We start from the raw sequence: 121896 nt of genomic DNA, 5'->3' as shown, positions 1-121896 counted from the left end.
ATGAAGAGAGAGCCTACAGAATGGGAGAAAAATCTTTGCCACCTGCACCTCAGATAAGGCATTAATTCTCAGGATATACAAAGAACTCAAAAAAGCTCTTACATGAAAACAAACAAACAAAACCACCACCAAATAATAAATGGGTAAAGGAACTAAACGTCTCAAAAGAAGAACTATGATTGGTCAACAAATAGACAAAATATTTTCAACATCTCTAGTAATTAGAGAAATGTAAATTAAAACTACACTGAGCCAGGAGGTGTAGTGCATGCCTGTAATCCCAGAAGCTCAGGAGGCTGAGGCAGGAAGATCATGATTTCAAGTTTAGCTTAGCAACTTAGGGAGACCCCATCTCTAAATAAAATATTAAAAAGGGCTGGAGATGTGGCTTAGTAGTTAAGCACCCCTGGGTTCAATCCCGAGTACAAAACAAAACAAAAAACTACACTGAGATTTCACTTCACTATAACCAGAACAACAATTATCAATATAAGTAACAATAAATATTAGCAAGGATATAGGGATAAGGGTATACTCATACTTTGTTGGTGGGACTGCAAATTAGTGTAACCACTCTGGAAAGCAGTATGGAGATTCCTTCAAAAACTAGGAATGGAACAACCATTTGATCCAGTTATCTCACTCCTCCATATATATCCAAAGGAGTTAAAATAAGCACACTATAGTGTTGTAGCCACATCAATGTTTATAGCAGCTCCATGCACAATGGCTAAGCTATGGAACCAACCCATCAACAGATGAATGGATAATGAAATTGTGGTATACACAATGGAATATTACTCAGCTATAAAGAAGAATGACTTTATGACATTCACCAGTAAATGGATGGATCTGGAGACTATCACGCTAAGTGAAATAAGCCAATCCCCAAAAAACAAAGGTCAAATATTTTCTCTGATATGTGCATGTTAACCCACAATAAAGGGGAAAGAGGGGAAGAAGGAAGTTCAGTGGATTAGTCAAAGGAGAGTGAAGAGATGGGAGGGGAGATAGGAATAAGAAAGTGGAATGAATCTGACCTAACTTTCCTATGTACATATATGAATATACCACAATGAATCTCACCATCATGTACATTCACAATACAGGGAATAAGGTATATTTCATGCTTATAGAAATATATCAAAATGGATTCTACTGTCAAGAATAACTAAAACAACCAAAAAAAAAAAAAAAACACGGGAAAAAAAATCCAGCCCCTGTTAGATTTTGGTAGCTTGTCATTTAATCCTTGTAACATCCCAGAGAAAAAGATGTATTAGCCTTATTGTTTAAATGAAGAACTGAGGCAGAGAAACCTCACAAGTGCACATGGCCCTCCAATACTGCTTAGGTCCAACAGATTCCACACCCACCTTCTTGGTCATGCCTTCCCTCCAGGTGGAACCCAAATGCATTTTCTGCTCCAATTCCCACACGTAGACCTTACACTGGTTGTCCAGATGGGCTTTACACAGACAGCTCCCTGCTACTAGCACCCCTCTTCTTTTTAAAGGTCCCCCACTTGATTTCTCCAAAACTCAGAAAAAAGCTACTTTGTATGTCTTCCAAAGAGCGATTGGCCTGAACATCAGGAGGTCTGTGGGCTTCCTTTCTCCCTGAGGAAATACCTGCAGCACCTTCTACCAAACTCCCTGCACCTGACACGTTGTTATTCAATTAAAGGGTGGTTCTCCTGGGGAATCCCCCAACAAGGGAAGCCACAAGGACATGCCACACCCATAGAAATAAAGTTGAGGTAGATCAGGACTGAGTGGGGATGTGAAGGTCACATCCTAGAGGGTTGCTCTTGAATCCAGCCCAGATCCACTTTGCACATCTCTAGCTGCCCCTGAACCCAGAATAATGCTACATGGTGGACCCAGACATGAAGGGTTTAAATGTCCTGAAAGGAAGGCTCTGGGTTGGATCAATCCCTAGTACCACAAAAAAACAAACATAAATAAAATAAAAGTCCGGGAAGTGTTTTCATTTTATAACGGCTTATTGTTTGTCTTCTGAATATTTTTCACAGAAGACTTGAATGGAAGAAAACAGGAAAGTGAAAAATAATGGTGATTCTACCACCTGGAGATACTGAGGGGCAAACACATCATTCGATGTTTTCTGCAAAGTCTTATATTGTGTGGCATGTGCCATGGTCTTCTTTTATCACTTGTTTTGAAGCGATAGTGTTCTTTCTGGATAGGTCTTGCAAGATGCTTCCCAAACTGTGTTGTGCTATGTTGCTGGAGAAGCCAGAGGACGGAGGCCCCCGACTTGGAGCTGCTGCTTATGTGATAAAAGAGACACTTGAAATCTGTGCAGAAAAGAGTGGTTTACTTGATAAATTATGCTGGGACAATGTTCTATCTCTGTAAAAAAAAAAAAAAAAGTCATGATGTAATTAGATTCCTGTACTATGTCATATCCTTGCCTCAAATCCTGATAGAATGGTGAGTTAAATATTAACATGTCTAGATGCGCATTTGTGTATTATGGAATCCATACTAAATAATTTACGGAGAACTCATACATTAGAAAGGAAAAAGAGGGTTGCAGATACATCCTCATTAATAACAGAAGTGCAAATTAGCACAAAAGAAACCATTTTAACCTATAAAATTGATATGTTCTTAAATTTCAATTGCTTTCTTACACAACCCCTTGGCAAAAGCCAAACTTTCTAAGCTCGTCCTTCTCATTTCAATACCTTCTGTCTCTGTGCATGATGGGACCCAGCTGCAAGACCACACACCCAGCTCCTCTCAACTTTCGATTAATGAATTTTCATGTTCATAAATTTCACATTTCAGGGAATTGTCCAGCCGCTTCCCACAGTGACTGAACCATTTTACGGTCTCATCAGGGTTCCAGTTTCTCTTACCTCTTCATCAACACTTATTATCTTTTTTTTTGATAGCTATTCCCCAGCATAAGGGAATACCTTAGTATGGTTTGTATTTGCATTTCTCCAATAGCTAACTAACAATGTTGTACATTTATTCTTATGCATATTGTTTATCTGTGTATCTTCTCTGGAGTAAAACCTATTCACTTCCTTTGTTTTTAAATTGAGTTATTTTTCTTTTTCTTGTTGAGTTGTGACAGTTCTTTATTTATTGCAGACATAAATCCTTTATCAGATATGTATTTTTAAAATATTATCTTTCATTCTGTGGATTGTCTTTCAATCTCTTGATGGTATCCTTTGAAGTGGAGGAGTTTTTAATTTTAACAAAGCCATGATTTCTATTTTTATAGAAATGATTCTCTTTTTCTCTAAGAGTTTTTGTAGTTTTATCTTTTACAGTAGGTCTGTAATCCATTTGAGTTAAATTATTTCTGTATGGTGCATTTTATCCTTCTTCCCTTCCTCCCTCCCTCCCTCCCTCCCTTCCTTCCTTCCTTCCTTCCTTCCTTCCTTCCTTCCTTCCTTCCTTTTTAGTAGTACTGAGGATAAAACCCAGGGCCTCAGGCATGCTAGGCAAGTGCTCTATTGTTAAGCCACATCCCCAGTCCTGTGTGATGCACTTTAAATTTAAATGTCATATCTATTTATTCCAACACCATCTGTTGAGTATATTTGTTGTCTTTTATCCAAATTAAATTGTTTTGAGACTCATGTCAGAAATCAATTGAGCCTGGTACAGTGGCATATGCCTGTAATCCCAGCAGCTCAGGAGGCTGAGGGAGGAGGACTGCAAGTTCAAAGTGAGCCTCAGCAATTTATCAAGGACCTAAGCAACTTAAGAGACCCTGTCTTAATATAAAAAATAAAAACAGCTGGGGAAGTGGCTCAGTGGTTGAGCATGCCTGAATTCAATTTCCAATATAAAAAAAATCAATTGAATATGAATGTCAGGGTTTATTTGTGGACTCCTGATTTTGTTACACTGAACTATATGCCTTATCTTTATGCCAATACCATAAATGTCCTTGAACCTATAGCTTTGGGTTAAATTCTAAAATCATTAAGTGTGAATCCTCCAACTTTGTTTTTTATAATTGTTTTACTATTTTGGTCCTTTGCATTTCTATATAAATTTTATGATTAACTTGTCAATTCCACAAAAAAAAAAGTTAGCTGAGATTTAAAACAAACAAACATTTTTTTTTAGTTGTCAATGGACCTTTATTTTATTTATTTATATGTGGTGCTGGGAATCAAACACCAGTACCTCACACATGCTAGGCAAGCACTCTACCACTGAGCCACAACCTCAGCCTCAGCTGGAGATTTTTGATGAGGTAGCATTGAACTTTGGTCAATTTGGTGAATATTGTCATCTTAGAAATATTAAGTCTTCAAATCCATAAGCATGGGTTGTTTTTCCTTTTATTTACATTATTAATTTCTTTTAGTAATGTTTTGCCAGTTTTCTTTCTTTCCTTCTTTTTAATTTAGTTTTGTACCAGGGACTGAACCCAGGGGCATTCAATCACTGAGCCATATCCCTAGTCCTTTTTATTTTTTATTTTGAGACAGAGTCTTGCTAAATTGCTGAAGCTAGCTTTGAATTTGCAATCCTCCTGCCCCAGCCTCTGGAGCTACTGGGATTACAGGCAGGCACCACTGTGTCCGGTTATTTTGTAGTTTTCAAATTATAATCTTTGCACTTTTTTGTTAGTTTTATTCCTAGATATTTGATTCTTTTTGATGTTCTTATAAGTGAAATTGTTTTCTTAATTTCATTTATAGACTGTTCATTTGATAATGTATAAAAATAAATAAATTTGTTTTTGTATATTGATTTTGTATTCTGCTACCTTTCTAAATTCACTTACTGTGTTTAGTAGTTTTTTAGGGATTACTCAGGATTTTTTATAGGTAAGATCTTGTTACCTGTGAATAGTTTTACTTCTTTTCTTTCAATATGAACGCTGTTTATTTCTTTTTCTTGCCTAGTTGTCCTGACAAGAGCATTCAGTACAATGTTGGATTAAAACAATAAAAACAGACATTCTATCTTAATTCTTATTTAAGGAGGAAAGAATTCAGTCTTTCACCAGTGAGTACATTTTTTTTTTTTCATAGACGGTGTTATTCAGATTTAGGAAATTTTCTTCCATTCCTAGTTTGATGAGGATTTTTAATTTTTTTTTTTTACTTGTAGATGGACACAATACCTTTATCTTATTAATTTTATTTGTATGTGGTGCTGAGGATCGAACCCAGTGCCTCACACGTGCTAGGCAAGTGCTCTACCACTGAGCCACAACTCCAGCCCCTGATGAGGATTTTTGTCATGAAATGATACTGGATTTTTGTCCAAAGCATTTTCTGCATCTATGGACACGATCATGTGTTTTTTTGTGATTTATCAGTATTGTGTATTATTACATTAACTGATTTTTGGATGTTAAAACAACTATACTCCTGGGATAATTCCACATGGCCACATGTTATTCAACATAGTTTGCTAGTATTTTATTGAAGATTTTCACATCTATTTTCATAAGTGATAGTGTTGTATTCCTCTGGTTTGGGTATCAGGGTAACATTAACCTCATAGAATGGGTTAAGAAGTGTACCCTTCTCTTCTATTTTTTGAGGAGTTTCTAAAAATTGGCTTTAGGACAACGTATTTTGGAGAATTTATCAGTGAAGTTTTTTTTTTCTCTGTGGGAAGTAATTACTAAATTTAAAGTCTTATTATAGGTCTACTTAGATTTTTAAAAATTCTCCTTGAGTCAGTTTTTGTCTTTCTAGGAATCTGCCAGTTTCACTTAAATTTATCTAACTTCTTGGCACACAGCTTTCATAGAACTCTCTTGTAAGTCTTTCATTTCTGTAAGATTAGTAGTGATGTCTCTTCTTTCATGACTGATTTTATAAATGAGTGTTTTTTTCTTGTCAGTCTGGCTAAAGGTTTGTCAATTTTATTGATCTCAAAAAACAAACGTTTGTCTTCATTTCTTTTCTCTGTTGTTTCTCTTGTCTCGATTTCATTTATTTCTGCTCTAACCTTGATCTTTCCCTCCCTTCTGCTTCCTTTAGTTTTAGTTTGTTCCCCTTTTTCTCATGTCTTAAGGGACAATGTTAGGATACTGACTTGAGATGCTTCAGACATTTACGTCTCTCAGCATTTTCCCCCTAAATGCTGCTTTAATTTGGTCAAATGATTTTTGGTATGTTGTGTTTTCGTTTCCCTTCATCTGAACGTATTTTCTAATTTCCCTTATGATTTCTTCCTTGGCCCATTGTTATTTTAGAAATGTGTTACTCAACTTTCATGTATTTGGGAATTTCCTAAAATTCCCTTCTGGTATTGTTTTTCCAGCCTCTAGAGGCTGGAAAAAAAAAATACATTCCTTTCTTCGTAGCCCTCTTCCATTTTTCAAATCTAGCAGTCACATCAGTCCAGTCTCTCCTGCCACCATTCCATCTCCTCTGATTATTTTACCTCTCTCGTTCCCTTACAAGATTCTATTCTTACATTGGGCTCACTTGAATAATCCAGAATAATCTCCCCATCTCAAGATCTTTAACTGAATCACATTTGATAAATCTCTTTTGCCACCTAAGTAACATTTACAGGTGCTGGGAATTAGGATGGGGGTTTCTTCTGCCTACCGTGTCTCCCTTTCCATTTTTCTTTTTCCTTAATTGTGAAATATAACACATGAGAGCTGAGGCTGATTCCTTGTAGACAGCCCTGCCAGAGAAGGAGATAGACTTCCACAGACCTTCATGGACTGGCTGCAGGAGAGGCTGAAGGCCATTGATCCTGGTAAAACACTGAGGTGGCTGAATTCACCAGTGATGATATAGATCCTGTTGCTGCTCTTGCAAAGAGTGGAACTCAATTTTTGGTTATGCTAGGTGAAGGGCTGGTTCTCCCCCAGCCACAAATGCTGGAATTGAGCTGGAAGCTGGTGTGTGTGTGTGTGGGGGGTCTCTTCATACTACAATTGGATCTCAACCTCTATCATGGTAGGAGAAGCTGGTTCTTCCCTCATTCTTGTAGCCTCAGAGCCCCAACCCAAGGGATCATGATCCTCTTGGTTTCTGTTGTTCAGCCCTGTTAAGTGCTTGTGCAATGCTCCAGAACATGATGGGTGTTGAACACCCTTCTGCTATCCTGTCTCTAGGCTGGTATGGGTACGAGTTCCTCATTTTAGTTTTTCTCAACACATACACAGATTGCAGAAAACATAATGGTATAGTGGGCAAATCATTACAAAGTAAATATTTCTGTCACCAACTTAGAAAAGATCATGCTAAGCCCTAGAAGTCCCTCATGCTCCTTCCAGTCCCATCACCTGTTCTCCTCTCTAAAGGAAACCATGGCCTGATGGTTCGGGGGACACTTGCTTGCTTCTCCCTAGAGTTTTACCGCCATCTTGTGTATACCTTAACATTATGCTTTAGTGTTTCTTGGTTTTGAACTTTACAGGGATGGAATCATACAGTGTACGTTATCTTAATGTCTGGATTCTTTAGCTCACTGTTTTTAAGGGTCATTCACTTTGGAGTGGTACAACCATAGTTTTTCATTTTTATTGCTGTACATTAATTTGCTGTGTGAACACACCACAGTTTATCCATTCCTCTATGAATGGATATTTGGGTTGTTTTTGGTGGTCACCAATAATGTTGCCAAAAACATTCTTGTAAGTATCTCAGTTATCTAGTCCACAGTTCCTGGAAACTTAGTATGCTTTTATAGCAATGATTATTATAGTGCCCCAAACTCTTCTTTCTAGTCACTTTTTCTTTGGGGTCTGGGGATATCACAAAAAGTTTAGCCCAAAGAAACTTAGAAAACTATTGATTTGGGCCACCTGGAAGGCAGGATTGTTTCTGCCTTGTTTACCATTAGATTCCTAGTTCCTACCAATTTGGTTATCCTATGAATGGATTCTAGAAGTGGAATCTGTATGATGTTAAACCAAGCTTAAATAGTAAACTTTTCCCAAGGTTTCTATAGGTAAGACCTGTATTTTCTTACTATAACCTTCTCTAACCCACATGACTTTCATACTTCCCACTTTGTATTATATTTATTCCTATACATATATTTTATACATTTGATTGTAAACTTCTAGTGAGAAAAAAAAATGCCCCCAGATTAATTTTGTAACTGTGTTAGTCAACTTTTTATCACTATGACAGATACCCGAGAAAAAAACTTAGAGGAGAAAAGATTTATTTTGGCTCATGAATTCAGAGGTTTCAGTCCATGGTTGACATCATACTAAAAGAGTGTGGGGCAGGAGAGCTGCTCAGCTCAGGGCAGCCGGGAAGAGTGGACATAGAACACAAAAAAATACTATTCCAGGGCATGCCCTCAGCAACCTACGTCCTCTATTGTGGTAGGAGGTGGCCCCCAAAAGTTCATGTGTGAGACAGTACAAGAAACTTCAGAATTGGAATGATTGGGCTCTGAGAGTCTTAACCTAATCCATGCATTAATTCCCTGATATTGATTAACTGGGCAGCAATTGTAGGTGAGTATGGTGTGATTGGAGGAGACAGGTCATTGGGGGTGTGCCTTTGGGGTATGTGTTTTGTCCCTGGTCTGCAGAGTTCTCTCTGCTTCTTTGTTGCTGTGTTCTGAGTTGCTTTCCTTCTGTCACACTCTTCCACTGTGATGGTCTGACTCATCTTGGGCTCAAAGCAGTAGAATCAGCTATCTATGGACTGAGAGCTCTGAAACCATGAGCCCCAAATAAATTTTTCCTCCTCTATGTTGTTCTTGTTGGGTCTTTTGGTCACAGCAAAGAAAAAGCCGACTAAAACATCCTTCAACTAACCCCCACCTCCTAAAATTTCCACCACCTCCCCATAATGCCATAAAATTATTAATGCATCCTTAGATTAATCCACTGATGAGGTCAAAGCCCTCATGAGCCAATCACTTCCTGAAAATTCCACCTCTGAATATTGCTGCATTAGGGATGAGGAGGTCAATACATGAGTCGTAACAGTTGGCCTAGGGAATCTTGCATAAATAAATGCAAAAGTTATATTTCATATGTGTCAATATAAACAACACTAAAAGAGAATTCTAAGGAAGGTCGTGAAGAGAAAGGATGGGCAGGCATTACTAAATTGGTTGGTTTCCTCTTCTGATCACTGAAAAAGGTAGCGAGAAGTTGATTTTCACACTTTCAAAGGTTCAAGTGACTTATCTGAAGCAAAAGAGTTGATTTGACAAGTAATATTTGCCACACACACACACAAAAAAACCTCTTTATATGGTAACAATTGTAAAGTTTGGTTTATTCCCCACCCCATGAACATTCTCTTTTGTTAGAAGTTTTAATCTAAAATCAGCCAAATTTTTTTCTGTTAATGTCAACAAATGCTTCAGCACATCGTTCGAATGAATTAATTTCCTGTTATGTTTCACAGGCGGATCAAGGATGGACTGAGATGGTCTCGTATTGACATTCCACATTTGGCGTTCCTGCTCTGTGCTTAAAAAGAGTGAAGTTCTATATTTCCACTCCACATCCATGAAAACAGTAAACTCTAGCTATCATTCAATAGAAGAGCTGTGTTGAATATGACCTTCCTAATCAGCTGATGGAATTCCTATCATAATGCCTTGAATCTATTTTTAAAAATAAAATCAGTTGATAAGGACAATGTTCTGCTTCACTGTGTACTTGGAAGCTAACATGAAACAGGGGCAAATCTAGAGAAAAGTCCCACTCCACAATTCCTCAATTCTTCACACACTTATAAAGGCATTATCTCAATCACAGCTGTCCTCTGAGGTCTATGTCCCAAGAGACCCCAGAAATCTTCCAGGGAAGAGAAGAAATGCAGGCCTACCCTCTTCTTGCCCATTCAACAGTGGACATCAATTGAATGTTCTCAGACCTCTTCCTCATCTTCTGAACACCCAAACACAGTCCTTAAATTGGTAAGGGTAAGAGATATGCATATCTGCTCCATGCTGCCCACTGTCCTACCCAGCTCCATTTTCATTTCCATGGCTAGGGATGAACTATCCAGCATTCTGAAAGTTACTGCCTGGAATCTCTTCATCAGCATGTGCAAATATCCATGGAATAAGTCCTCTCTGAATGTATGTTCACCTACATAGTCTATTAAATTTGGTCTATTATTAAATTTAATGTCTATTAAATTGGGACAAGAAAAAATATGACCCTATAAGTCTATGCTAGTGTATGCCCAAGAAAATTGGAAACATACATTGTCACAAAACTTCTACACAAATATAACATTATTATAATAGCCCTCAAAACAATTTCAATGACTTCTTTTTTTTTTTTTTTTTTGGTGGGGGTTACCAGAGATTGAACTCAAGGGCAGTAGGCCACTGAACCACATCCCCAGCCTTGTTTTGTATTTTATTTAGAGACAGGGCCTCCCTGAGTTGCTTTAGTGCCTCATTTTTCTGAGGCTGGCTTTGAACTTGAGATCCTCCTGCCTCAGCCTCTTGAGCCTCTGAGATTATAGGTGTGTGCCACTGTGTCTGGTTCAATGACTGTCTTCTGATGAAATGGATAAACAACAGTACTATTTGCATACAACGAACAATTATTCTGACATAAAAGGGAATGGAAGTTACATGCTACAACATGTTTGCACCTGATAACGTTAAGTGAAAAATATGAAAAACAAAAAGTCACACATTGCATGATTCATTTATATGAAAAGTCCAGGAGAGGCAAATCCATAGTGACAAAAAGTGGTTGCTAGGGAATAATGGTAGGAATGAGTGGGACTGCATGGGACAGAGTACTAATAGGTATGGGGTTTCTATTTGTAGTAATGGAAATACTCTGGAACAATATGAAGTGATGGTTGCACAATACAGTGAATGTACTAAAAAACACTGTATTGTGTTCTTTAAAATGATGAATTTTATGTTACGTGAATTGTATCTCAATTTAAGAAATAAAAGGACAGTGCTTATAATACAAGTGTTAGAGTAAGTCATTTCTATGTCATTATTTTCTGGTTATATTCACTAATGATGTTTTGAGTTAAGGGACATTGTATATTTTCTTCTTGGGAAGGAGTTGGGCTGGAGGGAAAATATCAATAAGCATTTAACTTATAGGGCATGTTTTGGAAAGGATGACCCCAAGCAAGGATTCTCTTCCCTTCCCAGACAACCATATCCTGCCAAAACCTCCTTCCTTCACTCTGAGCAGGCACGTGCTGCTGAGATGAAAAGCCAATCTCCCCAGAGCCGCCAAAGAAAACAAACAGCCAAAAAGCAACTGAAGGCTGGGCAAGGAAGCAGGATTCTGCATCCTGGCTGATAACATCTTCAAAATCAAAGTCGCAAAGCAAGCACGCGAGGGGTCACGGCCACTGAAGGAGTTCAGGGGGCATCCAGGACAGGTTGGCCAGAGGTGAGAAAGTCCCCAGCCTCAGTGTTTTCAGTCCAAGTCTCTGCAACTTTGGGCCTGATATAAAAGGAATACCAACGCCCTACCCTTATGCAGGGAAAAGACACAGCGAATTCCTTGGGCCATTTATATAACAAATATAAACAGATTTTTTTTTTTTTCTGTTCCTGGGGTAGCCCCAGCCCATGGACGAGCACCTTACAAAGGTCACCTGATTAATGGCCTGTTCATTCCTTGCTCCCTTCCTCCCTAGCACAGATTCCTGGCCCTTTCTCTTTGGGGTCTTTGTTCCTTCTTGTCTCCCTCCTCCAAAAAGGACAGTGTAAGGAAGCGATCAGTGCAGGGAACCTGCCTCTTTTTTTTTTTTTGCTGGGTGAGGGCTCTCAGGAGAGACAGGAACTCCGAGTGTCTGGGGGGACGTGGGTGAGACTCCATACCCTACTTCTGACGCAGGATTGCTGTGAGGCCCCAGTGACACGCGGTCTGACCCAGCTTTGCAGACTGCAAAGCATCATTCACACGTCCAGAGTGACTGAGGTGTGGCTTTGTTTCTCCTCAGTCTCTTTCAAAATATTTGGCCTATAAATGGCTCTTAGTCCCGTCCCATCGTTGGGTTGGGTCACGTGAAGTTGTTCCTTAGGACTTATTCGCCAGGAAGGAAAGGAGGGTTTCCTCTCCCTTTGCTGGTGGAAGCAGCTCCAAGCACCTCCTCCCGACTCTTCCATCCAAAACCCTGGTCACAGCGCCCCCTGGTGGGAGCATGGAGCAACTGTCTGGGAAACCCCATTCCAGCCCAGGGTGGGGGAAACCAGAAAGCCAGTGGGGGAAACCAGAAAGCCAGTGGGACCAACCCCGTGAGGTGGGGCTGGGCCCACCACATGGGGGATGAAGCCTAAGTCCTGCAGGCTCCAGTCACGTCCACTGGGTTGTTGTCATTGCGGAATATAGACTCCATATTGCCAGATATTTTGATTTCTCAAGAAAAGCTAGACATTCCCAATTGAAACAACGGTATGTAAGCCAAATAAAACAAGCCATGGGACAGAGTTTGTGTCGCAAACCCTCAGGAAGCATTGATTTTTTTTTTTTTTGTTGCAAACCATCAGGAAACGCTGATAACAGTTCATCCCTACACAGAAAGGAGGAACAACCTTGGTAACAGAAAAATATCAAATACAACATTATAAAAAGCACAGCCATGAACCTATTTGACAAGAAGAAAAAGATACCAAGCCTATTCGCTTGCACTCGAATTTTCTCATTTATGTTTTCTTCCTAGATACTGATTTATCTATTTATTTTTTACTTCTTATATTAGCTAGCAGAAATTAGAAGATTTCAGTAAAAAGTATGGGAAGGGAAACTCAAGATTTAGAAAACACGATTTCTATTAAGTTAATATTTTTCTTCTACTTGGGGAAAAAATCAATTTTGTTAGAGAGATATATTTGCTAACTTCCAGAATACCAATGTCCAAGATGGCATATCTGAACATGTTAGAAATTCATACTCCTTGAAACAGCTTTCAAAGTCTGCACACTTGCCTTCATCATGCCTGTTAGACTCTTCTACCATTTACTCCCTGTGGATCAGGGAAGCCCACTCTATTTTCCTCCAAAACAGTACAGGCCTTTTCAGAAAGTTGTATATTTCTTTGATGAGTTGCTCTCCCTCTTTTCCATTTTTGAAGCTTTTATACATTCTTCAAAACCTCATTTACATATTACCTACCTCCAGTCTTCAGGCAGAGAAAGTTGCCCAGCTCCCAATCTGTGCTTTCAAAGTCCCAAGCCCAGAGCTCTAATAAAACAGTTATTAAATCGCTTCTGTATAATTATTTGTTTACTCATCTTTTGACGTTGGGAATCTACGCAAAGGTGTTAGCTATAAAACTTTGAAAACATCTGGTAGATTGGAAGCTGGTGAGGTATATTTGCTGTTTCGCTAACCTAGAACCTAGTGACTGCAAGACTCATTGTAGCTAAGATAATTTTAAAAATTTTTTTTCCAGTTTCTTGAATAATAGTTTTCATAATTCAAGATTAAAAAGTGTAAATGTGTCCAAATGAAAAGTTTCCATCTCTTTCATGTTTCCAGCCACCCAGTTTCTCTTCTTATCAGCAAATAACGTTACTCATTTTTTTTTTTATATCTTCTGGATGAAGTCCACATTCCTTTACACAGTGTAATTCTTTCCACCCTCTGTGCTTGTTTACCTTCTCTATGCTCTCTTTTCTTTTAGCTTTCCCTCTACTTTCTTGCCAGGATTGAATTTAGCTTCTCAAAATACTGTCACCCTAGCCTGCCCCTTCTTCCTTTGACAATGTTTCTCATCAATCAGGCCTCCTCTTCTGCACCCCGGTGCCTGGTGGGCTTCTAAGGCCCTCTGCTCTTCCTCTCCAACTCTTCTCATGTAGTGACCTAATTGCTTGTTTGCTGATGGACAGCCTTAGCAGTCTACTGACTTCTTGAGGTTAGAGATTCTGTCTCCCTCAATCATATCATAGACTACATACTAGGGTCTAGCACATGGCAGGTTTGAATGATCACTGCTCACTCCATGAACATCAGCCCTCATACTTGTTCCCCTGGAGTCCTTCTGAGTGAAATCTGGGACTCACTTTTGATGACCAAGTCTTTACTTCCTGGATATACAGACCCCAAACTCCCAACTCTAACACAATCTCAGTGTTCATCTCCTTGTAACAGGAGGGAGTCCCCCAACTAACACACAAGGAATGCCCCTTAAGCTGGCTTAGGCTCCCTGTTCAAATTCCCACTGGGAGGAAATGAAAATATTGTGAGCATGTAAAGATGTTTCTCACTGGAAGAATAAAATGGCATGGATGTTTCAATCATCTGCTTCTGAGCCCAAGCAACTGTTGACACAGCAAAATTAGCCTTTCTACCGTAAAAGGCTAAAAACAGACTTTGAACTGTGACGAATTTTCCTTGACTAGTCCTAAATGGGGACTTTACAGAGACATCCAGCTCCCCCAGGTGGTCCCTGCACAACCCCTCCCCCCACAGGGCAACTTCCAACTTTCTTTCAAACCTCAATCCCTACCTCACTGAATGTCAAATTACTTTGAAATTTCAAGTTAAAAAATCTACTTCAGCTTTGTTTGTTTGTTTGTTTTGGTACTGGGGATCGAACCCAGGCCTTGTGCATGCTAAGCACATGGTCTACCACTTTTAAACCCACTTTATATCTTCCTTCCTTCCTGGTTCAAGGTACATAAAAGTTGATTTTCTCTACTGAGGAATATGTAACCACAGATATTCTGCTTTAGTACTTGACTCGAGTCCAAAACAATCCACTGCTTGATTTTATTCTGGATTTTTTTTCCAAATTCTTCCTCACCAACAGAATCACAATCTGACAGATATTTAAATGTGCCCTTCTTTATCTATGTAATCTATGCATGTGTCTCACTCGCTTTTACTGTCTTAATGTCATTCTATGACAACAAAGATTCAAATTGGGCATGACACCCCTGCTCCAAACTCAAAGAAAAAGGGATGAAGTTGGTTTCTGGGAGATGATGTTACCTAAGTCTGGAAATTCACCTGAGATGAGGGAGCAAGCATGACCCCTCTCCTTCCTGCCAACTGTCTAGAGGAAAAAACACTATGAATATCTGATCAATGAAGAAGTATCAGAATTAAATGAAATAAAGTACATTTTATATCTACATGTCTGTTTGCAAATATATTAGAAATTGCAATGTTCTTCTGCAAGGCTGATAATGCTGCTTTTTAATACCATTAAGATTGAAACCAACTAGTATCCCATTGATTGCACCTGCTATAAGAAAAGTTTTAGATAAACTAAATTGAATAAGAGCTTTTTTGAGCAAAGAACCATTCATGAACCAGGCAACACTCAGAATCAGAAGAGGTTCAGAGAGCTCAGCTCTGCTACCTGGGCAGTATTTATAAACAGAATAGGTATTTCTCCAAAGAACTTTTAGACCCAGCCTGGAAGGTTTATTCTATAATCTTAGCTGAGGAAGGGTAAGTCTGAAGCCATTGGTAGCAGGAAAGGTTTCAACTATCAGAGAAAAAAGTTGTGGAAGTTGGGAATTGAGGTGTGATAGTATTACAGTGGTGGGTTTGAGGACAAGAGGTCATGTTGTAATGACATGTATGTAGTGTTATGCTGTAATAGTACCTAGATGTAGGGTGAGGAGGAGTCTTCTAATGTTCCATTTCCTAGGAATAGTCTGGGAGATGTCAAGGGTTAAAGCTGGTATGAACCAGGTAATATGTTCCAGGGCATAGGCCAAATAAAACGGTAACCTGTAATCTACCATTGATTTCTCGCTAGTAGTTAAGACTTGGAAAACAAGGGTTCTACCTCTACTATTAATTGATAAGATAAACTAGCCTTTCAACCACGGTAGTCAGAGAATGCCCACTTTCTCACTCTGAAGCATTAAATGCTAAGAGTATAGGTTTACTGCAAATGCATGCTGTGAGGACCTGGCAGGTGTTCACAGTGGTCATCACTGGGTACCCAGGTCTACCCAGTTTCAACACTTGCTGGGCCATTGGCGATCCTCTCAGGAGTCGAGTCAGATACCCACCTTTGTGGGAATGTGGGAGCCAGAACATATGCTTGATAAATATTTAAGTGCTTCTGATCCTGAATTTAATTCAGTTAACCAGGAAAAACTGTAACCATTTCCTTGAAAGGGTAAAGCTGGTGTGTCTATTTCTGACTATGAACACTAAGTAGCTAACATGTCTGGACCATGTGTTTAAAAGTTTATAGATAGGTGAGGGCTTGATCCCTATGGTAATGGTTAAGGTCGTAACATTTTAGCCTACCCTGATGCAAATCTTTTTTTTATTGTTTAATATTTTTATTTTGTTTATTTGTTTTTATTTACTTTTCAGTTTAGTTGGACACAATACCTTTATTTTATGTATTTATTTTTATATGGTGCTGAGAATTGAACCTAGGGCCTCACACATGCTAGGCAAGCGCTCTACCTCTAAGCCACAACCCCAGCCCCTGTTTATTTTATTTTATTTTTATTTTTTTTATGTAGTAGTGCTTCGGATTAAACTCAGTGCCTCTCATGTGTGAGGCAAGCACTCTGCCACTGAGCCACAACTCCAGCCCCTGATGCAAACCTTTCTATATGAGTTTAAGGTTGATTATCATCACAGCCTGATAATCTATTTGTTTATCTCCCCAGGACAGATAGACTACTGAGTGGCCTTAACTAATACACCTGATGAGGTCTCTTCTGGCTGGGCAAGGATAATATTTGCTTTTTAGGATTCTTTCTTACTTTTTTTTTTTGGATAGTATTCTAATAATAAAGTTTTATTTGGATACAGTAGTGGTTCTAGGCATACAACAATGGCTTATTCATTCACTAGAAAGAGTCTTTCTTTTTAAGCAGAGGTTGCTAAAATGTTACAAAGTAAAGGAAGAACATTAGAAGACTCTGAAATACATATGATAAAAAGATAATTTTCTTTTTCTTTTCTTTTTTCTTTTTTTTGCTTTATCTTTTGGTGTTGAGAATTGAATTCAGGGACACTTTATCTCTGAGCTACATTTCCAATTCTTTTTATTTTTCATTTTCAGATAGGAACTTGCTAAGTTGCTGAGGCTGGCCTTGAAATTGTGATCTTTCTGCCTAAGCCTGTCAAGTAGTTGTGATCACAGGCGTGCACCACTATTGTTTAGCTTAAAAGGATAATTATTTTCTTTTACAGAGGGCTATAAAGATAAAATCAACAAGAAAAAGATAAGTTAATTATTGAAAACAAAAGGAAAGCTGGGCACAGTGGCACAAACCTGTAATCCCAGCTACTGGATAGGTTGAGGCAAGAGGATTGCAAATTTAAGGCTAGCATGAGCAACTTAGTAAGATCCTGTCTCAAAATACAATATATTTTACAAAAGTGTTAGAGATGTAGCTCATGGGAGAGCCCTTGTTTAACATGTGTGGGCCCCTGATTTGATCCCCAGTGCTGAAATAAACAAACAAATAAATAAATACATAAATGCAAACAAGTGAATAGGTGACTAGTCAATGGATCCTCAATCTTTTCAAGTGATGATGCTAGGTCTGTAAATTGTACACGTTACGATAAGGAATTTCCTTACTCCCCTGAAATCATCCCTAGCCCCAACATTGTAGAATGAGACCAGAGCTGGCTAGGTGATGGGTATTAGTGGGTGAGAATAGGTGAAACTTCGTACTATCATGGCAAAGTCCCTCATTTGGTTGGCTGTGGAACCTAACACCAGCAAGGATTTAGGAAATACAGTATTAGAGTGAATATCTTAGAGATATATCCCCATCATGTTACAGACAAAGGGAGGTAGAAGCCCAGAAAGTTCCAGTCCAGATAGCCTTTTCCCCCTGGATGTTTCATAAATGCCTGAAATCAACGACAAGGAACCATTAGCTTTCTCCCCAGACCATATTATCCTCTTGAGTTTTTTAATCTCAGAGAATGTATGGCACCCCCCCACTCCCAAATCCAGACTTCGATGCCAGAGAGCTGGAGTTACCTTGGGCTCCTTCCCTCCCTTCGTCTCAGTGTTCCTTCCTCACCACCTCTTGCTTATTCTATCTGCTATCTTCCCTAGCCACAAATCCATCTCCGTCCTTCTTGTTATCTACTTCAGCAGAAATTAGGGCATTTGTGCCTCATCTAGTCAGTCGTTCCTTCTTTGGTCTCATTCCTTGCTTCCTGGATCAGTCAGAGTTTCCGTTCTAACATCCATCTGAACATATTTACTGCTATCCAAATACCTAGGTGTCCCCCACTCACCCATCCTGCCTCAATTCCTGCCACAGGCCCATGAACTGGAACATTCCAATAAAGCTGAATTGCTGGTAGTTTTCCAGATATGCCACACTCTCTCTCATTCTTCAATTTCTTTAAGTCATCACATGTGCTCCTCCTACTATACAGAGTTTCCTCCTGTGTCCGCCCACCCTTTCATGTTCAAGTCTCAACTTAAAAGCTTCATCCTCTGAAAACAGTGCTGTCCAAAGATTTAGCTTCTCTCTGTCTCACTTCCCCTATGTCTTGACCATGCATTGTCTCCAACATTACCCTCTAGACGTGCATCAGTCTTTTGGGGGCTCTGTGAACTCCTGGGTGGAGAGTCAGCTTCATGTAAAGTTTAAGTCTTAGGATACTGATTGCTAATGAGACAATGACTTTACAGGCACACAGATCTGACAGCCGACTTTTGGGCAAGAGTGTCTCTAGCTTTCCTCAAGTCTGGAGGGGCAGAGAAGATCAGATATAAGTGCACATACACCTTATTTATAACACTATTCTTAAAAACAAATCTGGAAGTCTTAGCTGTGGAGCATGATGAGAATGTGTGGGGACTAAAGAGCTGAATTCTCTGGCTTGGGATTTCAAACAGGGTGGCTTTTTTGTTTTGTTTGGGTTTCTGTTTTTTTTGCGGGGGGGCTGGAGGGGGTAAGGGAAACACAGGCCCAGTTTTGTTCACTTTAAAAAAAAAAACTAGCCTAAGAGATGGTAACTCCTCTGTTTTTGTCTCCTTCCTTGAATCTTCTCCCACACCCTCTGGGCTCTTCTCCAGAGGGTGATGTGTCTGGACTTGTGAGGAGCCCATAGGTGGCTTCTTTAAGTTCATCTAGAACTGGGCCACAACTTAAGGGACCATCTTTTGAAAAATAAACCGGGGACCTCAAACCTTAAATTATGCAAGAAAATCCACCATTAGTCCAGCAGCTTGCTCAAATGGAGCTTTTAAAGATAAACAAAGCTGGGTATTCCTTAAAGCATGAAAACAGACTTTACTCATCTATGACCTTAGGAAAGAGCTGAGCCCCATTCTGATTTGGGCAGAGGTGACTGGATGAATGAAGGGAAAATGAGGGAGTGTGGGGGTTGGGTGGCCAGTGGAAGTACAAGTAGAAAACTGTCAAGGGATGGTCAGTATAATTGTAGTGGGCCAGCCGTGTCTGTTAGCTGGCAGTTAATGAGGTTTGGATTCTGTCCTCCCCACAGAGACTAGAACAACCAGGCCCTATCCTCCCTGGTGATTACATTTTAAAGCCATTCCTTTAAGCCATTCCCAGGAAGGGTGAGGGAGGTGGGGCCTTGTCCTGTCTGGAAGTCATTACATAATCATCAGAGAGAATAGAAGAACACACATACTCAAAGCACCAAGGGAAGGATTTAAAATTACAAGTCCCTTTTAGCAAATGTTCTAAGAAAGAGGGTCAGGGACCTACAGTTAGGTGTTGTCCAGAACAAAGTAAATTTTTGCAGCCTTGAGCTTTCTTAGGCAGACATTTTAATTGGTGTGTGTGTGTGTGTGTGTGTGTGCTCGCGCGCGCTGCTAGAAGTCTTGCCAGAGTTTGCTCCAGTCGACAAGCAGAGGTTATTTGCTGAAAGTTCTGCAGTTCTCACAGCGACCGGGCAGGAAAGGTTTTTTCCCAAATGTTTTAAAATCTTCCATTCTTCAACCCGCCTTTTGGATCAACTAAAGCGCGCTCCCATTAGAGGCCACCGGCTTTGAAAGGTGACGTTGCGTGACTGACGTCTTGTAGCGGACAAAGAGTGGGGAGTGAAGAGAAAGTGACCAATCCAGAGAAACTGGGCGGATCCATCGCTTGCTTTGGGAGCCGCGCCACCCAGAGACGCCCCGGGGACCCCAGGCTCTGCCACGCTGCCTGGTTGCCGCGTCGTCCTCCGCGTCGGGTCCAGGAGTCTGACTGGCCGGTGGTTGAGCCATCTTTGGCTCCTCCCCACCCTCCCTGAGTCTTAAACCCCTCCTCGCCCTTCCAGGCCCAATCACCCAGGCCTGTACCCGCCACCGCAGATCATGGGCGCCGCAGGCTCGGCGCTGGCTCGTCTCGGCCTCCCCGCGCAGACCCGGCCCTCGTGGCTCGGGGTCGCTGCCCTGAGTCTGGCCGCGGTGGCTCTGGGGACCGTCGCTTGGCGTCACGCACGACCCAGGCGGCGCCGGCGGCTGCAGCAGGTGGGCACCGTGGCCCAGATCTCGATCTACCCGATCAAGTCCTGCAAGGGGGTGCAGGTGAACGAGGCGGAGTGCACCACCATGGGGCTGCGCTGTGGCAACCTGCGAGACAGGTATCCCCCCCACCCCCAGCCCCTGTGCTGCACCTTACCGGGGCCGGGGAAGGTGGAGGGAGGTGGGGCCTTGTGCTGTCCAGAAGCATAACAAATGTCATGGCTTTGCCCCTTGGTCAAGTGCAAAGGTAAAAGGAGCACGTGTTCTCTGCAAGACATAGATAGCAAGGGCCTTTTATTGGGGGAAAGGCATACATATTGGTGTAGGAATAACTCATCACGTGTACTGGCGGGCAGGGTCCGGAGCAAGCTTAATCGTAGATCATGCTTTGCAACAGCAAGCTTTGCAACAGCAGTGGGGAACGCCTCCTGGGTGGAGAAATTAGTGTTACAGTGAGCAAAGTTTAAGAGTAAACTTTTTATTCTAAAAAGACTGAGTCAGAGTGACTCTATGATTGCTATTAAAGTACCTGCCTAGGGGCTAATAGAAGGAGAACAGGGGTGTGCCACTTGATTTAAGAATAGAGGGCTACCACCTGAATTTCCCTGTCTGTTGAACCTTTGATCTTTAGCTGTAAACTTTTGCCTGATTCAGTTTTGGTAAAGTGGATAGGGCAAGTTCCTGCCTCTTGCCAGGAGAGAATGAGAGGTTGCACCTTTCCTCTGGAGCAGTAGGACTCTGACCTGGTGATTTTTTTGCTAGCTGTAAAGTTTGTGACTGTCCCCCTCCCCCATTGAAGATTAAACCCAGACCTTTATATTTTTTATTCTGAGTTGCCCAGGTTGGCCTTGAACTTGTGATTCTCCCCACTCAGCCTTCTGAGTAGCTGGGATGGTGTCACTGTGCCCCACAAAGTTTGTGATTCTATCTATAGGACTATAGCAGAAAAACAAAATGCTGTTGGCACTAAATAGGAATAAAACAGAACTGAGTGTCCATCCGGGACACTGGTGTGGGCCTTTTGGGGGCTTGTTACTCCCACTTCCGTTCTCTGGATCATGTTTGGGAGGCTTGAGGTTTTAATGAGTAATGAGTAGAATGGAGTCTTCTGCTGGGGAGAGGAAGTAGCTGGTAGTACTGTGAGTGGCAGGTATGAAGTTAGCCTCAGGTGTATACTTGCTGCTAATGTATAAACCAAGAAATCATAAACGAGGTTAAAATGAAAACAGTTTTATGGGAATGTAGAGTAGATGTGCACATTGGAAAACAGGCTTAGCGAGACTAGACCAGTGTTCCACTGAAGGAAAGTGGGCTTGGGTTTTCATCAAGTCCAGTGATTAAAAGCTGAGGCAGATAAGAGTGTTTGTAAGTTTGGTAAGTTCACTGAAAGGTCCAGGTAAAGAGGCAAAATTGGTGGCCAGGGTATTTCCTGACATGATATCCATGTAGCAATTTACCCCTGTTAGTAAATGTCTGAGACTTAGAAAAGGACTTTTGCTTTCCTTTTGCCCAATCTACAGCCATTTTGATTTTTATGTTACCAAAGGGAATAGCAATGTGTCCTCTTCTCCCAGAGGCAGAGACAGAGTGATCCTCAGTGAAAAACTCTGGACAAATTCCCTACCTACATAGGGAATGCGTGATGCATAGAAATTTAATTTTTAGGATGAAGATAACTGGGTTGGTTTAGCCATGGTCCTGTGTCTGTGGAGGTGGGGAGGGTTGCAAATAGATAATTCAAGGAACTTTTTAGCAGAGGGCCATCTGTTGCCCTAGGTTCGTGCCAGGACACATGTATGCACTGTTCTTTGAGGACTGCTATTCTCTTAAAGAAATGTGGGCTCCTACTGTATTGGAAAACTTCAACTTTCTTAGAGAAGTGTTGTGTGTACACACCACCTAACTCAAGGGCAATATTCTGTTCCCTACTCTCATCCTAGATTTCTAATACCGGAGATATTTTTTTTCAAACTACCCTTTCCTGAGATTCCCTTCCCAGTCTAAATGAATGAGAGTTGCCAAGGGTGATGTCAGTTTATGTGCAGAGTTTCTACCAGGTGATTCTGACACTGTGAAGGATCTTATCTGGGGCCATTAAGAGCGAGAAAATGCTTAACGCTTATTCAAGTATGAAGGATTAGAAAGGTCTGCCTATTGCTAGAGAGACTTCAGGCACAGTGGTACTGGGCATCCTCCAACAAACTGGGAGAAGTAGAATCTCGTAATGCACATCCAGAAAAAAATGGGCATGTGCTGCTTTCTTCCCCACTTAAGACACTGAGGTTATTTAAGAGATTTCCAGTTCTTGTTTGTGCTTCCTCTGACCATCAGAATTCCTGTCATTTTCCTATTGACACTGCTTTGCAGGGCTGTTGCTACCATGAGAAGAAAGTATGTGTCCTTTGCTCATGCTTCTATCCTTGGCTTCTGCTTCTGTGGGCATCCTAAAAGAAGTAGAACTGGGTTACTTTTCACTTGTTTTGAGCGATACATTCTTGAGCAGGGGTGGGGTGAAGATTGAGGTGGAGAGCAGGGCCATGATATATAACGCAATAGATGCTGAGCTAAATTCAGTCCCATAGATTAGCTGATTTAAACGTCAACATTCTTGTGGGCTAGATATCACTATCCCCAACCTGCAAAGAAGGAACCAGTGTCTGAAGGATGAGTATCTCACCCCAGATCATAAACCCAATATGTGCTAGAGGGATTTGAACTCAGATTAGTGTGAGTACAGCATTCATGCTCTTTCTATGAAACCAGTGTGGTAGGTAGAAGTGTCAGGATTTCACAGAGGATCAGAAAACCTTGGACAAAGTTATTTAACCTCTGAGCTTCAGTTTTCTCATTTGGAAAAAAAAAATTAAAAAGTTGAACTTGTTGGTCTGACCGTGCCCTTTATTTATCAAAGGGCAATTGATATTCAGAGCAGGCTTGCCAGAAAGATCTCTGCTCAATGGCTGCTGTTCTCTGGACTTGAGAATAAGGTAACACAACTACAGACATACCTAGAATGCAGGCCTCTTTTATTTAATTCCAGTCTGCACCTGTGTTTTAGGAACTGTTTGAAGCTAAGATTTTCCTCTAAGTGCTCTCTGCTGCAAACTGCTAGAAGAATTTTGTTCAAAGCTCTTGGAATATTGTGCTTGAACCTGGCAGCCACCCTGAGCTTTGAGGTGTTTAAAGCTACCCAGCTGAATGCTGGCTTTGTGATGCTGGGAGGGCATGGCCCGGTTCCCTGACCTTGTAAATCCCCACTCATGTGTGAATTGATCACTTATCTCTGTTCCTGTTTTCCTCCTCTCTGTCCTTCTAGCTCCCCAGACCAGTTTGTAGCTTGGGAAACCGTTGGTTACTCAAGACACTGTGCTCTTTTGGGAAATCTGAGCTCTGGGCTTTTACACTCATCCCCCTACCACATGTTGTTGGTTTACCCTTAAAATTAAGGTGCTGACTTTTAGTATTACCAACTAGGTTTGAATAACTCAGTCATAAAACCCACCCTCCAGTCTTACCCTTTCTTTCAGATCTGGCCGGAACAGAGCTAATTATTCATTCCCTGGGTATCATTTGTCTGTAGGAAGTGAAGGATATCATTACTCAGGTGACAGGGTGATGAGGTGGTTGGGGAATTTTACAGATGGCAAGCTTTTACCTTTTATCCTTGTCTTTGTCCTGTCCCAATATCGAACTCACTGTAAGTTGCCATTTGCCTTTGTAACTGTAGTTAAAAACCTCCAGCTACCACTTCTCACTGTTAATTCCAGCAATTGACTCCCATGTTATTATACAACGGGCTGGAGCTAAGGGTGGGGTCGTAAGCCACTGTGAAGGTGTAAGGTTGTAAGGGTTAGATGGGAGATGAAAAGACCAGGGAGGAACTGACTGTCAGAAATGATGTGTAAACAGAGTGTCATTCGTGTTTAGACACCTGTCTGGTTGTGTGAAGATCTCAGAGGTAGTCTTGTCTGAGTATGGGGCATGTTGGAAGCCATGGTATAGGCTTTGGGGAGTTTAACCAAAGCAGAGTGTCTTAGTCCATTTTCTATTGCTAAAACAAAATATCTGAGATTGGGAAGTTTATAGATAATAAAGGTTTATTTTGGTCCTAGAGGCTGGGAAATCCAGGAGCATGGTGCTGGCATCTAGTGAGGGCTTCTTGCTGCATCATAACATGGCAGAGGGTATCACATGCATGCCAGAAAGAGCTCACTTTTAGAGCAAAACTACTCCCTTGATAACCCATTAGTCTATGAATGGATTCATTCAATTATTTCCCAAAGGTCTCATCTCCGAATACCATTACCACTGGAATTTGAGGATTAAGTTTCCAACCACATGAAATCTGAGAAACACAGCACAGGGTGATCCAGGTCTCTGCACCTATGGATAAGACTGGAAATAGGGAATGGGGTCCGCCCCAAGGGAAGGACTATGAGTTAGGCAGGGATTCCCTGAGTTTCAGAACCCACTCCAGGTCTGAGCAGATCAGAGAACCCTGGGAACCAAAGACATCTAGAAAGAAAGGTGGCCTCCTCCGAAGCATGGGGACCTACTGCCCAATATCGCCAGATCTTGAGAAGAGAGCAGTCAAGCCAATTTCTAGTGTGCCTTTCCACTGCTATACTCTTACACCATCATGCATGCCAGTTGGTGGTGGGGGGAGGGCATGGGCTACTGCCATTGTCTGCTGGCTTCATTACAGGGACAGCTTAGTTGAAATCTGGAAGGACTGTGCTGATAGGGAGGTTCCTGATGTAAGACTGGAAAGGGCAGGGACAGAGCCCCCCGTGTGTGCTGACGTAGGAGTCCCCATAGAGTAACCTCAGACAGTCCCATTTGGCTCCAGTCATATTTTGGAATATTCTGGGGGAGGGAGCTGCCCCTCATTCTGGAAGAAAGGAGCTGTCCTTCCATCCTGCTCACACCTGCAAAGCCTCTTGCTTTCATTTGCTTCCCACTCATCCATGCCCACGGAGTTCCTCACCTGCGCCACTTCTCTGCAGATGGTGATTTTGAAACTTTTTTCCCCTGGGAGTGATCATTCATGGGGTGCAATCCAAATCTAGCTATCCTGTAGATAAAGGTATCCCTGACTGGGCGGCTCGGGCTCTCCCCCAGATAAGCAACCAGCTCCTTTTGGGAACAGCAATGTTTAGACCCAAAGAATTTGGACCTAGCTAATAATTGTCTAGGAAATATTTGTTGGATCCCCAGTCAGGAAAGATGGAAGGTTTTGAGGGACTAAAAAGCTAAAGGCAAACTCTTGAGAGGGTGGAGGGGAGTTTTCTGAGTCTGTTCTCATTTGCTTGTCTGAAGGTTTTGGCTGGTGATTAAGGAAGATGGACACATGATCACTGCCCGGCAGGAGCCTCGTCTTGTGCTGGTCTCCATCACTTATGAGAACAACAGCCTGATCCTCAAGGCTCCCGACATGGAACAGCTGGTTTTGCCCGTCAAGCAGCCTTCTTCAAACCCACTCCATGACTGCAGGTGACTCCTTGGGGACATCTGGGTACTGCAACAGACCTGATTTTTCTTGAGTCTCCTGCTTGTGTTTGCTAGTTTGTACAGTAGATGATGGAATTAGAAAAGGAAATGTTTAATATGAGAAGCGTATTCTGGCTTGGGATCAGAAAGTGCTCAAGTGCAAGTAGGCACTACAGGGTATTATTTTAAGGGTATATCCAGATACACAGACACAAAAATGACTGTCACAAATAAAGAAACTGCTTATGCTAATGGATCTGTAGAGAAGGTACAGTCTACCACAAGGGTCATATACGAAACCACCAGGGTTGATCAGGGGGCAGATGGAGCAAGGGGTAAATACTAACAAGAGCCTTTATTGTAGTTTCTGCAAGACAGGGTTTGCAGGCTTAGGATTTGCCGGTTTGAACAATTTCAGCAGGCTCTGGGATACAGAAGTTGTTTCTAGAGTATCTGGTACTTGCCCCTGGGGCAATTAGGGCAGGGCAATAGTGGCCTAAGGGTAAGAACTCAATACAGGAGGTGGTTGAGGTATAGGCCCTGGGTAGGTTTGGCATTCATATAAAAGTCATATTTGCAGGCTGTGTTAGTCTGCTTTTTGTAGTTGTCGCCAAAATACATGTCAAGGACAACTTAGGGGAGGAAAAGTTTATTTGGGGCTCATGGTTTCAGAGGTCTAGGTCGATACCTGACTGATTCCATTGATTTGGACCCTGAGGTGAGGCAGAACATCATGTTGTTAGAAAGCTGCTCAGCTCATGGCAGGAGAGAGAGGGAGAGAGAGAGAGAGAGTGCGAGCGAGCCAGCCAGGGGGCAAGATATGATTCCCAAGGATACTTTCCTAGTGACCTACTTCCTCCAGCCATACCCCACCTGCCTAGTAGTCCATTCAAATTATTAGGACATCAAATGGATTAATCCACTGATATGGTTACAGCTCCCATCTAATCATTTCACCTTTAGACATCCCTGCTTGGACTGACATGAGCTTTCTGGTGGGGGATATCTTATATCCAAACTATAACATAGGTAATTAGCCTACTAATTGGCTGGCCCAGGGAGGGACAGTCCCTTTAACATCAGCAAGGCCCCCAGATGTCAAAGCATCAAAATTACAGAGAATAGAAAGCATTATTAATTCAAATACAAAGGATACAGGTGCTCGTGTGCAGAGCTTGTCTCCTTTCATTCAAGTTGGATGCACCTTTATTTAGAATTGTCAGGCCCCCCAGCCAGGCAGACAAGGGGTTACTGGAGATTTTGCCAACTGTGTCTTGGTGCTGGATGATAGAGATGTGGAGCTTTCCAAGGTGAGTGTAGCCTCTGAGGTCTGCAGTCCACACTGAGGTACCTTTGGCAGGAGGTGGTGGTGGGGATTTTCATCTCTGGCCAGAGACCTTAGGCCTTGGCTTCCATTTGGTCTGGGGACCTCGGATGGACTGTCAAGTTCCCTGGTCTTACCCTTTGATGTGAAGTTCTGGAGTCTTAAATGTCTGTCATGATATGTCGTGGACACCTTGGTAACCAGCTGAGCATGTCTGCATGCCTGTTCTCCTTCCCTCCCTCTCCCTTTTCTTCCTTTCTTCCTCTCCCTTCCTTCCCTCCCTCCCTCCCTCCCTCCCTCCCTCCCTTCCTTCCTTCCTTTAGGAGGGGAATCCAGGCTCTATTACTGAGCTACACCTCCAGCCCCTAAACCGAGCTTTGTAAGTGTGTGGGAATGGGTGTTGTGCAAAGGTGCCAGGGCTCAGGGGAGAGACTCAGGTTATCCCCTGGGCCCTAATCTTACGATTTTCAAACAGAACTTCTGAGCTGAAATCCATCCATTGTATTTCCCCAATGTTTCAAAAAGTCTGAGGCACTAGTTTGCTGAACACAGTATTTCGCTTAATTATCTTAAGCAAATCTTTGAGGGGAATATCATCAATTCTGCTTTACAAATTAGGAAACTAACACTTCTATCACTGTCACACAAAGACAGGCGCTGGGATGTGAGCCCACTTGTCGCCCAGGCTTTTGCTTTTAGTGCCTGTGTGCAGGCAGGGGAAACACTTCCACAAATGACATGCTTTGAGCCAAATAAATTCACGGAGGAGAAAAGCCATTGCAACTCAGAGTTAAAAGTTTGTGGGTCAATGTTTAATGGGTTGAGTGATGGATCTGTTGGTGACCTGGCAGACTTACTCTTGTCACTGACAGTAAGCAACTTTTTTCTTCAAGGATCTCCACTTCATTGCACAGACAGCACTCTAGGGAAGCACAAACCCTGGGTGGAAAGGAGATCGGGATGTTTTGTATGCACATTAGGATTTGGGAGCTCTTCCCAGAGCACATTCTACACCCTCCCCAACTGGGTTCTGCTGCCGCCTAGATTTGGCCTATAAGGTCCATTCGATAGCCATCGCTACTCTGCATTGTACAAGTGCATTCATGTAAGAAAGTCACCCTGTGGGGCTGGGGATATAGCTCAGTTGGTAGAGTGCTTGCCTTGCATGTACAAGGTCCTGGGTTCAATCCCCAGCACTACACACACACACACACACACACACACTAAAGAAAATCATCCTGTGTTCTTGTGACCTTTCTAGGCTATTTGGCCTTGACATTAAAGGCAGAGACTGTGGTGATGAGGTCGCTCAGTGGTTCACCAACTATTTGAAAACGGAATCCTACAGGTTGGTTCAATTTGAAACAAGCATGAAGGGAAGAGCATCAAAGAAAATTTTCCCTTTTGTACAGAATTACCAGGTGAGCTCACAGATCCCCTTCATGTCCACCAACCACACTTCTCTTTCTAGCTCTCTTCCTAGCCCACGATTGGGAAACCATGTTAGGAAACCATGGCAGTGGTCAGGCGGGTGGTCCTAAAGGTACAACCTGGGTAGAGATACCAAGGATAGAGAGGAAAGTGGAATGAGAGCTGTGTCAACATGCATGGAGGACAGAACACAGGAGATGTTGCTGGGGGCAGAGCTGGAGGTGACTTCCAGGTAGATGGAGACTTAGGAGAAAACCAGAGAAGCAAAAGTGAAAAGGTTGGGACTAAATCCAAGTTTCCTGAAATAGCAGAAGCAGGCTTTCTGCAGGCTTCCCGTTGTGCAGCATGGTTATTTCAGGGGCTGGGAAGGGACTTCCTCCCAAGGAAAACTGCCTCTGTATCAGCCATGGTCCAAAGACCAAGGACTTTGACCAAGGCCAGTGAACCAGTGCTTAAGATGCAAGTACCCTGGGAAGTTGCTCCCTGTAGCCATGGAACTACAAGTTCTTTGAGGGTAGGGGATTTTATCTGTTTTGTTCACTGCTATTTCCCCATCTAGAAGAGTGCCTGCTCCCATAGGTGCTTAATGAACGCATCCTGAGTGAATGGGTGTTGTTGAACTAATTCTTACTAGAGGGTAGCTGATTGGCAGCAGATGTTTCTCGTCTGATGAGGAAGTGGGAAGGGCTGCTGCTGGGGACAGGGGTGAGAAACATGGGAGAGGAAGTCTAGAAAGTAATTTTAGCCAGGAGCCAGTCCAGGCTGCTGCCCTGTCACTGTGTGGGATAGGAACCATGTTTCAGTGCTGAACCTGGCTAGTTTCTAAGCCCACAGTCACCTCTGCCTCCTGAATACCACTCCCCTCTTCTACACTTGAATGGTTTTGATTCTGGACTTGGCTTAGCTTTGCGGTTGGTCTAAGCAACTTCATGGTATCGAGAGGTCTGATTGTGTTGTGTTCTTGGACAGGTGGCGTATCCAGACTGCAGTCCGATCCTGATCCTCTCAGAAGCCTCCCTGGAAGATTTGAATACCAGACTGGAGAAGAAAGTGAAAATGGAGTACTTCAGGCCAAATATCGTCGTGACAGGCTGTGATGCTTTTGAGGAGGTAAGTGACCTGCTGACTTGTGCTTGGATATGCCTAGGGATCTGCACTGACTCAGGTTCTCCATGGCTGGCGGTGGGGGGCACTCTCCTTCCTTCCAGTTCACCAACTTTGTGGAGTTGCTCACTTATTTCTACTGCCATCAGCTCCCTGGCCTCAGGGGGGCGCTGCTCACCCTTTAATACATTGGCTCCAGGGCATAGAAGACTCCAAATCATAGCAATTCTGAGGCTGGAATATATAATCACAGCTCAGGGATAACTAAAGGGAAATAAAGATAAAGAAACCAGCCATTTCCTACTTTCCGGCACCACCCAGAAGTGCTCTCAAAGATTTGAGTCCTGGGCCCTAAAGTGAAGGATAGAGGGAATCTGCCTTTGAACAGTGCTCTTGGAGACACTGTTTGCTGTGGCCTGAGTTCTCTCCCAGAACACCCACATGCTCTCATAATGTAACTGGCAGCAAAAATTTCCACCCTCTTCAAGCACACCCCATTGTGGCCTTAAAGGGGACAACTGCATCAGAAGCCAATCGTGATCCTGTAATCTGCACAGGACATGCACCTAACTGGGTGTTGCTTGGTCCTAGGAACCATCAGCAGTCAGACATTAAGCATGGGAGGGGGAGGCTAGACATTTCGAGTACGGGAAGTAACAATGACAGATATCATTAACTGAACAAATTAATCACTTCATGTAATTATTGGATCTTCAGGCCGACCCTGTGCAGGGGGTCTGTATTATTATCCCCTTTTTATAAGGAAACAGAGGCTCTGAAATGTTATATAACTTAACTTTGTACAACAGGTAAGTGGCATTAGAACCAAGACTTGCAGTGTCAGACTCTGCAGTGTGGGGGGCGGTGATTCCAGTGTAGAGACCCAAGTTGTTAACTCTGAGAAGAAAAGCTCTCCAATACCCCAATTCTTTGCTCCTGTGGATGACTGCACTTCCTTTAGTGTGAATACAATGTCCTCCTCTCATTTGTTGGCAAATATTGTCCTTTAGGTTAAACCTTTTCGCAGAACCTAGTTCAAATCTTTAGATATGTGCAAGAAATATTTGATCATTATTCTATTATTTGATAATTTAAAAATATCAGTGCATACGGAAGTTGTCTGCTTATTGATTTTTATCTTGTCATTTGCTCTCTAGTTATTTATTTTGCAGTGCTGGTTGGGAGCTGAACTAAGGCCTTGTATGTGCTAAGCTTGTGCTCTACCACTGAACTATACCCCAACATTGTTAAATTTTAACAAATTCATGCTCTATTATGGGCCAGGCATGGTGTCTAGGATCCCTGAATATAGAGATGAAAAGATGGGGCTCTTGCCCTTCAGAATGTTCCAGTATGATAGACACAGCCATGAGAAATGACAGCCCAGCATGAGAAATGTCTTAGTGTACACACTTACAATGTACCAGGGATGCCTAGAAGTGGAAAATGCTTAAATCTGCCTGAGGAAGGGAGGTATGGGAGTGCAGAGGTGACAGATCAAGCCACCAGGAGCAGTGCTATGCATCTGTGTATTTGGGTCTTCTGTGGTTTAGGCCGGAGAAGTTGCAAGGTCTTTGTGGGTAAAGGAAGCACCTAGTTGGAAGCCCTATGCAGGAGAGGCCATAATCAAAGAGGTGCCATGGAGTATCTCAGAATCACAGGAGTACCGGAGGGAAAGAGAAACAGGAGGAGGCTGGGTGGGGGACTGGTACCACACCAAGGAACATGGATTTTAAACTGTGAATATAGAGGAGCTGGTAATGATTCTGAACAAGGAAGTTATGATTGGCATTCCTCCAACAAATATCTGCTGAATGCCTACAGTGTGCCAGGCGCAATTACTCTGGCAAGTGCATTGAAAGGAGGAAAGCCTGAGGCAGATAGGCCGATGCCATGGTCAATCACCAGGTGGTCTCTTTTCTAAAATGCATCTTAGCAGGCCTTACCTGAAACCTATAGCAGCATCAAGGTAAGGTCTGTGATTCTTCACTGGCAGCACCAGGCCAGATGAATTTCCTGCTGGGGGTACCTGGAGAGGCACTGAGTGAGGAGATGTAGGAATAGTGAAGGTAAGAAATGAGGAGGCTGTGGAGGATGTTGGAGGGGAAGAGGCCCCAAGGGACTCAGTCACTCAGCTCTCTTTCTTTCTCCCCCAATAGTAAATCCAGGTTAGATGAAACCTGAGCTGTATACAATCTGGGGGACGCTTTAAGAACAAAAGGAACATCAAGCCTCATTTAATTCTGGGAAAAATGACTAGTAGAGTATATCTAAGAATAGAAGCTGGGTGCCTGGCACACACCTGTAATCCCTGTGGCTCTGGAGGCTGAGGCAGGAGGATCACAAGTTCAAAGCCAGCCTTAGCAGCTTAATGATGCCCCAAGCAACTCAGCAACACCCTGTCTTTAAATAAAAGATTAAAAAGATTTAAAAGGACTGGGGATATGTCTCAGTGGTTAAGCATCCTAGGGTTCAATCCCTGGTACAAAAAAAAAAAAAAAAAAAAAAGAAAGAAAGAAGGGAGTCATAAAGAAATTAGTTCATGAAGCAAAAGTTCCTTCTTAGAGCTCTTTAAGTTTATCCAATATTTTCTGAGAAACTTTCTTTTAGGGAGCATGCTTTTTCTTGAATTGTCTCCACTGAAGGGTAAATTGTTTTGGTATTAATTTTGGGTTGAGATCTTGAGTCAAGAAAATTAGAAAGTTGCTTTCATCCCTGGCTGAAGAATTTTTGCTGTACTGTACCTTAAACTTAATTTAAGGCTAATGAAACCGTAATCCTGTTTTCAGGCAATCTGAATGGGTAGAGTCTTTTTAAAAAAATGACAAAATGTACTCTCAAGTTCCTTCTTTTATTCCTGCATTGGGATTGGCTAACAGAAATGGTAAATATTTTAATTTTCTGGAAAGTCCTCTGGTTATGCACATTAAAGAAAAAAAAAACTCCTTAGTATGAAATGATGCTATATTGCTGATTTATTCTGCCTTAAATTAGGAAGCCCTGTAGTTAAGAGCCTGATGCATTAACCTGTCTTCTTGGTGCCATTACAAAACTATAACCTTTTCAATGAGTGGTACTCTATTAAATATTAATGGAAAATGATAATGCACATAAATATTTAATAGACCAACTTATACCAAAAAATAGCAAACCTAAGCATGGTGCAAAAATTCAGGCTATTGTTATTTTATTGTTATTATTATTATTATTATTATTATTATTATTATTACAAAAATATAGAGCAATAGGAGAATGTATTGTGCACTATTTACTCTTTGTGGCCCAAAGTACTTTTTTTTTTTCATGTAACTCAGAATATTCAGCAGATTTCAAAAGGCTTGGGCCAGTGTGGTGTGTTTGAGTTCTGGGAATGCAGAGCAATGAAGTTTAGAAATAAAGACATTGACCAGTACTTCTTATCTCTGTGGTTGACCATTGTGGGGGTCACTGTTTCTTGAACTTTGTTCACTGTCCTCCTGAGCTGGACTTGACATTTTCTATGGGATGCCTTGTTTGTGTCAGTCCTTGCTCCACATCACGAAAGAACTAGAGCCAGGCACTGTGGCGAATGCCTGTAATCCAGAGACTTGGAAGGCTGAGGCAGGAAGATCAGCAACTTAGTGAGGCCTCAAGCAACTCAGCAAGGCCTTGTCTTTAAATAAAATATTAAAAAGTGCTGGGGGCATGGCTCAGTGGTTAAGTGCCCCTGGGTTCAACCCCCAGTACCAAAAAGTAAGTAAGTAAATAAATATTTTTTAAAAAGAAACTTCTAGAGAAAATCTGCTTCTGTTCTAAAACTGCTTTTGAAGTCAGGCAGTTTTAGTTTGAATCCCAGCTCTGCCACTCACTGGCTGTGTGAATTGGCTCTTCCCAGCCCTATCCTTTCTAACTGGTGAAATACAGAATTTTGGCAAATCATCATTTACCAGATTTTTTTAGTTCCTGATGACCTGAGATGGAACTAATTGAGGTTTTATTTGGCTGCTTGGATGACACTTTTTTCCTGGTAAAAGAACAGTTATTTCTACCTGGCTTCAGGGATTTGAGGTATTAATAATAATTATAATAACTATATGTAATATATAATATTATATATAAATACTTTTTGAGTTTTTTTTTTTTTTGGTACTAGGGATTAAACTCAGGAGCACTTTATCATTGAACTACATTCCCAGTCCTTTTTATTTTGAGACAGTCTCACTAAGTTGCTTAGGCCAACCTTGAACTTGCAATCCTTCTGCCTCAGCCTCTGGAGTTGCTGGGATTACAGGCTAGCCCCACTGCACCCCTAGTAACATTGTGGCTCACATTATTGAACAAGATAGCAGTCACTGGGCCAAACCCTTTGTATGCATTATTTCATTTAATTCTTCTTGATACCCTTTCCAGATTGAATCACAACTCATTATTGGGTTATAGTACCACTTTAGTGGGTCCAGACCAATATTTAAAAAAAAAAGGAATAGAATATAGTAAAAGTATTAGAAGGTATTAGAGTAAACAATATGTAGAAGGATTAGGAGCTATTTAGCACAACTTTTGTTTGTTATATGCTGTGTGTGGATGAGAGAGAGGATTAGGAAACAATGTAAAATGTAATTTTCACTATAGGTCACATTGGAAGATGCTCCATTGTTAATTAGGCAGGTAGCATTTTGTTTGTTTGTTTGTTTTTCCTGAGGTCACCAAAACACAATGTCTTTTTTTTTCTTTTAATTTTTTTATTTGTTCTTTTTTAGTTATACATGACAGTAAAATGTATTTTGACATGTCATATATACATGGAGTATAACTTCCCATTTTTGGGGATGTACATGATGTAGAGTTATACTCGTTATGTATTCATATATTAATATAGGAAAATCATGTCTGATTCATTCTATTGTCCTTCCCATTTCCATTCCTCTTCCCTTCCCCTGACTCTGCCCTGTCCAATCTGGTAAAACTCCCCTTCTCCCTCCTCCCCATCCTATCTATTGTGAGTCAGCATATTGGAGAGAACATTTGGCCTTTGGTTTTTGGGATTGACTAATTTTACTTAGCATGATAGTCTCCAGTTCCATCCATTTACCAGCAAATACCATAATCTTCACTCTTCTTTATGGCTAAGTAATATTCCATTATGTATATATACCACATTTTCTTGATTCATTCATCTGTTGAAGGGCACCTAGGTTGGTTCCATAACTTAGCTATTGTGAATTGAGCTGCTATAAACATTGATATGACTGTATCACTAAACTATGCTGATTTTAAGTCTTTTGAGTATATGCCAAGGAGTGGGATAACTGGGTGAAATGGTGGTTTCATTCCTAGTTTTCTGAGGAATCTCCATACTGTTAGAAGCCAAAATGATTAAAAAAGGGTCAGGGATCAAGGATTCCTTAAGAATTTGTTGACAGAATTCCTTTACTTTAGAAGATCTCCGATGTTTTCTTTTTGGTTTACATCTCAGTAACTTGAAATATTTGCCAGAGTGACTCTTAGGTGCTGGGAAAGAAGGAGTTGAGGCATGTCAAGCCCCTTTTCTATCAAGAAGAGAAGAGGCTGCTTATGGGGGGCTCTCCCCCACTTGAGTAAAGGGAAGCCCGTGACCAGGATACTGAGTGAAAGATGAAGTAAGAAGAGATGCACAGAGGTCCCTGGCCAGCGGATCTCATGCTGGCTGTGCACTGGACCACCTGGGAGCCTTAAGCAAGGCTGATACTTCTGTCTGAGGTGTAGCCTGGGCAGAAGGAGCTTTTAAAGCTCCCAGGTGATTCTAGCATGAAAACTGCATTCCTAGGGTTTTCTTAGTGTAGCCACACTGATGGTTGTCTTTTGCTGGAAAAGCCCATGTCACCCTGAGCAACCAGCCCTGATTAATCATTTAAACTAGCAGCACAAGGTTGATTTACCCAAAACTTCTACACTTCTCCCCTCCCTACTCAAGACTGATACAGATCAACAGATTACCAGCCACCAGATTTCCTTAGTCATTTCCTCCTAAAGATACAAGGAGTTTAACCTGGGCTAAGATAGTCTTTCTGCAAGCTGATCCACCATCTCCCCAGACTTACTGGCTTACTGAATAAATCTTTTTATTTGTTCCAAAAAGTGTCCTCCATTCATGGGGCTCTTTTTTGAGTGGCGAGTAAACGGACTTTGATTCAGTCACACTTGGAACAAGACTGCAATCAGCAAGGAGCTACATTTGTGCCTGAAACCAGGGTGGTTCTTCCCTGGTGAGTTTGTTTTTAACCTCCCTGAGCAATACTTTTTGATCTTAAAAGTTAGCAGTTTCCTCCAAAAGATTTTAAAGGTTCTTTGCAGTCCTGGAATTGTATAATTCCTTGGGCATTTTCTTCTCTCTGTTAGTATGTGCATGTGTGTGTCCATCTTTCTGAACACTTTAAATCATTTATAGATTACTTACCATACCTAATGCAATGTACGTGCTATGCAAATAGTTATTATACTGTATTGCTTCAGGAATAATGACAGAAGAATCTATCCATGTTCAGTACAGGTGCAGTCTTTTTCCCAGATACTTTTGATCTGCAGTTGAGTGAACCCGAGAATACCCGAGGGGGCTGACCGAGCTATGTTCCAGCTTTTTTGTAAATGAACTCATTTAATCCTCAAATTGCTTAAGAACCATTTCTCAGAATTTCTTTCACAATACCTTTTCTAGTTTACCCCTGACCCTGTGCGAACAGGGATTTTATGTGAGACCTGTTGAACTGAATCAGAGGCAAGGATTTGCTTTTTGAATTGATCACAACTCACCCATCTCTAAATGTTGTTATCTCTGGTTGAGGAGACCCTAAGTCTTTGATGACGATCGTACATGGGTATTCCTTTTGAGCAGTATCGTACAAGAACACATGTTCATAAATCACAATTGAGGAATAGTCACTTGCTTTACCATGTTACCCAAGAGACAAGTCCATCAAATACAGATGTTGTCATAGAGATGGAAGAGTAGAAGTGGGTAGGAGTCATCTCGTGGGAACCTTACCACCCACATCTTTCCATCCCTGCCCTCTGGAGTGCTGTGACTCATGGCCTGGACCAAAGGTGTGAAAGAGCAGCCAGTGCATCCCAGGTTGCCGCTGTTTGCAAACTGGGTTGGCAGCCTGCCCTCCCCCCCCCCCCCCCCCCCCCCCCGGCTCCCACTGGGCCTGCTGTTGCAGAGTGGGGTCCCTTAGCATCTCTGACAATCAGGAGCCAAGCCCCAAGGGGGGACTAGGATGTCTTTTGTCCATTTGGGCACCATAATTCTCATGGTTTTAACTTCCCTTGGTATGTGAGTGGTACATGTACAACCACATCGGCTTCACAAAGTGTCCAAATCAGTGCAGACACATTAGAGATCAACAGCCATGTCTTCTTTCCTTTGTGTAGCCTACTGATACTGGTGTTCCTAAAAGCAAGTGGTGTTCCAGGAACAGAAGTCAGCTAGCTTTTAAAAAAAAGTCTTAGGTTGTTAACCTGTCCTTTCCCCAAGATTTTCCAGGTCCGAGTATCCCAAACAACAAACTTCTCCTGGCAATTTGTTATGCATTTCAGGGCAATATTATAAAATTAGGAAATTGCAAGTCAGGTGCACAATTAGAAATATGCCTCTTGTGTTTCTAAAGTAGGTGCATATGCCTGCTATTGTGTAACACGAGGATACTTGTAATTTAAGGATAAAATATACTGCTTCTCTACACTGCGCTGTTCACACCTGAGGTTGCAAGAAAGCCTCAGGGAATCAGGGCTCTGGAAAGCTTTTTAATGATTCAACTCAAGAAACTTTTTTGGATAAAGTTAGGTTTTTTTTTTTTTTTTATTTTTAGTATAAAAGTAATTTTTAAAGTAACACATCCTGGATGGGAGTGAAACTCAATGAGAGAGCCCTTGCCTAGCATGCACAAGGCCTTGGGTTCCATCCCTAGTACTGCACAAAAAACCAAAAGAACCTAGTAATATAACCTCTGTATTTTCTGTATGTAATTTGAAAAATTAAGTGAAGTTTAATGAAAGTAAAAAAAAAAAAAATCTATCACATTTTACTATCAAAGGTCCGTAAGATTACATTGTGTTGTGTTTCCAATATCATGGGTATAATATTTTGTGGAGAATCTTTAACTCCACCGTTTTCACATTATTTATTTATTTATTTATTGTGGTGCTGGGGTTGAAACCAGGACCTTGCACATTCTGGCAAGTTCTCTACCACAGAGCTTCTTCCCCAACCCCCCATCATTTCACTTAATGGTATATGGCAAACATTCTGCTTTGCAAATTAGTCACTAGCAATGGCTTTAGAGCTTCCTATTAGTGCATCATATGATTCTGCAATAACTTACTTAACTATTCCCTTGTTATTGAGCCTGTAGACAGTATTCCATTTTCTCTTACATAATTAATGTTTTGTAAAACAGTCTTCTTCTACATTTCTAAATTTATTCTTAAAAAAGCAGATTATGCTAAGTGAAGCTAGCCAATTCCTAAAAAATAAATGCCAAATGTCTTCTTTGATATAAGGAGAGTAACTAAGAACAGAGTAGGGACGAAGAGCAGGAGAAGAAGATTAACATTTAACAGGGATGAGAGGTGGGAGGGAAAGGGAGAGAGAAGGGAAATTGCATGGTAATGGAAGGAGACCCTCAGGGTTATACAGTGGAGGAGGTAGAGAGAGAGGAGGGGAGGGGAGGGGAGAGGTGGGGAGGGGGGAGGGTGGAGGACGGGAAAGGCAGCAGAGCACAACAGACACTAGTATGGCAATTTGTAAATCAATGGATGTGTAACTGATGTGATTCTGCAATCTGGGTATGGGGTAAAGGTGGGAGTTCATAACCCACTTGAATCAAAGTGTGGAATATGATATGTCAAGAAATTTGTAATGTTTTGAACAACCCACAATAAAAAATTAAAAAAAAAAAAATACTAAATCAGTGTTTTAAAGATTCTGCATGTGTATCACCAGGTTACTTTCCAGAAACCTTCTACCAGTTTGCCTTCCCACAAACTGAGCCTCTTCATTGTACCATTGCCAGCAATCTGTAATCTTTAAAAGATTATAATTTGGTAACTGGAAAGTAATGTCTCAGTTAAGTTGGTAAAGCTTTGTGTGTGGCCTCCTGCCTTATTCAGTCGCTGAAGGAAATCTAGTCATGTAAATGCTAGTTTTACTTCATCTGAGAAAACTCATATCCTGCAAGTTCATACTATCAGTGTCAAAGTTCTGAAACATTCATGTTTGCAGAAAGAACTTCCTAGGTGCTGAGCTCTGAGATAGATATTAAGATTATAGAAGTGGGGCTGGGGATGTGGCTCAAGCGGTAGTGCGCTCGCCTGGCATGCGTGCGGCCCGGGGTTCGATCCTCAGTACCACATACAAATAAAGATGTTGTGTCCGCCAAAAACTGAAAAATAAATATTGAAATTCTCTCTCTCTCTTAAAAAAAAAAAACCAAAAAGATTATAGAAGTGAACTCAGTGTGTCTGTCTGCCAGTGTCTCTTCATCAAGGGGGACTGAGGCATTGCAGTACTGATGATGTCTGAGATGAGATATCACTCTTCCCAGAGCTCAGGAGAAAGGAGCCCTCAGGGTATGCTGTGTTGTGTGGGGCGTACTAAAGATTTGCTAGGAACTGGATCCAAGTGCAGGAAAAAATGCCATTGGGTATTTTTATAGGGAGAGTGATCAAATTTTGGATTAGGACGTTAAAGAACACTTGTTTGCTTGTATGCCTTAGAAGTGGAGAAACAATCTTTGAGTCAGTTCAGCTGTATGGTACAATGGGAAATATGTATTTGGTCTTTGTCTCTGGTTGCTGGCACAGAGCTCCTGATTCTTGGAATTTGTTGAGTGAGAGGAGTGAGATGAACATCTTTTGTTATTCACAATGAGCCCCTCCCAATCGTACCTGAGTTTATGGTAAGGAAGCAGCTCTTGAGGGGAGTAGAAGGTGCCTAGATAGCTTTAGGATGGGGTTGGTCACCTGAAAAGCCAAACCATGATTAAAGGGATGGGACTTTCAGGTGCTGCCTTGAACTTGATGAAAGGGAGAGGGTCTAGAGGTTGAGTTCAGTCATCAGTGGCTGATGATTTCATCCATCATGCCTGTGAGATTAGTGACAGACGAGAGTGGTGGGAACATGAGGTGAAGGGGTAATTTTATAAACTGGGCCCACATACTGATCCCACACATGCTTTTTGTTGTTACTTTTTATTTAAAAATTTTTTTTTTAGTTGTTGATAGACCTTTATTTTATTTATTTATATGTGGTGCTGAGAATTGAATCCAGTGCCTCACACGTGCCACGCAAGTGCGCTACCACTAAGCCATAGCTCCAGCCCTGTTGTTGTTGTTGTTTAAGCAATTTACCTGTGGTTCTGCCTGGCATAAGTCAATAGGGCAAGGTACATTCCTCAGTGAACAACCTGCTACTTGCCAGAGAAATGCAGACCCAAAAGGCTCTTCCTTGCCCATAAGAAGAACACACCCTGAAGGGGAGGATTTTTTGTAACCTTTACACATACCAGATTCCAGAACTCAGGGAGACAGAATAATTAAAAGCAAAACCCTCTAACCATAAAATCTGCAATAACAAGTGCAATTAGCATGGCCAAGTGATCCAGCATTGCTTGGATTTTTAGCATGTCATTATAATGATCTTACCCTCTATGGGGTAAGATCATGCACAGTGGGTATTTGGAAGCCTAATGCAAGCCTGCCATCAGTCAGAAGCCAAGAGAAGGACCTGACTGGACTTTCTGGAAACTTTCCTGGGACCCCCAATGAAACTGGAGGGCAGGAGGGGTGCATGGTCTCTCTGTTCTCTGATATAACCCACTGTCTCCCTTGAGAATGTCTCTTTTTCCTATCCTTTCTAATAAACTCATGCCTGCTACCCTGAATGACATGTCTGAAATCTTTCTGGCATAATCACAAGAACCAGTGATTATGGACATCTGTGGTCACTTTGGCTCTGTGATGGCCTTGCTGTGCAAAAAAATGAAACCTCTGTAAAACCACTGAAAAATGAGGTTCAGAGAGCTTCTGAGCTGGCAAAAATAGAGGTGCTGATAATAGTAAAGTGCTTTCCTGAATTCTGGGAGTCATTCTGGTAAAATGTCAAACCTTTAGAGGGGTCAGGCACGGTGGTGCACGCCTGTAATCCCAGTGACTTGGGAGGCTGAGGCAGGAGGATCGTATTTTTGAGGCCAACTTCAGTGATTTACTAAGTCCTCAGCAACTGAGTGACGCCCTGTCTCAAAATAATAAAAAGAACTGGGGCTGTAGCTCAGTGTTAAAGCATCCCTGGGTTAAATCCTCAGTATAAAAATGAAAGGATGTGGGAATAGCTAAGCATTTGCTAAGAAGCAAGGGCAGCCTGGACTTGACAGTGGCATCTGAAGTGGGGACACTCTTGTGGGACTGACCCCTCAACCTGTGGGGTCTGACCCCTCAACCTGTGGGGTCTGTGCTAACTTCTGGTAGTTAGTGTTAGAATTGAACTGAATTGTGAGATGCCCAGTTGATGTCACAAAGTTGCAGAAAGTGTTGGAAAATAGTATGTATTTGGTGTCAGAGGAATCTGAGACTAGACTAGCTAGACTAGGATGATTTTTTAAAAATGCATGGTTGGGATTATAGTGATTCTTTTAAATTAAAAAAGAAAAGAAGATTAAGAATTGTCCTAAAATGTCAAATAACTTAAAAATCTTGGGTGGAAGCTTTGCAGATATATTTCTATAAATGATACACAGTTATTTATACAGATTTGACATTTGGTCAACAATGGATGGCTTATGCAGGTACAACCATGGTCCCATAGATTAGAAAGGAGCTGAAAAGTTCCTGTTGCCTAGTGACAATGTAGTCATCATAATACTGTAGGGCAAGGCATTACTCACCTGCTCTTGGTGATGCTGGTATAAAGAAACCTTCTGGGCTGACAGTTGTAGAAAAAGATAGCACATACAATTAAAAGATTGTGCTTCTGGTTTGTTCATTGAACTGTAATTTTATTGTTATTGTAAGTGTATTCCTTTCACTTATTAAAAAAGTTTACTGGAAAACCAGATGCTGTGTTACAGTAGCAACAGCCTCATACATCTCTGTACCACATATCTTGATTACACTGGATACAATTAGGTGGCCCCTAAGTGTACAAGATGCACTGCTCTTGTTGCCATTAAGAGGCCATACAACCAAGTGGTGGAGTAGGCTATTTCATCTGTGTTAGATGTTTGCACAATGACAATATTGCCTAATGACACTTTCTCAGAATGTATCCCTGTTAAGAAATACATGACTCTATGAGTGTGTGCGTGTGTGTATACTGTACTATTTTCACTCAGCAACATCTTAACATTATTCAGTGTTAATGTAGGTTCACATCCTTTTTTTTTATTGTCCTAGAAGTAATTGTTGTCCATGCACCCCATGTGTATTTAGCCTGTTATTAGTTGCTGACTTTTTGAACTTACTGTAATCATGTGAGGTCATCAATAACAAATTAGGAAAATTGCTATGGATTTCAACAAATCAAAAAGTTTTGTTTGTTTATTTGCTTCTTCATTCCCTCAATTTATGCCATAATGGTTTAAAATTGCTTCTATCAATTTTATGTACAATACAGTAGAGAAATTTTTGGTTTTGTTGGTACTGAGGATTGAATTCAGAGGTACTTTACCACTGAGCCACATCCCTAGCCCTTTATTTATTTGTTATTATTATTTGTGGTACTGGGGATTGAACCTAGGGTCTTCTGCATGTGAGACAAGCACACTACCAACTGGGCTATATCCCCAGCCTTTTCATTTATTATTTTAAAACAGGGTCTCTCTAAGTTGCTGAGGCTGGTCTTGAACTTGTGATCTTCTGTCCTTAGCCTCCCCAGCCACTGAAATCTAAGGCATGTGTTACCACATCCCACATACAATAGAGTAACTTTTGAGTAGCTGTTAGAAAGTCAGGAGCTGGAAAAAAGACACACTAAATCTGGGACTGAGATTAGGAGGGAAGAGAGGGCCAAGATGGTGGCAGTAGATGGCCTCCCAAAGGCTGTCCATCTGATTTGAATGGATGATCTGATCTGGACTCTATAAAGGATAATCCCTTTCATAGCCTATTGCCAAAGCAGGCCACTCATTCTAGCTTGTGCTGTCTTTCCATCTTACTCTCAGATGTCTTTTGTAATGATGAATTCCACAAAGCTGAGGCCCTGATGTGTAACGATTCTCCATTTACCTGGAAGTCTCTCTTCTTTCATTTAAAAAATTCCATGGTTTTCTCTCTTGACTCGAAATGTTCCCAGAGACCTGGATTTCGTCAGACTGCAGATAGGCTGTTAACCAGCAGGGGGCGCACTGCCTGCCTCCAGCGTTTTTATGTTCGGCGATGACCTTGGGACCTTGCTGGATAGTATAACTCAGTAAATTATGTGGTCTAGTGGAACACAATAGAAAGGTAAAGCTCAAATATTTTTTCAGTCATTTAAAATTTATTTTCCTTTAAAACTGAATTAATTACATTTAAACGTAATTAGCTAAGTTTTTCCACTGTAGATAATGTTTTACACCAAGATGTGAAAAAATGATCAGATTAGGAGGAATGACTTTAGTGATTAATATTGCAGAAAGTAATAAGAACTGGCTGATTACTGGGGGTGCTGCAGACAGACAATTCTTAGGAATCCGGACCAAGTGCTGTTGTTCTAAGCAGTCAACCCTGGTAACAGCGTAAGAGCAGATGACCTGAATCTGTCTTGTTGAGCTAGGAAATCTAACTACACTTTACAGACTTCCCTGATGTCTAGCATAGTCACGAGGTAGAAGATCCACAGATATGTGACTTTGAAATATTAAATTCGTCCTCGCTTGGAAAAGGCAATTGAACGTAAGGCGCTTAGGGGCATGGGATTCCTTCAGCCCTGCTTGGTTGTGCTGTTGCTCCCTTTCCTGTGGCCGCAGCGCCCCCGTGTGGTGAAGGGCGTCCAGCCCTTCCCTTCCCTGGACTGGAGCTGTAGTACTCTGTCATACCCCATGGGAGAGAGCACGGTCCACCAGTAGGTTTGCTGTTTTGAACCCTGAGTGTAATAAGACTTGACTTGAATATGGAGATTCCATTCGTACATGTTGTGTCCTTGAATTTTACAAAGGTTACATAGTTCATCTGCCAAAGGTGAAGCTCGTTTCCACCCAGAAACAGTTTCCTAAAGTATGACTGGGAACCCAGGGCATTCATAGAGCTCTTTCCCTCAGTCTGGCTGTGGTCATATCAGGTGAGAGATTTCTGAGTTTTGAAGACACAAGTAGATATCAGAGAACTTTCAGTGTATTAGGGGTCAGGCGGGAGTTTGCCTCTGAAAGAGGACCAGGGCAGAATGTGGTCATCAGCAACACAGGGAGAAATGGAGTGGTGTTAACCCCTACCCTATGCCCTACTCTGCCTTCTGAAGGGGGAGGCTTCAGCCTTCTCTCATGCCCCCTGAGGGGGAGCAAAGCTGCAGATGCTCAGGGATAGATTTAATTTCCTTAGACTGATTTCTCATTAAATCCCTTAGACTCAGGGTCTTCAGAAACTCACCTGAGTTGATACTACTAATGGCAGCCGAGCCCAGGGACCCTGTCTGGATCCTAACTGGCTGGATTTAGCTGACTACTTGCATTGAGAAACGGGAAAAAGAAAGAGTGAATTTTATGCTGTTTGATCAAAGTGGGGAGAAACAGCTAGATTGCTTGTCACCTAGTCCCACAAAAGCAGTCATAATTTATAGAAGAAAAAAAAAAAAGCCAGGTGATACACAGATGCAGATTTAGTTCACTTATGCTAGACAGGCCAGGGCAGGGCAGTCTCACTCTCAGCTTCTGTGGCCAATCCAAGCCAGGGGCCGAGTGGGGGCCAGGGGCAGCCCCTGAGGTTTTATTTTCAGCATAAGGAAGTTGCTCTCAATTTTAGAGGGGTCTCCAAAGTCATTCTATTTCAATATCAGGAAACAGCTTCAAGAACATTATTTGCTCCAATTATAGATGGTGGTGTTGTCCAAGCCTATCCCTCATGCCTCCTGCTTGTCACCTGGAGAACAGGACAACAGATTGTCATGTGAAGTTCAAACTTTAAATCAGTAGGTCTCAGCAGAGATGGCATGGGTGCCTTAAAGATGAAGAACCCCGATGGCTTTCCAGTTAGCAAGAGAGGCCTTGGTCTTTATATAGCTCTACATGCCCCCTCCCACAAGGATGTAATGTCATATATGCTATTAAAGGAGTTAAGAACATGCCACCCCAAAACATATTAATTATTTTGAAGTAAAGGCCCTTGAAAACAGCAGATGCAAGGGGATCACACTGACCTTTGTCCTGTTCCTTAAAAGCAGGAGGTGAAGTTCCCATGAGAAAGATGCATTCTCCAAAAGGATATGAAGAAAGTATCCTTCTTATCAGGGAAGGGAAGCTGAGGCTGGGGGAGTCTGTACAAACCAGCCTTGGGGAGCTAACCTCTTCCGAGTCACTTTTCTACCCCATTAGCTGCCCTTGCCCAGTCCCTCTGTCCTGTCACGTTTTCATAATTTTACTACTCTTTGTCCAATTCAGTATATGTGTTTAACTCTCTGTCTTTGGGTCTTAATTTCATTATGAAGGCTCCTGTGTAAAATGAATTGTATTAAATAAGTTTGTATGCCTTTCTTCTATTGATCTGTTTTATGTCAATTTAATCCTCAGGCTGAGCTGAAAATCCCTAAAAGAACAGAGATAAATTTTGCCTCCCCTACAAAATTGTCCATATAACCTCCATATATGGGTTCATGTATCTAGTTGAACATATGTACACAGTCAGCCCTCCATGTCTGCAGATTCAGCCAACTGCAGATCAAAGATATTCAGAAAAAATTGCAACGTGTACAGGCCTTTTTTGTCATTATTTCCTAAACAACTATTTACCTAGCATTTACATTATATTAGGTTATATAAGTAATCCAGAGATTATTTAAAGTATATGGGAAGATGTGCATATATTATGAGAAAATACTAGGCCTTTTTATATTAGGGACTTAAGCATTGCAGATTTTGATATCCAAAGGGGGTCCTGAAAGCAATTTCGCTGGATACCAAAGGACTACTGTATGTAAATGAATATCTGTATATGAAAATAAAAAAATTATATGTGTACATATAATTAGTCCATCTTTCTCATATATGTATGTATAGATGTTCATATGTGTGTTTCTGTAAATGTGCCTGTGTGCATATTTATATATGTGTATGTGTGCATATGTTTCTGTGTATGTGTTTGTATATATGTGTGCATGTTCGTGTGTATGTATCTGTGTGTATGTGCTTGTGTAGGAATATGGATGGGAGAATTAGGAGTTGGGTAGTTAAAAGTCCTGCTTTCATAATCAGAAAGATTTTCTGACTTAGCTGCCCTACATTCTCTTTGTGTGACGCTAAGATTTTGAAATCTCTCTAGGCTTCTGTCTCTTAGGGTAAAACAGGGATCATGATAGTAGCTTCCTTGGAGGAGTGAAGCAAATGTGGGTGGTGCCGGCTGTTCAAGCAAGGCACAGCCAGTGGCCGTGGAATGTCAGTGCCGAGGTCAGGAGGTAGCAGTGTTGGATAGTGAATCATGACTGACTCCCCTCGGGTGATGTCCCACTCATCAAAGAACCTCAGTTTTAGCTTCCCTTCCATCATAGCTTAGCCATGAGGAAAGAGTGGGCTTATCTTGCAATCTGTAGATCTCATTGCATACCAGTAAATTAGTCTTTTCATTAATTCTGATGGTTATGGCAAACTGCCACTCTGTAGGAAGTTTGTTCTTGCTGTGCTGACAGAATCAGGGTTTTGAGTCTGACTCAAGAGGTAGACCCCTGAGGCTAGGGTCATGGCTCAGTGGTAGAGCATTTGCCTAGCATGCATGAGGCCCTGGGTTCAATCCCTAGTTCGGGGAAGAAGTGAACCCTGGACCCATCCACATGTGACAGTTCTTGATGTCTTCTTGTGCTGTTTTCTTCTGCTTGATTCATAGTTGGTACCAGCCAAAAAAATGAACAACAAGACCCAAGAAGTCTTACTCTTAAAATATATCGTCTTTCCTTCTAGGATTGCTGGGATGAACTCCTCATTGGTGATGTAGAAATGAAGAAGGTCTTGTCTTGCCCCCGGTAAGGATTCTCACTAAATTTCACCTTTGGGGTATGAAATGCCCATTGGTTCTTTTTTTTTTTCAAAACAATAATCTTTAATTTTCAATATTTCCAACCAGGATTTTTTCTATACATGTAAATATATATAACACAAAGCATAATTGAATAATATGTGCACAGTGCCCATTGGTTCTTGAATGTCACCTAACCCATGGTTATTGTGTGACAGGTGCATTATGACTACGGTGGACCCAGATACTGGAATCATAGACAGGAAGGAGCCGCTGGAAACCCTGAAGAGGTAGAACACCAAGTCCAGTGTTTTTAATATTATCCAAATACCATATTGACCTAAGGGTTGGGTGCTATGTCAGCCATGAGGTGCATGTGACCTTTCAATCCAGAGCCCCTGTCACTCTGTGTGCCTATCAGTTATTATAAATGAGTACTTATTGCTTCCTCTTTGTTTTCCCCTTTAGTGCTTTTGATAAGTTTTTAATTATATAATATTCCATTCTGAAATTTAAATGTCTCTTATATCAGTTTTTTTTGGTTTTATTTTTGTGGTACTGGTGATTGAACCCAGGGATGTTCTACCACTGAGTTATATCCCCAGCCCTTTTAAAATTCTTATTTTGAGACACAGACTAAATTACTGAGGCTGGCCTTGAGTTTGTGATCCTCCTGCTTCAGCCTCCTGAGTTGCTGAGATTACAGCAACTCAGGAGTTTCTGAGCATGTGCCCAGATTCTTTTCTGTGCATGGGGGGATAGTAGACATTCTTTTTATTAATTAATTAATTAATTTATTTATTTATTACTGGGGTTGAACCCAGAGGAGCTTGCCCACTGAGCCACATTCTCAGCCCTTTTTACTTTTTTATTCTGAGACAGGGCCTTGTTAAGTTGCCAAGATTAACTTGCCATGCTTCTGGCTCAGCTTCCTGACTTGCTGGGATTATATAGATCTGTGCCACCATGCACAGCTTAAGTAGTAGACATTCTTTATTCAGAGGTGGCAGTAGCCCCCAGCTGCCAGCCTCAGCCCCATTTTGCACCTTAAGTCTTTCCGTAGGCCTTTTTTTTTTAATGTGTGCAGGCCAGAAAAAGATGGCCCACTGCCAACAGGTTACATAACTGAGCGCATGCTCACAAGCACATGTTTATGACCTTTGGTACATATGCTGAATCAGGGTGTTCATGACTTTGGTTATATACTAAAAACATAGCCTGCCAGAAGCCCTAGCGAGGAGCCTAACTATAGCCATCTTGAACCCGCTCTATAGGGATTCCTCACCACACAAACTATGTGTTAGAGGTCTTCCACGATGATCCTTTGTGAGGAGGGCAGATCCTGCGTCCATAGGCCATAACAACAATGCAAACTACAAAAACATAGAATCAGAAAACAAGTCCCAGCATCTGGGGTTACTAAAAACCACTTCCAGTTTCATCCCATATTGAGGTGGCAATAAAAGACTTTCCCAGTCACGTCCACTTGTTCAGGGATATAGTCTGGATCCACCTGGGTAGTCTGGCAGTAGAACTCATAGGTACTTCCGTGCATACTCAGCAGGCGGATGTGTTTGCTACTCTGGTGTAGGTGTGTGTCCAGTCCACAACAGTGATGGCAAGGACACACCAACAGATGAAAGGATAAGGCACTTACAGGTACAAGTGCAGGTAAATCACGTCCATCTGGGAGAATGCATGTCAGCTTTGAGTCCTGGAAAGCACGGTGGCTGCCTGTGGCAGCTTTCCTGGGTGCTTCCACACTCATAGCTTGATCCTGAACTCCAGCAGTTTCTGTGTGCACTAGCACTCGGGAACTCAGAATTGGCTGAAGGAAAATAATAAACATTATTGATTTATTTTAAAAAATTTTTATACCTTTATTTTATTTATTTTTTTTATGCAGTGCTGAGGATCGAACCCACTGCCTCACACATGCTAGGCAAGCGCTCTATCACTGAGCCACAACCCCAGCCCCATAAATATGCCTTTTAAAATCTGTGTCCCAGCCACAGAACCTGGCCAAGTCACATGTATGGGCCGCGGGGGGTGGGGTGGGGGGGGGATTCACTAGTCACCTATGGTATTACAAGGAGGTCACCCTCCAAACCTTTTCCCCATGGGGCTAACAGGGATACCCAACCCATGTGGGGTCCTTTATTGCCCAGGGCCAGGTCCACTCCATATTTTTCCCTTGATTCAATCCAATGGGAGTGGGCAAATGAACATTCCCTGGCTGCCCAAACACAGGCTTAAGTACAACATCCTTGGTTGTCACCCGGACCTGCAGTGGTGCTGCTATGTAGTGCAGCAAAGCCTCCACAGGAGCTGGTGCCTCTCATGGGACCATTCACACTTGTTCAGAGCTCTCACAGTTGCCCTCAGGTGCTGTGCCTACCGTGGAGGGGGTGTTGACTGCAGTCCTAAGTCCTTGCTTAAGCAGGTCATTATATCCCTATTAGGCCTGCAACTGTGGGTGATATGGGATATGCAGCTTCCATTGAATCTATGTGTTGGAGGTCTTCCATGATGATCCTTTGTTGTCACCTGGACAACAAAGGTGTTAGACGTTGTTGTACTGGTAACTGAGATCCCATCACTGTACATCCTCACCCATGACATGAGTACCTGGGTCACTCACTATTGTGATGGGCCAGCTGTACAGGCTGTCAACACTGTCAGGGTGTGAATCGCAGTGCGCTGGTTTGCTTGACCATTGGGCCAGGCAAACACCACGCCTGTAGCTGTATCAAATGCCATCAAGGCAAACATGGGCCACTTCAGCATCAGTCAAGGGCCAATGTAGTCAACCTGCCATCCTATCAGGGGGACACATCCATGCATTACTTGACCATCTCTGGCTCCCAGGTGTCAGGGGTGTGGATATTTCTGAGCACAAACCTCTACCAGGGCATCCCACGTTAAAGCCAGGCCCCATTGTTTGCCATACTGTTTTCACACCTGTACTGCCAGGTTGGTGGGAGGGGCCTGCTCTAACCACCGCACCCTCACCAAAGCATCTGCTTCATGAGTCCCTGGGCTAGTCACAGGGGATGGCCAGTAACATGCCCTAGAGTCACCTGTTCCTGGTGGCTTAACTCCCAGAGTTCTTGCCACAGAACTTGCACCCAACACATAGCACAGCTGTTGGTACATATTGCTATGGGGGATGCTTCATTTGCTATCATTATCCAGACAGTGTGTAGCTCAGCTCACTGGCTACTTTGTCCTGCACTGGTATCAAACCAGACAGTGTCTGTTTCTGGCTCCACAGTGGCTGCCATCTGCACAGTCAGTTGTCCATGGTAGAGCCATTAGCGTAACAAGCACTGAACAGTACAGGTGCCTTACCTCCAAGGTATGGGCTTGTTTCTGGTTCACCAACATCGGGAACAAGCCCTAGCACTTCCTGAAGTCTCTTGCCCCCTGCCAGATCCCAGCACATCTAAGCTCTCATGGCTCCTGCCAGCTCCTAACACATCTGGGTTCTCTTGGCCCCTGCTGACTTCTGTCCCAAATTATTTTCCCAAGTTCACCAACTCCACTTGACCAATGGAATAGGGTGAACTTGGTCCCTGGCTGGCCTTGCTGGAGGCTACCCATTGGAGCCATCAGTGGCCGTTTCATTTTCTGCATTACCACTGGCTGGGCTTGCCGATTCCACCAGCACTATGGCACCTGGCCTCTGCCTCACATCACAGTCTGCCCAGCCACGTCATGTTCACCACAGGGTAATCGGAAGTCTTATCCATGCTCATGGGGAATCTGTCCACTGTATCCCAATTCCAAGCCCAGCTTCTTATCAATTTTTTAATAATATTTATATTTGCACTTCCAAATGGAGGCCTCAAGTAATTATTTAATTATATTTATTACAATTCAAATTCCTTTAGTAGAATCAATAGCAAAATATATGAGAATAATTTGAATTGCATAATGAAATATTAGAAAAAATGGAATGGAATGGGTTGTTAGTTTTTATACCTGGGAGATTCTTTTTGGGGTGGTGGGGAGGAGGTTACCATGATTGAACTCAGGGGCATTTGACCACCGAGCCACATCCCCAGGCCTATTTTGTATTTTATTTAGAGACAGAGTCTCACTGAGTTGCTTAGTACCTCGCTGTTGCTGAGGCTGGCTTTGAACTCATGATCCTCCTGCCTCAGCCTCCTGAACTGCTGGGATGTAGGCATGCCCTATGATGCCCAGAGGAGCTTTTTAAATGTCAGGATTATTATTATTTTATTTTTTAAAGAAGTTTCACTAACTTAGTCCTTAGTAGAATGTGTTTTTAGACCTAAGTCCAGAGCTGGGAGTGTAGTTCAGTGGTAGAGCACTTGGCTAAGCATGTACAAGGCCCTGAGTTTGATTCCCTGCACATACACACACACACACACACACCAAAAAAAAAAAAAAAAAACCCAAACCAAAACAAAACAAAAAAAAGAAAAAAAAACTGAAGTTAACATTTTTTAGTGTTGTATTCTATTTTTTTCTATTTTATTTTGTTGTTTGTTTCCAATGGGTATTTGAGAAAAGGTTATTTGATGAAGTCTTCGGATGTACTGTTCTGTTTTGTTTTTGTCCTTTGCTGTTTAAAATTCAGTGAAGTTAATTTTCTTTTCTTTAGATGGACCTTTGGAAAAAAAAATTTTCAACTCTAAGCCAGACCGCCTGCCCACTGCATCTGTGCCTTAATTTTTGTCTACCAACGAACTCCAACACTGTCAAGTTTATCTTGTAAACTTGGAGGGGGTGGAAAGCAAAGTGCTCAAGTGCAGTAAACAGAAGGTTTAGAGATCAGGGCAGTTCCATTTTGAGATTTCATGAGCATTTGTTTCAGGGAGTTATAAAGTTGAAGGTACTCATGTAAGCAAAATATTTATATTCTGATTACATGTGCAAGTGTTTTTTTTCTTTTTAGCTTCAAACTGAAGGCATGAAAAAATTGTTCATACTCTAAGGTTATTACTTCTAGAAAAACCAGGATTACTTACAGTTGGACTAATTATCCACAGATTTCTGTGTTACCATTTAAAAAGGGGGCTTGCTATTGATGTATAAATAACCAGACTGAAACCTTGGGCTCTATGGAGAGTACCTAGATTGTTATTTCCTTTTTGTGCCTGATGAGGAATGTTTGCTTCTTTCAGCTACCGTCTGTGTGATCCATCTGAGAAAAAAATATACAAGTCATCCCCACTTTTTGGAATTTATTATTCAGTGGAAAAAATTGGAAACCTGAAAGTTGGCGACCCTGTATATCAGATGGTACAGTGAAGGATCTGCTGGGGTGACACGTGAAAGGTTAGTTTTGCTTCAAGTACTCAGGTTCTCAAAGCTGGATTTTCTTGTGTTAATATATATATATTTTTTATTGTGCTGCTTTAATTTTTGAGTGAATGTTTTATATTCTGGTCTTTGGAATTGGAAAATGCCCTTCATTTCTATTCCCCTCTGTAATTATGTATTTCCACCTAGCTTTCTCCATCCTTCCTTCCCATTCAATTATAAAATGCAGATGGAGAACCCTGGCAGAGACAGGTATATGTTTCCAGTTCATTAAGGAATATCCATAAGGAATAAGGAGGTGAAGGTGAGCCATTCTCCAGAGTTATATATATATTTTTTCTGTCTTAGATAGAAAAGTGAAGGGGAAGTGTGTAAATTATTCAAACTCAACTTGGCAAAAATATTTAAATCAAATGCTTTTTTTAAAAAAAATCAAACATGTTTTTTAAAATGTAGTTTGAATTTGAAAAAAAAAAAAAAATCAGTGCCTCAAGGTGACTGCATCCTGAAGCATGAGGTAGAAAATAATGTGCTCACATTGATTTCACTGGACCAGAAAAACCCTGAATCCTGGAGGTGTAAGCCTGACCCTCATATTATAGGAATAAGAAAGTCAGTTGGAAGACCTCACATTGAAGTTTTGAGTTAACTTCTCTGTAAAATCTATGACCCTCTTAAAATATCTTTTTCTCTAAAAACCTTGACCATACTTCTTTCTTATTCTGGCCTGAACTTCTCACTACTGAGTATTGATGCCCACCCACCTGACTGATGATGTACAAAGGTGGTCCAGACAGGCCTAGACTGAGCATTAGACAGCCTTGGATTTGTAGTTCTAACATCTTCCTTACTTGGTTGAGTTATTTAAGCTAAGTATCAGTACCCTTTTCTGCACAATGAGAATGATGCTAGTTCTTACCAAAACAACCAATAAAAGTTATTTTGAGTATTAATCCATATAAAATTACAGCATTAGAGCAGGCACATAGAAAGTGCTCAGTAAATAATAGCTATGATTTTTTTTTTTTGTCATCATTGCATCATGGCTCAGTCTGAGGTGCTGTAAGGGGTATAAAGGTGAGATGGGCTTTACCCTCGAGGTAGGCAAAAGGAAAAAATTGTTCATTGGTTACCTATTATGAGTACGTATTCAAGTAACCATATCTCTAACCATATTTCATCAGCTCTAAGATGTCTGTTTTAACATCTTTAAAATTACACAGCTTCTTATAGCATTCTGAATACTTTTTAAAAAAATCTTCACGATGCATAAAATAATGGTATATCTTACATTTGGTGTATCTTGAGTTTGATGAAATACAGTGAATACTAGAAAGGAAATTGAAATTTCTAAGTTCCTGCCATTTCTAAAGTCCCCCATTTGCAGGAAGAGTGAATCCAAATCTGAGCCATCTAACATAAATGGAACTGATCCATTGTCCACCTATTCCAGTGATGATTGACTGGACCTGGATCAAAGCCTGAGTCAAGTGGTCTCTGTGAGACCTTAACCATTAGAGGTCCTCCAGGTCACTTGGTCACAGACTCACCCAGTCCCCTTAACAGTTAAGGGTACTCCAGGTGACCCAATCCGATGCTCTCTTGCAATGGAGGGGAGGCAAGAATCATCTAAAGTTAATTCAAGTGACCTCCAATTTCTCAGCTCCCAGAATGCCTTTTAAATTAAAGATCCTAAGATAATGGTCATCTTTTATCATCCTTTTAGAGTCTCTATGACTTAAAAATAATAATAGGCAAGAAACAAAGGCTCAGATAGTCAACTAACCTAGTGCCACACAGAGGCGATAAGAGATAGAGCCAGGAGGCACGCTCTTCACCCGACACAGAGGCATACATTTGTATGTATAAAGAAATAGCTGTAACTTAGGACAGACAGGGTTCTCTGTGGGTTCACAGGAGATAGACAGTCTTTCTGGTGGGATGATGAAGGAAAGCTTGAGGATAGATACAGCCTGAACGTGCTGAGGAAAGAAGACCACAGAGTGCTCTAGGGGTCTATTAGGATGGAAGCTCCTACAAGTTCTTACCTTTGTAGGGACCAAGGAGGACACTAGGGCAGGGACTAAGGGAGATGAGGATGGAGAAGAGGGATGAAGCCAGGTATGGTAGGTTCTTGAAAGTAAGTTTGCAATAAAGGTTGGTGTGTGGAACATGTTTAAAGCCAAACATAATCAAAGCTATGCTTTTGGCAGATGGTCCTGAGAGCCATGGGTGGGATGGTGTGGAGGGAGGTGAGAGGAGAGGTGGAAGGGCAGGCAGGGGTGATGGCATGTGATTGAAGGAGGGAGGAAGTTGTGGACAAGGAGAGGGAGGTGCAGAATGCCCAGATAGATCCTCAGTGTGTCCCAGATGCTGCTTGCCATGGGGCCCTAAACTCCCTGCCAAATTCATCACTCTTCACTCCTCACACAAATCCTGGGCATTTCCAAATGTGCCCTTGTGCTTCCTGGCTCTGAACATTGCTTCCTCCATGTACCTCACAGAAGAAGAGGAGACACTGAGAGGTTTCTTTGCTGGTTATGACCCTTGCTTAGGGGTTTTAAAAATAACACAGTGTTGCTTATTTATTTTAAGTACAAGCCCACCATAGTTTATGCATACTGGCGGACCAGCTTTATGGGATAAATTGAAAGACCATCTAAAGCCTTAAAAAGAAAAATCAGTTAATACATGCACTTGGGTTAATACATGTGATTCGAGTTGTCTATCTACTTCAAATTTAAATATACTAAAGTTTATATGTTTTATTATAATGGCAGCATATGTTCACCATGGCAAATTTATAAAATGCCAGAAAAGTAAAAGAAAGAAATCACCTTTGATCACTGTTTATAAACTTCATTCTGGTAGGAATTTTTGTTTTTGTAATGTAGCCATTATATATGTGTGTGTGTGTGTGTGTGTTTGTGTGTGTGTGTGTGTATATATATATATATATATATATATGATTTGTAAGCATATGTTGGTGTGGAACTCTCCAATCTATTCAAATTCATCTTTGATGGTTTTATAACACTGAATTATATAAATGATTGGCACTTTTTAAAAACAATTTTTCAGTATTTGACACTTGGATTATATCAACTTTTATTATAAATAATATTATACTGGATAAGAACATTTAAAAATTAAAGGATTGTTCTGTAAGTTGGATTCCTGAAAGTAGAATTATTGGCCCGTGGGGTGTAGGCATATTATTTAGCATCTTACCAATTGTTTTCCAGGGTTGTTTCCATTCTACATTCCCCACATGTTGTGTGATTAGTACATTTTCTGTTGCTACAACAAAATATCCTGGATACTTTATAATAAAGAGAAGTTTATTTAGCTTAGTTTGGAAGGCTAAAAGTCCAAGATTGGGTGATCCCGTGTAGTTTGGCCTCTGATAAGAGTCTCCTTGGCTGTGTCACAGCATGTGGATAACATCAGGGCAGAAGCATGTGGAGAGAGATCACCTGGTGAAACAAGAAGCCAGAGAATAGGGAGGGGCCCATCTCACTTGCTTATTAACAACTTACTTTGAGATAACTGGGATTCCATAAAACTACCTCAAGGTTCTTCAAGGACATACCCTTTAATGACCCAACCACTTCCCTTTAAGAAGCCCTACTTCTTAAAGATCCATTTACTACATTGGGGATCACACCTCCAACATGAGAACCCTTAGTAAACACTCTCAAACCATAGCAAAATCATGTAAGAAAGACCTCTTGCTCTGGGCCCTTGCAGAACTCAATTTTTTTTATTTGTTGTGTGTATATATATATATATATATATATATATATATATATATATATTTTATCCCATTCCTTGATTTATACTCAAAGGACTTAAAATCAGCATACTACAGTAATGCAGCCACATCAGTGTTTATAGTAGCTCAATTCACAATAACTAAGCTATGGAACCAACCTAGTTCTGCCCTTCAATAAATGAATGGATAAAGAAAGTGTGTATATACATAGAACTCAATCTTAACAGGCTGCTTTATTCCATGTTGGCACTTGGGCACAACATAGTTTATATTGCCTGCATTGTAACCTCAATAAGTGTTTTGTGGGTACTTTGATTATTTATGATCAGTAGACTAAATAACCAAATAATCAGAATTTCTTGTTATTTATCCAGCTTTTATCATCCAGGAGGCATCCATCAGGATTTTATCAACAGCATCAACAATACCTCAGCAAATCCCTATCACCCAGCCTCGAACCATTTTTCTCCTGTAATTGATTCTATTTTTTGACTTTTCAGAGTTATGTATGCTCTGAGTTAATGCAAGAAAAAGTATTTGGAAGTCATTTGGGAATATGATGGAATATAAATTTTAGGTAATGAAAGGCTTTTAAATGAACAAAATTGTCTATAAAATTATTTTGAATGTTACTATAACTGTCATATTTTCTAATCCCTGACTCTACTATTGATGAGTTTAAAGAAAGTTTAAAGTCAGTTAAAAACAAATACAACAACAATAACGAAGAAAACCGCAAGAAAATATTTTAAATGTATATACATTTTACCTATCATTCTTCATTTTAGGAGAAATGCAAGCAACAAAATTGTTTCCTGATGCTCCTTTACATGTTAACATGCTCACAAGTGCCTAACAGTTGTTCTTGAGCTGTCTCTTGAGCCCTATTGATGTTTCACTCATCTGTTTGGTGTTTTTTTTTTTTTTTTTTTTTTTTTAACCCTATCATTGTGGAATCAGGGTCATATTTGAGTATAGAAATTATTTTCTAGACCTTGTTTTTACATTTGACTATGCCTCTGCTAAGCTCTATGAAAATAATTTGTTTATGTCTGACAATACACCCCATGGAATTCCCAGGAAGATAAAGAGGAAAATGGAATTTAGAAGAAAATGGGATTTTGAGACAAGGAATGGAAAGAAGAAAGCATGAACACACTTTTAAAAATACATGTGTATTTTTTATGACAAAGAAAAATGAACTGTTTTGATGACTAAGCAAAAAAATGCTCACTGAAGTAATATATAAATGATTAACCCATTTATAATCTTCTGGTTTCTTTATGATTAATAAATGTAAATCTCAGTCCTACTTTGTCTTTGGTGTTTCTGAGTCTTCCAGGGCTTTGCTGATTGTATCTTAGAACATCAGTCACTGTCATTCATTTTCCTTGACCCTTTCTGAACACACTCTGACTCCACAGACATTACCTCCTGTCACTGGTGGGTGTAGGTGTCAGGAACTGCAGGTACACAGATGGCTGGTCTGAGATGAGGACACTTCCTAGTGGTAAATAATAAGGAGCAGGTATTTCTTCCTTCTCCATTTTTCTTCTTCATTTTCTTTCACAAGTTTCTGGGACTGAAGTTAACCTTCATCCCTGGCACCTTGTGAGGTGAGAGTAGTAATCAAGCCATCCTCTGATACATTTTGGGAAGTGATAAAATGAGAAAGTCATGCTAACCACTAAAATAAAAAAGCCATATTTTCCCTTTTAACTTTCCAAAGAGATTAAGGAGGGAGACAGACAGAAACACAGAGGCGTCAGTGTCTCGGAGCTGTCTTTCTGTGGAGAACACAGAACTCAAGTCCTGTGCCATACTGATGAGTCACACTTCACCCACATACTCAGTGGCACACCACAATCAATCAACACTTCTTTCAGGGAGGAAAGATTTACCCAACCCTCTTCTCCCTCCAGCCAACCCTGGAAGAGTCTAGATCATTAATGCATCCCAACAGCTGGAGAAACAGTGACCTCTGTACTTTGAACACAATTTCTGGATTTCATAGGAGTGAGGGTGAGGGTGATTCAGGATTGGAAGAGAGGATAGTATCTGTTTGGGCCTGTACATCTATGATGAGGACCAACATTCTAGAAGGATCCTTCTTGAGGACTGAAGGGCCCTGAAATGAATTACTTGCTAAAGGAAAAAGGTCTACTCCCCTTTGAGAATTCTCCCTTCTCTAATCCCAGACATGTTCCCTCTGCATGGACAGATCTAGACAGAGGGACTGGTGGTTTACCTGAGCCTGACAAAGACTCCTTGACCAAACTTCACTGTAGGTCCTTTTTTTGACTAGGTCTCAAACTTGGTTCCACTCCCCAATCCCCCACCCCTCCCAGGCCTGTGGAATCCAGGTTCTGAGCAGGAATCTTGTTAAGTCAGATTAGATAGAATTCCCCCACCCTTGATAGCTCATCACTCTGGATATTGGCTCAAGTTCCTCCTCTCTCACCTTGCCCTGACATGAAACTGCACCTTGAACTCCTTTAATAAGAGTCTCATTCCCCTTGATGTCTCCTGGTAGTGATTTTCTATCTGACCCCTATGCCTCTTGCCTATAAGTCCCCAGGTATCTTTGCTGTAATGAAGAGTTGAGCACAATCTCTATCTCCTATTGTAATACCCCTGTAAGAATACTTATTTTTCACCCATGCTGGGGATGGAACTTATGACATCATTCATGCATGCTACACAAGTGCTCTACCACTGAGCTATACACCCAATAATTTGAATAGTCTTCTTTAAAATTTTAATAAGTGTGGGAATAATTTTTTTCTGTAACACAACTCAGCCTCCTAAATCACTCTGATAGTGGTGGCTTTGTTGGTTATCTCATTAAGTCCCAAGTTTTCAACTCTGTGAATATTTGAACAAAATTGACACAGGTACACCAAAATAGGTCGGAAATAACAATCAAGAGCTTGTATATCACATATCCTTGCATACCTTTTATATAATTATTATAATCCCTCTAGAAGGATTGTAATCATTCACCTATTTTTTTTCAAAAAGACTAGACCTATAAAAACATAATAATTATTTCAAAATTGCCATAAGTGGTTTCTTGTTGCTCAATTTAAGTTTGTGTAGATATTTCACATAAGGAAGGATTTCTTCTTCATTTTCTTTCACCAAAATGGTTAAAATAATGACCTTGTTTGTAAGTGGCAAGTGACTGAGGTCACAGTCCTCAGGGTGGAAAAAGCCTGTCCTAGTACCAACCTTCTCAGCCAGAGCCCCAGGCTTGCAGGGTCCCAGCGAAGGCCCTTCCAGTTCTGAGGCTTCGCTGCCTGATTTCTAATTTCAAAATTACGCAGTTTTTTTGGTTCAAGCAAACTACGCCACAAATACGTTAATTAACTAGACACTGGCAGGAACATGGAGAGGGGCATATTGCCTTGAAGCCATAGGCCGCGGGAAATGGGGAAGGCAGGGCAAAAACTGGAAGCTGAGCTACCACCTCCCACACCAGCTCCCAGAAGAAGGATGCGGAGCTCTGATTGGTCCGTTAGGGGCTCAGGAGCTGCGCGCCCGTTGGGCTCCGGGCCTGGGACCGCTCGTTCCCAGTGGCCTGGGGTTTCCGCCGCGCTCCGGCCCCACCGCTGCCTAGTGATTCATCCACGCAGGCTTTCCCGCCGCCCCGGGCATCTCGGGCCATGGGTACCGCCGGTTCCTCGGCGCTAGCCCGCCTCGGCCTTGCGGCGCAGCCTCGACCTTGGCTCAGCGTTGCTGCCCTAGGTCTGGCCACGATGGTGGCCTTGGGGGCTGTCGCCTGGCGTCGAGTGCGGCCCAGGAAGCGCCGGCCGCTGCAGCAGGTGGGCACCGTGGCGCAGCTGTGGATCTACCCGATCAAGTCCTGCAAAGGGATGTCGGTGAGCGACGCGGAATGCACAGCCATGGGGCTTCGATGCGGTCACCTGCGGGACAGGTAAGCAGAGCCCTGGCGCGACTGACGCTGGTTGGGACACTGAGCGCAGCTGGGAAGGTCCGCAGAGGCCGCTGATAGGTCCTTCTTCCCTTACAAAGAAACTGGGAGAGGAGTGAGGCAAGGGAAAATGAATGAATGAATGAATGAATGAATGAATGAATGAATGAATGAATAGTTTCACTCACAACAGCAGACCCTGAGGGTTTGGGACCTTGAGCCTCTGCGTTTTCCGGATTTCCTGCTTTTTGTGCTCCTTTATGAGCGAATTTTTAAATCTCCATCTAGCATCTTCAAAAGATTGGTTCAGGTAGCTTAAATTTTAGTAATTACCTTCAAATTTGGGGTGGGGGACTTGTAGCTGTAAAGTCCAATCCTCCAAGATCCCAGCAAGGCCAAGCACATAATTATGGCAGCAATTGAATAACTTCTGGCAGCATAAAAAATGCTGCTGCATTTTATTTTTCCTGATTTTCTCAAACTTTTTTTTTTGTAGATAAAGAAACTAAGATTCGTAGTTACACAGCAGCCAAAGCAGGACTCCTTCCTGTTTTCATTAGCACATTGGGGCTTTGTTAACAGTGGCTTTATTAATGCCCTCTCTGCATGATGACAGCTGGAGTTCAAAGAAGGTTTCAAAACTTCTGAGCCAACAGCTTTGTCCTCTTTTGGGTCTGGCCTCAAGCCCACTCTGGGCCTTATTGGAAGGCTGCACTTCAAACTTCTTCCCAGATCAGCCTCAAAACTTCAGCAAGTAACACAGGACTGACATGGGCTGTAACCTATGCACCTTTGCTTCAGGAAGAAGGCCCAGAATCCTAAATGTTCCATGGTTTGTACAGTGGATTCTGAAAAATGGTAGAATTTATTTATTTATATTTTTGAAATAGATTTTTAAAAAAAATTTAATTTGTTGTAATTAGTTATACATGACAGTAGAATGTATTTATGCACTTTGACCTATCATACATAAATGGGGTATAGTTTCTCATTTTTCTGATTGTGCATGCTGTAGAATCACATAGGTCATGCAGTCATATATGTACATAAGGTAATAATGTCTGTTTCATTCTACTATCCTTCCCTATCAACATATCCTCTCCCCTCCCTTCATTTTCCTCTACCTAATCTAAAATAACCCTATTCTTCCCTAACACCCCCCCCCCCCACCTCATTGTGAATTAGCATCTACATATCAGAGAAAACATTTGGCCTTTGTGTTTTGGAGACTGGCTTATTTTGCTTAGCATGATATTTTCCAATTCTGTCCATTTATCAGCAAACGCCATAATTTCATTCTTCTTTAAAGCTGATTGATATTACATCAAATATATGTACCACATTTTTTTTAATCCACTCATCCGTTGAAGGACGCCTAGGTTGTTTCCATAGTTTAGCTATTGTGAATTGAACTGCTATAAACACTTAAATGTCCGTGTTACTGTAGTATGCTGATTTTAAGTCCATTGTGTATAAACTGAAGAGTGGGCTAGCTGGGTCAAATGGTAGTTCCATTCCGAGTTTTCTGAGGAATCTCTATAGTGTTTTTCATAGTGGTTGCACCAATTTGCACTCCAACCAGCAATGTATGCGTGTACCTTTTCCCCCCACATCCTTGCCAACATTTATTGTTGCCTGTATAAAACGGCATGGTATTGGCACTGAAACAGACACATAGACCAATGATACAGAATAGAAGACATAGAGACAAACCCACACAAATACATTCACTGGAGAAAAGACAGCCTATTGAACAAATGGTGCTGGAAAAAATGGAAAGACACATGTAACAAAATGAAATTAAACCTCTATCCTTCACCCTGCTCTAAACTCAACTCAAAGTGGATCAAAACTTAGGCACTAGAACAGAAACCCTGCACTTACTAGAAGAAAAAGTAGGCCCAAATCTTCACCACATCGGCCTAGGATCTGACTTCCTTAACAAGACCCCTAAAGTGAAAGAAGTAAAATCAAGAATCAATAAAAGGAGTGAATTTAAACTAAAAACCTTCTTCTCAGCAAAAGAAACAATGAATATCATGAAGAGAGAGCCTACAGAATGGGAAAAAATCTTTACCACATGCACCTCAGATAAAGCACTAATCTCTAGGATATATAAAGAGCTCAAAAAAGTTAACACCAAAAAACCAAATAACCCAATCAATAAATGGGCTAGGGAACTGAACAGACACTTCACAGAAGAAGAAATACATGTATTTAAAAAATACAATCAATTAATTAAAAAAAACCAAATATATGAAAAAAATGTTTGACATCTCTAGCAATTAGAGAACTGCAAATCAAAACTACTCTAAGATTTCATCTTACTCCAGTCAGAATGGCAATCATCAAGAATACAGGCAATAATTAATTTGTTTTTGTAGACCCCAGAGTCAAAGGGCATTGTAATTTTACTACCGTATCAATTCAGAAAACATTTAAGCTCATATTATAATAGAAGACAATAAAAGCTGGCATTTAATATATTTATAATGACACTATGGTAAATTCTTTTTGTTTGCTATCATATACTCCTAGAAAGTGCCATCAAGAAAAACCAGCAAAAGCTTACAGTCCTAGGTGACAATTAACTCAGTGGGGGTTGTGACAAATGTAAGGGAACACACAGGAAGGAGCTGTTGGAGGTGCACCCCAGGGACTTCACAGAGTAAGGAATGTCTTAAGCTGAAAATTGGAAAATGATTAGGAACTTTCCATGCAAGTAAGTTAGGAGAGGAATACTTTACAGGGAGGAAATTAAAAAAAAAAAAAAAAAATCTTGGCTTGAGAGGACATGCTGGGGTAAGACTGGCATACTCTGAGGTATTTGCCCAAAGGAACTGAAAATAGAGACTAGAACATGACAAATATTCTCTAGAACATTGAATGTCGGATGTCCATGGTAGCATTATTCACAATAGCTAAAAAGTAGAATTAACCCAAGTGTCTGTTGGTGGATGGATGGAAAAATGAAATGTGGCTTATACATCCAGTAGAATATCAATAAGCCATGACAAGGAGTGTTCTGTTACATGCCATAACATGGATAGATATTGAAAACATAATGCTAATTCAGATAAGCATGACATGAAAGCACAAATGTTGCATGATTCCAGTTATATGAAATATCTAGAAGAGTCATAGAAGCAGAAAGGGGATTAGGGGTTACTGGAAAATGAGGGAGGGCAAGCATGGAGAGCTATTGCATTAGTGGGTACAGAATTTCTGTTTGGGATGATGAAAAAGTTTTGGAAAGAGCTGTAATCGTCACACAACATTGTGAATGTACTTAATGCCACTAAATTATGCACTTCAAAATGATTAGGATGGTCAAAATGGTTAGAATCACATTAAATTTTTTTTCCCATTGATGGAGACTGGAGTTATTAATACCTTATGACATTGGAATACTGCTATGATGGACATCCATGAGCAAGTGTCTGTGTGACGCCTTGTTTTCAATTCTTTTGGGTCTGCACATAGGAATATGATGGGTATTTATGCCATATGTGTTTCACTGCCATTAAAAGCATATTTTAAAAATGCCAGTGTCTGTAAATGCATGGGGAGGTAAGAACAGCAGGAAAGCAGTTGGATTATAAGGACTTGCATGCTTTACTTGACAGTTAGAATTTTATCCTGAAAGTAGGGATTTTCGATGAGAGGATACAAAGATCAGACTTGTACTTTAGAATGATTAAACTGTTGTTACTATCAGGAAGGATTCCTAGAGAGAATACTCGTGTGTTATCCCAAGGATTTGAGACAGGGCAGGGTTCAGACTATGTAGGATGAAGGGCTGATTAAAAAGCAGTTAGGGAAAGGGCTTATGCTGACCATATTTCCTGGTGTAGTCAAATAGTTCAACCATGATAGCCTGCTGGAGGTGATACAAGAAATATTTTCAATGATCTAAAATATTTGCTATTTTTCCTCATGTCTGAGGACCCCCAAAGCACAAGCTCACTTCTGTAATTGTAATCACTTGATCAGTGCATGCTGAAATGACCAAAATACCAATAGGTTTTGCTTCTTTAGTAGTGAACCTACACAAATGTGTTGTTCTTTTTTTGGAAGTAGTTCTCTGTATTTCTCCATTTATCTTTTTCCAGGAAGTATTTAAAAACCAGGAGTACTGAGCCAGGAAAAATATTGTCCAGATTGACAATAAACCTTTTAGCAAATTGCAGAATTCACAGCACTGAATATTGAAATTAAGTTAAAAAACAAGATTGGGGGTGGAATTGGCAAGGCAAATTGCAAGTGCTCAGCTGAACTCTATGCGCTGTGAACAATATTAGGAACAGTCTTTCTGTTGCTGAGAGCCCATTTCCTACTAGGTGCCAGCACAGTACTTTCTTGTTTCCTTCCAATCTTCTAGAGAAATAGATTCCCATCATCTCCTTGGGGCATGTTTAATGAAAGTGATCAGCAACTGAGATGACAATTGAGATGAAAATACAATTAGCATCTTTGATTTTTGTGCCATCAAGGAGCTCAAAATGTTCTGCACACTATACTGGGTGCTTGAGTAATTATTCATCCCTTCGAAATTAGCTGATAGGCTCAGTCTTGCTTGCTGCTGAGTTGGTTACACACAGATAGACACATGCAAATTCACACATCCCAGGTTTACAGGGAGGAAATCAACAATGACTGTGTATAATTGCAGCTCTTGTAGAGACTGGCTTCCTGTCATGGTGATCCACACATATCCTGTGTTTTGAAAATGTCAGGTTTTGGCTTGTGATCAATGAAGATGGGAACATGGTTACTGCTCGACAGGAACCTCGCTTGGTCCTGATTTCCCTGACCTGTGACAGTGAGACTCTGACTCTGAGTGCAGCCTGCATGAAGGATCTACTGCTGCCCATCAAAATACCCACCACAAATGCTGTGCGCAAGTGCAGGTAAGGGCAGGGCAGGTCTTAGCCTTTGCCTTAATAAATAAATATACATGCTATTTTGGGAAAAAGTAAACAAGAGAGGGAATCCTCTCGTTTAATTTTTAAACATTTTTAAAATAATTTTAATGTTTAAAATAACATTTTTTATAATTTTTAATTATTAAAAATGTTATTAATAATTAACCATTGATTGCCGATGTACTTTATGCAGGGCTAAGTCCTCAGCACCATGTAAATCTAACAGATTAGAAGCATGGAGACAGCTTCAGAAGCTTGTGTTGGGTTGAGAGATGCGAAAGTTCCCTGTAGGAAACAGTGGGAACAAACACATGTTAATGTGTCTCCAAGAGAAGAATAAAAGATGGACAGGAATGGGGTGGTGGCAGGTGGAGAGAGGGTCCTGGAAAAAGTGAGGTTGAGATATAGCTATGTATTGTCTTAAGACTCTCCTTACATGGTTTGGAAAATCTGGATATATGGTAAAACTGAGTTCAGAAAGAAGTTGCAAATGACCACGATAATACACTATCATATTAGTACTATGATGTTTAGTTCTAATGAAAGGGAGTTCTAAAATAGAAAGGAACAGCTGCAACCAGAAGAGTGATCTGGCATTAACTTCCCAGTAGTCTGTGTGGACATTCAGTCCAGGAGCATGCTCTGTATAGATGTTCTGTTCTCAACATCAAAGAGCTGGAGGGAAGCAATCATCCTGTGAAAATTGGATTTGTCTCTAAGAGATCATATCCAGAGTTTTTTAATCCCATTATGGGAAAATTAATGTTTACTTCAATTATACTCCTGTTATAGTTTCTGCATTTCAAATTCAAATGTAATGCAAATGTTAAATGTAGACCTTAGTCTATCAGAAGATGTAATACTACACCAAAAAACATAGCTGAAAAATGTCTTAAGGACTCTGCAAAGTTCATAAAATGCAATACTGATATAGCTCCTATAATATCTTAGTCTTAAACATAGCAATATGTTTTTACTGTATGGCTTTTCTGATTATAAAATACATATCTGTTGTTGACAAATTGGAAAATGCCAAAAAAAAGAGGAAGAGAACAAAAACTATGTGAGATAACCATAATTAATATTTTAGCATATTTTCTTTATGGTCCCCTTGGCAACTACTTTTAAAATCATATTTACATAATATTATAAAGCCAGTCTTGAATTCTGCTTATATACTTAAGTTGACATAGTGAGTATTTTTTCATGTCATTAAAAAATCTTCAAAAAAATGCCATTTTTCATGTTGGCATACTATTTTATTCTGTGGGTGTTCACTAATGCATTTTAACATGTCCCCATGTTTAAACATTTGAATGATTTACCACTTTTTTTTCAGGTATAAAGAAGAATGTGAGGAATACCTTGACATTAGACTTGGTTCATATCTTTTATTATTTACTTAGGGAAAAACTACTAGCAGTAGTTTTGTTTGGAAAAAGAGTATGGATCCTACAGATTTTTGATACACGTTGCTAAGTTGGTTTGCAGAAAGGCTTTACTAACTTGTTTAATCATTAATTTATGAACATATCTAATTGAATTCTGTTTTCTTTTTTTGGTATTGGGGATTGAACCCAGGGGCGCTCAACCACTGAGCCACATCCCCAACCCTTTTTATTGTATTTTATTTAGAAACAGTGTCTTGCTAAGTTATGGAGGGCGTCACTAAGTTGCTGAGGCTGTCTTTGAAGTTGGGGTCTTCCTATGTTTTATATGACCAGTGTAACTTCACATCATGTACAACCACAAGAATGAGAAATTTTACTCCACGTATGTATGATATGTCATATATAACTAAAAAGAACAAATAACTTTTTTAAAAAAAGTCACAATGTTTCTAAACATATTTATTAGAGTGCAATTAGAGGCTGGGCACAGTGATGCACACCTATAATCTCGGTGGCTCAAGATTTTAGGAACATTGGGAACTTTTCTCTCTCTCTCTCTTTTTTTAATTGATTGGATTCTCTGAGAGAACATGTGAATGGGAACGCTGGATCTAACAGCACAATTGTGGCTGCTTACAACTGAGGAGAAATGTGATAAGCAGGAAGAAGACAACAAATTTTCCCCAAGTTTTGAGTGATTATGAACCAGAACTCGGGACCTATACATAGAAGTTGCAATGTAAATAAGTGTGGAGTCATGAGGTGAGGTGTTTACAAAATGACCCAAAATAGATGCAAATGCTCTAACTCAGTAAAAATATAACAATTGCCTGAGGAGTCTAAGCAGCTGTTTTAATCAGCTTTTGCATCTGCTGTGACCAAAATACCCCACAAGAACAACTTAGAAGAGGAAAAGTTCACTTGGGGCTCATGGTTTCAGCCCATAGATGGTTGACTCCCTTGCTCAGGACCCAAGGTCAAGCAGCACATCACAGGGAAGGGTCCAGTGGAGGAAAGCTGCTTATCTCTTGTTGGTGGGGTCAGGAAGCAGAAAGGGAGTGGGGAAGGGGCCACAGGGAAGATGAGCCCATCCAGAGCATGTCCCCAGTGACCACCTCCACTAGCTATGCCACATGTGTCTACAGTTACCACTTAGTCATTCAAACTAGAATGGACCTATTAGGTTACAACCCTCACAATCCCATCACTTTACCTCTGAACTTTCCTGTATAAACACAGGATGCCTCACAACCAAACCATAACTGCATCTTCTGTTCCCTGCTCCTCTACCCACCCATAAATCCCATAAATGCAACAGAGGAGAGCCCTAGGCTTGGCTTCTGAATGGCAGGACCAAGAGGAAGCCTCAGTGGCGGTGGTGGGGAGGTCTGGTAAGGTTTGACTTTGGGGAAGGAGGCTGACATTTTTTTTGCACAGACACCAACGAAGAGGCATCCAACAAGAAAGTGACCTTCAAGGCTGTCTGTATATACAGATTTGGGTAGAACTGCTGTTATTCAAGATGCTTCCAAAATTCACATATTAGACATTAAACCACATACATATGCACACACTCAGTAGTGAAAATCTTCACCCTCTTACTGTGGATTCAATTTATGGAAAAATCAGAAAAGTCATTCAAAGATGAGTCCTATGAATAAGAAGGTCATCAAACCAGGTAGGATTATTGCTCAGTTTAAACAATGAAGTAGACTTAAAAGAAGTAGTAAGTAGATATGATTAATTTTAGGTTGGAATGATTATGCTCCTTCTGAAGGTGATTACTTTAAAAAGGTAATGACAGTTTGGATATATGAGTTTTGGTATGTTTCTTTTATTCATTATATTTATTCTTTATCTCGATCCAGAAAAGAGTCAGGCAGACACTCTTGGTCTTTGCTGATAAAACAGTCTTATTCTTCATAGGGCCTGAGTGTGTACTCAGCCCTCTGACTCTCAGGAGGTCAGCTAAGGACAGGTGTAATAGAAGTATGTGAAAAGGCATCAACTTACATGGAATGGCAGTACCTATCTCTATATGAATATCACACTTCTGTTAAAAAGTTTTAAAAAATTCATGCAAACTCTAAATGCAACTAATCTCACTGTTCGTTGTAGTGATCCAAGGCACTGTAAGTAATCATTCCCCACTTTATATACAGAGCAATTATATAAAAACATAGGATACTGTACTCAATTTGTTTTACAATATAGAAATTCATTTGTATGTTATTATTAGAGAATAGATACTTTGTTTGATTAAATATTTACTTCATGAAATAAATTCATAAGATAACTTAAAAAAACTGAGAGGTAGTGCTAGAATAAATGTTACCATCTACTGAACATGTTCCAAACCTAAGAATTGTTTTGGGACTTCTTTTAAATTGTCCTTAATCTTCACAACTAAGTTTTTTTTTAAATCCCCATTTTATAGGTGAAGAAATTGAGTCTCAGGATAAGTAAATGTCACCAAGGTCCTAGAGCAAGTCATTTGTGGAAAGAGAATACCTAATTAGATCTACCTGTCTATGCTTTCCCAAACTTGAAGCATTTGCAGAATATGATCATGATTTAGGCCAGACAACAAAATATCTATATCTTTATTTCCTTAATAGTTCTCTTTACATTGATTCATCTTTTTTTAAAAGAATTATTCATCTGGGCAGGAGGATTGCAATTTCAAGGTCAAGACTTAGCAAGACCCTATCTCAAAATAAAAAAATAAAAATAAAAGAGACTGGAGATGTGATTCAGTGGTAGAGTACCCTTGGATTCAATCTCCAGTTCCCCAGAAACAAAAGAAAACCTAAAAAACCTTAGACACATTTATTTCAAAAGGAAGCAAATAGCTACCTATATAATTTTTCGGATATAGAAGCAGTTTTTTTTTTTTTGGTATGAGGGATTGAACTCAGGGGTGCTTACCCACTGAGCTATATCCCCAGCTCTTTTTATATTTTATTTAAGGACAGGGTCTTGCTAAGTTGCTTAGGGTCTCACTAAGTTGCTGAGGCTGTATTTGAACTTGAAATCCTGCTGCCTTGGCCTCCCAAGCCACTGGGATTACAGGAATGTGCCACTGCACCTGGCTGGAAGCAAAGATTGAGTTACTACAGCTAATATGGAACAAGCAAATATTACTAAATTCTAACTAGAAACCATTGCTTATAGAAGACTCTGGACCTGCAGTTTGTTCTTTCTTCATTAAATGAGATGATTATCAAGTGTTACTAAAAGTTATAGACATCACTAAGCTGAAGAGAATTGCTTTCTTTCTGTGCAGTTCACCATTAATTTAAGGATCTTCCCATGTGGCACCTACGGTTATCTTGAACTCCTACAATGGTTATTAGTGGTGCCTCACTTTGGGAAACCTGGCCTATACTATAGCATTTATATCCTCTGGCAGCTGAGAAATTCATACCTCCTCACAGTCCTGCACATAGCTATGTATAAGGAAGGAATTACTTCAAACCTTCAAAGTTATTGCTGGCAACAAATCCAAGTTGATTTTTAATGTTATCAATAATTTTTTAATTGTATAGACCATTTTCATATATGTTACTACATTTAGTTTTAGTATCATGTACTGGCCAAGTATTGCTATTACTCATGAATGTTAATAAATATTTTTGGTTGCTCTTCAGCTGGGTGAACCAGATTTTACAGCAATTATAAATTTACTTTAGACTGATACCCTAGTTTTCTTCTGGGGACTCAGTATACTTTTTTTTTTTGGTAGTACTGGGGATTAAACCCAGGGATGCTCTACCACTGAGTCACATGCCCAGACCTGTTTGTTTGTTTGTTTGTTTGTTTATTTATTTATTGAGACAGGGTCTCGCTAAATTGCATAAGCTAGCTAAAATTTGCAATCCCCTTGCCTCAGCTTCCTGAGTCACTGGGAATACAGTGTATATGCTACGTCCAGCTGGGTACATTTTAAATACTACTGCGTTTCATCTTCCTTGCATTGCATCCAGGTAGGGAAATATAAGTATGCATCAGTCAGTTTTACAATCAGGAAAAGCAAGGTTTACAATGTGCTTTCTTTTTCATTTAGGCTTACACAATGGCGAGGCAGGGCTGGGCTAAAAGGAGGTTCTCTGACAATGAAAGAACCATAGCAATACAGCAGCTGGGATATTGCAGCTCTTCTGATATATCTTGGACATAGTGTGTCAGGGTGCTCAAATCTTCAAATCTATGCTCGCTCTTTGCCCTGTCCCCTGTGCAGAGGGCATGGCCTGGAGATCCAGGGTAGGGACTGTGGGGATGCCGCAGCTCAATGGATAACCAGCTTCCTGAAGACACAGTCCTACCGCCTGGTGCACTTCGAGCCCCGCATGCAACCAAGAAATTCTCACCAAATCGAGGACCCATTCCGACCCACAGACCAGGTGAAAGGCGAAGCTTGCTCTGTGGGTAGAGAGCAGCTGCTCATCCCTTGAGACACCAGTGGCATCTTTGATGGACTGTCATTTTACCAGGCAGACTCTAGGCCGCTCAGATCCCAAGCAAAAGGCAGAAAGGTATCCCTTCCCGAGAGAACAGTATTCTGTTTCTTGTTTTGGAGGACTCTTGCATTTTTGCCCATGAGCATCTACTTTCCTATTTGTGTAAGCATCTGATGCTAGTAGTGGTTCAAAACATTCTCCATCAGTATCTTTTTCATTCATTCTGTAACTTCTCAGAGTCCAAAATTTTAAAGTTTGTTTGCAACCATATGTTACAGTCATGCAAGTTGCTGTGGGTATGGGGATCTGCAGACTTCAAATGATCAGACAGATTCTCAAGGGAATAAGGCTGTAGGGATTCATTATGAAAGTAGGGTTGGTAGCATCACATACTATTCTCAACATTAAAATATATATATATATATATTTAACATTAATTTTCAGGTTGCATGAAACACAGGTATCTATGCAATCAGTGAACATTTTGTCAAACGTAACGAGGCCATCAAACCTATGGCCTACCTTAATAAACACTGGAAATATTGAAGGCTTAGAAGGTGAAGTGATGTCCCTAATGGCATATGCTTAGTGGCAGTTCTAGGATTCCATGCTTTCTTCAGGCCACCATGCAATTCTGCAAAGCTAGTTGAGGTTTTGCTTTGCTGTGACTTTCTATGAAAAGAACTAGAAAAACACTTGGAAAGATTGTGCATTAGTGTGATAGTGTGTGTGTACATATGTAGAGAAAGGGGTTTCCAGGCACTAGACAGTATAACTTCTGAGATGCTTCTGTGACACACATTATAAGGATGCCTGTCTCCTTTTCAGGTTGCCTACTCAGATGCCAGCCCTTTCTTGGTCCTCTCTGAGGCATCCCTGGAGGATCTCAACTCCAGGCTGGAGAAGAAAGTTAAAGCATCTAACTTCAGGCCCAATATTGTAATTTCAGGATGTGGTGTTTATGCAGAAGTAGTGCTTTGCCTTGACTCTTTCCTTGGATTTAACTCTTTTTTTTTTTCAAGATATGAGAGTCTTTGGCATTGTATTAGATTATTCCAAAAGGTGCGTTATTTGTTGACTATACAATAATTCAGCATTTAGATTTATTGAGCACCTAATAAGAGCAGACTCTTATGGAAGCTATGAGTGTGGGTGAGACAGATGCACTGTTTGCAAGGAGGGAATTAAAGGTCTGAGGCCTTTGAGAATTATCACTCCCTTGGGGGTGATGGGTATTTATAATATGGATGCTAGATGAGGAGCTGGAGGGATTGTTGCCCTAAAACCCTTCCAGTGCCACCTCTTGTTGGCCTGTAGGTGTCTTCATTAGATATGAAGATTACTATCACCCTGCAGGACCAACCCTCAGCTCCTCGGCAGTGTTGGGCTCTATTGACTTAGCAGGTGCTTATGTGTTCCCAGATTCCCAGCACCCACTCATACTCTTCTTCTTGACCTTGCAATTTCTGTCAAGGGTGCCACATTCTTTCTTTGACTCAGATTTGGAGCTTAAGTGTTGCCCTTGAAGGCTCCCTCTACACTGTTGCTCCCCAGCCCTTGTTGCCACAGCCAGGCCTCCCATAGCACCAGTATGAGCTCTTCCCCTCTAAAGTTTGTGACAAAACATCACAAAAGCCTTCATTGCTCAAGAGCCTTCAGTGGCTCCCCATTTCTCAAAAGGTCCAAACTTCCCATTGTTCTTTGATAATTTCACCACAATTTTCTTTCCTGACTTTATTTCCAATAAAAAACTCCAAAAAATGCACACTGGATCTAGAACCTAGTATGTATTCTCCTGACTTCTGGTCACCTAGACTCTTGTCCCAGTCCCCTTTAAAACTCCAGTGAAGCTACCTCCCCTGTGAAAATCTCACCAGTGGTCAGGCCCAGGCCATGCTCTGCTGTGTCTCCACCTCTCCCATACTGGGACTTTTCCTGTTTGAACTGATCACCTCCAGTAGTGTGACCTGTTTTACTTTCATGGGCTATAGTGTGAGTTCAACAGACTAGTTTTCTTCTTTTCCTCACATTGGGTAAGTAGATAATTTGCTTACAGTGGAATTTTTACCTTATTTTTCTGTGTCTCAATCCCTGATGTTTTTTATTTCATGTAGAGGGTGCCATGGAAATATTTCTCTAATTTATAATTATCTCTAAAAGCACTCCTCATTTCTCTCCTTTAAAAAAAAAAAAAAAGCGTTTTTATGGCCACAGTGCCCCCTAGTGGATAAATAATCACAGGCTGAGGCTGCTGGTAGCCTCTGCCATTTTCTAGTCTGTTCAAAGCATACCCATTTTATGATTTAAAGCAAAGAAAAACAGAAGCCTACAATACACATATCATGAGTAATACACACTATCAGAAGTAAAATTCCAGGGAGTGTGTTTTATATCTTTGTTCCCAGCCCTCAGGAGGCCAACACTTCTCTCCAAAGGTGGAAGGTCAGGACTATAATCCCATGCCCTTGGGCTCCTCAGTATCCTTCTTTCTGCTACTGCTCTCGCTGGCTGGAGTCCCCTCACCTTTCCTCCCTCGAGAACTCAGATCGAGCACCTTCCTAGCACGTACGAAGCCCTGGGTTCAATCCCCAGCATTGAAAAAACAAACAAAATAAAATAGTAACAAACAAACAAAAACGCCTGGTCTAAATTTAATCATGAGGAAATATCAGACAATCTGTAAAATAAATGGCATATACATTGCAAATCCTGCCTTTAAGCCAGAAAATTTAGACCTTTCCTACTTTAGGCTCAAAAGACTAGGGATGTACATATGACTGATCTAGGGAGATCCAGTTCTTCAGGGCAAAGGCTAACTCTCTTTTATGGGGGATTCTCTGAGTCCCTCTCCCAGGAGACACCAGTGCCCATCAGGATGCACTAGCCAGGCCTGTGGTGCCGTGCCTACCTGCTGTGCCCATGTCTGCAGAGTCACTGACCCTACCTGCCAGGAGGCCACATCTCTATTATAAGATGTTTGGCCAGAGCCTTGAGTGCTCTAGAGTTTGGAGGTACTTTCCAAAAGGCAAAGTGGACAAATAAAAAGAAGTGCTACTCAAAGCAGAAATATCCTGGCTCTGAGGAACTAGCGCTAACTTCTACTGAGTCAGCTGAGAAAAGTGAATTTCCAGTATGACAATGTCAAGAGACTGAATGGAGTAACTGTCTCTCTGAGGTGAATTGAGAGGAGAGGAGGATCCCTTGTAATCACATCCTTTCCCTGTGCATTCCCTATTTTCTCCAGAGCCACCATCAGCCTCCCCAGCCAACTCTAGGGGTAGATCTGATGGGTTGGGTTCAAAAAAATAAAATAAAACTCAGATCCCATTTCACCTAGTTCATAAAACTTTTCCCTCGCCAGATCAGCCTGGAGCGTATTCCTCTAAACCCCCAGAACGATTGTTGCCTGCACAGTGAAATCAACACACAGCATACTGCCTTATCAGGCTTTTTCTTGAGTTTCTGGAAATTTTAAAAAGAGTACTTATTGATCTTTAACTTTTCATCTGTGTATGCCCTGTCTCCTTGATAGATTTGAAGATCTCAGTCCATTGACTTGATTTGTCTTGAAAACTGGACTTCACTTGCCCAACTCACAGGCCAGTGTCTGAGAAGCTGTCTCAGCTGGAAGGAGTAGCTGGAGCACTATGTAAATGTGCCAGTGGAGATCAATGAGAAATAAGGTCCTGCCTTTGATATCTTCCTATCTACTCAGGAGAAATACAGGGTACATATATGCTGTGACTTAAGGGGCTTAATTCACATAGCCTTAAGCATGCATGAAGGATTTGGTACAACTCAGAGTAATCGGTAGTTCCCTCTCAACAGATCTCCATTCCCCAACCCCCAAGAGTCAAGTGAGATTGATCAAAGAGATCTGAAGGAGGTGAGTTTCTATGTCAGTTTTACAAGTGAGTTGAGAGAAACATTTCTTCTCAGGTGAATGAACTGACATCAAAGGCAGAGGGAGAAGGAACATAAAACTGCGTGGGTAGCAGTTATCTTATCTCAGGACTGAGATAAGTCAGCCATTTTTTATGTAAGTGTTGTTATTAGGGGTCAACACCGGGAAGTCTCCACGCAGTCTGTCTGGGTGAGGATTTATAGAAATTGTGCTTTTTCTCCTAGGATTCTTGGAATGAACTTCTTATTGGGGATGTGGAACTGAAAAGGGTGATGGCTTGTTCCAGGTAAGGGTCTTTCCTGTCCTGTGGCGATAGGGAGGGATTGCTTTAGGTGAAGGTCTGTTTTGCTTTGTCTCTGTATGATTCTGTGTGTGTCTGTGTCCAGGTGCATGCTAACCACAGTGGACCCAGACACTGGCATCATGAGCAGGAAGGAGCCGCTGGAAACGCTCAAGAGGTAGAACTAGGCAGATGGGGTTTCATCCGTGGGTTTGGGTGCCTGGGGCAGAAGTGATATTTATTGCTAAATATTTACAAGAGGAATCAGTGAGAACACCACACCTTGAAGCTACATGGTCCTGATGGCTTGGCACATGGGAAGCTGGTGCTTTGGTTACAGGATGTGTGCTGGTAGGAATCATCTTATTTTTTTTGTTTAGAAATTCATGATTCAAATGAACATTTTGGCAATCCTTATTATGGACCAATTATTAGATAACATCAGTTTGTTAGGTGTCATAAAGGCATTGTGCTTATGAAAGAAATATTAATATATTTATCTGTTTATTTGTTTGTGGTGCTGGGGTTGGAACCCAGGGCCTTGTGCATGCTAGGCAAGTGCTCTACCACTGAGCAACACCTCCAACCCAAATGTTAATATAATTTAGAAAAGTCTGTGGAAGTGTATATGAAGTAGTATACGAAGTGAAGTAGAGTGATGTCTGGGATCTGCTCTACTTTATTTTAGCAAAAAAAAAAAAAAGATATATGAAGATATGAAAAAAAATATCAAAATGTTGGTAAATAAAATTCGGGTGAATTATGTGGGGGTTCATTGCATTATCCTTTCTACTTTAATGTTTATTTTAGTATTTTATAAGAAAAAAATTTTTACATGAAAGACACAATTACAGAGAATAGTTTTAAATTTTATACAAAGACCAAGATAACTTAATTTTGCAAAACTGATTATAAAATTGCATATGTAGCATTTACTTCTTTGTTTTGCTTATTTGATTTTCAAAAATATATCAATGTACGTGAGTAGATACAAGGTGGACAGGGTGTAAAACCAACATGGCAGTGGGGGTATTCTTTTAGTATTAGAATTATGCATATAGAGCCTGCAAAAGATCAGGGGGTGCATGGGCCTGAGTTTTCAGGAACATTCAAAAAGGAGCATATAGACACCCTAAGGTAAATACCATCATGTTGAGAGATGTTATATATTTTTCAACACTTAAGCAACATTAATTACTTTTACATAAAAAGTTAATATTATGGAACATTTAAGATTGATACATTTCACAATATGTACATTTTGCCAACAATACAAAACAGCAAATAAATTTCTAAGTTGTGCAAGCTGAATTATTTAGAAGCTAAGTGTATTGATATTTTCAACATATTTGGAAATGCAAAAAACAAAACAAAACCAAACCCAGTGGACTGATGGATAAACATGTGAGAGAGGAAATATAATAAAATGTTAAATGTAAAATCCACACAGTTAGTAAATAGTGTTCATTGTAAACATCAACTTGTTTGCGTGTTTGAGAATTCTTCTGATACAGTAGTCCACACTTATCTGCAGTTTTGTTTCTATGGTTTTAGTTACCTGTGGTCAACTGTGGCATGAAAATATTAAATGGAAAATTCTAGAAATAAGGAATTCATAAGTTTAAGTAACTCTTATTATGGTATATTGTTTTAATTGTTCTATTATTGTTGTTACTCTTTTATTGTCGCCTAATTTGTAAATTAACTTTATCTTAGATATGTATGTATGAGAAAAAACAGCGCATGTGGGATTCAGTACTATGCACATTTACAGAAATCCACTGGGGGTCTTGGAATGTATCTCCAGAGGATAAGGGGAGTCAATTATAAAATATTTGTGGGAGGAGGAGCAGAATTTTGGAAAGCCATGATGATGGACTATAGCTATTCTTAGAAATGCGCTCACTCAGTGTCAGAACAGACCAGAATTGAGTCTTCCTATTCCCTGTGGCCACAAAGGAGCTCCAGAGAGAAAAAAGACAGGGTAGGGCAATGGAAATAGCCCTGGCAGGGGAGCGAGGAGAGCAGGCTATGGTTGTCATCAGCACGTCCCCTTCAGCCAGGCCCTGGCCATTCTTTATAAAATAAGGGAGACGGGGTGGAACTGGATGAGTCTGTGTGTGAATAAGCCAAGTGACTTGGGGAATTGGTTGTCAGCCTGTTTTATACATCTTGTTCTCTCTCCCTCCCTAACATGTTGCTTGGCATCAGACATCCTTTCCCTTTGGATTTAGAGAGTTTATGTGTTTGCAGAAATGGCCTTCTCAAAGCACTCCATGTATTTGGGCTGCATCTCTGAATCTTTAGTGCCCCTCCCTCTATAGGGAGGCTATGTTTATAGAAGGAGAATAATTGACCCTAAACACAGAGTGAAAGCAGAAAGACGGGGGTCACGAGGAGCCCATACACCCCCTGATCTTTTGCAGGCTCTATATACAGCCCAGCAATCCGGCCCTAATTGCTTCTAATACCCCAGGAGACAGTGCAGCCAGCCTAGGTGTCTTCTCCTATCTCTTACTGAGATTTAAATTGCCATGGCTGTAGTAATTTATGTTCTTCTCAGGACAGGTGGTCATAAATTGGGAAGAAAAAGGCCCTGGCACATCGCATAAATCTTGGGAAGGGAAGCACACACAGTGGTGTCTGCAGCAGCCTCTCGGCCACACTGCTGTTGGCCTCGGTCTCTGCATGTTGCTGCTGCACAGGGATGTGTGCTGCGTGCTGCTAGATTACCAATGCTCAGCAGAGAGAGCTGTCTCCTGCCTAGCCTGACCTACTGATGTTCATCCCCACAGTCAGCCCAGCCAGACAAAGCAGGGCAAGAGAATGAAATATACTTTGCATTGCTGAATGAACATAGGTTAGAGGCACAGGGAAGCTTGTCTGCTCACAGGAAAATATGAGAATGGATTTTATGCTTTTCTTTCTTAAGGGAGAGTGATATACACACTGATCCCCAGGACTTAGGGAGTAGGTAGAGCCTGTCATTGTTGCTTCTACAACATCTTGCTCCTAGTGGAAAAAAATATAGCACATTTACTGCAAAAGTGCTCAAAAAAGTTTTGCTGCATGCATGAATCTGCTGACAGTAGTGACATGTGCCACTAGCCATTTGTGTTGGGCTGTGCTGTGCTGAGCTAAAGGCAGAAGGTGATACTTCCAGGTCCCCCTGTCATCTACTAATTTTTGATATTGACAAATTTATTAGGTTCTTGAGGGTTCAGTTGGTTTATTTGCAACAACTGGACTTATATTTATTCTGGTAACTGAAATAATGCAATGAATATAATTTTAAAATAGATAATAAAATACCATGCAAAATGACTATGCACACTAGGATCACTGATAGTCTTAATTTGTAAAATTGACACCTGCTGAGAGAAAAAAAAAAAAAAAAAAAAAACACAGAAGACATTTCTCTCCATCTTGGAGGCTGCTTTAAATAAAACTTAACCTAATCCTGTTCCACCGCCAGCCTCTGGGTGGCAGTGTTGATGCAGCACCTCTCCAAGGGCCTTTATAACACTGCTTCATGGAACTGGCCATAGTTAGGTCATGAGTCCTCAGAAGTGGCCTGTGCCCAGAGTGACTTGTGGCCTCCTGATCTCCAGGAAAGGTACTAATCAATGACTAGACACCTACCTGTGGTTGTAGTCTGGTCATTGACTAGTAATTAGGAAACCAGGCGTGTGAACAATGAGCAGCTCTCACTGGTGCACAGCACTTTACAGGTAACAAGGTGTTTACATTCACACTACTCCTGTGAATATGAAGACTTTTTTTTCAGTGCTGGAGCTGGAACCCAGCACCTCATACATGCTAGGCAAGAGCTCCATCACTAAGCTATGTATCTAGCCTTGAAGACATCTGTTTAAATAACATGTCTTAGGCTTTCTGCTTATTAGTGTAATTTTATGTTTTACATTTATTGAAAGATAAAGCATATGTGTGTGTGTTTCTTTATTTATTTTTAAATAAAAGTCATAGAAGATCCATGTATGAGACAGGACCTTTTTCAAGTCTGTTGAACAATGCTTCTACTGCAGTACCTCATCATCCACACAAGGGGTCGCTAGTGACCTCAGTTAGTCTCCCCACATCCAGGGGCAGCCTCAGCAGCAGCTGCTGATAATGGTGCAGGAGGAGATGAGAGTCAGCAACGCAGCAGCCCAGCAGCCATGCCTGCCACTGAGGTGTGGGGAAGTCCTGGCTGCACCAGCCAAGAACCAGCTTTCCATTCCTGTAGCTTTTCCTGTTTCTATTCCCACATAGAAGAATGGACTGCCACCTGTCAACTAGATGAACAGAGCTTCACTTTTACACCCCTGCTCTTCATCCCACACTTCACAGTTTAAGGGGACTGGGCTGGGAGCATCAGTGGCTATTTTTGGATTTCCACTCCTCAGTTTCCTGGAGAGAGAGTGAGTGTGCGCCTGTGTGGTTGATGGGGAGGGGCAGGTGAAACGCACGAGTGGCTAAACCTTTGGTAGATGAGCAACTTTTTAGACCTCTTAGTTCTTCTCAGGCTTGTGAGGGTACTCAGGAGGAATATGGTGACCAGGGATTTTTATCTGGGTGGCAAGAGTCCTCACTGTGGTGTCAGTCAGACCTGAGCTGTGGCCCCAGCCTGACACTTAGATCTGGGGTCTTGGGCAAGTCAGTTACTTCTCTGAGACACATTTATAAAACAGGGACTCAAATTTGTACATAGGCAAAGAAAAAGCAAAGAGATAATATGTGTGGAGTGTTTCACACATACTTGTAAAGAATGTGTGGCTCACAGAAGGCTGATAATCAGAGCCCAGGATCACAGACTACAGAGATTGGAAATGAGAATTTCCAAGCCATAAAAGTGACTGCTCAGCCCTGATCCTAAAGATGCCACTCTCAGACAGGCACAGATCCCAAAATGTCCCTGGGGTTGTCTGCTGACCAAAGAGAGGCAGGCCAGGAGAGATGCCTAGAGTTTCCAGGTCTTAGGCCATGGCAGGTTATGGGGTGAGGGAATACTCTTGGCAAGGCAAGACAGTCTTGGACCAGCAACTCTCTGTAATAATTCATTTATTTATTTATTCATTCATTCATTTGTACAGCCAACAATTTTCTGAGTGGTTACAATGTACCAGGCACTGGGCCAGGACTCCAAAACAGACATGGTGCCCACTGGCATGTTGTTTACAGCCTGGGGGAGGAGCTGAGGAGCTCCAGAGGAGCTTCTAGTTTTAACTCTGGGTTCTCACTAGCCATTTCTGCTTGGGGGTGGGGGTGGGGAGAAAGAAAGAAAGAAAAAAAAAATACCCCAAATTGTTGCAGTAGATTCTTTTTTAAAGCAAGGCAGAATAAAGTTTATGGTTGCAATAATAATGTTTTAAATATAAAAAAATGATGTAAATAAGAAAGTGAAGGAAATCTTTCTCCTGGTAGAGGGATGTGGGAAAGCCTGGATGTATTTTTTCCACACATCTGTTCATGTGCATTCTGCCTGGGCTGCTTGAGTTTTTTGCCTGACAAAGATGTTTATAGTGTCTTTAATAGAGGTGATCACCAATACACTTATAATTTCAACAGATAATTGTGGGTGACATACGAAGCCCAGCATTGGGTATGAGCAGGATCAGGGAGTGGGACATAATTCTTGCTCCCCAGAGACTCTGCAGAAGAGACAGACTGGTGCCCTGACATTTGAGCCTTGGACTCAAGAGGGCTCAAGGGGCGGAGAAATCAGGAGGGTGAAATTATTCTTGTCTTGGGGTTTTGTGGGATTCCTGACTATGAGATGTGGCATTTAAGTTGGGCCTGGAGGAAAAGGTACTATTCTAATGCGTGGAGAAGTGAAGGAGGGAAATCCCATAGGAATCACCGAGGGACACTGAGTTGTAAAACACAAAGCAAAGTCAAAGTGCACTGAGGAATCTGCTAGCAGATTGCTACTAAGTGCAGATAAGGAGCAATAGGCACTGGGTTTGAAAAAACTCCCTGGTGCCAGGTAGAGGGTCCTGCATTCCAGGCTAAAGAGTTGGAATGTTATTCTTTGGGCACAGGGAAGTCTTGAAAGTTTTGGAGGCTAGGAGTGATAAGACCAGAATAAAATTAAGACAGTTATATAGTGCAGTGCTAACTATAGATTAAAGCTGGGGGATGAAAAAGAGAGGTTGGTGAAGAAGTTATTGCCCCCTATGGCTTGGGAATCTAAAGCAGGAGGTTTGCAAGTTCAAAGCCAGCCTCAGCAACTTAGTGAGGCCCTAAGCAACTTAGTGAGACCCTAACTCAAAATAAAAATTAAAAAATGGCTGGGGATGTGGCTCAGTGATTAAGTCCTGCTTTGTTCAATCCATGGCATCAAAAAAAAAAAAAAAGTTTGCTCTTTTAATGTAATCTGAGTTTGCTGGAAGCAAGATCAGATGTTGTGGATGTTGTGTAGGAAGAACCTCAGGATTCGACAACTAGTGTCATAGAAAGGAGGAGAAAGAATGGCTTCAGAGCTCCAAGTTCAAGGAACTGTCAGGATCATGGTTCAAGTTATAGACATAGAGTCGGGAGGAAACAAGCCTAGGGAAATGAAAGATGATACCGTATGTTTAGGCATATGGAGTATTTAATCTCTTAATGCTGAAAAAGGAAACATTAATGCAGAGGAGAGCTGTGGGGAGACTGCTCCTGCAATTGTGCACTGGGCTGGCTGCCCACTGCCCAACACCAGGAGGCGCTGTTCTGTTAGACCTGATGAGAATGGTGCTCTTTTCCCCATGCAACGTGGCAGGTCTGTGTGGGGTTGAATACTTCAGTCCAGAAGTACATGCTGCTTGGGCACATGGTTCTGTTTGGCTGTGACTCATCATGATTCTTCTTTTATTGCAGTTACCGCCAGTGTGACCCTTCGGAACAAAAGCTGTATGGAAAATCACCCCTCTTTGGACAGTATTTTGCTCTGGACAATCCAGGGACAGTCAAAGTGGGAGATCCTGTGTACCTGCTGGGAGAGTAATGGGAATCACGTGTTTTGGAATATCTGATGTCTTTAAAAGAAATGGCCTGAAAAACGACAACTCTTGACTTATATCGTGCTTCAGAAATGACACCTCAGCAGCATTTTCTCTGATCTGTGATTTCTAAGTTTTTCTTTCTTTCTTTTTTATTCCTTTTTTTTCTTTCTTTTTTTTTTTTTTACTTCCTTAGGTCTTAATGCTTACAGGACCCAGTGCACAAAGCAAATAAATATGGTCTTGTTAATTTAGTAGGATTTAGTAAGTCACTTAAATGATGGGATTCTGAAAACTCCCTGTTTAACCTTGATTATTGAATAGTTCCTGCTTCTTCTTCTCTACTCACCTACCAAGAGTGCTAACCTCCATTATCTCACCTTCAGTCTTTAGGAAAAGAGAAGAGAAAGAGGAAGAGTGGGTGAGCCAGAAGAATGTTCTGGAATGTTTTGTTCACCCCACATACGGGGCATGCAGTAGAAATTGAATAGTTCCTCAAATAAGGCCTGAAATGTAACTTCACTTTTCTTCTTGAGCCCTTCTGGAGCCTTTTCTTCTCAGGCTAGGTTTTGAAGGATGTAAAGAGTCCTACTGCAGTAAGCACACAGGACACTGATTTTCCATAGATCTTCTTGGATATGGTACTACTGCTTCTAAGACAGTGTCTATGATGATTTGATGAATCCTTCAACACGCGCAGTGACTTTGGCTGCAGGATAGCAAAAATGTCAGGGTGGAAAACTAATTCACTAGAGCCACCAAACTGTGGTCTAAATCATGTGAAAAGCAAGATGAGCAAAAAAATTGTTTTGCCACTAAACAACACATTAAATTCATCCCGTTAATGATTCAAAATCTTTCCCAACATAAACAAGTGAATAGTGTCACCAGAAAGAAGGACATCTGGCTTCATGCTATCTAAGATGTGGTTTGACCTTGACCAGGGAAGTAATGATGCCCTTCTTAATGTAATTGAAAAAATAAATGTCCCTAAAACAAGATGGTATCACCTAGTGGTGTTCAGTGAGAGTCGGGCCATGTTGGAAAGATAGTGAATTTCATTTAGTTTTCTATCTAAAAATATTTCTTTGTAAAGGAAATAGGGTAGATTCCAAGTACCCTTTAGTTCTCTGCTGTAGGAATTTGACTTCCTGAAAGCACTCAGACGCATGCTGGAGGGTTCTGGAGATCTCTTGGATCTCAAATCCTAACTGGATTCTCCTCCTCAAATCCAGGGTGAGAAAGTTCTGAAGTCAGTGAAGAGAAAGAAAAATGACTGTGTGTTTTGAAATAAATCACTGAAAACCTTCAAATGGAGAAAAAGAAAACATATTTATGTGTTCTGTTTAAAATCCAATTTTTCTACTGATGGAATTATATAATTCTAAGATCTGATGGAGAATATCTGTCATTGTCATTGAGTCCTTTGATTGTATTAGGGAGTTAACTAAATCGTGAGAAATGTTCCATAAACTGTAAATGAATGGAAGCTACTTTGACTGGATTCAGTCAGATCTTGCTAACTTCTGGTTCAAAGTCAGACTTTGAAAGCTGACTGACATGAACCAGCAAAGCCAATGATTCTGATACTTGGTCAGGGCTGGGTCTCCTACAGAATGGACTTGCTCAAAATCTGCATCCAAGGTGAACATCCATCTTGGAAGGGTTGTTGAGTAAACATGCTTTTTACCAAAAGCTATGCATTTTTTCACTTTGGTTTTATAAACAAGGTCAGTAATCACTGCAGTCTAGCTGAACTCTTAGGTGAAGTTCCGAGTGTGTATTTTCTGATGGGCAAATTGTTGCAATTTGTTTTCTGCACACTTTGGATTGAAGTAGAGAATTAAAACAATTTTCCACATAACCTGTATCATCACCTTCCCCAATAAATCCTTTTTATGCTGAAACTACAGGTAGGCTGAGACAAAGAGAAGGGGACTTGACATCTCATGGCAGAATGTACACAGGATTTAGGAAGCTATATGGATACTGGCTCTCTGAGAGTAGCTGATAGTGAGGGACCAATCAGAAACCTAAGCTTGGTTCGGTGATATTTCTAGGTATTTATAAGCTTGGTCAGATGAATGCCGTAGACCTGAATTTCTACCACCTTGGAAGGATTAACATCCACTTCTCCATGCCTAACTACTTTAGGCAGAGTCCTAACTACTTTAGGCAGGTCAGGGCCTTGGGTGAGTAGCTGACATTGCAGGGCAACCCTCAAAAGGAAGGTGGTACCCAGACTCTCTCTTCTCACTTAGTGAGAGTCTCCTTGGAGTCCCCAGAGAAGAGGAAAATGCCTGTTTGAAGAGAGAGGTTCCAGTGACCTCCAGGATCTCAGAGCAGTTGCCAAGCTTTCTGTCAGTGAGATTTAAAAGCCATTTACTTGTGTTTATTTTATATTTAATGAGTTGGTTAATGCCAAAAGCAAAACTGATGTCCCATTTATTTTGGATACTGAACATTTGCACACAATTCCACTTAAAATACAGGATCAGGAATGTAGGCCATCACAAACCCTGAGAAAGAGCTTACAATAGCAGGTGATGGACATTTGAGGTCAGGTCAAAATATCCACCCTCGATGGATGGACATTGCATCCTGTGAGGCAACTTTATGGGGCAATCACTGCAGAGAGTCACAAACCCCCCCAAGCTGGAGATCTTGAAAAGAACATGTGGGAAAGACGCTGGGTGGGCTGCCTTAGAGGCTCACTTTCATGCCATTCCTTAGAAAAAGTTAGAAACTTGCAACCAGGAGATCAAAGTAGTTTGTGTGTGTGTGTGTGTGTGTGTGTGTGTGTGTGTGTGTGTGCTGAGGACTGAATTCAGAGCCTCACACATGCTAGGCAAGTGCTCTACCACTGAGCTGCACCTCCAGCCCCCTAGTAGCAACTTAGGCACAGGATAGGGGGAAAAAAAAACAAGGTGCACCTGATGGAAATCAGACAGAGAAACACCCTTTCCCTCCTCTCCTACTGATAACGGGGCAGAGTGAGAAGATGAGCTTATGGGAAGGCTGCCAATTTGGTGAAAGTCTGTGTGGGTGGTCAGGTGAGCTAAACTAGCCAAATGTGACTTTAGGAAACCGTCTATGAGGCTGCCATCAACAGTGATGGCAGGCTGCTGCTTCAGGCAGGTGCCCCCAGAATTTCAAGAGTGTGACAAACTAATCCATGATGGCAGAAAATACAGAGATACAGAGATGCTCTTCAACTTATGAGAGGGTTACAACTAGATAAGACCACACTGTAAGTAGAAAATACTGTAAGTAAAAAATGCATTTAATACAGCTAATCTACTGAACATCCTAGCTTAGCAACACAGAGCACTGTGACATTGGTGGTCATGACGGACTGGGAGTTGTGGGCCGAGGCAGGATCAGACCACATGTTGCCAGCCCAGGATAAGATCAAAATTCAACAGTGTCTACTGAATGCCCATCATTTTGTCATCATCATCAAGTCAAAAAAATCATAAATTGAGACATTGTTAAGTCAGAGGCCATCTGTGCTACAGTCTGTTGAAAGTGACCAGAGTGGCTCTCGACCTTGATTCCAGCTCTGATAAGTGTGTTGTCAGTACCACAGCTGAATACTGCATTTCCCAAAGTTGTATTGGTCTGTGGAATTCTGACTATTTGCCTGGAGGGATGTTCCTAACAAATAATTCCATGGGCCGGCCAATAAGTTTGGGAAGTTCAGCACGCCTCACTCCTCTTAAAGACAGAACAGCCTGTTGAAGGCTCTAAAGAGACCTGCACAAAGATGACTGTTTGTGTATAATTCTTCCCTACCCTCGAGTCTCTTTTTGACTATCTTCTGAGAAAGGCTCCTCTGACTCTAGAAGGAGCACCAGCCAGGAACCAGGAATCCCAGTGCCTTCATGGGAAGATTGGAGGAGTTAAAGTGCCCCCCCACCCCGCCCCAGGGAGGAGGGCTGTTTTTAGAATGCTCCTCTTGTCTTCCCCCTGACCAGGGCACAAGGATGGGAAGTATTTTAGATCAGCTCTCCAATTGTGGGCTTTAGGAAAAAGCATTCCCTTTGCTTGGGCTCATTTTCCAAGCCAGCATGCATGGCTGACAGGGTGAGAGAGGAACCCAGGTTCTCACCAGTCCTGGCCTAACAACAGTGCTCAGTGATGAGCATAACTCCTGGATGCTTCATGCACCAGAGAGCTGCCTGCTAGCTTTACTTTTCTGTTGTAATGCCTCTCAGCTAGAGTTACTTCTCACTCTCCAAAGCAAAATTACCTCAAGGGTCCTTGGGTTTGAACCATTCACATATATGCTCTTTAAAGTGTGCTCTCATATCAGCAAGAACCGACATTGTTTGTTCCTACCACTTTTCCCAGACCTGGACCAGTAAGTTGTGATAGCATCTTAAATTACACAATTTTAAGTAAGAGGAAGAATCTGTCTTGGTACCACAATGTTCTTGGAATTGTCTGCTCTGACTGCACTTTCTTTAGAGGAAGAAATCCAGGCCATAGCTTTGACTATAACCTTACGGTCCCTTAAAACACAGCTGACGGGGGCCCAATGTGGCTCTCATGCTCTGTGGCCATGTTCAGAGACAGAAGCTGCCCTAATCACATTATTTGTCTTCCTGGAAAGCCTGTAGGTATATGTTAAGTAACAACAAGGGCTGAGAAGTGTCTTCCCATTCACCTTCTTCCAAGGCCATATTTGATGGGTGGATCAGTTCACTCATGTTCGGCTCCTGACCAATTTAATGCATTCATTTTTGGTGGTCCTCAGTCACACTCTCTTACCTTCTCAGAACATTCTAGACTGTTCTCCTATCTATCTCCCTCATGAAACTCACAGCCCCTGGTTCTTTCCCTTCATTCTTAATGCTCTTCACCAGTTCCTGACTTGTGTCTATCATAGTCCAGTCCAGATGAAGTCCAGTTTGATCTACATCAAATCTCACATGGATTGATCTCCCTCTTTCAGGTTTCCTGAGAGTACTACAAATAAAGTATTGTCATAATTATTTCCACTTAATATTTTTACACCTAATAAAGAGATTGAGTCTACGGGGGCTAGGGGAGGGGCATCTTCCAGATGACTCGTCCAGCAATTAAAGCGGCTTGTTAGTCGGAGGCCTGGGATGGCTGAGGACAGATGGAGAGCTCTTCTTTGCAAGCAGCTCTGGTTAACATCAACTGGGAAAGCTCTTTGTAAACACATGAATAATTGATCGTCTAGTGCTCACATAGCTACCGCGGATCTGAACCCGTATGACTCATTTGCGAGCCATTCCTGTCGTCTGGATGCCATAACATTGGAGGAATGATGATAGTTTCTTGGAGGTTCTTCTGTGGCCAGAGTTGCCAAGACCAAGGCTGTAATGGTTTGTTATGATGACCTTTGTTATTCCATCAGACTCAATTGCTTTAAAAAATGATGTGTGCATACTTTAGGAACGTTTTTACCCTTTACGTTGACCTGACATCATAGTTTATATTACAAAATGTATTAATGACAGAGGAGTGTTTTCATGTCCCAAGGACAAGTTTTAACAACCATAATCTGCCCTTAGTCATCATAAATATAAATGTATTGGTCAAACAGATCTCGTTAATGTGGCCAAGATAAATGCAAGTCTATATTTTAAGGCAGTTGAAGTCCTAGAGAAGATATTTGGAGCTTTTTGTGGGGGCTAAGAGATCTTGTATATATGCTATCAAAAGACAAGAGAAAATTAAAATGTTCCCCCTCTCGGGTTTTGAGCTAGACAGATATAAACGTCTCAAGGATGTTGAGTAGATTGTTCACATAGTTTTCTGGACACCATTAATGCCTGATGGGGTGAATCTTAGTTCTTAAAGCTGTATTCTTCTCATCATGCTCATGGGGTTTTGAAAAGAAAACAGATTTCCAGGCTTAGCAATGTGCAGCCCAACCCACATTTTTCTAAATGATACTGTGCCTTAAAATTTTAATTATATTATCCTCCCACCCCCAATATCTTGCTTCCTGTGGATTGAGTCCCTTTTCTGTGTTCTGTGCATGTGCGTCTGACCTTTTGTGTTGATCCAGTTGGTGAGCCACATGGCAGCAGGCAGTATTTTCCTCTTTGTTACACCACACTCAGAAGTGGTGGTCTTTATTAGCGGTGTCCACAATTTTAAGTTTCTTAGGCAGAAAATAAATCCTGTTTGAAAAACTTTTTAATTGTGTTTTTATTTTGAACTGCCAAAATATATTTAAGGCAGTCGTGTCTTAAGTGTTGGTTTCTGAGAAAGTAGAGTGCTCACAGCGGTGAGCTCATCTCTCCACACATGGTAAACAAGATGCCTTAATTAATTTCTCCAGGGATTAGGTCACTTGGTTATAAATGATGAGCTCTCCAGTTAAAACCATTTGCCTTTAGAAGAGTCCTCCAAGGGAGATCTTCCATTCTGAACCTGTTATAGCTTTTGGGAATAACACTGGTCTTTAGGAACATGATTTTTCCTAAATTACTTCTCTGGGAATGGGGATGAGATTATTCTCCAAATTGTGCTTTGATAATCTCCTATGCTGTTCAAACTTTTGATAGTTTAAATTAAAAGTGAGTCACAGAGTCCCATGTTCATAGCAGCATTATTCACAGCAGTCAGAAGACAGACCCACCCATGTCCATTGACAGATGAAGGATTAAACAAAGTGTGGCCTTTGCACACAAGGGAATATCATTCAGCTTTAAAAAAGAAGAGAATTCTGGCACTTGCTACAACATGGATGAATACTGAAGATCATGCTAAGTAAAATAAACCAGACACTCAAAGATAAATAGCTCACCATCACACTTATGTGGGATAATTAGGGTAGTCAAACTCATGGAAACAGAGAGTACAAGGGTAGTTTTCAGAGGCTAGGGGAATAGGGAGTGGGGTGTCATTGTTTCATGGGGACACAGTTTCAGTTTTACAAGATGAAAACAGTTCTAGAGATTGGTTGCACAATGATGTGAACGTACTTAACATTATGAACTGTGTACTCAAAAACGGTTATGGTGGTAAATTTTTAAGTGTATCTTACCACAATTTTAAAAATAATAATAAAGGAGAAGAAAATGAAACACATGAGAGACTTGGAGCTGAATTACTCTGAACCCTAAGGCCGATTCCAGGAAAGACATCCTGCGTGGTTACCACAGAAAGAGCCCCAGCCCCTCCCTTACCCAGGCTGTTAAGAAATCTTGCTGAGATTAAAGAGAATAGAAATTGAAATTGAGTGTCTTTGAAACTGTACCTTGATTGAGAGTGGAGATGTTTCACTTCAGATTTTAATTTCTTGTATTAACTTTTCTGAACTTATTTTAATTAGTAAGGAGGGATCTCAGACTCCCTGGTAAGTGGATGTTGACGGTGGGTTTGTGTTATTGTTTGGCACTGGGCTGCTGGAGTGCCTTTGTGATATCCTTTGATTTTACTGGATAACCTCTGGTAGGTTACTTTGGTCAACGTGGTGGGAAGTAACTTGAGGTGGAAAACAGAAGAGGTTCTCTGTTTTCTGCCATAACTACAGAAAGGCCTTAAAGAATATATTGAACTGTAGGGTACTCATTTCAGAAACAGGGGGCCCAAACCCATTCTGTCTGTCCAGGATAGTCAACAGTGGAGAAATACCTGCTGTTGGGGTGGGAGCTGAACACCCTTTCTGAGGAGCCACCACCATTTTGGCCTCACTGTGGGCATAATGGCTAAGCACAATGGATTCACAGCATTAAAGATTGAGGAATTCTGGAGCAAAGCTGATAACCTCCCTATGAGCTGCCTCAGTATTATAATCACATTATCCCTCATGTATCTGAATGAAGGGACATTACTTAGTCTTGGGCTCCTCACATTCTCCTCTTCGTGGGAGGTCAGATTGGTAAATGTGGGAGCAGCAAATTTAAGCTGTGCTTTCTATTCCCCTTTCTCCTTTGGCTCTGCTTGACTTCAGGGTGCTGGGATTCTGGTCCCTTTGGTCCAAGTGGTGATTTTGACTGCAAAGACCCCATCCTGACTGGGAGAGGACTGCCGTTGTCCAGTGTTGCCTAAGGTTGGTGGATAAAGTTGATACTGAAATTAGTATTAAAAATTCATTGTTTTTGTACTTCTCAATCATATCCTAATAAAACCTTAGCTTTTTATTAATAATAAAGAAGATATTTCAATCTCAAAACCAAAACACCACCATCACCACTGAAAACCCCAAGCGAAATCCAATGTGACTACATTCTAATTATCCCTTGCATTTGTAAAGTACCCTGAAGTCTGCAGAGCCCTGTCACCCACCATGTGCCATTTGATCTTCCTACAGTCCAGTGAGTGAGGTGGGATGTCAGTCTTTGGCAGCTGCTTCAGTATTATACTCACACCTCTCCTAATGCATGACTCACATCTGTGAGGTTTGAGAAGGTAAAGTAACCTGCCCATACAATAGGTAAGGTGCTAGAATTAGAACTCAAAGATTTTGTCTTTGGACAATGAGTTGCTAAAAAACAAATTGGCATGAATTTGTTTGAAGGGTGGAGGTATCTTCAGCTGGAAACTGGTTGGATCCCACAATCTTACTTTGAAAAGTTTTTTTTTTTTTTCAATGTAATAAAAGGGACCATAGACTGATATAAATTTTAACTGAATTTGAATCACCCGAGAACCTTGTTTAAAGTAGATATTCCCTTATCTGGCTCCCAGATATCTCCAATTGGTGGGTCTGCAGTGGGACCTATCAATTATCTTTTTTTGAATTTTCCTTTTTATAAGGACCCAAATTGTTCTAAACTCTTACCCGATTTTCTGGATACCAGGTTCCCACTCTCCCCGCCCAATCACCCCACATCAATGTAGGCATTCTCCATAATGGTGTGTAAACAATACACTAGAGTGACAAATTCTGGCTTTCTGAGAACAGTGGGACACATTTTCTGAAAATCCATCATGGCCAAGTAAAGATGTGCCCATTTTAGGTGATGAGCTCATACCAATCCGAACACACCTCCCCTAGACCTCTGGGGATCACAGTGCCCACCTTTGGATGCCATTGAACACCATCTGTATCCAGAAAGACAGGAAAACTGTGAAGGCACCATTCCTACAACCTGGTTAGTTGCACAGGAGTTAGCTATGACATCTTTAACTAGCCCTGGTTAACCTAGCCAGCAGGGCAATGCTTGGGGCTTAACATTTGTATACAAATTGGGTAATAAATACTGTATGTGTGCACATCTGTGGGGGGTAATGCACGAGAAAGTATATTTTGTAAGAATATTTTTTAAAAAATCTGTTAGTGCCTTTTAATGAATCAATAAATAAGAAGGTGGCTCACAATACAGCATTGACAATTTGGAAAGCATTGGAGACAGTTCCATGGTCTTGCTTTTTTCTTTCTTTCTTTTTTTTTTAGAAGACAAGGTAAGGCTTAAGAACATTGGTGAACAATTGCCACCTTCCCTGAGAGCTCAGGGAGAGGCCGTGTGACACCTGCTTGTCGGTCCTCTTTCCACCTCCCAGCCTAAGCTTCAGAGGAAGCTCTTTTCATGCAAACTGGAAAAGATGAATTTCAAGCTTCATCAAGAGCATTAAAACCTTTAATCCTTCTTGAAAATAACCTGCCTCTCAGGAACCTTAGGTCCCAAAGAATTATACAGCTTTTCCTTGGGCTGTGGAATGGCGGGATTATTAACTATGATTACTTAAGTCTCTGAATAGAAGGATGTAATAAATCTGAAAGTATTTGTTCTGGTTTGTGACTAAGCAAAATTGTATAATATTAAATCAGATGTTGTTATAAACATATATAATGGCACATTTTTTCCCCCAACTTGGGGCACTGTGGCATCAAGCTTCTTAAAAAAAAATGTTTTTACATTCCTGGATACCAAGCCTGGTTTCTGCTAGAGTTTTTTTTTCTGAGCGTGAATGTTAAATAAAAGTGCTTCTGTTCAGCTCTCTGTGTTTTCCCATAGAGTTCACAAAGCTGAGTAGAGCTGCTCTTATTCTTTGCCTGCCTTTCTGAAGAGTAGATCTGAGACTTGGGCTATGTGTGTCTGTGTATTCTGTGTTTTGTGTATGTGTGTGTGTAGGTGTGTGTGTTTACTGAGGGAAGAATGGTATTCTAGCACCCAGGAGTAGTAGGGTTAGAAGAAATCTTAGACACAAGCCAGTTAACCAACCTCTTTGCTATCTGGATCATGTTTTCAAAGTTGAGCTCCATGTATGTGAGAAAGAATGTTGTAAACATCTTGCTACTGTTTGGATCTTGAATGTTCCGAAGTAATCCTAGTGGAAGGAAGTTGGGTCATTGGGGTAGTGCTGTTGAAGAGGATATGGGGACCTTTGCCCTTCTCTCTCTCTCTCTTTGTTTCCTGGCCACCATGAAGTGGACAGCTTCCTCCAACAACACTCCCACCATGATGTGCTCCCTGGCCACAGGCCCAAAAGCAACAGGTCACCTGACCGTGGACTGAAACTTCCCAAACAGGGAGTCAAAAAAATCCTGTCCTTTCTTCAAGCTAATCTATCTCAGGTATTTTGATGGAAAGCTAACACAGAGCTGGAGGCTAGAGAGAATTTTGAAAGGACAGTAAATTCATCCCTTTCCTTCTCTCCTCTTCCTATCTGAGTCCTCAAGGAAAAGGACATTTCCCCTCCTTTTACAGATTCCCTGAGGGAGAGAGAGTTTTCATGGTGCCCTAATGAGCACCAGGTAGCCCAAGAGAAGATGTGCTGGCCGTGTCAGTGGAGTGACCATGAAGATAAGCAAATGTTTGACCATTCTGGATTTATTTTCCACAAGGCTCTGGTTCCACTAGTCACAAAGAAAGGACTGACTATGGCCTCTAAAACTGCCAGAGCTGCTCCCCTGGTTCCCTGTGAGTCCAGTGTCTGCGTTGGTCTCTGCAACCTCCAGCTTTGCTAGAAAATTGCTGATGGGGCAGAAGGGTTGCCAGGCCACAGGACAACCCTGCAGCTGTTCTCAGAGATCACTCCACATGGCCCTGTGTGCTGACACACAATCATGTCCCTTTGAAAAGTCTCTGGGTGAGTGGCCATGTGGGACTTCAGTTTTTTACCCCAAAGTGGGAGGAAAAACCACTAGATGATGCATACAATGTGGGAAACACACTACCAAGATGCATGACATACCAAGAGCAAAAGGTGATAGCTTTTCTTGTATTGATGTTTGTGCAAAATTTTTGTGGCTATAGTTTCCAAATATATTGCTTTTATAATTAAGACTATATATATTTACATTCAAAAACAGAACTATAGCCTTGGAATCCCTGTGTACTTAATAATCACCTTTTAAAGAGATGACTTAGCACATTGATAGCATTCTACAAAATGTTCAGAGCCACATGGTCATTAGCACATGTGTCCATTGAGCACTGGGAATGTATGAAATGTACAAAAGATTTCGTATGAATGAAAGAGTATAAGATATCTTTGTCATCTTTTTTATAATAATTACATATTGAAATGATCATAGTTTGGATATGTTAGATTAAGTGAATTGTTAGAATTAACTTCATCTTTTTAATTATTAGAGTTAATTTCTACTTTTTTAATGTGATTACTAGAAAAAAAAATTAAGCTACATATGTGGGTATTGTATAAGAAAATGTTAGCATTTGCCTTACAAGGACAGAAGAAGCCCTCAGGTCTGAACAACACACCTTTAGCTAAAGCCTTCCACCTGCTTCCAATCCTGGTTTTGGGAATGGAATCAACTATGTGATGGGTACAAGGTGATGGAAATGTTTTAGATAGTAGTATTGGTCACATAATATTGTGAATGTACAAAATGCCACTGTACTAATAGTAAATTTGGTGTTATATCTATTTTACCACAGTAAAAAAATTTCTCCTGGTGTCTCACATTATACTTCTGTGCAATGCTTATTTAAGAGGTGGAGGGGGTAGTTTTACTTAAAATAGTGTCTTCAGAAATGGGGGAAATGTGAAGACCCATGCTGGGATGAAGACTGCTGGAAGAGACTGGAAATGTTTTCTCTCCCATTGGGGAAAATATTAACATATGTCTACACTTCCTGCCATCTTTGCAGTCCATCCCTGGAGGCCCTGGCTTCTTGTAGCTCCTAGCTCTTTACAATGCCTTTGTCTTGTTTATCTCATTTCAATTTTCCTCCACGTTTGGCATTCTGCCCACTGCTATGATTCTCATTAGGATAATCCTTTCCCTAAAATCCCTCGCAGTTCATGTGGTGTTTAGGAGTTAGTGAGTGATGTTGACTGTTGAAAATAAGTAGAACCCACATCAGGCTCCATGAGGCCCCCCCTACCCTACCACCCTGGATACTGTTGATTAAGGAAAACCAGTCTTCTCTGTGCACTTCTGGAACCCAGCTTCTTAAAACTAAACTCCATGAGGCAGAGCTGATGCATCAGGACTGTTACCCTGGGTGGGGAGGGATGGCCAGTGACTGGGTTGGAGTGTAGGAAAGGGCTTCTGAGTCTGGGAAAGATCCTGTTATTAAGCTGAGTGCCGATTGACCTGAGCACATCTGCTTTGGAAAAATATATCTACCTGGTAGAGTGTGTACTTTTCTGAATGTGTGTGTCACATTGATAAGACATTAAACAAAGAACATCTCACCCTGTGAGGGTGTATATATATATATATAATTTTTTTTTAATTTTTTGAGTGAAAAGCCAACAGTCCCAGGGTATAGCCAGCCCCAGAGTAAGTGAACACTCTGTGGTGGGCACATGTTCCATGAGATTGGTCAACAAGAGGCACTGCATCCCCTCATGGATTGGCCAGATCTGTCCAGGAGGCCCTTTCCCCATAATCCTCAGCGTGAATAGACCTCAAACAATTCACCTCAGTGCATCTTATGTGTCTTGGATCTCCATTTGGGTCATCCACACATGAAGACCAAGACAAAACAGACCAAAAAATTTTTTTTAAATATATATTTTATTTAAAATCAAGATCTACAGCATTCAGGGAGGGAGGGACAGAGAGCAAAGCGTTGTGTTCCAAGAGATTTGCTCAGTTGTTGGGTGTAGGGAAGACACTGAAGAGATACCATATTCTTAGGAGAAATTAAGCTTCTTCCCTCTCTGTAAATAGACACCCACACAGAGAGGAGGGATAGCTCTGGAGCGACCAGGCCCTGCCACTGTTATCATCTACGGAAATCCTGTGTGGTGGTAAATACAGCCCTCAGCAGGGCCTGGAGAAGAGATTACTAGGAGCAGAGAGGGTCTGAGAATGCTAATGTGGGAGGTTGTTGGCCAGATAGTGGCCGGGAAACCAGAGACTGGGGGAAGTTGGGTTGAAGGAGCATAAGAGGAAATGGGAAAGGAAAAATAAATAAATGAGATAAGCAATTTCATTTGCTTCCTCCCTTATTACCCTTTTGTTTTGTGTCCAGGACTCTGGTCTCCCCTGAGATCCCCTCTTCTGAGGACAACAACCTGGAGGCTGATTTTGAGGCGCAGGTCCAGCTCCTTCCTCCCTGTACCCCTCCCACCCTGCATATCCACTCTGCACTCTGCAGTGCACTTCCACATGACCTCCAGATGTGTTTCTCAAAGCCAGCCCCTGGACAGGGTTTCCACAAGCTCTTGCCTCTTGTACAAAGGCACAAGGCAACTTGCCTGTCTTCCCCTTTCACAAACACCTACAACCTGCAGAGAGGGAGTGTCAGGTCTCTGGGGCGGTGAGTCAAGAAAGCTCAATAACAATGTCACGGGCTGGGAGTGTGACTCAGGAGTACAACACAGGCACAGCATGCTCCAGGCCCTGCTTTTAATCCTCTGCACCAATACATTAAATACATAAAAAACAATGACAACAATAACAACAAGGAGACCACAATATTGGCACATGGGGAGCTTTTCATTTCTTGCTTCCCAACTGGAAATTATGGGATTGCTCCCGTGGTAATGTGCTAATTAATGTCCAGGCCTGGCTGCCTGCTGGAAGGCAAGGATCCAGGTTCCAACATCAACATCAATTGTTTCTGTTGAAAACCCTTTGGCCCTCATGGGATAAGCAAGAGGGACTGGCAGGTGGCAGAGACTGCAGCCTGTCCATACCCTTGCACTGCTCTGCTGACTATGTGAGCACAGGCAGGTTTCCAAGTCTTTGTTAAATCTATTTGGACATCCATAAAGCAGGTAGGATGACAAAGCTTACCCTTAATGTTGTGGGGATCTAATGGCATAATGTAAGTAAAAACACCTTGCAGACTACATCTAAGTGCCTGAATATTGGTTATTTGGTAGGGGTCATAAGATGTGTGGAAAGTAACTTGTTACCAATGACTCAAAATTCATGTTTGCAAATGGTTTAACGTTTTTTTAGGAAATCTTTCAGGAAGAATTGTTCCTTTGATTAAATCAATTTACCCCACCACAGCAAAGAGTTCGTGCTATAGCACTGTCCAAGACAGAAGCAGTGCAACAGAAAACCAAATCATGCAATTTGGAGCTCCTGTCCTCGGGATGTCACTTTGGGGTTCCTACCTGAAATCTCTTTGCTCCACCCATAGAGCATGTCTATCCTATTCAGCCATGTGTCCACACCAGTGTCTGGGACAGTGAGCTGAATTCACTTCTTCCAAGCAGTCAATCAATGCCTTTAGAAGTTATGTCTAGGGTGCTTGTTTAAACCCAGGCTAATCAATCCTCTCTGTGCTAGACCTTTTCAAGCCCAGTACCCAGTGGGAAGATGAGATGATTCAAGGTAATATTTGGGGGCAGAAGAGGCAACTGTAGCTGTGTTAAAAGCTTCTTGACTGTTTAGCTGCTCTCTAAGCAGTCTCTACAAAAATTGTGAGGTATTAGAGGCAGGGATGACATCTTACGGTCATTCACTAAATGCTTATTGAGCCTCTACTGTGGGCTAGACACTGTGCTAATCATGAGCCAAACTGACCCAGGCATTACTGTCCCTCATGGAACTTACTATGCAGCAGGAAGCCTGGTGTTAAGCAGCCAATTACACAAATGAGTAGATTGCTGTATGTATACACATGGATGTATAACCAATGTGATCCTGCAATCTGTACACGTGGAAAAATGAGAATTCATACCCTATTGGATTCAAATGTATGATATGTCAAGATCATTGTATTGTCTTGAGCAACTAATAAAAAAATAAAGCCTAAAGAATATGAAAGAAAATGTTAAAAAAAAAAAAGAAGTGTGGGGAGGCAGAAGTGCAGGGGGCCAAGGGAACATTTTCTCTGAACCCTGAAGGCAACTGCTTCAGCTGGTGAAAGTGGGGTGAGCAGTTAGGGCTAGAAGTGGGGAATAGTGTTCCAAGCAAAAGGGGCAGTGTATACATATGTCCTACATGGGAAGGGCATGATGCCACCAGCAGCCCACTTACATCCCACTCAGTCCTACTGTCATCTCAACACCCCCCTCCTCAGGAACTCTCTTCATAGAGTTTCTTGACTGAGGTACAGATGTGACTAGGCTATGCCTGATTTTGGAATGATCCAATCAGCACCCATTCTTATTACAATTGTAGAGTTTTCCAAGTCCTTTCATAGCTCCCCTCTTCCTACCCTAAAAAATAAACTCTAAGAAAACACACACACTCTGAGTTTATTATAGTTGTCATGACTCACACAGATTTGGAGAAGAATTTAATGCAGGTTTTCTTAAGATTCCTTGGGGACATGAAGGATCCCCTCCCCACCAATCATAGAAGTAGGGTTATTAAAACACATTTCCTTATTTAAAAAAACTTATGGGGCAGACGGTATAACTAAGTTGGTAGAGTGCTTGTGTCACATGCACAAGACCCTGGGTTTATCCCCAGCACCACACAAGCAAAAAAAAAAAAAAAAAAAAAAAAAAAAGAACAAGAAACCTGAATTCAAAGTTCTGACTATTGTAAAAGCAGGACACTGTTTCATATTTTCATGCTGTTTCTTCACAACTGCCTTTTCTCCCTTATTTTCTTTTTCTTTTTTTACCCCCTCTGGTATAGTAATAGGCCAGATAGAGAAGTTGTTGTTTTCTGTTTCAACTCTTGTCCTTGCTGTGTGACCTTGGCCTCTCTTAGCCTCAGTTTCCTTAAATGTTAAAGGAGGGGTGTGGTCAGAGGACTTGGGCTTCCTTGCAGCTCCAATAAACCTCAACAAAGAGGCTGTCTGGTAAGTTTCAAGTTACAAATGAAAACCCAGGGTTGATTGAAAATCTTCTTTCCCAGCAGGAAAACTGAAAAGAAAGTCTTCCTCATCCTCAGGGACAACTGAGACTGGAACCAACTGAGGCATCAATAAAGAATCTCATCTCCTCCAGGCCAATGTCCTTCTCTTCAGCTTGGCTCAATCCTGTGTTCAGGATTCACTGACTCATAGGCCCTTAGAACTCTATGGATCCTTTCCCTGTTTTCCCAAGCATGCCTGCTCTTCTGTAAAAGAACCTCCTGTGGCATCCAGACCAAGAATCCAATGGGCCAAGATCCATAATACAAACAAGAGAAGACATCTGGGTGTGGGGTATAGGCTCCTGTGACCAGAGGACCAGGACCCCACGTGATCAAAGGGGATCTGTGTTCAACAGCTTTCTTAGTGATACAGAACCAATGAGATGTATACATAAGGAAATTTACGATGGAAATTGCTTATTGCTTAATCCCAGAAGGTCCATCATCTGCTGTCTGTAAGATAGAGATTAGGAAAGCTAGGAGTTCAATTAGTCTGAGTCTGGAGACCTGAGAACCAAGCCTATGTCTGAGGGCAGGAGAAAGTGGATGTCCCAGCTTAAGAAGAGAAAGAGAGAGAAAAAAGAGAGAGAGGGAGGGAGAGAAAGAAAGAAAGAGAGGGAGAATTTCCCCTTCCTTTCTCTGTTCTGTTGGAGCCCTCAGTAGATGAGATGATGCTGCCCGCACTGGTGAGGGTGGATCTTCTTTACTTGGTTTACCAATTCAAATACTAATACCTTCCAGAAACACCTTCACACACACACACACACACACACACACACACACACACACACTCAGGGCTGTCTGGGCAGCCCTGAGCTCAGTCAAGTTAACAGACAAAATTAGTTATCACGGGATCTAAGCTCCACTTAGCTCTAACCAGTCAGATCATTCCGAAAGAAGCACACAGTGTTGCCAGCTATTCTGCTCTTACTAGAGAAGCTGGAAGTGTTTTAAAGTAAGATGTAGTGCAATTAAAAAAAAAATAATAACACAAGACATGTCCAATTACAAAAGTCTGTGGGTCAGATGTTTTCTGTAGCTGCTAGTGAGCTACCCGTGGGTATAGGCAAAATTATCTAGACCTTTATCCCCTTCTACTGTGTATCTAACACCTAGAACACTTAGCTATGTGTTCATTCATCAACAACTTCTGAATTGGTAAGATGTAGGGTGCTGGGGAGAATGGGTAACTAAGACCCAACACACTCATAAGTAAGGAATGCAGTGGAGTGTGAGGATGCTTGCTTCCACAGCACCCACATAGAATTCCATCATGGCATTTGGCACCCTGGCCAGAAGGTCATGATTTCTTGGGCTGTCTTCTCAACTGCCTGGAACCATGTCCTTTAGGTCTGTAGATCCAGTATCTTACATAGTCTGGCACATCATAGTGGCTCCAGAAAAGCAATTGACAATTGAGTGAATCACCCACTGACAGTCATTCAGAGCTGTGAAAGCAAAAGAAGGGGTCCTTGGCCTCTATCTGTAGCTCTCCCTCAATTCTGATTTTATAAGATCATTTCATCAAAAAAGCTAATGTCAATTGTTTCACATTAGACTTCTTCATGTATACCCTCTGTTAGGTGCAGGACAGGCTGAGTAAGCTGTCTGCAGGGCATGCCAAACAAAGTTAGCTGCAGGATGAGCTGGCTTCTCAAACCCTCTGTCTGGTTCTTTATCACCTGTTTGCTTCAAGCCCAAACACCCAAGCCCCCACTCAAGGCTGAATGCTTTACCCCCTTGCTCAAGACTGAACACTCAACCCGTGCTCAAGACTGAACAGTTAACTCCCCTTGTGCCAACAAGGCTTGCAGACCCAGAGATCCCATTAGATTTGGGCTATAAAAACTCCCTCCTGTCGGGCCCCCCCTCTTGCTCTCTCTCTTTCTCTCTCTGTCCTGCTTTCTTGCTCTCTCTCTCTCTTGCTCTCCCGCTCTCCCTCTCTCCTCTCTGTCTCTCTGTCTCTCTCTCTCTTTCTCTCTCTCTTTTTGCTCTCCCCCCTTTTTTCTCTCTTTCCTCATTCTCTCTCTTTCTCTCCTCTTTTGCACTGCTGCAATAAAAATCTCTTGGTCGCTCCGAATGTTGTGGTCACTTTCCCTCTATCCAAACATTACTACCAATAAAAAAATCATTTTAAGAAGTCATTAGGAGCAGCACACACCATTTAACAGAGGAGAGTCTTAAAGGACACATTTTAAAAGTCAGGATTCAAGTGAAGTCTTGGGGTAGTGGAGAGACCACTGCTGCACCTGAATGATCTTGAACAAACTATGGACTCCACCTGAGCCTCTTTTCCCCCACTGTAAAATAAGAGGTCATTAGAGGGTTTCCAAAGTTACCACTGGCTTTCATGGTCTGTGCTTCCTGACAACCAGTTGCCTCTTTTGAGACCATCTTGTTTTGCAGGAAATAAAACGTGTGAGACAATCTAAGCATGTGTCCCTCTATGAGAGTAGCCAGACCGCTGCTCTCCATGGGACAAATGAATGAGTAATGATGCAGTTGGAAATTTCACTTCTTTCTCTCTTTCCTCAAAAACTTTGGGGTGGCTCCACACATACTGAAATACAAAAGTCAAATACAGATAGATCATACCAGATCCCAGGTCTAGGTTTCAATAGCACTTTGGTATCTGGCATATTTATCTGAATTTCAGTTTTTTTTTTTTTTGTACTGGGGATTGAATTCGGGGGCACTCAACCACTGAGCCACATCCCCAGCCCTATTTTGTATTTTATTTAGAGACAGGGTCTCACTGAGTTGCTTAGTGCCTCGATGTTGCTGAGGCTGGCTTTGAACTCATGATCCTCCTGCCTCAGCCTCCTAATTTAAGGTCAAAATTCTGCAGCCTTTTCTAAATGGAGTTTTGGAGACATTCATTAGGTAAAGCAGCAGAGTGGGGAGGGCAAAGGGAAATTTGGATGGAAGGCTAGGAAATGCTCCCTCAAAGGATGAGAAATCAGGTACTGTCAATAACATTAATTCCATGAAATTATTTTCCTTTGGGATTAAAAGTTCACTTGAAATACAATATTTATCACTCAGCGAATCTCCTTAATTGTCTTATACAAAATTTCCATTCTCTATAGTTGATTTCTTTTTGTCCACAACTTGTTGTATTTCTTATGACTAGGATAATCAAATTTCAAATTAGAATTCATTTATTAAAAACAAAACACACTCTTATTACAAAAACCCATACAAATAAAACTTGGTAGACAGAAAGTCTGTTGCAGCCACATCAATGTTCATAGCAGCTCAATTCACAATAGCTAATCTATGGAACCAACCTAGGTGCCTTTAATGGGTCAAGAAAATGTGGCACATATACACAATGGAATGTTACTCAGCCACAAAGAGTAAAATTTTGGCATTTGCTGGTAAATGGACAGAACTGGAGGCTGTCATGCTAAGTAAAATAAGCCGATACCCCAAAACTAAAGACTGAATGTTCTGATATGTGGATGCTGACTCACTATAGGTGTGTGCAGGGCAGTGGAGGTTCACCTGATTCGACTGGGAATGGGGAGAAGGGAAGGGGAATGGGAGTGGGAAAAACAGTAGAATGCGTTAGACTTAACTTTCTTATGTTCATATATGAAGACACAACTAGTGTAACTCCACACCAGTTACAACCACAAGAATGGAAAGAATGAGAAGTTATACTCCATGTAAGTATATGTTAAAATACGTTCTACTGTCGTGTATAACTAAAAAGAAAAAAAAATTTAAAAATAGCAGGTCTGTGTTTTCCTCTTACATTTCTTTAAGGTCAGAGAAATATTAAGAAAATTGTTAACAAGGACCCCAAACCACTTATAGAAATGTCTTAGAGTGATCCCAAAATTTAGGGGTTTCCTAAGTGGGTAGAATTTAAATGTTTTGAAAAATTTCATTTCCACAAAAGATGGTGAGCTAGATCAGGGTGTTGGCTTCCTCTCATATCTCTGTCTTTAAGGAGTTGAGGGAGTTGCTGGTCCTGAAAGTAGGGATTGTGGTGATTGTGGAGGATAGCAGCACTGAATGGAAGAGAACAAAACATCCCAGAAAGGGTGTTGTGCTTAATCTTATGTGTCAACTTGATTGGGCCCTGGGATGCCCAGATATTTGATTGAACATTAAACTGGCTATGTCTGTCAGGGTGTTTCTGGATGAGATTAACTTTTGAAGACAAGGTAAAGCAGAGTGCCTTCCCCAATGTGGGTAGAGCTCGTGTATTCAGTTGAAGGTCTGGATAGAATGAAATAGCTCAGTAAGAAGAGACTCCTTCTGCTTGTCTGCCTCAGCTGTAAAATCAATCTCTTCCTGCCTTCAGACTTACACTGAAATATCTGTTCTTGGGTCTTGAGCCTGCTGGCTTTCAGACTGGAACCTACACCATCAGCTTGCCTGGTTCTCAGGCCTTTGGGCTTAGACTGGAATTACACATCCACTTTCCTGGGTCTCCAGCTTGCCAACCGTAGATCTTCTAATCTCTCAGCCTCAATAATCCTGTGAGCCAATTTACACACACACACACACACACACATACACACACACACAATTCCAGTTGGGTTCCTTTTCTTCCTTTGTATTTACTTATGTAGATCACTCTTGATTGCATGGATCTTACAGAACAGGGAAATAATCATACCTCTCAATGGCAGAGTAAAATCCTAGATACCTGACTTTGGTGGTAAGTGGAGGCTGCCTAGATAGCCCTCTCTGAGCATCTCTCATCCAAGCGCCCTGATAATGTATTGACCTTGAAAATTACCATGGAGAAAAATAGTCTCTGAAAATGAGCGGTGCCAAGGTGGGGGTTCTGGGCATTTCCTCAAGAAGTGGGTTCCCATGGGTCATAATGACAACAGAACTGCAATATCATCCTGCAGTGCCTTGAGGCAGGACCCCTTTCCCAACACACTTGGAGGCCATAAAAATCTCAAATCTAGGCTTCTAACCCTCCTACAAAGTGTGAACTACCAGTAAAGGTAGCTAAAAAATCTCCAGTGACTAAGTTTTAGAAGAAAAAATGTGAGAACTCCAGAGAAAACAGCATCATGAAACAAAGGCCAAAACCAGAGGAAGCAGAATTAATGGACTGAGAAGGCCAGGATTGTAAATTAAATTTAATAACAATCTTCAAAGCCTGAATAAAGGATATTGAAAATGTGAAGTGGGGAATAACTTTTGAGTTTGAGCCAAATGAAATACGGGATATGAAAAATATAATAGTTGAAATAAAGAACTCAGTGATTGAATTGAAAGTACTTTTCTCTAATTTCTTTAAAACACATGACTATTTAAAGCAAAAATTAGAGTACTCTCTTTGGGATTTATAACATATAGAGAAAATATGCAACCATAGCACAAAAGCTGGAGGTGTATAAAGGAAACTATACATTGCACTGTTCTTATATTTCATGCAATACTAACTCTGAGTGATAAGGATACTTATGCAATCCCTAGGCTAACTACAACACTAAAAAAAAAAAAAAAAAAAAAAAAAAAAAAAAAAATAAATAAATAAATAAATAAAATCAGGTAAATCTAAATCCAGGAGAGGAGATAAAAGGAAATGCTAAGGAAATTTGATCAAAGCAGAAGAAAAGAGAAGCAGAAAACAAATGGGAGAAATTCAAAACAAAGAGCAAATGGTGTAAGAGCAAATGTATGTAACACAGCATTCATAATGACATTAAATGTTAATAGGTAAATTTAATAGGCAGCATTAGTCACAGTGGATAAAAAGGCAAAAACAAACTGTCTGCTGTCTACAAGAGAGGTGGTAAGCACAGGACACCGATTGGAAGTAAATGGACCATGGGTCAGGGTTGTGGCTCAGTGGTAAAGTGCCTGCCTACCATGCATGAGGCACTGGGTTTGATCCCTGGCACCACATAAAAAAAATTTAAACTAATAAAGAATGGACCGTGATATACAATGCAAACAATAAATACAAGAAAGCAATATTAACTATATATTTATTATTACCACATCAATATCAGGCAAAATAGGCTTCAAGGATTGATGCAATGCCAGAGATGAGATAAAATTCATCATAATAAAGTGTGAATTTACCAGGAAAACATAACAATCCTAAGCATGTACACATATAATAATGGCTACAAAACTGAAAAAACTAACAAGCAAAATGAACAATTCCACAGTTACAAGTAGAGATACTTTTGACCTCTTTCTCAGAAATTAATAGAACAAATAGACAAAAATAGTAAAAATATGGGAGATCTGAATTTTATTTTTTTATTATTTTTTAATTTATTTTAACTCATCTAATTGACATTTATAGAACATGACTACCTATATTTGTAGATCATACATTCATTTCAAGTGTACATGGAAATTTACTAAGGTAGACTGCAGGCTGGACTATATAATAGTCTGAATAAACAAATTTCAGAAATTTAAAGCATTTTACTACAAAAGAATTAGATTAAAAAATCATTAACAATAAATTATGTAGAGATATGAATATGAATATATAAAGAGATAGCTGTTGGTATTAAAACTAGAGTTTTTAGATAGCTATGGCTATTAAAACTATAGTTTTAATGCTTATATTGGGAAAAGACCTAGTATTAAAAATCTGAGCTCTCACTTTATGAAACTAGAAAAAGAAGTACAATTAAACTAATGGCAAATATTAGGAGAGAAATAATGGAGATAAGAGGAAAAAAATCAATGACACAGAAAATCGAAAAACAATAGACATCAAAACAAAACAAAAAATGGCTTTTTTCAAAAGGTTAATGAAAGGAAACATATGTCCACAAAAAGACTTTTACCAGAATGTTTTAAACAGCTTTGTTCATAATAGACAACAACTGGAAACAACTCAACATCTATGAATAGATTAATAGATAAATCAATTGTGGTATAGTCATAATAGAACAATTAAAAGGAAGAACTGCTAAAACATGCAACAACATGGATCAATCTCTTAAACATGCTGAGCAAGAGAAACAACAACAACAAAAGAGTAAGTACTACATGATTCTATTTATATAAAGTCAAATAGACAAAGATCTATGGTGAAAAAACATTAAAAATTAAAAATGGTTGCTAGTGGTGGGAAGGTGGTTATGACCTTTCAGGGAAGACAGAAATATTTCATATCTTCATAGTTGTGTGGACTAGGTAAGTGTATTCATGTACCACTACTCATCGACTTGTACACTTAAAATTTGTGCATTTTGCTTCTGAAAATTTTATATTAAAAAACTGGAGCCTGGCATTAGTGGCACACACCTGTAATCCTAGTGGCTCGGGAGGCTGAGGCAGAAAGATCACAAGTTCAAAGTCAGCCTCAGCAACTCAGTGAGACCCTGTCTTAAAATACACAAATGAAAACAGGCTGGGAATGTGGCTCAGTGGTTAAGCACCTCTGCGTTCAATTCCTGGAAATAACACATTTTAGTAAGTTTGCTCACTAAAATGGTAGAGGTTAGCAAATGCACAAATATATTGGGGATAATGGGAGCCAGATTTCCCATTGTTGGGCTTGCAAATATAGCAAAAAAAGAAGTTAAGAATGTTTGCTGTGTTATGAACTAAAAGATTAGAGTACTGGTATGAACATCAGTATGATGTTTGTGTAATTTCTGAGCCCCTGTCCTCCTCGTTAGTAGCAATAATTCTATATCTTGGTTCTATATGCTATTTTCCATTAAAGCAATTCAGGGCTTCTTGGAGGGAAGGCTCATTCTGGGACTGAGAAAGCAGTCCAAGGTGAGCCCAGAATATCTTGCACCAGAACACAAAGCCAGGAATTCCTTGACCTATAGTGGGAATATATCAAAACTATATTGACGCTAGAGTGATGTGGCTGTGACTGGCCACATCTGTGGTAATTTTATAATCGAGTGGTAATAGTAATGAGTTAGACTCATTAAAACAAAAGTCCATCAATTCATATTGATAGTGATGAAAAAGTAAATAAGTAGAAAAATGTGAGCGAAGAGCAGGCTCTTCTTTGTGATAAAAGGAATTGTGGAGTTAGAAAATAATTCATGGATGGACGCTAAAACCGAAAAGTGAGACTTGGGGGAGGATCAGAAGACTTATGTAGACTCAGAAGATCTCCCAATATACTACTTATTATTTCTAAAGAAAAAATACTGCCATTTTATGGTAGACACTATCCAAAATGTTTAGAGAAATCCAAATGGAAGGTCTGTTATGGTTTGGAGCTTAAATATCCCTCAAAAGCTCCTGTGTTGAAAGCATGGCCCCCATGTGGTGATGCTAAGGAGAGGTGGTGGGGAACAGTAGGAGAGGCCGAGTTGGAGGAAGGAGGTCACCGGGGGTCTGTCTTAAAGTTTGTATTTTGTCACCAGCCTCTTTTCTCTCTCTCTCTCTCCCTCTCTCTGCCCCACCCCATCTTTCCCTCTCTCTCTCCCCACCTCTCTCTCTTTCCCTTTCTCTTTCTGCTGCCTATCCAACATGAGGTGAGCATTTCTGCTCTACTGCATGTTCCCCACCATGATGTTCTGCCTCACCACAAACCCACAGTGATGGATCCAAGTAACTGTGGATTAAAACCTCTGAAACCATGAGCCCACATAAATCTTTCCTCAAGTTGTTTTTTGCAAGAATTTCGTCAGAGTGACAGAAAACTGATGAACACAAGAACATTCTGCAGAATAATTGGCCTGTACTCTTCAAAAGTATCAAGGTTGAGAGAAAGGGCGGAGGAACTGTTTAAAATAAAAGGAGAGTAAACGAGGCCTGGTGTGCTGCAGCACACCTGTGATCCCAGCAGCTCAGGAGGCTGAGGCAGGAGGATCTAGTTCAAAGCAGCCTCAGCAACTTAGCAAGGCCTTAAGCAACTCAGTGAAAGCTTGTCCCTAAAAAAGTGGCTGGGGATATGGCTGAATGGTTAAGCACCCCTATGTTCTATTCCTGGGAGAGAGAGAGAGAGAGAGAGAGAGAGAGAGAGAGAGAGAGAGAGAGAGAGAAAGAGAAAAGGGACATGTCAGATGTAGAAATACCACATTATTAGGTACAATTTTTATGTTTTTCTGTATTAGTTAAAAATAAAATTAAAATAAAAAAATTAAATAAAAATAAAATTTAAAAAAGAGAGATATGCACAACACAACACAATGTATAACCCTGTAATGGAAATTGCCTTGGGAGACCAAAATAGCTTTATATCTTTTTTTTAATATATATATATATATATATATATATATATATATATATATATATATATATATTAGGGATTGAACCCAGAGGCACTTAACCATTAAGCCACATGCCCAGCCCTTTTTATTTTTTATTTTGAGACAGGGTCTCACTAAATTGCTCAGCCTGTCTTTGAACCTGTGATCATCCTGTCTCAGCCTCCTGAGCCACTGGGATTACAGCCATGTGCCATTGTGCCCGGCTTTATATACATATTGAGACAAACAATAGAATTGGAATATGCACTATAGATTAGATAATGGTATTATATCCATGTTTTCTTATTTTGATAATGAAATTGATATGTAAAAGGATGTTTTCATTCTTCAGGAAATAAACCACCGAGATATTTAGGGATAAAAGGGCTAATGATATTTCCAACTTACTCTCGAATGATTAAAAATGCATATACATAAAGATAAATAGATAATGCTGAAACAGTTGTAGCAAAGTGTAAATGATTGGTAAATCTGGGTAGATATTATGTGGAAGTACCTTGCACAAATTATTTCAGCTTTTCTGGTTTTGAAATCAACTCAAAATTGAAAGTTACCAACAAAATCAAGAGGAAAAGAATTAATTACCCAGTAGGGGCAATTGAAATAGTGAAGAGTTAGAGGCAACCTTGTGTCCATTCCTCAGGGGATGGATAGTATAAGATTACATAAGATGACATGGACAGATAATGGAATAGGATGCAGGAGTCAGAATTAACACACAGGACCTGGGGTTATAGCTCAGTGGTAGAGCACTTGCCTTGCACATGTGAGGCACTGGGTTTGAGCCTCAGCACCACCAAAATAAATAAACAAACAAACAAACAAATAAATAAATAAATAAATAAATAAATAAATAAATAAAATAATCATGCACCATGTAATAGGTTTTTTTTTTTTTGGCAATGACAGACATAAACAGTGGTGGTCCCATGAAGATGATAGTGGACATGAAAAATGCATATCACCTGGTACATTTACTTTGCTTATTTAGATACACAAATACTCTCATATTGCAATTGCCTAGAGTGGTCAATACAGTACCATACTGCACAGGTTTGTAACTTTGGAGCAATAAGCTAAACCATATAGCATCGATCTGTAGTAGGACATAAAATCCAGGTTTGTGTAAGTATACTTTATGATGTTTGCGTAAGCACAAAATTGCCTAATGATATGCTTCTCAGAATGTATCTCTATTGTTAAGTGGTGCATGACTGCATATATGTGTATGTAAATACATATATATGTTTATTTACATATGGCAACATGACCAAGATCTGTTTTCATGAAAATGGTAAGGAATGGAATGGGATCTACAGCTGTATTCTCTGGAATGGATGTTGATGAGAGAGAAAAAGAGAAGAATGAAAGTCAGTCTAGAGAAATAAGAAAAGGAAATAGTAACGTAAAATAAAATAAGAAAAGAGCAGATGATTGTGTGATATGAACAACAATGTGATTAATTCAAACATTTGCTAGTGATGTTCACAAAAAAGGGAGTTGGTAGAGGAAAAGAAAGGAAATGCTGAGTTCCTTATGGAAGATGGGTCTTAAACTTGGGCTTTTATTCCTTAATCCATTCATAAAATGCAGACTTAACAGTGTACCAGGCATCTTGCTAGATGCTAGGGAGACAGTTTGAACAAGATAGGAATATTCCCTGCCCTCACTTGAGAGTTCAGGGAACTGACCTGAATAAAGGGGTATTAATATGTCACGAATGGCCACGAATGTTGATTGACATGAAAAAAGTCTAGAATAACCGCTTTTGCTAGATTTGCACTATACTGCTTTGTGTAAATTTATACTTCCTTGCCTTTTGCAGTATTCCTTTTAATTCCTGGTCTTTATAATGTGTTGTCAGTTCTGTCCTGATGAATTTGTTCATTAAACTAACCCTATGGGCTATCTAGAGTAATTCTTAGAATTGTGAGGCCCAAGTTGAGAAGGTCTTAAATCCACTGGAATTTTATTCTCATTGTCCATACCATTCATTGGGCCCCGGTTGCTGTCCTTCGCTGTAGTGCCTAATAGATATGTCAGTGCTTTCCTATGAAAATGTAGGCACTTTCTCTTCTCCTTAGGTCTATCATAATATTTAACATACAATAAACTCTCAGTTATACTGAACTAATAATTACATAAAGGTATGCTAAAATTATCTCTGGAATAATCTAGTAGTGACATTTTGACCCTTGGTTTCTACTGATATCTGCCATGAGGTCTATTCATGTAATAGAATACAATGCTATTGTATTCTATTTAGAAAATAATTTAAAGCATTTTTATAAACCTTAGCACAAATTACATCTTTTTGTCAGTCATCAGCAGCTCAGGATCAACCAATGAGTAATTTATTTTCCCACAGATGGTTTAGGATGCAAACCACATTGTTCATACTTTTGAAGAAGAAAAAAAAAAAGAAAGAAACAATAAAAATAAGACATTGTGGGAGCTTTGAAGTGCTTGGGGGCACAATGGCAGTTTCCTTTGTTGAACGGCGGATTTTCCTAATGCCACTCGGCCTAGATTGTTATCAAACATTTCTGAGCAGGAGACAATGAAAATGACCCAGCATGAATAAGAGAACAGATGAGAAATGTGTGTGATAAAGGCTGAGAAGGAGGCGGCCAGTGCCCTGGTCCTCATTGAAAACAAATAGCCCGAGGTGGGGAGAGAGGGATACTTTATCTTCAGCATTCTTTTTATAGCTCTGATCGGAATTGTTTTCCCTTGAAAATGAATGGAGTGCGAGGAAAGCGGCTGGGCCGGGTTCTCTGGACTTTTCATTGCACTGCGTAGCCATGTTAATGAGTTATTTCTCTCAGTTGCCCTACCAGGCGGTTCATCATCAATATCTCCGCTTTTCAGGCAGAACATAAGTAAGGCAAGGTCTGAGGGGTGACTCGGTAATGGGCCTCAAATATGCAAGATTCATGTGACTGAGGATGGCTGGCAGCTGTCCTGGGCAGGTTCCTGAGGAGAAGGTGTAAGCACAGCTGGAGCACAGGGAGAGTGATATTAGAGCAAAAAGGAGTCCCCAGTCTAGGAGGATATGGCCACCATATCATGAAGCTTTCTTTTTTTGGGTGGGGGGACTGGGGACTGAACTCAGAGCCACTCCATCACTGAGCCACATTTCCAGCCCCATTCTGTATTTTATTTAGAGACAGGGTCTCACTGAGTTGCTTAGCCCCTCGCTGTTGCTAAAGCTGGCTATGAAGATTTCTAAGGGCAGAAATCTGTCTCCTGCCTGTTGGTTTGCACCACTGAAGTATCTACTAAATGAATATATTCCTGGAAAATAAATACCTAATTGGTTGACGGGTTAATGGCATGGGCATCCTGTTATGTAGGGATATTTCAAACCAGGCTGCAGATGCATTGACTTGGGCCGATTTGATCAGAATTTAGGACCAAATGATCTCATCAGATCACTGCCATTTCTTGGGTTGCATAGGTATTATCTGATATTGACTCTGTTCAACTAAAAATTCAATAAGTCAGTACTTCTTGATCATCTACTATGTGGAAGGGAAATGGCTAGGGCTCTGGGTGGATTGAAGAAATGTATCAGTCATGGATTCCTTTCTCTTAAAGCAAAGGATGAAACTGGACAGAAAGAAATGCATATAATTTCTTACAACACAGATATTGGGACTATGAGAAGTGCTATCTTAGAAATCCAATCAAAGCTCATGAGATAATGGAGGAGGAAGTGATGGATTTCAGTTTGGGAATTGGGAGTAGAGGCATAATTATAGCATAAAGTAGCATTACCATGTGCTGTGCAGATGACAAATGTTTTACTTGCATTATTTTATTACTTAAAACAGCCATATACAATAAGCAATAATGCTATTTTTAGTAGTATTATGATAAAATGGGGACAGAGAAAAGCTAAAGTAACTTACTACTAAGCAGAATAGAGAAAATGAATCTAGCAGGCCAACAGAGTTTCAAGCTAAGTCTCAAAGAAAATTCACATATTTAGCACATACTACATTCCAGTCCCCAGGCAAGGGGTTTCACATAGATAATTCATTTAATTCTCAAGATATCTCTAAAAATTATATTACTGTCCCATTTAAAAAGTCTGAGATTCCAAGAGGTTAATTGGCCAAGTTACATGGCTAATAAATATCCAAAAGGACTCTCAAACTCAAGCTAGTGTAGTCTCAAAAACGTGTCATTTCTATTATATATAAAAAGAAAGGGCCAGTGGTCCTTCTGGGTTTCAGGAACCCTTGGAATGCAGTCATGTCCAGCTGAGGGCTATCGGGAGATCTGAGGCATTGACTCTGAAAAATTTCTAGCCCACTAGAGGTCATCCCCACAGATGACCAAGGGTAGACCTGCAGCAACAGCAGATTTCAGGCTCAGCTTCCATCATTTTAGAAATGGTCAAGTTGTCTAAAGGTGATTGTCACAGTCCCAAAGGTTAATGGCTTAAAATAACACATTATTATGTCACAGATTCTGTGATCCGGAGTCTAGGCATGGCTCAGCAAGGTCCTCAGCTCAGGGTCTTACAAGATGCAAAGTGCTGACCACCTGCATGCTCATTTGGAGGTTCACTTCCAAATTCATTCAGGTTGTTGGCAGAATGTAGTTCCTCACAATGATAGAACTAAAATCATTAATTCCTAGATGCTGCCCCTATTCACAGGCAGCTGACTGACAACTTGGCTCTTTGTTTCTTCAAAGTTCACAAGAGAGTGGGTGTTATGAACTGAATGTTTATGACCCCCACCAAACTTATGTAATAAAGTTACAACTCCCAATGTGATGATAGGAAGCGTGGCTTTGGGGAGGTAATTCAGTCATGAAGGTGGAGCCTTCCTGAATGAGATTAGCGCCTATCCTCAGCCACTTGAATCTTGCATATTTAAGGCCCATTACCCCCAGAAAGCTCTCTAGCTCTCTTTCTGCTACATAAAGTCTCAGCAATAAGGCACTCATCTGCCAACCAGGAAGATAACCCTCACTAGAACCTCACTATAGTGGTACCCTGACCTTGGACTTCTAACCTCTGGAACTGTAAGGAATAAGTTCTATTGTTTATAAGCCACTCAGTCTATGGCACTTTGCTATAGCAGTACAAAATGACTAAACAGTGTCTATGTCCTGAGGCTTGCCTTCATGGATTCTCATTTGATTAAATCAGACCAAACAAGAGAACATTCTTTTTGGCTCACTAAAATTCAATTGATTTGGGATCTCAGTTATAGCTGCAAAAATCTCTTCATCTTTAAAAATACACACACACACACACACACACAATGTAACCTAATCAGAGGAGTGATGTCCTGTCCCATTCATAGGACTCAGCCACACTCATAAGGAGGGGAATGAATGTGTTGAGCATGTATACTGGAGGCTGACCTTTGGGGATCATCTTAGAATTCTGCCCGCCATATGGAACTTATTACAATTGTGATTGCATTCCTTGTCCTCCTTCAGGTGAAAAGAGGACCACATTGCCTAGGAAGAACTAGAAAAGTCTGAACATAAGCTGCATGCAGGACTCACACACCACCCATTAGCTTTGGCAATGGGTCAGCATTTTTGATGAAAGATTTCATGGAAAAAGAGGAAGGTTCGTGTCTAAATTTGATTGGGCAGTTAGCTTTAGTGGCTACCCTTTCATTGTCTCTGCTTCCCCTCTTTCCACCACTGTCATTGACAGTGAAGACTTAGTTGTGCATATTATTTATTGAAAGAACTAAAGAGGAAAAGGCCAAGGTGTTAACCTCATAATTGAAAGGAGACAAGTCTGAAGACATCTAAATGTCAATTGATGGAACCAGTTTCTAGACTTGAAGATTTTATCCTTGAACAGTCTTGGAAAACAGCATTTTATCTCAACCAAGGGACTCTTTGAAGTGAATTTGATTGCTTTTTGAAGGGTTGTCTATTGAACCCCACCTTGGGTTTTTTTGTTTTTTATTCTGTTTATCATTTTTTCACACACATACAAACTTGGCCCAGAAAGGGTTGGACAATAAGAGATGGCCAAGCCTGTGATACTAAATGAATTTGTAAGAAACCAAGTTAGGGATTTCAGTCTTGTTAAAAAAAAAATCCAGCATTTCAATATCCTTAGACAGTTCTTGCAATAATTATGACAAAATAGAGTCAACTTTTGCTCTGAACTCAAACTCTGATGGTGATCAAGTTTTTATCAAACCCAAAGACCAAACAATTCCACCACCATGCTGATCAAAGGTTGATACCTAGAATGTCCCCAAGTCTAAAGAGGATTTTTATTTCCAACATGCTCCACTGCTTCTGTGATCGACTTTGCTCAGAATACAACCAGCTCTCAAAACTCAGCTCTTAGAACTGTTTTGACTCAAGAGAAAGGCAGAAGGAGTTTTGTAGACTTGACATCTGGGGCCCAGATTGTGACCAGTGTGATTCTGGAATGTTCCTCCTCTCCTTCTCACCCACTCATGCCACAGGATCTCAACCTGAAAGGACTTGATGGCTTTAAGTATCTTCCTGGGTCTGTAATGAAGATGCTTATAAATATTACAAGAGATTTATCGCTTTAGTGAGAAATTCTCTGATACCAGCAGGGAGTTTTTAAACACAACTGGCAACAAGAAGCATATGGTCAGGGATTCAGGTTACTGCTTTCTTTCTTTTCTTTTCTTTTTTTTTTCTTTAATTGTTGTCTGCCAAGGACAATATATTTTTTTCCCTTCTTCAAAATAAACATTGTGCAGGAATGTGCCTCAGCAAATGGCTGGGGCTCTATTATATTTCATGCAGCTTTCTAAACAATTTCCAACCCTGGGCTGGCCTGGTGTCAAACAGAAGGCAACCAACAATAGCAAAATCCCATTAAAGCCAAGAAGGTTCCTTCCTGAGGTGAGCCTGGCCAGAAATAGTCATCTTGGCTCATTCTCCAGTTTGGCACCAGGGACTAATAATGCACGGTCTCCTAATGGAAATTGTCTAATTTCATCCAAGGGCTCCTCCAGAGAGAGCCGGGCTGACGCACTAACAGTCAATATAACAACATTCTTCTTGAAGTGCTGAACAATAGGCCTTTAGAGAGACTGTGATAAACCACGTCAGACTCCGGACAAACATGAGTGTAAAAATAGGCATCAGAGGCATTGACACAGCCACCTAATTTCTCAGGAGGAAGGCCCACAGAGGGGAGGGTTTGCTCAGGCTGCTTGATGGGAATGCTGCATCAGATGTGGTGAGAGAAGGATAGTGGAGAAAGAAAGGAAAGAGAAAGGGAGACAAAGAAAAGAGCACATGATTAAGTATAGGAAAAAATTAGAAGATGATAAATGAACAAGAGTGGTACAATGCATGTGGTTAGATAACATAAATCATGCTTTGGGTGTGATTCCCATCAACATCATGGGGCTGTTTTACAAATGCTCCATGCAAGAAATAGCCAGGAGGAAATAATTCTCTCTCTCTCTCTCAACCTATCTATCTCTGTATGTCTTTCTCTATATATTGGGCTCTGTGAATTATTGCAATAGCACTTTTCTGAGACCAGCAGAATTATTCAAGGCATATGCCTGGATGCCTGGTTTTATTTTTCTTGCTATTACTTACTTGTTTTGTAAATATTTTTTTAGCCCTATCTAAATTTTATATATCCCAAGTGTCCAAGAGTAGGAACTGGCTTGTGTCTACATTGATTATCCATGTCAAGAGAATAAACATCAGTTACAACTGTTGATTGATTATTTGGTTGAGCCCAATAGTCTTAAAACATCAAAAAGCCTTTCATGAGTGAGCATTTCAGATATAAAACTGAAAAATGTCTTCGAGATGGGTTATCTCAGGACTATGTCAACACTTCCCTGATTCCATGTCTATTTTGCCTCCCTGTTTCCCCTCCCCACCAACAAGCTAGAAATGCCGTAGATACTGGAATATGGAATGGTTTTCATAGACCACAGGCCCTGAGATAGATAAAGCATGAGAAATTCTCTTTGGTTCAAACATGAGAATTTGCAAACCTAGCTGCATCCATGTCACTGAAATCATATTCAGAGTTTTGAATCAGGTAGCAGCTCAAACAAGTAAATCTGCCTTCCCTGCTCAACCCCAAATCCACACTGATAGGGTTTGGGTCTGGCAAGGGAAAATCTGGCTAGGGGGATACCAGAGTGAAAGAGAAACTTCTCTGAATATGTTTTTGAATCTTTTCAAGATTCAGCCATGTAAATATAACACTACTCAAAGATGCAAAATTAAATTTAAATACTCTAGAATGAGAATATTAATGGGAAGCAAACATAGAATTTAAGGCCAAATGCACTAAAAGGAAAAAAAGACCTATTCATGCTGATTAGAACACAGGCCAGCAAGAAGTTGTTAACCAACCAGAAGAGTGAGAAGTTGTACTCCATTTATGTCTGTTGTGTCAAAATGCATTCTACTGTCATGTATAACTAATCAGAACCACAACAACAACAACAAAAGAAGTTGTTAGCCTCATGCATCTAATAAGAACTTCAAAATATACATAACACAACAAATAGAAGTACAAAGAGAAACTGTATACATAAAAATAAATTAAATAAACAAAAATTAATGATATAGTGATAGCATTTGAATAGTGGACACATATCTAATAAGTATATGTAAAATTTGATGTTCAACATACCTTTTATACAGAGATATGATAAATGGTTGTATAAAGGTGTATTAAGAATTGATGCAGAGCTGGGGTTGTGGCTCAGTGGTAGAGTGCTCGCCTAGCATGCATGAGGCACTGGGTTCGATCCTCAGCACCACATAAAAACAAAATAATGTGTCCACCTAAAACTCAAAACGAAAATACATAAATAAATATTTTAAAAAAGAATTGTATGCAAAAATAATAAGAGAGCTCATGTATAATGGCATAATTTGGCGTGAACATACTTTATACAAAGAGTTACAAAAAATTGTGCTGTGAATGGATAATCATGACTGTAATGCACTGCACTATTGTCATGTATATAAATAAATAAAAAAAGAAAGAAATAAAAACTTGATGTTCAACAGAGATGCCACCACCACCACATATTTTTTAAAAACATACAGAAGCTCACAAAATTAGGCCACTTATTGATCCACAAGGAAAATACCAACAAATTCCAAAGTGAATGAGTTTCAAAAGTTGCATTTCTTGAATACAATGCAATAAATATAGAAATTAACAAAATAATGGCTATGCTAGCTCCAGACACACACACACACACACACACACACACACACACACACTTATTTACTTGGAAATTTTAAAATATCTTAGGTTCTTGGATGTAAAATTGAGGCAAAACTATTTAAAAATAAATTGTAAGAACTTTTATCAAAACAAATGGCATAGAGCCAAAGTAATACTCAGAGGAAATTTTGTAGTTTTAAAATGCATGTATCTTCTAGTATGGCAATATGTAAATCAATGGATGTGTAACTGATGTGATTCTGCAATCTGTATATGGGGTAAAAATGGGAGCTCATAACCCACTTGAATCAAAGTGTGAAATATGATATATCAAGAACTATGTAATGTTTTGAACAACCAACAATAAAAAATTAAAAAAAAATGTTTCAATAAACTCAGAGTGAACTATATATAATTTTTAGCAAAGTGTCTGCATGTGTATGTATTCCCCTGATGGGTGTGTGTGTGTGTGTACACACACATTTATATAGAAATCATAGAAAATAATATAAGCATATGTAATAACAATAAAATAATATAATTTACCTCATATATTTTCATAAGTCTTTGCATTAATATATATTCTTATCTTTCATACCTATATCTCTTCCTTTTGTTGAAGCATTTACTTAATTTTTTTCAATCTTGCAACTTATCTATTACAAAATGACCATTTTCATGTTTTGGAGACAATAAATTATTTCAATATGTGAAAAAAAATGCATGTGTCTTAAAAAATGAAAGGTTAAAAAATAAACCAAAGTATTCAACTCAGCAATAACAATAACAAGCAAAATTAATAAAGATAGGAGAAAATAATAAAATAGGGAACGTCATTGTACATATACATTCAACCATTTTAAAAGGAACATATCAGGCTGTCTTTTGCAGAATGCATTGAAATGAAGCTTGTCAAATAGATTTTTAAAGAAAATATCAGTAAAGATTAATTCTGGTGTATTCTGCATAAAAGTTTGCTAGGATCAAATGACACAATGCAAATAAAAGCTTCAATGAAATACTTAAAACAAGAATAAGCACAATTTAGCTGCTGCTATTACCAGTAAATATATACTTTTTTTGTGACAGTGAAATCACAAAGAGGCTTACTTTAATATTTTTTTCTTTTTAAAAAGTTTGCTGGACTGAAATCTGCTTTTGGGTGACTTTTCTTTCATTAGTTGTATCAATGGTTACCTCTTTGCCCTGTGCCCAGTCCCCAATCTCAAAAGTACACTATCAATATACTATCTTCACATGGAACATGTTTTCAAATGTATGATCAAGTAGGGTGATTATCATGCCTGAGCATGATTTTCATTTTTCCTATCAGGCAAAATATGCCCAGTTGTGTATCTTTTCCTTATGTGAGATGAAATACAGTTATTGCACTTTTCGTGTTCCCTGAGTCCTTCATTATTTGTTATTGCTACTCCTTTTTTTCTGTAGTTCTATATGATGATTTGGTCAGCATACAGTTCAAGGAATCATTTTTTCACTTGATATTTTTAATGCAGTCAATGCTTTTTATTCTCTTCTGTGTCAATTTCATTATTATTTTGATGAGTCTAGGGACTCATAAGTCATTATGCTTCATTGCTTTTTAAATTTGCAGAGCTGGGGATTGAACCCAGGACCTGGCACATGCTGGGAGAGTGCTCTACTATTGAACCATATTCCCAGCCCTCAATTAGTCATTGAAAAAATCATTTGCTGAACATTTTCTATTTACTATATACTAGGTGTGGAGGATACAGGATGAACAAGTGTCTGCGTCCAGAAACTACTCTCAGCTAGCAGTGTGTATGCAGGAGCAATTATAACATAGCATGTTGGAGGCTGTGACTGAGGTGAGCCCAGATTCCTTGGGAACTCAGGAGAGTAGTTCCCAGTGTACATTAAATAAAGAGTAGGAATGAGATCAGGGAAGGCTTCCAGGAAGTGATGTCAGGTAGGATGAACTCTGAGGACAAGCAGGAGCTAACGAGGAACATGGAGTGCAGGGTGGAGTGAGTAAAGGATGCCCCAGAGAATACAGTCTGTACAAGGGAAATAAAATAAAGGGAAATGTTTTTAGGGGTGTCAAGTAGTTGTATCACTGTGGTTTTGATTTGCATTTCCCTAGTGACTAATGATGTTGAACATCTTTTCATAAACTTATTGGCTGTATGTGTGTTCTTGGAAAACGTCACATTCTCTTTGTCCATTTGGAAATTTGATTGTGTTGTTGTTAAATTGTAATAGTTCTTTACATTTTCTTTATACAAGTTCTTTATCTGACATATGATTTCAAAATATTTTCTTCCAATCCATGGGTTGTCTTTTACCTAATTAATGGTTTTCTTTGAACAACAGGAGTTTTAATTTTGATGAAATCTAATTTGTTTATTCTTTTGATTACACTTTATTGTCATATCTAAGAAGTCATTGCTTATACAAGTTCACAAAAATTTACTCTTAATTTTTTCTGCATTTATGGCTTTATCTCATATTTAGGCTAATGATCCATTTTGAGTTAGAGTATATGATGTGAAATAGGACAACAGCTTTACACTTTGTGAATATTTAGTCATCACACACCATTTGTTAAAAGCACTACTCTCTCTTCATTGAATCTACTTGTCACAATTGCCTCCACTTTGTCACGACATTTTTGTGAAGTTTTCTGATTATTAATTCAAAAACCTATTGACCAGTGTAAAGGTTTATTTCTGTACTGTCATTTCTATTGTATTCATCCTCATGTCTGCCCTTGTGCCAGTACCATACTATCTTTTATGTGTGTGTGGTGCTGGGGATTGAACCCAGGACCTTGTGCATGCAAGGCAGGCACTCTACCAACTGAGCTGCAGGCACTCTACCAACTGAGCTGTATCCTCAGCCCCACCATACTATCTTAATTACTGCAGGTTTGTAATACGATCTAAAGTCAATCAGCAAGTGTGAGCCTTCCAACTTGGTTCTCTTTAAGACTTTTTATTATTGAGGTAATCATGGTTTCTTGTTTTGTCTTGTTTTACCTTTACTAGTAGGGTGTGCTACCTTGTTTGATTTTAATATGTTGTACCAACCTTATATTCCTGAGATAAGTCTTAGTCATAGAGTATAATCCTATTTATACATTGCTGGATTGTTTGCTAATATTTTGTTGAGAACTTTTGCATCTATATTCATATGGGATATTGTCATATAGTTTTCGCTTCTTGTGATATCTTTGTTCAACTTTTATATCAAGGCAATATTGATCCCATAGAATAAATGGAGAGTTGCGGAGTGTTAACTCTCCTTTATTTTTTGGAAGAGTTTGTGAAGAACTTGTGTGAATGCTTTTTTAAACATTCAGTAGCATTTAGCAGTGAAGCCTTCTGGACCTCAACTTTGTCACAGGATTTTTTTTGTGGGAAAAATTGATTACTAATTCAATCTCTTTAGTCATTATATGTCTGCTTGAATTTTCTTTTTCTTCTTGAACCAGTTATAGTGGTTTGTATCTTTCTAGGAATCTGTTCATTTCCCTTATTTTTGTCTAATTTGTTGGCATATCGAAGTTCATAGTATTCTTTTAAAATTTCTTTTACTCTATAAGGTCAGTAATAATGTTGTCTCTTTCAATCCTAATTGTAGTCTCTCTCTCAAATATAGATATAAGGATATATCTGTATAGATAGATAAATTCTTTTTAAAAATTTGATCAGTCTAGCTAAAGAGTTGTCAATGTTATCAATCATTTCATCAAGCCAGATTTTTCTTTCATTTGTTTTTCTCTATTATTTTATATTGTTTATTTTATTTATTTCTTCTCTAATCCCCTTTATTTTTTCTTAATTTCTGCTTTCTTTGGATGTTGCCTGCTCTTCTATTTCCAGTGTTTTCAGGTGAGAGGTTAATTTGTGTGTGTGTGTGTGTGTGTGTGTGTGTGCGCGCGCACGCTCTAACACACATGCTTATAATGTTGAGAGCCAAACTAGTAGCAAAGTGCTCCACTACTGAGCCACACTCCAGCCCCTGCAAGGTTAGCTTATTGAAATCTCTCATTTAAAAAAATAGGCATCCGGCTGGGGTTGTAGCTCAGTGGTAGAGCGCTTGCCTAGCATGTGTGAGGCACTGGGTTCGATCCCCGGCACTACATACAAATAAAATAAAGGTATTGTGTCTATCTGCAACTAAAAAGATATTTTTTAAAAATAAAAAAATAGGCATTTACTTATACATTTCACTCCAAGCACTGCTTTGGCTACATCTCATAAGTTTTGGTTTCTTATTTTCATTTTTACTTTTTTTTTTTGGTACTGGGGATTGAACCCCAGGGCGTGGGGGGACTTAACCACTGAGCCACATCCCAAGTCCTTTTTTGTATCTTATTTAGAGACAGGGTCTCTCTGAGTTGCCTAGGGTCTCACTAAGTTGCTGAAGCTGGCTTTGAACTTGTGGCCCTCCTGCCTCAGCCTCCTGAGCCATTGGGATTACAAGTGTGTGCCACCTTACCCGCCTCCTTGTCATTAATTTTTTGACATATTGGGGAAGTTTGCACTCTTCCTCCAGTAATGCCTTCTTTTGTTTTGTATATTTTCTAGTGCACCATTTTAGTTCTCTTGTCTATTTTGTTTCTCTTGTCATTTCACATATTTATATTATTAGTGTTTGCCTTGTAATTATAATTAAGTTTTAATTTATAACAATTTAATTTGGATTTATAACATAATTTCCATTAGTGTATAAAAACTTCCCTCTTAAATAACTCTTCTTTGAAGTATTATTACCATATAATTACATCTTTATATAGTCTAAGCCCTCACCACAGAATTGTGGTGTTCCCCCACCAACCCTGGCACTGAGATTGAACCCAGAGGCACTCTACCATTGAGCAACATCACTAACCATTTTGATTTTTTACTTCAAGACAGGGACTCACTAAGTTGCAAGATTGGCCTTGAACTTGTGAACCTCCTGCCATAGTCTCCTGAGTTGCTAGGATTACAGGTGCAGGCCACTATGCCTAACCTTCAATAGAGTTTATACTTAATTGATTTATGCAGTTATCTTTTGAATGATATAGAAGAGTTGCAAACTAAAATTACATTTATGCTATATTGTCTTTTATATTTATGTATTCATTCCTTTTTTTTTTCACGTGGATCCAGGTTATTAACTAGTGTCCTTTTATTTCAGCCTAAAGGACTCCCTTACATGTTTTTTATAGGGCACATCTTCTAGTGATGATTTTTTTTTCAGGTTTTGTTGAGCCAGAAATGTCTCAATTTCTGCATTGTTTTCTGAAGAATATATTTTGCTGTATGTAATGCTTTTCATTCATAATCATTTTCTTTCTACACATAGACTATGTTATCCTGCTTCCTCTAGCATCCATTGCTTCTAATGAGAGGTTCACTGTTTCTCTGATTGACAATTCTTCATATGTAATGAGTTACTTCTGTCTTGCTGCTTTCTTTTTGTTCTTGTCTTTCAACATTTTGATTATGGCATGTTTAGGTATAAGACTCTTTTAAGTTTATCCTATTTGTACTTTATTGAGATTAGGGCTGGGTAAATATATTATTTGTTTTTTTATGA

The 121896-nt window shown here is 40.5% G+C and overlaps 2 protein-coding genes and 1 long non-coding RNA gene across 4 annotated transcripts; all 3 read left to right on the top strand.

Moving 5' to 3' along the window:
• Positions 1-20023: 20023 nt before the first annotated feature.
• Positions 20024-57205, top strand: Mtarc2 (mitochondrial amidoxime reducing component 2). 2 transcript variants are annotated; one of them, XR_011703963.1, is made up of 8 exons: positions 20024-20454; positions 25655-25828; positions 28411-28570; positions 29550-29690; positions 46772-46833; positions 47045-47116; positions 51457-51566; positions 51980-52061. XR_011703963.1 is itself a non-coding variant. In XM_027934793.3 (8 exons), the coding sequence occupies exons 1-7, from the start codon at positions 20186-20188 to the stop codon at positions 52104-52106; spliced, it is 1005 nt and encodes a 334-aa protein (XP_027790594.1). In that variant the 5' UTR covers positions 20028-20185; the 3' UTR covers positions 52107-52133; positions 56268-57205. The 2 variants fall into 2 exon arrangements, 1 of the variants encoding a protein (XP_027790594.1); XM_027934793.3 differs by lacking the exon at positions 51457-51566 and adding an exon at positions 56268-57205 and having other exon boundaries at positions 20028-20454; positions 51980-52133.
• A 2353-nt stretch (positions 57206-59558) lies between these two features.
• Mtarc1 (mitochondrial amidoxime reducing component 1) lies at positions 59559-81947 on the top strand. The gene is made up of 7 exons (XM_027934627.2): positions 59559-59830; positions 64564-64737; positions 70384-70546; positions 71432-71572; positions 74732-74793; positions 74894-74965; positions 81646-81947. Exons 1-7 carry the CDS (start codon positions 59559-59561, stop codon positions 81770-81772), a joined length of 1011 nt encoding a protein of 336 aa, XP_027790428.2. The 3' UTR covers positions 81773-81947.
• Positions 81948-89040: 7093 nt separating this feature from the next.
• Positions 89041-100024, top strand: LOC114092236 (uncharacterized). The gene is made up of 3 exons (XR_003582654.2): positions 89041-89109; positions 89707-89805; positions 97945-100024. It is a non-coding gene; the product is annotated as an uncharacterized lncRNA (long non-coding RNA).
• The last annotated feature ends 21872 nt before the right edge of the window (positions 100025-121896 follow it).

This window comes from Marmota flaviventris, chromosome 12, assembly GCF_047511675.1.
Source record: "Marmota flaviventris isolate mMarFla1 chromosome 12, mMarFla1.hap1, whole genome shotgun sequence".
Classification (NCBI taxonomy): Eukaryota; Metazoa; Chordata; class Mammalia; order Rodentia; family Sciuridae; genus Marmota; species Marmota flaviventris.
The sequence above is the reverse complement of the archived record's forward strand: the minus strand, read 5'-3'. Positions and strand labels throughout refer to the sequence as shown.

Excerpts from the sequence above, each read along its gene's own strand:
- Mtarc1 (XM_027934627.2), top strand. The coding sequence starts at position 59,559 with ATGGGTACCGCCGGTTCCTCGGCGCTAGCCCGCCTCGGCCTTGCGGCG. Across the intron at positions 59,831-64,563 it reads TGCGGTCACCTGCGGGACAG|GTTTTGGCTTGTGATCAATG; the intron begins GTAAGCAGAGCC and ends TGAAAATGTCAG. Across the intron at positions 70,547-71,431 it reads CATTCCGACCCACAGACCAG|GTTGCCTACTCAGATGCCAG; the intron begins GTGAAAGGCGAA and ends TCTCCTTTTCAG.
- Mtarc2 (XM_027934793.3), top strand. The coding sequence starts at position 20,186 with ATGGGCGCCGCAGGCTCGGCGCTGGCTCGTCTCGGCCTCCCCGCGCAG. Across the intron at positions 20,455-25,654 it reads TGTGGCAACCTGCGAGACAG|GTTTTGGCTGGTGATTAAGG; the intron begins GTATCCCCCCCA and ends GCTTGTCTGAAG. Across the intron at positions 28,571-29,549 it reads CTTTTGTACAGAATTACCAG|GTGGCGTATCCAGACTGCAG; the intron begins GTGAGCTCACAG and ends GTTCTTGGACAG.